This window comes from Drosophila yakuba, chromosome X (assembly GCF_016746365.2).
Source record: "Drosophila yakuba strain Tai18E2 chromosome X, Prin_Dyak_Tai18E2_2.1, whole genome shotgun sequence".
NCBI classification, from domain to species: Eukaryota; Metazoa; Arthropoda; class Insecta; order Diptera; family Drosophilidae; genus Drosophila; species Drosophila yakuba.
The window spans coordinates 152,548-295,020 of NC_052526.2; the positions used below are offsets into that span (position 1 = coordinate 152,548).

The window sequence follows — 142,473 nt, forward strand, 5'->3', positions numbered from 1 at the left end:
TTTATATTATGAATACAAAATTGAATTTATATGCAACATTCGCTCCATGCATATTTCAAAAGCATGAAACATATTTTAATTTATCTAATACTGTTTTTCTTTGAAGCTAAACACGATGCTGAGATTTCAGACTAGTTAAATATAAAAAATTAAGGCATATAAATAGTGAGTGAAATATCTGATAACGTTAATAACTATTTGATAACTTTCAGGATAACCCAAAATAATTAATACCGACATGATGTAAAGTAGTCCTTAATTTCCAAACAATCAAAAATATATCATTTGGCAGTCGAGTCGAACTGCAATTACACGTAAGCCCTTCACAAGGCAGCTAGCAATATTTAAAAAAAGCTAAGCTAGGCACGCCAAATGAAAAACTGACATACAATCAACTTCACATCTCACACGCGGGAAATCATTAATTTATTAAACTAAAAAAAATGTTTAAGGATGTGAAATCCAGAGGGACCGGGTAACTGGAACGACCGAAGACGACTAACTGCTTGCCACCAAAAATGTTGCGTTTTTATGTCCGTCGACGGCACCCACACAATAATAATAATAAAATTCATTATTAGGATGTATATAGTGATAAAAGGAATTGTTTTTTAACACAGATTGCCCGTATGTAAAAAGCAAAGAATTCCTATTATATAAAAAGAAACCACAAGTTGCTTATCGCTGACAAGTGAGGCTGGTGGTGCGGTGGTGCACTGGCTCAGGCTTTGGATTTATCAGAGACTTGGCTCGCCTTATCGGCGACTCTTCCGGAATTCTACACGAACTGCCCTTATCGCTGCTGCAGAATCCCAACTGGCAGTGATCTTGAATTCCGTATTTTATCCAACTGGTTAACTTGAAACAGAATTGGGTCAGCGTGGTCGAGGCGTTTACTGTTTACTATTTACTGTTTCCGTTTACTTTATACTTCACGAGTGGCAATGATGTTGTTCTATACCATAATGACACATTGATTTGGTAATTACTTTACCCCTAATATTCATGAGCAACTAATAAATATATACGAAGATATCTTTCAGTACACTTATGGCTGAAATACTTTTCTCTTGCAACTCATTGTCCATTATGGAATCCATTATGTTCAAGGTCCTTCGATGCCAACAGGCCCCACCGAGTCGCCTCCCAACTGCTTTCCAACGAAGGTCACGCGTTCCACATTCTGTGTGACAGTGGATAACCCGATTAAGCTCCCTAACGCAAGTGCCACAGTGCCACAGTGACACAGTGCCACAGTTTGTTTGTTTTTTTTTTGCAATAGGCTCTGGGCGACTAGGATTATCCGAAATGCCGGCCGGTGGGCAGAACCGCTGGGCTGTGCCTGTGTTTTGTTGAGGAGAGATTGTGCTGAGATTCCCGTATGCAACTGACAGTCAACTGACTGGCGGCGACGTTCGCCGTCAATTAAACCTGCAACCTGTCATCCACAAAACCCACTGGCCCAACACCCGTTGATCCACCGCCAGCAGACCCACCGCCAGGAGGAAAAGCTCGAGTTAAATGGAGAAAAAAGTACACTAATAGTACTGGTTGTACTAGTAGTACGGTAGTACTACGGCTCACACGGACAAACTCGTGTCATAATGTCTACTCTTGGTTGTCCACATGGCGAGTACGCAACGTGGTGCCGAGTGCGCCTGCGTCTGATTTGATATAAAAAACATTGTCTTCTTCGTTTTACAACCAGAAAAGGGGGATTGGATCCATGCGTTTCTAGACAAGCCCGCGAGTTCAAATAAATTTTGGATTTATTAAACGCTTAAGCCTTGCAGACAGACAAATTTGAACCGATCCATGCAAAAATACCAATTGTATATGAAAAGTTATTTGTACATATGGAAAGCCAGCGTTGCGAGTTTTGGGTGATAAGGGCGAATTTCTTAAAGTTTCGTCATAAAAATGTGACGCGTGAATCACAAGAATTCTAATTTCGTGGTAAATGAAATGGAATTACGAATTCAACTCATTTATACATATATGTATGAATGTTATAAGCTGTATATTTTGTGCATGAATAATACTTATTTTAGAATTCGTTTTAGTTTCTGTTTTATTAAGATTAATTTCGCAGTTCTGTATTAGGTTTTCTTTTTATATATTTTAAATAATAGCGCTTACCGTACTTTAACATCTTTTCAGGGAAATTAATCAAGAATAGAGTTTTATTAGATTTCAGTCACAAGTATACATCTAAAAAATAATAGAGAAAATAAAATTTAATTCTCCAATTCCCGATCGCTTTTTCTTGCATATTGTATGCTTTTTTGGTCGGCTTTGAATTAAAATTCCATTGCAGACACTATCGATTATTTGCCGAATTGCCACAACACACCTGCCCCCGTCCCCCTTCCCCAACAGATCCATCGTCCCTAAAAAGTGCAGGGTATAGGCCAAGTACAGTAAACATTCCAAGGTCGAGAATTTTGTATGGTAACACACATTTCTCCTGCAGCTTTAAGCTCATGATGTGTCAAACTTTCGTTGGGTGAATAACACTAAAGGAACTTTTAAGCACAAAAACTTTTCGCCCTTGCATTTATTTCCGGTTCTTGCTCTTTTTTTTGCAATTATCAATTACATTTATAATTATACACCATGTATACATTTATATATATGTATGTATATACTATATGCATATAGCCGTATGTAAATATTTCCGTATGTAAATATTGATAATAATATATATTTATTTGTGAGACATTCAAATGGAGAGGTTGTAAACTAGGAGAAGCAAAACAATTCGCATTTAAAGGCGGTTTAAACAATGTTTAGAAAGCGGTGCTATTGGTTTATGTATAAATGGAACAGCCGTGAATGTGAATTGAGAATAGGATTGTTCAAATTGATTACTTAAAACTAAAAAAAAAAATTGTTTGTAAACTAATATTGCGTCGCTAAGTTAAATCAATATTAATGCGAATTAGTTTACGCAATGCTCACACTCATACCCGTATTTGTTGGTACCATTCTAACAGGTCTACTCACTTAGATACTATTTATTTGACCAACTAAATGATATTTTTTGGAAGCCTCGATAGCGAATTCTACTTAAACAATGACACTAGTGCTGCTAAACATTCAGACAGCACCAGAAAATCAACTGGAGAGAAAGAATTTAAACGCAGAAATTGTAGGGACTTTGGGCAGCCAAAGAGCGGTATTGTATTATAGATTAAACAACCACTGCGATACACAGATTTACATATACTCAGATTTATGTATGTTTAATTGATATTATCTGATTTGCTCTATATAAATAATGAGACAAATTTTCGAAGTTTTCATTTCATTAGTAACGCCTTTATATTCGTATAAGACTAAGACTTGCTTTGGTACTTTCTCAATATTTCAGTACTTCTCGTACTCGCATAACGATTCGGTATATAAGCATTTAAAAATATTTATTGTATAAATATAACACTCTGTTTAGATTTTTAGTTTTAGTGTGGTTCGAATCCGGGTATATGTATGTTAATATTTTATTGTTGGAAAACCAAATTACATTGAATGTATTAGTTGCATTTCAAAAAGGACTGTTTTTCGTTTCGTTCTACATCTCAAAAGTAACCCTATTAAACGACTATTATATATATTATACCATAACATAATCATATATATTTATATTGATCTATACACGTATTCATTATTTGCAATTGCTTTTGTCTTGTCAAATTCTTTGGTGTTTCCATTTCGTTATCAATCTTAACCATTTGTTTCAATCTTTTTACCGGGCTTTGACCAATAATAATAGCTAGCCGTAAAGTAGGAAAAGTGGTAAAGGTGGTAAAAGTGGTAAAAGTGGGAAATAAAAGCCAAATATACATTCATTACGTTTCTAAGGATAGATCTTAGGTTTCTCATGCCAATTAAAGCTACTTTTTAACTACGCATTTGCTTTTGGTTTCTGTCTTAGCTTCCACATTCGCTTTGCAACACTGACACGCGACACATTGGTAAATGGTTTCAGGTCAATTGACGCCTAAGGAAAATCCGGTCTAGTCGGCCTATTTTCTACCACAATGTATTCCGTATTACACAGACAATGTTAATTTATACTTAGATAGGATGAAAATTAAAATGGAACTTAAAATTGTATTTATTTAATAATATGTAGTATTGGCTTAATGCGCAATAGTATAAAATGTACATTATATTGACCCAGGCCATTAACTCAATACCTCATGTATAGTAATTTTATAACCATGTGCATTATGCTCTTTGGTATTCAATTGCACTATGAATCTGTGTTTGTTCGACACACTCATTCAGTATAAAATTATTACTATCGTAGATCTTTTATCAATCTTATTACAATTTGTTATAGTTTTGTATGTGTTATAAGACTGTGTTACAAGATTAGACCATCATTAAATTACATCAAAGGAATATAACAAATTTGGTTAGTTAAGATGCACAAATTCCGAATCTAGTTCCGGAAATCCACCTAATGCACATTTGTTAACGGAAATAACTTGGCCAGCAAATTATTTAATACAATCTTGTTTTGGCATCCCCTTCATTTGCGTGACTATGTACGAAATTTGTTTATCATAATCATCTAAATTGGTTGTGTTCCGTTAATGTAATTTTTATTTGTTACACTGCACTATGGGAAATTAACAATTTATATAGGATAAATATTAACTTCGCCAATTTTAGGAGAGAGAAATTTAAATGATGGAAGTTGGCATATAAATAATAAGTGGGTGATCAGTGGTTTTGAGCAAAATTACAGTGTTCAAACGGACGCCCGAACAGACAGACTCGGATGGTGATCCCGGGTCGGAAACGCATACTTGTATTTTTTAAATATTTTTCAACGAACCCGATAAGCCAAGAAACGTTTAAATACTTCGTTGTCGTGTGTAACAGCTGATTTTTACACTTTCGCGTGTTGTAACACGAAATTTAGATCCGTTCCTGACCCGTTCAAAAAAATGTCGAAACCGGAAGTTTGTGGAAAGCACATCTATGCAAAAATCTCCATAGTGGACAGTGTAATCTATACACAGATTAAGAATAAACTATTTTATATATTCCTGTAAGATCAGATTAGACAAATACACAAACTAAGTACTGAGACGTGTAAAAAAAAATTTGTCTTGGGTTATTGTATATTTTTTTCTGAGTGAGTTGTATATCGTTTTAACGATTTAACTTTTGGTCACACACATAAGTATTCTATAAGCTGAGTTTAAGAAACCAGAGGCTTGCGATATAGGTACTTAAGTTATTGGAGCAATAACAGCAAGATGGAGGTACATTTGAGTAGAGATTGCTCTACAATATTGCGGATTTATTTAGTTTAGATTAACAAAACTATAAGTCCTAGGGAGACAACTTTAAGAATGTCCCGCTTAGTTATATTACCCTGCTTTTCTTACACTTGCAAAATACCTAAAAGGATTTCGAAATACTTTCGTATCCGTGAAAAAGATAACGTTAAGCTTGTGGAAAAATAAATATATTAAAATATACTTTCAAATATCAAGCGATTTTGAAACGTTGAGCATATTTTCAACATATTTTTAAATCGTTCATATATTAAATTAAATTCACCGAGACGTAGTGTTTTTAAGAAAAGAAAATGTTACCTTGCTCACCCATAATGTTGTCTTCCCTTCAAAGACTGGGAGTCTGTGAATAGAATCTACCTCTTCTGTTCACACTAGTTCTGTTGCTTGAGTTTGGAAAAAAGCCCCTTGTTGTTTTTGATTATTGAAAAGGTGTTGAAAACCGTTATATATGAGACCTCTATTAGTTTGGCGTCCACTCGTCAGCTGCCGTGTTGGCACTTCCAGTGCCGGGATTTCGCCTCTTTAGGAAATGACGCACGAGTTGCGCTTGGCGCCCAAACTCCGCTCCTGGATTCTTTGCAGGTGCTGCAGCTGGGCAGGTGTAGGAGCGTGGGATCCGGATCCCCCGGAGGATGACGCAGCTGCCGCTGCCGAGGAGGTAGAAGCGGAGGTGCCACCTCCGGAATTGTGGTGCTGGGTGTGGTGCTGGTGGTGGTGAGACGGAGTGCCCGGTCCATTGTTTCCAATCTGCTGCGGCAACGACTGCCGACGACGACGTAGGGCCGGACTCAGGTTGTAAGTTATTTTTGCCTGGGCCAGCAGTTCCTTGAACACCTAGTGTCGAAGTCGAAGTCACTATGTAGTGAAGTCACTGGGTTTGGTTGACAAATGATTGCACTCACCTGGGTGATGTTTTCATTACTGGAAGCCGAGGCCTCTACAAACCCATTCTCCCAGTCCACAGTAACTACCGATTCTGTGGTGGCGTACTCAACCTACGAAAAGGCAAATTAACGTTAAAGAAAGGAAGCTATTTGGGTAGCCGAAATTGTGTTGTTCTTGTGATTGTTTGTTGACCGCAAAAGACTGGTTGGAATTCCTTCAAATTCCCAGGACAGTATACTACAATTTTCAAGTGCTAATACAATTTTAGGGAGCAACTTCCGCCGGCAGTAGTAGAGTCCTCAAAATCTTGTGCTTTCGATTAGCAATGTAGATTCTAGATATCTAAGAGGTATATTAAATATGTTTTTTTGTGTACAACACATAATTTTCCGCAGTGGAGCCTAACTTGATGGCATTTCATTTCGTGTGACTTTCGCGCATAATTCGGACTTTATTCCACGACACCGCTTCTGTTTTATATCCTTCCACAGCCAAGCCAACCCAGTGCGTTTTTAGTTTCCACGCCAGCCGTGTCAGCCACTTTGACATTTTAAATGTTACATTTTTTCGTTGGCTGTGACATCCGAAACAGCTGGGAAAAGTGTGTGCAGATTTTAAATACACTGCCGATAATTTTTACATTTTTGCCGTGCCTTCGAAAACTACGGAGTGTCTTTAAGTGAGGGGAATTTATTTGGGGCTCGGTGTAAATAAAATGATAAAATAAGGAAATAAGAGAGAAACGCACCTCTCGCTCGGTTTCTCCATCTGCCAAGAGGTCGATCTTGTTCCCGACAACCACAATTGGAACCGCGGTAGTGGCCTTAGTCTCGTGGATCTGATCGCGAATTGTGCGCACTTCCTCGAAAGTAGTGGCATCGGTGACGTCGTAGACCAGGATGAAAGCATCCGCCGAGGATATAGAAAGAGCACGCATCGCCGGAAACTGAAAAAAAAAAACAGAACAGAACACAGAAATGGTGATTTCATTTAGACGCGTTAATAGCATTTAACGATTTGTAGTATCTTTAACTGCAATTTTACAATCACTTCCCCTTATTCCCCTGTGTGTCTCTGGTCTAATTAGAGGTCGTTGGTGCCCCTTGTATTTACCCTGATGCATGTTCGCAATTGTAACAGAATGCCCAACCGAAAACTGAGTTCCCATGTGTATAATTTATGAATTGTATTTCGAGCCTTTCAAAGGCCCAGCACTCAGCGCTGAGTAACGAATTTTGATTGTTTGTAAAGCATCGGAATTTCATATATGTATGTGTACGATTTCATTTAAGATATTTTGATTTTCATGTCAACTGTTGGGAAATATATCCATCCAAATGATAACACCAAATAACAGAATCCAAATCTTGTAGATCCAACTTTACCTTATCTCTTTTACATACCCTAAACTTTGCCCGAGTTTTTCCTTAAATAATAAAACACAAATGAAGGGAAACTGGGGCAGTAAATCGATGGAGATGGTGCTAAAAGGTGTGGGAAAATGCAAGAAACCTCACCCGTAGCATTTTTGGCAGAGGATAAACACTTTGCACGGAAAAATTCGAATGAATGCGACTATGTGCCTAACCAAAAGAGGAAACGAGATAAGCCCTATCCATGCAGCGGCCCTTCAGACTGAAACCGAAATTAAAACCCGAGAAAAGCGCTTTTCAATCTTCGCATTTTTACTTGCACATCTGCACTCTTTTTCACGCTCAGTTCGCTAAGTAACGTGTATTTGGCAGTCGCTTTGCCCGACTATATGGTTTCCTATTGTCCCCTTTACTTTACTTAGTAGTTCTATTAAGTAAGCATATACTGCATAATTATATAATAAAATATCTAACAACAATGTGAACTGAGTTAAAAACGAACTCTGTACAAAGGGTCTCTCAATTTTCACCGAGGACACATAGTCACATGTCGCATAGACAGTCACAGCTCAGTTCGCTTTGTTCGGTTTGCAGTCTCTGCCTGATTGACTCCATTGGCAACATATATCCAGCATTTGGCCAGCATTCATAAGCTTGGTATGTATGTATGTATGGGTATGTATACTATGTAGCAAGGTGTACTACAACCTACGAGTATAGTCGTAAACGACCCCCTCTGATGTTCGCTTAGATGAACAAGAGCATTTCAACTCGCGCGGCGGAAGTGGCAGCGAAATTGAATCGTAAGGCTGTAATTTCCGTGCAGCCTGTTGAACGTGGATAACAATGATAAAGATGGGGGGAATTTCTGTGAAATCAGCCGATATGTATTAAGGAATCGGATTCGGAAATATGAATCCAGATCAAGTGATCAACTATCGCTTCGTGATTTAGGTTTTTTAAAATAATTTCAAAGCTTTTGGGATCCTTTTAGAGTAATTAAAAACGCTGCTGCTTAGGGACTAGGTAGTAATTCTACCTACCAACTGGAACTACTGAGTATTCTGCCACAGGATGAGTCAGCATGTATACCTGCTTCTGGCTGACCACATGAAATTTATATGCAGCGCGAGTGTGGATGCACTAAAGATACCCTACATACCATTTAGGTATAAATTCACTTTAATCAAGTTAACTTTAAATGGTTATTGCTGATTAAATAATGGCTAATTAATAAATAAAAAACCACAAAGTTAATAAATCGTAAGCCACTTAGAATCAGAGTTGGAGAAGTTAATCTAAGCGTAAAATACGTGGCGAAAGTTTTGCTCACCTCGTATGAACCGGCAGTGTCCAGAATATCAAGGGTAAGACTCACGCCGGCGATGGAAAAATTGCCTTGGTGCATTTCCTCAATGGTCCGCTTGTATTTGGTGCTAAATGTGTTGTACAGAAACTGGGTGATTATTGACGTTTTGCCCACTTTTGCAGAGCCCATGACGACGATTTTGTGGCGTGCGTTGGCCGGTCCAATGGCATCATCTACCGCGTTATTTCTACCAACCCTGCGAATGCGTGATTTTCGGTTGACATTGAGGTAGGTGAGGAGAACATGAAACATGAAACATGAAACATAAAACATAAAGCGTAACTTGAGTAGGCAAATTGCTGTGCAATTTAATTAGTGCACAGCTAAATGCAAGGCTTTGCTGTTGTTATACCCTAGGAGAGGATATATTGAATTTAGTCAAAACTTTGCAACGCAGAGATAAAGACATTTGCCATAGGCAGTTGGATTGCATGTTGGAAGAACAGGGAATACTCTGTGCGAAGAACACTGTAGCTCAGCGGTACCATCAAGCTCTAAATTTGGTTGGACAATGACTAGAAGGACATAGAATCCATTGATGACAGAAAGAACATCCAAATGAATTAAGGAAAGCATCGCAAAATTAAATGTTAAACCCAACTTCGGATTAGCATTCTTAATACTAAGTGCTATTGTATATTACTCTGTTTTCGTGCTACCTTCCCGGTATTTCATATATAATTGTTCCTAATAGGAAAAGTGCAAGAAAATAAAAGGAAAAATGTAATCAAAAGCCCGAAGAACTTGAAATTCTTGCCCTGACAGGCGAAACAAATGAAAAGTATGCAAACAACGAACATAACTGACTGCGTTCTTCTTTCCGTTCGTTTGTTTGTCTTTTGAACATAGTCGAATAATAAAAGTGCTACCTTGGAACTGAAATAATGAAGCCAGTTAAAGAAAAATTTGAATTTTATAGATTTTTGCAACACTTTGGTGATAAACTTCGTCAAACCATTTTTCACTTATTTTTTTCTTACAACTATTATGGCTACAAGGACTATTTCCAAACACTTTGGGACATGATATCCTCTGCTTGCACTCTCTTCAAAATGTTAATGGTGGTATTGCTTCAATATACACTTATAACTGGCAAAAGTGAATAGGGTTCTATGCGCGACACCATTAATATTACAAATATGATTTTATAACGTACATCAAATAAAACTACTTACTTATCACGTTTGGGCTTCTCCTCGGCATTGTCGTCCTTCATGAACGAGGGCTGCAGGCTGAAGCGGCGGCGTAAGTGGCGGCCACGCATGTTGCAATCCTTGGAATGCCTGTGTGGTCTCCTGATTATTGTGGCTACTGATAAATCAACGACCCTCGCTTAAGACCCAATGTTCATTCGTTTGCCGTATTTTATTAGCAGCTGTCCATGTAAACGTAGCTCGAAACGTAGCGCTAACTGGCAAGCTGTTAGTCCACCGTACTTAGCTTGTTATTAGCCCATTTAGCTTTGTTCCCTTTGCGCTCCGCCTTTTCACCAGAATGTGCAAATATGTTGGGAATGTAAATTTTCGCGGAATTTTCGCGTGCTCACCTGCAAATACAAGGGTTTGTGGATGAGAGACAAAACATAAACCAGACACCTTCTAAGTTTTCTGCTGCTGGATGTCAGCATTGTCATAAAAAGCCCAATAATTATCAACCCAACAAAGAGGAGGGATTAGCCCCAAGGAACTGTCAAAGATTTGATTCTGTTGGTTGGTTTACATTGTTATTTTATTACCCAAGAGAACGCAGAGACGCAGAGTTCTTAGTCGGGAGGAGAAAGGTGTTAAATTGTTTTTAACAATTTGATTTGCATGAAGTCTAGTGTGGGTCAGCAAAATTGTGTTTAAAGGACACATGAAATCTTAAATAATAAAATATTTGCGAATTGATATATGTAAGTTTAAATGATACCTTAAATGGAATTGGCTTTCCCAATACATAATAAGGATAATCATATCTTGAGCTTTAAAACGGAACGTGATGGACTGAAAGAAAGGGCCGCAATAATTTGCAAAGCAACAGGCGACAGAAACAATGGTCACAACAAACAAAGACACACAAAGATACTTCTCGGGGGCCCCCTGATAAATTTTCCTTTTTGTTTTTGTTTTTTGGCCTTACGTTCGCTGAAGAATACTAATGAATTGGGGCGGTGGGCCTTTCAAAAGGGAAAAAGGATAAAGGCAGGGAAAGTCTGATGAAAAACAAATAAACAATCAGAGCAAGGACAAGCAGAGCTAAATTAAATGTCACAAGATAAGCAAACTAAGAATGTTATTTTTCGGATGAGGCTGAACACCATAAGACAAAATAATAACGAAATTATTATCACGGCTGATGAACGGATCTGGAAAATACGACTTTTGGTCACAACTGGAAATCCAGTTTCTTTGTCGGTAACACAACACAGCCATGAATTGAACCAAAAATACTCAAAAATAAACACGGGTATAAAAGACATTCACTTGCTATAACAATCCAGGGTAATTTGGTATTTCGACCTAAATGAAAAAACAACACAACCAGAATGATGTAGTCGAACTGCTCGACTATCAGTTACCCGTTACTCGGCTTAAGGGGGAGGGAGATTCGTAATAAATGGAGGATACTGTTATAAATAATAAAACGTAATATAAATAAAAGATTAAGAGTTCCATTTCCCCCTGAGCTTATGCTTGTTTAAATAATTGTAAAAGGTGTTAGGTCTATCGACACGCAAAATCAGCATTTGCTTGCTTAAATATTTCCGAAAGGGTTATAGGTATTCCGGCATTTTGTTTTTAGGTTTTTTAACGAGGGCTCAAGTAATTATACATGCCAGCTTGCTTCATGAAGAGATAAGAGAACTGTTCTTGGGTGACTGCGTTAGTGGGGTAAAGGTAATGTGGGACATGCATAGGTATCAGTTATGGGGCGCGAGTTGGTGTCTGCCTAATGAATGACATGAAAAAGGCAATTTAAATAAACCCACACATTCATAAACAAAATAAAAGGGGTGAAAATGGTTGGCCCTTCGCCGAAGGCTATGCGAAATGCGACCCCTTTCTAACACTTAGGCGCAAAAATGTTAAAATTAAGTAGAAAAGAGTGTGTGTGCAGTTTCCACAAACGTTATAGGCGAGTTCCTTGACTAGGATACCCGAGTTTATATCCTACATATTTGTTGTACACGCACTTATTAACTGGGTTTATTTTCTGTAGTATTCTGTATTTTCTAAAATCGGCTCAACTAGTGATCTTGCTCAAGAACATGAACATATCTACTGAAGCAACCTTTTTTTCTGTATGTGCAGGCAACAAAAGTCTGAGTAGTGAATTCTGAGTCAACTGGGAAAGGCCAATAACCCAAAGCAGCCAAATGACATGCTGGTACACAAGAGCTCCTTATCAGCCATGGGCCATGTGTGTGGATGTGAGTGCTGTTTTTAGCTAGCCACAGTGGTGCAAATATGGCATTTTTGTGGGCAGAATTGGTGTCACTAACAACTTTAGCTCTTTACTTATGATATTGCGTTAATAATATAATAATATTGCCAGGGGTAGAATAAGAGTCGTCGTAAATAATGGGTCAATGATCGTATACATTGATTAAAATGATTTTCGTCTTTAAGCAGCCACTTTACCTATCCTAATATTTTTTAAAAATACAAAAACTTTACGATTTATAACAGCACTGCACGGATCATTCGAATCGAAACCCCCTAGTTAAAGTTCCCATCATTCTAAGCATATTTTCAGTTGCTCAGGGACACAGTTGCGGAAAAAGTGCCTTTTGTTATCGCATAAGTGTCGCTCCACTTTTCCGTTTCCTAAGCTGTCAGAACGGCGGTCTTCAAATGTTTGCCAGAACCTGCAGATTTAGCTCAAAAATACAACGAACTACAAAAAACAGCAACAGTTGAATAACTTTTTTCCCAATAAAATGGTTTTGTTGCTATCCCCACTCCCAGCGGACTGGAGATCTATATCTCCGCAAGTCTGTGGTTTCCAATTGTTGTCGTTTTAATTGGTGTTTCATGTTAAGGGCGACTTATTAGGGCTCAAAGGCAATAAGATTTTGAATTGGGGTGTCAATGAATAACTTTATTCGCCATAAACGCAATAGTGGGGTTGCAATCACATAACTTACTTACAGGAAAATAAAAAATCTTCACAGCGGAAATCCACTGCAGCTTAGGCTTACAATAAATAATAAATAAACAATAAATAATAATATATTTTCCCTGAATCCGGCCAACCGCGAATACTTGAGAATATCCTTGAAGTGGGGTGTAGTGGAGCTACCAATTTACTGAAAGGTAATCTGCATGGCAGTCATACCAATGAGTGAGCGATTTCATACGAAACAGATAAGTGTTAATTACATTTTTTTGATGGTTGGCTTTAATAGGAAGTATATACGTGTCAAATACGAAATCCATTAAAATGGGGGAACATAAGTCGTAAAGCTGGCAGTTTTCAATGAAAAGGGGATAAAACGATCGGGATAATATGAGATTAAACCCTGGCATTGATGAGTAATAAGGGCAATAATCGGCACTTGGCCATGACAATGATTACGTTCAATGCCAATAGAGCTGTTTATCTGTGCGTAAAATAAACATTTTATCTGATTATCGATTCCGGTAACTGAGTTAATGAAATAACGCACACGTCGATGAGATATAAGGAAATCCTTTGGTTCGGTTGGGGAAAATAATGCTATTGACCAAAAAGCTATGAGATTAGTGGTATAAAGTTAGTCAACAATAATATCGATCACCAAAGAGGCAAGGAAATAAAAACTATTTAAAACCATATTAACCAAAGTATATTTAAGGAAAAACTCGCAAATCAACAAATAAATTCATTGATGTAGATATTACAAGCATTAAGATTAAAAAAGATAGGCAAAAAAAATTTCCAAATCAGCTTGGTCAAGATGTTTTGATAATTGTACATATTTGTGAAAAGGTTGTATTTTAGTAAGTCAACTAGCACATCTAAATTCAGTTATATTATCTCTATCAATCAACATATACCTCCAAATATTTCTTCTGGCTTAACCTTGCCAAAATGCCTCCAAATAATGTAACAAATTAAGGTTTCAATTTGTGAAGCTCTGCATTGTGCATTGTAGACAAAAGCCACCACACGTCTGATTGAATGGCCTCAGTCAAAATAGGTTTCTTCTTTAATAATAATTGATACTCGTATATCTGGATATGAAACAAAAATGGCACAATTGATGTTCAGCATGAAACCAAAGATTTAAAATATTGTATGATTATTTTACCACTCAAATTTAACCGATTCTTTTGATACCTATTCTCCGAGGGTGTTTTCACTTTGAAATTTGTGAGTTTAATTACTTTCTGGATATGTTACATTTTTCAAAGAACACTCAAATCACAGAAACACAAGTAAAAAAAGATTCTTTACCATGTACGAAAGAAATAACAAAGTTCCCTTTTAGTTTTCGTCTAGGGTGGTGTTTTATTTCCTGCTCAAAGTGGACTGTTTTTGTAGCTGTTGAGATGGAAATTGTTTTGGACCAGGTGCGATGGAACAACACGCTGCGTCGAGTTCCCGGGAAAAACTGTCAGGAAACCAAGCATTACACTTGATGCATGCCCGAATTGAAAGTCAGAGGACCGAAGGTCGGCCCGAAGCTGAATCCGGCCAGCCGAAGTGTGCCACGTGGGGGTGGGTTGCTTTCGCTGGGTGGTGAGGTGCAAAGGAGTAAAGAAGTTTTTGGGTGTCAAAGCGCCACAAGTGCATGCCAAAAAACGAAGAAAAGGCACAAGCACAACAAAGCTGGAAGAAGTGGGATTCACATCCTGCCGAAGCAGGAGATTCCTTTGACCAGAGGTCATGCGAAAAAATCGGGTGGCAAGGCGCGCGGAAGGGCACGGCGAAACTTTAGCTGAATGCTGAGCTTTTTCCTAAAGAGCTTTCGAGCTAAGTAGATGCAACAGCTACGGGATACACATGGCAAAAGATACATTCAAATACTGCGAAAAGGTTAACTGCAAACGGTATGTGTACTTAATGCGAAGATGTAGCCAAATAAAGGACAACACATTTTACGATTTTAATAAAAACAAACCTTTTATATGCTTTAAAACTTTCCTGAAATAGTAATATCTGTAATGACCTTTTGCTGAGGCTTAACAAAAACAAGGTTTTTGGTTCCTTATCTGAAATTTAACTTAGTTTCAGCACATATCTTTATATCTGCCATGGGCAGTACAAACTACAGGGAAGCCATTCTAATCAAGGGAGTACAAACGATCCAGACCCAAACAAAAAAAGTGTATGTTTCATATATGAGTATAAATTAGAGCTTACATGTCCCATGATTTTTTTCATTCTAATGTCAAGGCAGATTATTTGTTTGCAAGAACTAAAATCTGCACTGCGAAAATATATTCGATGGTTTTGCTCCTGTTTGCAATTCAATAAGTTTCCGGAGCGCGAACGCATTTATTTTTTCAGAAACTTTTTTGATTCTATTAATAATGGTGCGACAGACAATATCAGCGATAATTGAATGAACCTGCAACAACGAAAATTCTTCATTCAAAGTTGCGGCTGCGTTTGGAAATTGGGTGGATAAAAGGATAAACAGTGGACGGGGAAAATATTGTCGATGAGAGCATACTTTTGTGCCCTACTAAAAGTAATTTAAAAGCTGTGGTTATGTTTGTAGGCCAATGTGTTCACGACCAAAAATATTTTAAATTTACCATCGAGTCGCGGCAATTTCCTTTGGGGCAATCGTTCAGTTTGCTTCGGAGTCATATGCTGATGTGTACTAATGTTGTGCGGGTACTACATGGCACCTGGAAACAGTTCAATCATAATAAAGCCCCAGTGAGTTTTTAATGATTCAAAAAGACAAATGGCAGCTTTGTTCAGCAGTTTGTTATGCGGGTCAAAGGCCATAAAAGTCGATATACATTGGTGCATATGCTTGGGCGCTGACTTTGATGGCTCTTTAATTTACATATTTTTCTGCATGTGTAAAACTGTGTCAACCAAAGAGTGTTTCGCTTTCCTTACTTTAATATACCCTTTCTGGGGTACATGGGTCTTAGAGTGAGCGTTCAGAAACAAGCATGCACAGCGCAGGCGTCACGGAATCGACATGCTTTCTCTTAACTATCTAGCTTTTATAGTTCCAGAGATCACACAGGCAGGCCACATCGATTTGGCTAGTGATCCTGATGAAGAATATATACCTAATAGGGTAGTGACTGTTTCATTCTTTTCAACGAATCCGATATGCCCCTTTAATTCCTAGGAGCAACGGGTGCAACTCCCTAGCGATTGTAAAATATGATTATTATGTAAATCAAAATTCGAAATGCAACAAAAAGTATGGAAAAGCGGCGGAATTGGGTGGCTTGTGTGATGTTTCAACAGTTCGCTGACGGTACTGACAATATCAGGAACACAAGACGAGTCTGCCTGTCTACCGCCGTCTATGAACGAGAGAAAGCGAACTTAAAAAAGTCTTGAAATATGTTTCTTTTATAGAGGGTGACCTAATTCGAATTGTTAACAGGGCAAAAAAAACAGACTTCCCACGAATGATTGACCCTTCGAGGTAAGCTATAGTGTTTTTTGGGGTCTCTTTAAATAATGAGTGGGGATGTATATGAAACAAACATTACAACGAACAGGATTAGCTGCAATCCAGAGCAGACTAAAGCCCACATTGCTTGTTCAATACTTAGACACAGCGTGCTCATTGTATTTCACTTTTTTCACCCCCTCAATTTATCTTTTATTTTCTGCTCTGGGGCTGTGAATTCTCTTGGGCGCATTTGGAAAATATCAGCCTTGCGCTTTGTTGGTTTTCAATCAAGATTTTGTTTGTCAATGTATTGCTGGCAACAAAAGCTAATGATTAATAACAAGCTGGCAGCAATAATAATCGATTCCCCTGGAAATAAGTTGCAATTATCGTGCATCGCAAGCAATAAAGTTCATCGGAACATCCAACCCCAATCGGAAGTAAACAGCTAAAAATCTATTTGATACATTGTTTGCTGCTTTCAAACATCATTTTTGATGGCCACTTCTTTATTTTATAAGCACAACAAATATACACGCAATGCACCTAGTTATATTTTCCGACTATATGAAAATTTAAAGGACAATACAGGCTAAAGTTAAATCTAAATAAGATCTACTTAACTTCTTTGTATATGATAGTCGTCTTTGACACAATTTAGCTCTTAAAATGGCTTTTTTCTTTTTATTCTGATGTATAAAAATTAACATATTACATTCCAAATATGTGAGAATTTGTTCGAGATTCCATAGGAATCGTATATACCAAAAAACATTGTTTAAAGGGTTTGGAAATGAAAGGCGAGGAATGTTAAAACCAGAATATGTATACAATAGTCAACATATATATGTACATATGTAAGTGTACATATGTTTCATATGACGTAGGGAAACCATCGGGCAGTCAGCGAAATAATCAAATTAATTTTTATCGAGTTAAATATGAAAATTAAAAAGCCATGCATGCAGTGCAATGCGGAATTAAATAGATCGCTTATTTAAGCAGGGCCTCGTGGGCTGGCCAAGGACAACCTGACAGAGGCGGAAGCAGCCGAAGAGCTGGTGACATGTCGTCACTGTCGTCACAAGTTCCCCAGGAAGCCACGCCCACTCAACAGCTGCCCAGGGGAATTCACTAAACGCGGCAACAACAAGAGCAGAGACAGTAACATCTCAAACCCGAAGTCAATTCATCTGTCAGCATAACGGAGTCCTGCCAACAGTCTTAGTCAATTGCTCAGATCCAATATAATACAAATAATACAAATGTATACTCGAAACAATTAAGCCTAAAAGCAGCGCTAGGATATTTGCTTTAAAGGGTCAGAAGCACTTCATTCTTCTCGTTATTTTCCCCGATTTAAGGAGAGAAGTTTTATTTGGCAGTTGCCTTTCGCGAGTGGATAAGAAAAGGGCTGGCACACATGCTATAAACATGCAATTAATTATTTAAAAGCGTGAAATGCCGGCAAAAGCGATTTGTACGAACGAGCAGATGAAGTCCCTTTGGGGAGTTTGCCGTCGTCTCCCCGTGGTCTAGCCCCATTGATTCGTCATTAGTCATCTGGCCAGCCGGTGATAGGAAGAGAAAGTCCCAGAGGGGGGGAGTGTTGCTTTTCCAGGTAAAAGAGGCTTCAGGTGCTGTTTGAACAGGATATCATTAGGGACCAGAATAGTGTGTTTGGGTGGGAGTATACTACAACTTGTTGACAAATGTTGGTTTGACAAGGTCTAAGTGAAATTGGGTTGCATAAGCGTCACGAAGTAAATATAATCGTCGCTTATTAAAGAGAAGTTAAACCCCTTTGCTGTCTGGGAAACGGGACTCTTCGGTTTTACTCGGCCTCACTTTCAATTGCTACCTAAAAATCCGCCGCCCAGAAACCACCTATCTGCACTCGAGAACTGCAAAAATGTTGTCAGAGATTTTTCCCTGTTGGTATTCTCGTTCATTTTTTATACCCTTTACTCGTAGAGTGAAAACTATGTAACAGGTAATAGAAAGTGTTTCCGACCCTATAATGTATATTGTATTTAAGTATATCCTTGATCAGGATCACTTTCCAGGTCGATCTGAGCATGTCCTTCGTCCGTATGAACGCACTTTTTTTGAAGTCAATTTCTATTCATATGCCAGATAAATATTGGCCACGCCCACTGTACCGCCTAAATACTTCCCAAATCTGACCTTACTTATAATAAATATGTTTTGAATGTTATTAATGTGGGTATTATTTCAAAGTGGGTATCGAATAGTCGAGTTCCTCGACTTTGGGCTTCTCCCATGATGCTACTTATTTTCTTATTTGGCTTGTGACCCAATGACTTGGTCCTCGTCCTTATTTTTGGCTTGCCCCAGACTCGTTGGCGTCGACTTTCAGGTCGTTGCACTTTGGTACCCCAGTTATCGAATCTCCGATTGCTCTCTGTGTTTCAGTTTGAGCGATACGACTGCAGACGCAGGATAGGACATGTGTCAACAATCAAGCGAATCATTTGTTATTTTCCTGCAGTGAATGAAGATTGATTGCAGTCATAAGAAAGTAATGGAGGGCTACCGGAGAGGTGGGGAAATAACTCCGCTCTCTCAGATAAATTATGCGCAATTTCTCCTTCGCAAAAAAATCAGCATGAACTTATTCAGCACTTTAAAGCTTAAGTACTCCAAACTAAGCTTTTCGCTGCTTAAAGCTAAAAAACGTTATGCTATGCCAAAAAGCTCAATTCTACGAGCATGTAAGTACATTGAAAACCGTTATCTTAAAAACGTCATATCCATGTGCATTTACAAAGATAGAACGTTGGATCGACTTACAGATACTCGTTACTCCGCTAAAGGCAGTGCAAAGGAGATGGAAATAGACTAGAATGAGATAGATTAAAAGGCAGAACAAGCCTGGCATCAAGTCGCTGATATGTCCAGTGGTTACGAATCTCTAGTGTAATTAATAATTTTTTGCCATGAAATATTTATACCCGTTAGTAAAAAAATTAAAGGCTATACTGGATTTTTTGAAAAGTATGTTTTAGATTATGGAAGTTAAAATATTCATCAGGATTATAAGCCCAGTCGATGTGCAATTTGAACTTTCTAGCTTTTGTAGTTCCCGAGAATACAGATAGACGGACATTCCCAGATCGAATATATGTATGTATATACTAATTGATAGATCTTTTATACATATTAATAAAGTATAATTTGAAGAGTATATCGCTTTCAGTAAATTACTAAGAGGTCAAAGGACTTGAGCGGTAAGTGCATCTTTCTTCCCGCACCTATAAAATCTTCCCACATTGGTGCACATTAAGGCAGCTGATTATATAATACCATTGAAGAGTGCACATTTGTGTATAGAGTGGGCGAGAGAGATACCTCCCTCCACATAGATGTCCTAAACCTGCCGAATCACGTTTGCCAGCATGACAGGTTGGGTTGCCCCATTAGCCAAGAGTTTCTTTTTAATGAAGCAATACTCGTAGAAGTGTGTTCCTCTGGATTCGTATTTGTTTGGAGTCGTAAATGTACATAACCCATTGGATAAGTATGGATGCGATTGCGATAGTGGTGTCATCATCATTATACCCGTTACTCGTAGAGTAACCGCACCCCGCACCCCGCACCCCGCACCCCGCACCCCGCACCCCGCTTAAAGCTTAAATGAAGCGGACTTGGGAAATACGTATTATTGGTATTTCCATGGTCCTTTCTCCTATTTATTATTTTTTTTTACTTCCATATACTTCCATATTTTACTTCTGCCACGGACGCGTTTGGCAAACCCCATACAACCAAATTGCGGCGTTTCAAAGTGTAGCTAACTGAAAATTGTAGATATGGGCAGCCTTTTTAGATAAAAAAAAATAATTAAAAACTAAAATTACTTCAAATTAAATTGCGACTGCCAAACGTATCCAACAAAGCCTGCTCTGGCTTGGTTTATTAGAAACAATGGCTTTCTCACTTTTTGGGATCACTTTGCTTTGCTGAAACTGTCAGTATGTGGACTTAGCTACCACAAGCCAGATGGCAAAAAATCAGATGTAAATTGTCTGTGAACACACAAAATCACACGAAAAAATCTCGGAAAAAAAACTGTACAAAATTTCACCGATTCGTTCTCGACCAGATTTAAAAATTACTTTTCGGCCCAACCTAAAAATAGTAAGACAAAGGAACGGTGTGTCAAGTGTGTGTTTCAGAATCAAATCGCGATTAGCTAGTGGGTGAGTCTTATTGAAAGCTTTGCTCATTCCGAATATTACTGCAATTATGGCATATTCCCGAATGCATGTGGGATTTGTGAAATTAATTTTCTTTAATTTGCGTATTTCAGACATCAAGGGATAATATGTGCTATTTTGGCTAGTAGTTATCCGTTTCCAAGTGATCGAAAGCCATCGCAGAGGCGTTTCTGAGTTGTTCGTTCCGCGACATACTGAGATCGTAGATTAGATAACCATGGGTAAAAAGGGCAAAGGCAAGGGAAAGGGAAAGGGCAAGAAGTCCGCCGCAGTTATCGCTCCCATCGAAGCGCCACCATGTCCTCCGTGTCCGGAGCTACCAAAGCAGATGCAGCCACTGGACGCTTGTCCGGAGTCTAGCGGACCCCATGATGTCCTTCGGGCCCAACCGAATCACTACCCGGCTCTTCTTCGTATTCCGGAAACGATGGCAGTGGTGGGTTCGGAGAATGGATGCTACGATAGCATCTGCAAGCTCCTGAGAGCCGGATTCCGGTGTGCCGAGCGGGTTTTCGTGATGGCCCCTTGGGGCAACTATGTGGTTTTCCGGTATCACAACAATAACGACTTTATTTACTTCCTGTTTGATGGATGCACCTGCGATGTCAATAGGTTCCGGTATCTAGACCTCAGCTGCGGAACCGCCGGATTTCTTTTCTTCGATAATATGCACGACGTCATTAGCTATATTATCCAGTCGCGAAAGACGCGTCTATATCTGGAGAATCTGAACAAGATTGCCATCGATCAGATTGTGGAGGAGTATGGCGCTGTAACGTACACCCAAAAGGCCAAGTGCATGCGATTCGCTTAAATGGGTTCCATATGATTCCTAACTAGAGAGAAACGCAAACACACAACGTATATAATACTGGACGCCCGACTCCCCAACTCTTAACATTTAACTCATTTTGGTACAATCTTTATCAATAAATAATATTCAGTTTAAAGGCAAAGTTTTTCCCCTTTCTGACGGAAAGTCAAGGCTAGCAAAGTCAAGGTTAGCGTGCGCTCAAAGTAAGTCAAACAACGATAGTTGTCAATTTTGTTTTTTGTCTGAGGATCAATTACTTTGCTGGATTGACTTTGCCATCTGGATGCTGTGCTCTGACATGTTGACATTTTTCAGTGGACTGACATTATTGCAATATTAAGTATGGCGATAAGATAAAAAATAGTAAATGTCATATCAAAGATCCGAGATTTACAGTCTGTGTGTGAGGCGCTTGTCAATCGGTGTACTGATGCCAAGTCGATTGGCATTCAATCAATTCGATTCCTTTGAATTATGACGAACGATTTAGTTTAAATTATGATGAACGATTTAATTTAAATTCACTTCGCGCAAAAACAAACACGAATGATTAGCAACATTGCAATGGGCTCGGAAGAATGTAACGGACGATCCCAGCCTAAAATGCAAAACAAAGCCCCCAAATTAATGCTTGCTACAATCAACAGAAAAAAGAAGAAACCCAACAGAAACAAGGTGAACCTTCCAAGTAAGGGGTCAATTTTTGGAGGCCCATGAATTGCGAAAACCGAAAAGCATTTGCAACAAAGTGCCAAACAATCGCCAGGTCACACGATATTTGTATATTTTAAGAAGAAGTCGACTTGTTTACATTCTTCAAAGTGGTTGTAAAGTCAAATTGTTATATTTTTAAAACGTTCTTTCAGTATTTGATGATGATTTTTACTTGTATTGTCATTGACATTCCAATTTAATCTCAATTTAAGTTTTAAGTCCTCCTTTTATAAACATGAAGATGTGATGTCCAGAGGCTTGGGTGTTTTCGTTGTTAGGGCAAGTAACGGTCTGTTTATTGGCCAATTTTATCCCGAAAATGTGTGCCTCTGTGGAATGCAGTTTATTTCGGGGTTATATATATATATATATATATATATATATGTTATATATATCTTGTTTCTTTCAGTGGCTGCGATTTGTGAGCAATATTTTTACTTGACATTTGGCCAGGCTCAGAGAGAAGGCTCGGCTGGTTAGGCGAATGTTTCACCGGTGTGGCAAGTGTCCGGTTTCCCTCACCCTAACACACTTGTGTACCCCTCAAGCCTTCTAACTATTCAAACTCCTTGGCTAGTCATGTCCCATTTAACATTTCGGTACAACGAGTAGAGTAGCGCTTTTGTGTGGCAGCGCGGTATTTTAAGGCCCAATCGATGGGAGGATCGAGATTGAGGCACGCAAATAAATGAGGTAAATATATAATAATTTAATATATGAATATACCAAATTGCATAGGAGTGAATATTGCTCATTAGAAGCTTAAAGCACTCCAATAAATATGTTTATTAGTTTTACGAAGTTTCGTATGGACTTGTGCTATTGCTCTTATTGTCCACAGTGTAAATCGGGGGAACATTGGGCGCAGATTGACAGACAAAGACGAGGGTATCTATTTTCCGAAAAATATATATACTACGTGCCCTTTCACGTTGTCGGCAAATGTCAGCCTAGCATTTATATAAATGCACACCTCACCCTCAACTAATTGCAGCTTCCCAAACTTTTTCATCTCCCCCTTTGAAGCTCGAGTCAATTTTCCAATTTCCCCTCCCCGACGACCCCGACCAAACTTATTTTCATTTCGAAGATGTCCACTCGGTGCATTAATACTATTTACAGCGAAAGAAAAGTTCTCACAGGTCTCACAAAAAATATAAAAATACATTTCCACCCGCAAATTCTTTACATAATTCTTTTAAATTTTTGCTCGGAGGTAAGAGATATGAATTTATTCTGCAATTTGTTTATTTAAGTGTGGCCTGGACTCATCTGCACGTCTTTTTGCGCTTTGCAAAAAAAAAAATAAAAATAAATAAAAATAAAACAGCAAATTCGGTTCTATTGTTTCGGTCTTGGGTTTCCGTAGATTGAATTTTTGGTTATTGCGGTTACCTTTTACCAGCTTTATGCGCTGCATGCAACATTAGTCAATGACACTCTTCGCTGGATGTTGATGTTGTTGCTGATCAGTTGGCAGTTTGCAACATCATCTTGCGTCAGTCGCTGAAATGATTATATAAATTTGGCATGAACCACCTCCCCTTCCTTACCATATGAATATTTGTGTAACGTTTAGATGAGTTTACTCATCATCATCTCTACTACATTTTTAATCAATTTATACTAATTATTCGTTAAGTTAGAAAGATGTTGTGCAAACATTTCTTGCCCAATTTGTTGGTGTGCCAACAGCAAGCATTAATTAGGAGCAACAAAATTACAATTCAACTGCTGCAACATGATTAAAATTCAAATGATTAAATGACATCAAATGACAGGAAGCAAACGACATCGGCAGCAGCGGCAACCGCCTTAACACCACGCAACATGCAACATACAACATCAGCTTACCATTATGACAACGTGTTGTCATTGTTATTGCTTTCCGTTCGCTAATATTATCGAAGAAATTTAATAACTGCGCATTGTGGAAAATGGCTACCCAACAGCACTAATTTCGAGGGAGGGGGCACTTTACGCGCTTTTGATCAACGGAAAACTCGTTTGACGCAGTGCAATCGAATTGCATTGGTATGGGATGCAGTTGCAACTCTCGCTCTGCGCTTTCCTTTTCGTGTTGCGCATTTCACTTGTTTCTTCTCTCCTCTCTTCTCGCGTGCACTAAGCAGATCTATTTACAACATTTCAGCCGAAATTGGTTTATTTGCTACTTTAGCCCCTTGGCACACTAAGTGAATTGACGATTGTTATACATTGAACATATGTGAGGACAGCTTTGAACTAAAGAAAGACAGAGCCGTATGTACTATTTGTTGATTGAGTGATCCACTGATGAATGTAGAGCAAACACTTTTTTCCAGTGCAGTGACCAGGGTGACACATCTTTTCAATTTCCATGATTTCGTTGTCTATACTGCTCTGCAGATGCAGATGCAGCCTGCGCTTGTGCTTCCTTTGCTGTCGCACTCATAACTACGACACTACGAACCGGCAAATGGATTTGGCTTGGCCAGCAAGTGAAACTGCTTTCGCTGTGCAGCAAAAGCGTGTGACTTTTCGCTTTTTGGTGTCTACCGCTTTGTGTTTTGTATTTTTTGATTTTGATTTTCTGCTCTCGGCCGCCGCTGCAACATTGATTTCCTCTTTCATGGCCGGTGGCCGAGATCCGCAATTGCAACTCCAAGAGCTGCAAAATGTTTCCTGCTCCGTTGCAAGACGTGCACTGCGGGGAATGGGCAACAGAAACACGGGGGCTACGGCTACCAAATTGTCAACATTTCGCTAGTATTATTCAATTTGCATGACGACAACAAGGAGAAGACAAGTTTACTTTCGCTCTCTGCAAAAAATCGTCAAACAATTGGCAGATTTCTAGCTTTTCACTACATGAGCACTTCACTTATCCTATTAGATAACATTGTACACATTGCAAGTGAAATGGAAAACCAAAAAACGCATTTAATTTAAATTCTACACAAATTGCAGCGAAAAATAGCGTGGTATATCATTTAAAAAAAAAATAACTATACATTCCCATATGCGTGCATACATAATAAAACACAAGTGTGTGAGTTACCTCATCTAAGATTCACCAACAAGACTTTTAGACCAGGCGACGTAGGTAGCGGTAGCCAAAGTTCGTGCCGTAAGTCTTTCCCCTTGCGAAATTTCCTCTGCGTCGTTAAATTACAGCAAATTCCCTCGCCGAAAAGCAATGGCAATAAAGCACAGCGCATCTTCAATAAATTTCATGCAGCTGCCGGCAAGATAAAGCTGTACAAATTATACAACAAAATCAATTGGAGTTCAGTTGCCTCCGTTTCGATGTTTTTATTTTTTCGTGAAGTTTTTCCTTTTTTTGGTACCTCTTTGAGGCTTTCGTCGTATGCCGACATCTCTGTTATATAATAGTTGGCAGAGTAGTAATCATTACGATCGCTTGTTTAAACAATGACCATTAACACTTTACTGCTTTTTCCTTTGCTGCACTCCAAAGAATTGGGATTCGACTTTTGCGCAATGAATTTTTACAAAGGATTGCTCTACCTTTTATAAATTTATTTTGCATTAAAGGGAGCGCAAAAACTTAAAGAAAGGGAGCGAAATTTGGCAACATTTCTGTCGACACGTGCTGCCGACAGGCTTGGCAATTACCTGAGTATCCGATTGACTGATTGACTGACTGACTGACTGTGTACTCGCCTGAGTGACTGACTCATCGAACTATTGGATGTGAAAATCTTCTGCATCCAGCGAGTCATCCGAACATCTGCGACATCTTAAATCTACAATTCCGATTGCGCACGACGCAAAATATAAGAGACAAAACGGAAAACTGAAAACTGAAAACTGAAAACAAACGATGGCAAATGGCGAACAAAAAAAGAATGTGTTGCAATTCAAAATAATTGTTTATGCTTGGCATTAAAATCGTTACAAAACGAATAAAACAGCCCGGTCGCGTTGGTTGTTGAAGTTTTTTAAGTTTCGTACATTAGGATTGACTATTTGCTGAAGAGAGGAAGCCGTGCAAAATCCGAATGACAAACATCGATAATCTAACAGGGAACATCAGATATAGCCTCCTTAGAAGTTTCTGATTAGAATATTTTTGTATGTAAAAAAAATGTAAGTTGATTCAAATAGAATAAATTTAAATATTTATGGACTGTAAACAACACACCGTCCTTCAAATTTAAGTATTGTTTAGAAAGCTCAAAAACTGTCCTTACAACATCGCAATATTAACAAAATTATATTTTTTTAAGTGCAAATGCCTACTTTGTTTGAGGGACACAGTACAATCGCTTCCTAGGCATATAACTGCATTCTCCTCTAGGTTTTTCTACCACTTTGGTGGCATACAGATACAGCGAGACTGAGGGACTTGAAGAGCCAGCATGACAGGTGACTGCTTACAATTTATTTGCATATTAGTCGGAAACTGTGAAAGGCTAAAAGGCTGAACAGCCTCAGACCTTAAAGTGGTTAGGCAAACAGAAGCCGCCACCGGCAAGAAGAGGTGAACTCCATTATGGGTTTGTAAAAGTTCGATTGTAAATATTTGCGTAGCCAAGAAATGGCATGAAAAGAACTCGAGTGGTAGTGTTCGTGATTCCCCAGAAGAGTGAGAGTTACTTCCTTTTCTGCACTCAGCTATTTAAAAATAAATTTATAAATAAGTGCGTGCGTAAGCAGAAATGGTACTTTAGACTTGGGAAAAGGCTTAAAGAAATACAATTTTGTGACATTTGAATTTATTGCTTAATGTTATTGAGATTAAATAATGCATTTAGTAATTAGTATGTATTCACGAATTATACATCGACGGATTCTGTTTCCAGCCTTTCAATTATGCCAACAAAATAAGCGTTAAAATGCCAAATTTTAAATAGCTTTACTTATTTTGACTTAAAAACTCGTGACTTCGGTGGGCGAATCGGTTCAAAGTCATTTCGGATGTTCTGGTGCTGTTCTTTCGTGTCAAGTGATCATAGTTAGTTTCGTTTCGTTTTTATTAACCATAAATTTCAATTACGCTCACGATTTGGATATCAATAATGTTTTCAGCGGCACGAAACGAAAAAACAAATCAGTAAAAAGGCCACAAGTGGTGTTGAATGTGAATAGTATATTTTTTTTTTTAGTTTTCTTCCGGTTTTGCTCTAGTTGTCAGAATTTTACACTAAGCACCCTAAACTAAGTAACAAACTGAAAACAAATCTTTTGAAAATACATAAAACTAAGAAATTTGTGGTGAGAGCGTTAAGTAATGTCAGCCTCCGGATATGAAAAGATATGTCAAATTCCGGAATAAGCTAACAAGCACGTTGTATCAATAATTTAAAAGTTACATCAGTAATAGGAAAAACTTCTGGCTGACAATGACCATGATGGTTTATACGACTAGTATATAAGAATAAAAAAAAACAAGTTGGTAAGACCAGCAGCGTTACCTTTAGCTATGATGAACGGTGGGGTGATATTTGTAAATATACATTTCAAACACTTTAACACATTTTGGAATTAAGAAAAAATAAAAAAAAGTATTATAATTCCTTATTATCAAGAAAATATAACAAGGTGCTAGCAGCAAGGTGCTAGGTACGTTTTGCCCAGGTGCCTCGTGGGTTTTTAGACAGACAATCGCCTCGAGCGTATAATTAAACCATTTGCTAGCCAAACCAACCCGTTTTACCTAGCCAAGTTTTTCCGTTTTTCCGTTTTTCCGTTTACCCGTGGCACTAAATTATCTTGTATTTTAAAGCCTAATTAGGCGACAACAGAGTTTCGTTCAAAGTTTTTCTAGCCAGCCCCCCAAACATTTTTAAATACACCCAAATGGGTAATCATTCTTAGTTTAGATTTCCCAGCACTCAACTCAGTAACTCAGTAGAGAACGAAATGTCAAAGCTAATCGAGGTGTTTCTGGGGAATCTGTGGACGCAGCGTTTTACCTTCGCTCGGATGGGCTTGGATCTGCAGCCCGACAAAAAGGGCAAAGTTTTGCGATCTCCGCTTCTTTTTAGTATTATGTGTCTGACCACAGGCTTCGAGCTCTGCACCGTGTGCGCCTTTATGGTTCAACATCGCAACCAAATCGTGCTTTGTTCCGAGGCCCTGATGCACGGGTTACAGATGGTCTCCTCGCTTCTGAAGATGGCTATATTCTTGGCCAAATCCCACGACCTGATGGCCCTAATTCAACAGATACTGGCGCCTTTTGCGGGGGAAGATCTCGGGGACACGGAGTGGAGATCGCAAAATCGGAGGGGCCAACTAATGGCTGCCGTTTACTTTATGATGTGTGCCGGCACGAGTGTGTCATTTCTGTTGATGCCAGTGGCTTTGACCATGCTTAAGTATCATTCCACTGGGGAATTCGCGCCTGTCAGCTCGTTCCGGGTGCTGTGAGTTATCTTTTGTCCATTCGCGGATTCGCGTTATACTACTATTTTTTAGGTTGACAATTTCCCTTCGTTTCCAGCTCTTTTGTAATTTCATGTAATTATGTACTAAGATGCTTTTTTCTTCTAATCTCAGACTGCCATACGATGTGACTCAACCGCATGTTTACGCCATGGACTGCTGCTTGATGGTATTCGTGTTGAGTTTCTTCTGCTGCTCCACCACCGGAGTGGATACCTTATATGGATGGTGTGCTTTGGGCTTGAGCTCCCAATACCGTCGCCTCGGTCAACAACTTAAGGGGATGCGCTCCTGCTTCAATCCACACCGTTCTGACTACGGATTAAGTGGTCTATTCGTCGAGCACGCTCGTCTGCTTAAATTAGTGCAACAATTTAATTTATGTTTCATGGAGATAGCTTTTGTGGAGGTTGTAATAATCTGTGTGCTCTATTGTTCAGTAATTTGCCAGTATATAATGCCACACACCAACCAGAACTTCGCCTTCCTGGGTTTCTTTTCGATGGTAGTTACGACCCAGTTGTGCATCTATCTTTTTGGTGCCGAACAGGTCCGTTTGGAGGCTGAGCGATTTTCCAGGCTGCTATACGAAGTAATCCCTTGGCAAAACCTTCCTCCACAACACCGGAAGCTTTTCCTTTTTCCACTTGAGCGCGCCCAACGAGAAACTGTTCTAGGTGCTTATTTTTTCGAACTGGGCAGACCTCTTCTTGTTTGGGTTAGTATACTCTTTTCCATTGTATTAACATTTTCACTTTGTTTTATTCAAAAGGTTGTTGATGATTTACTATCTGATCTATGTAATTTTAATCTTTTTCGTAATTATTTAAAGATATTTCGCACAGCAGGCTCTTTTACCACTCTGATGAACGCTCTCTACGCAAAATACGAAACGCATTAAAAACAATATGTTACTCATATACCTGAAGTCAACCTTTATGGGTCAATGAAGGCATTTATTAAATGAATATTTGTGTACTGTTTTTTTTTAATCATTTTTATTTAGGTGTAAAATTACAATTATCATCTGGTTTTATGTACACACACATAATAAAATTATGCTTAATTAGACAAAAACGAAACATTTAGATATATATATCTATATAATATATATATGCAGTAAACTACAGGCTAATTTTAAAATGTAACAAACAGTGCGAGATTAAAAGCAGACAGACCAAAAAAAAAACAGAAATAAAATATGTACGAGTATATGTTACGGTAAAGTGCTTGCATTTGTTGACATGGAATTTGGGGTGGCTATTACATTTTGTTGTGGCTTGCATTTATCTCGATATATAATAAATAAAACTAACAACGGTAATCGAAAGTTTGGGTGCTTGCTTTTTAGGCTTTTCTTTTAGGTTTGACGCTTAACTCAGAGCTAATAAAGGTTCTATTTCTTGAGGATCCTGGACTTTGGGAGCTGCCTTTTTGCGGTATTTCTTCTGCAGTTTTGTCTTAGACAGTTTCGACTTTATTTTCGAAGAGGTTTTTTCCTCGAATTCGGTCTTTTTCAGCTCTTTTTCCCTGTCTAGCTGCTCCAACTGCTCAAATATGTTTTTGGGATGCGGATGTGAATGCGGTGCAGTGGCATTTTTGGCTGCATAGACCACCACAAATTGCGAAAATGCCGTATCAGCGGGCGTGTTGATATCGGCAAAGTCGCGGAAATTGGCGAACTGCTCCTCTGGATATGTGTACTTCTGGACAAATCCCTCGGATGGACGACCGTGTCCATTGTTGGCGTCTCCATAGATGTAGTCGCTGTTATCTTCGGGGTGATAGGGCATTTCCTCCTCCGGATAGAAGGTTCCACCTCTGAGCACACCAAAATCCCCACTTCCAAGTATACTGGCATCGAAAGTCCGCTGATGTGGTGCTGGCTGTTGTTGTTGGGTTGCCAAGAGTGGAAGGGGCAGGGATAATGGAGTTGTTTCCGATACAGGCGGGCCGTGGCCGAAATAGGGTCTGGAATGGCCCAATGGAGGAGCCTCATGGTAGAATGGTGGATAAAAATTTTGCGCAGCCTGCGTATGGGAATCCCCAACCACTTTTGTATTTGGATTGGCTATGGGTCGGAATGGCTCCTCCCCATCGGCATTTTGTTGAGCCGCGGATTGAAATTTCCTGGGTTGAACTCTAGGATGAATTCTGGTCTGGATTTGTGGCTGAAGTTGCGTTGTGGGCGCCATATGGAAGTGTTGTTCATGCGATTTTAGTACAGTGATTGGCGAAAAATCATTTGGCTCCATCAGCATGTCGCTGTCCTCTTCCGGAAATTCGTCTGAAAAAGTGGCAAGAATCAGTTTGATTTTTTTAGTTTATTTTCGTTTTTGCAATGAGCATACAAACTTCCAAATTTTGATTTCGGACTTTAATGTTTAAAACTAAAATGTTTTGATTTTAGTTTGAAATATTTTTTAAATTTTCGGCCGTATAATCGTACGTACAATTTTGGCTTTTTCTGTTAACATAAAATCTGAAGACATGATGACCCTGATGGCGATAATGATGTCGGTGTAGATGTGTATGGAGATGTCCATGTAGATGGTTTAGTACAATGGGGCATAAGCGTTAAATTGAGCGTGTCGTGCTTACAACAAAAGCCCCGGGTGTGTGCTCACTTTATATATACATATTTTTATGTGTATAACCATATCATTGTGCGATCATCATGACATGAGCAAGTCTATTTAGTCACTTACAACAAAATTGCACATTGCGGTCGTCGTCGTTATTGTTTTTTCCACGGCTCTTCTTTAATTTTTTTTAGTTGTCAGTCTCTCGGTTGTGGCTGATTATATGTACGATTGTATTTGATTGCGTCGTGGGCGTTGGCCGTATAATTAACACATCGTTACTGTTTATGTGTGTGTTGCAATGAGCAACGGAGCGATCGGATGCGTGTCTAAGTGGGCGTAAAATGGCCGCCTTTATGCGTCCACCATAATAAATAATGATCAAAATATATCTTTCACACTATCAATGGTCACTCTTGGTACAGTAAGAATGTCAAGTGACGACGCTAGAAAAGCACTTTTCAGTTAATTTTTACAACCTGTTTGAAATGCTTCGCAAAAAGTCAATACCAATTGGGTATTTAACATGTATGGAACATTGAAACATGAAACTTCTGTGGTCAGGAAACGCATTATAAACGGCAAAGAAAAGATCAATACATAAAGTGAGTTACTACCAATAAATTTTTAATTTAGGGCCTTTCTTGTTTGTATTTTCGCTCTCTCAAAATTTTCCCACGCGCCCCTATTCTTTTTTATCTTCCTCATAATTAAAGTACTCCCCATTCCGCGCAATCGGCTTGCTGGCATCATCTATCCCCTGGATTTCACAAATCGCACTCTCCTGTGGCAACTCATCAGCGGCAGCGTAAGGTTTTCCGGCACTTTGTTGCTACATACAGCGCCGCAAGTGTGTTAACAAAGATGTGACTGTGGCTGTGGCTGTGGGTTGTGATCGTGTCCACCGCTTTAGCTTTAACTCAGCACCTCATAACTTTCCAAATCAAAGGTGCAAAGCGGCAAGTGTCGACACTTTCACAACTGGTTGGATGAAAGTGACTTTTGGAGTGGATTATTTTCCATGGATTTTATGTGCTTGGAGTTGATAAAGTCATAAAGGCATAAATCACTGAAAACTCACTTCTCTGTTCTATTTTCAAAACTACATATTTATAAACATACAACCATATCAGTCCTCATGTAATATTTCACAGTAGGTAATATGGGAATAGTTTACCTTTGGTATTTTCAACAGCAACTAGCTAGAGGGTGCAGGATTTTCACAATGACAGCTGTAACGTCGATTATTTACGAGGTCGTTACAGCAGCTTGCATACTAAACTAAATGTTTGCAATTAGCTGCTTTTTATGTTGCATTTTAATGAGACTTTTGCCTGTGTCTTTATTTCTATTTGCCGTATTATTACTTTTTAGCTTGCCACCTTTTTGTCATGTTGTTCCGCATTGAGGCGAGACAAGCTCGAGGCTGCAAGTCAGCTAGTCACTACACTTGTCTTCATTTGCAATTCGATTGCACTTGACTTGGCCAAAAAGAATCTGGCCAGCTTCGGCATGATGGTTTGTTATGCTACTCGTATAATGATAATGACTCAGCTGCAAGTCGAGGTTTTCCAAGTTTTCGAGCGAAGCCGGCCGGCGATGCAGGCGGTCAATGTCAGTTGTTATTGGGATACAAACTACGATTGGGTGTCTGAGATACTAGAGGAGGTAAAAATTGTACGCTTAAAAAAATATACTCGGACGAGTCAGCGCAAATCGCTTTTCAAGACTAACCACTCAGTCAGCTTATGCCACCTATATATTTTCAACGCTCATATGAATAACAATAATTAATTTCTATGTTCTTGGGCTTTGACGGGCATTGTCACATGTTAAATACTATCAACAAGTGTTCGCATGACTGACTGGAAAAAGATGGAGACGATGTTGGTCCGGACCACAATGTAGGAATAAATAATATCTAAGTCATGGTTTAGGACAGCTGGAGGTGCTTACACTAAAAGTCAAACAGCCAAACTATAAAAAATGCTACTACAACTATAGAAACAAAAGAGACTATGACTTTTAAGCTTTGTTAGTTTCCGATATCAGGGGGTATGTTCAAATGGGCAGACAGATGGCTGGTGCTCCAGATACTTTCTTCTAATAATAATTTCCGAAAAATTCCCCATTCCAAATCGTAAAAATAGAACATCTCTTCCCAGATCACATCTAAAAATATACAAATGATTAGCTTCCGCATGCTTAGGTCAATAATAAATGAAAAGAACAAATTGTTATCATTGAAGAAATATTATTAAAATTTGTTGGGCATGCCGGTTGTACACTTGAACTTTAAAGTTCAAAGCAAGCGGTTGACATTTAACTTGACCAATAAAGGCAGAAGAATTCTGCAGCGCCAAATGTCAGACTCAAAAATAAAAAAACAAATCCAAAAACGAAACAAAAGACTTAAACACGAACGTGCCTCAAATTCAAATTTCTAAGGGGTGGCGCTTGTGTGGGAGTGGCTTATGTATGCCGAGCACACAAGATCAATCGTTTCACATGCAGTTGGCAATTTTTTCATCAACTCGCATTTAACAATTGTCAAAGAACTGAAGTCTTCGAAAAACATTAAGAAAGCTATGCTTCAATATGTCTGGTGTTTTGTTTCCATTTCAGTTTCAGCTCTTGAAACCGAGACTTTAATGGCTAAGAAGAGCCGTAATTGCTCCGCCTGATAAATGAGTTTGCACCAATTTGAATAAAGCGCTCTAACTTCAGCATTGGAGCTAATTTCTACACAACACACGTTGTTCGGCAATTAGCCGTATTTTAGCCATGAGCCAAGTCAATTTTGTTTCGCTCTCGGTTTCGGTTTCGGTTTTAAGTTTCAGTTCACTTTTATTCAGCTTAGGTCTTAAGTCTTTTGAGACTCTGAGTTACAGATATGTGCCTGGCACGCCAACATGATCGCCATTAGCTTTAGGCTTTGCCTAAATACCAACTTTATGCACACAGGAAAAAATGCAAATGTTAGATGCGATGCGCGAATTGTTTTGACAACAAATTTTTACCGAAAAAGGCAATTCATGAAATCTTAAATTGCTAAAATCACAAGCTTACTATATTATGCTAATACTTAGTTTTAAAGATAATGTTGACTGCACTTGGTTCTAGATAAAATAACATGCAAACCAACATGACAAAAGGTCCTACCAATTTCTGTCTATAATTTGGTAGGTGCATTCCGAGTCCAGAGCTTAAAATAAATCTTCCACACATCAGTGTACATCCCCGTGGTTTACTTATCTAATAAATAACATCCATTAAGAGTATATTCCCTAAACGTGTTTGTATGTTTTTAAAAACTCCATGTGTTGTTTCATGTATTCATTATAATTCTTAAAGCAACTACATCTTTAGGGGCAAGGTAAACCTAAACTGTACCTTTGTTTCAGAAACCATTCATGAAATAATCTTTGCCCCCATCCCTCTTCCCCCCTCGAAGACTTTCAGTCCCCGCATCCTCATTAACCGCTCGACTAATTGTGTGTTATCATTAAGTTTTATTTTGGCCCCGGCATTGTCATTGAAGTGATTCATTAAGCTGCAGTTTTACGCTAAGCCGAGTTTAGCTCGTAATTGGAGCCAGGCCGAATTTTCCCCACCCGGGGGCCATATTTCCGGCTTACTCAGGGCTATTGTCTTAATGGCTTACAAAGCGTAAAGTATTGTAAAGCGTGAGGGAAGGGGGACTGGTTTACACCCCAGGCTGGGAATATTACATGGGATTGGGAAGTGACCGTGGAACCTGTTCTATTTTGTCCGTAGCTAAATTTGCCAGCAAACATTTTCTCTCAAAGATTTCCAACTCTTTGCCTTACAATATCGATCGACCTATCGGAGCGATCGACTAATTGAACATGACATTTTTCAATTCCAAAAACAACAATTACCTAATGCCTGACCTTAGGTTGCTGTAAAAATGGCATTATTAGCGGAGCAGAGATGTTTGTCTACATGATGAGCACCAATGTCAAACCCAAGCCAAGAATAACAATGGCAGCACATACACGTTTGTGTAGTTAAATGTCAACCACTTGGCTATTAAATCTGAAGTCAGTATCTGAAATAAGTATGATTTGTGGAGCCTTTTCACGGACAACACAAATGCCATCAAAATGTATCTGTATCTAAGAGACAGTAAGATTTGTTTACAGCCGAAAGGGTATTCGATGTCTGGGCTAACAGCTCTAATCCTTGAGGAACGAGAGTAAAATGTATTAAACCAGCTTATCCATGGTGTGGTCCTCAATTGTGTATATTCGTTACCAATAATAATCTAAGGAAACTACCCGCTAGTATCTTAATCAGCTAGTTGACGGTGACGGTTCTTTTAATTGATTTTAATGCTTGAAACAGTAAATAGTATAAGATATACAAAAATATACACCTTTTCAGCTTAGCTAGCAGAAATAAAATAGTTTATGCTCGGACCCCACTGATTCCTTCTCCTAAACATTCAAATTATGTTAGTTCGGAAAGATCATGCTCTTGAGGGCCAAAGACACAGCGGAGCTCTCTCGTTGTTCGCAGAGTAATTAAATACAGAAGGTTAGTTGAGTAAAGACTTTATTGAGGCACATCTTAGTTTTACATAGACGATTGTAGCGCCAAGGGCTACGATAGCGAAATCGTCGCACGGGGCTTGTTAGTCAAAAATTCGTTGCATTGCTTAGTGTCTAAGATATACAGAATTAACATTTATGTCATTGTTTCTTCTACACAGAGCAATTCAGTTGTGGGGCTAATGTAATGCTGTTTAAAATATTACCCCTTTAAACTTTTAAAATCATATTCTTACTCGGAATTTATAAATTTTCCGATTTGCATGCTAGTGCATTCTGTGCAATAAATCACTCTGACTGGCTAGAACATTGCCAGGTTTTATTGAAATCTTTTTTGTCGTACACCCGCTAACGTTTTCCCTATGAAAACTTCATGATCACATCATGCAGAATGAGTAGATATAATTATATATAATGCTAACTGGCCAAGGACAGGCGGCTAGTTAGTTGCGTTTTGTTTCTGAGGTCTCTCGCATTTTCCATAATTTGTTTTGCCGACTGCCGCCCTCAATGATTGACTAGCCGACTGACTACTGACTACCTGACTGACTGACAATGCATGCCTCACTGATCAGTGTGCAGTGGGTGACCGATTCTTGGGGCATTGAATCTCATGGGTGCCCAGGCATTGTATTAATTTGCTCGTAGACATATGTATTCTTGTACTGCAGAGACTGAGAAGCGCATTCATGCAGTTCTCGCCGCTTGTGCAATGGTTTGAGCTACACCTTCGAGTAGTTGCTGGCAGTCAAACTTCGCCTTTTTCTTTATTTCGAGATTCACGTCCGAGAAATCTAGTGGGCGCGCTTCTTTGTCTAGTGAATCTACTCGGCAATGGTATCGAAATCCCTACGATTGCATGTGCCAGCCAATTAAATGCTTAAATACGTTTGGATGAATACAGGTAAAATATGCCGTGTTACATAATCTCATGTGATCTGAAGTTTATATATTCCTAATCAGGACCACTAGTCGATTCCATCTGGCCATGTCCGGCTGTCTATCCGTCTGTCCGTATGAACGGGCAGAACCATTTAAGCTAGAAGGTTAAGCTAGTTTTAAATTATAGTATTCTCCGAAACCAAGTAAAAACAAGAAAGGAAGCTAGCTTCGGCAACCTGAGCAGATATGTATGCCAAATTATAGCGATTCAGCCATTGATACTGATCGCATGTTTCTTCTTTACTGCATTGCAAAGTTTAACTGAAGTCATGATACTCTCTGAATGCAACACACACAAACATTACAATGAATTCGAAATTCATACTGCGCAAAATCCAGAATTGACTACCCATGCTAAGTAAATTCTAAAATCCAACCAATCCTTGAAAAACCCCAATTTTTTCGCATTTGTCTTACGCTCAGAACGTCGAGTGAATTGAAATGAAGTCGAATCAAACGAAATAAAATGAATTTTAATGGTATTTTACGCACAAGTATATACTCGTATATTTCTTTTGGCACTTTGTGTGGCTGAATGGTTAATTAGGTTGCAATTGCATACTTGGCGCATGCTTGATGTGAGCGTTTGGGCATTGAGCATTGGAAGCTCACTGGCTGAGTCAGCAAACGTTGCCGTACGGCAAACACGTTTTCAGATCAAAACTGGCAGGAACTATAGACCATGACACGTACACCGGACAAGTAGACAACGGACAGTTTTTCCCATGAGCAACTAGCGATTTCGCACCATTCATTTTGGTTTTGTTACTTGGGCAAACAAGGTGAAGGTTGAGGGACATAAAAATGTCCACAAAAGGATGACAATGACAGAGAAAAGAGAGCTTATACTCGTACACTTCTGCCTTTAGATATAGATGATGTCGGGTTCGGGTGATATTACACTTTACATTTATACTACATACATATATATGTATGTATTTATTGGCCAAACCCTCCGAATTGTTACTTTAGGAGAGCAAACGAAACCACAATGATTGCTGTTCACTTAAAAAAGTTGGCTCATCCTCAGACGTCAAATACAAAATCAACTGCAAAACTGATTTGATTTTCTGATTGATTTTCTGTCGGTTTTGTTATGAGTGGGGGGAGGCGATTATTTCAACACTACCCACAAACCGGTCATTATGTTCATAACGCAATTTGCATTCACCTTTCCAAAAGCTGCGTATATTATGTTTGTTGTCTCTACTATTTTTTTGTTTTTTGGCTTTCGGGAAATGGAACTTTGCTGTGATTTGATTGATTGCAATAGCCAGCAGTGCGTGTCGAAAATGGCCAAAATGCTCAAAACGACGTTCAAAATATTATCCTATGGGCCAACGAACCGAGCAATTACGTTATATTCGTTTATTTTGTGTTATTTTCCCTGCGAAAGCAAAGAAGACATCATTAAGTTTGAATAAGTCGATTGCCACACCATTTTTTTTTAACGAATTGCGCCAAATACCTTCGACACACAAAGGCACGAAAAAAAAACTCAAGTTTACCGCTTGGAGCTCGAAAATCGCATTCGAAATGTTAGGACATAGAGCGAAAGCCGCAGCACGCAATTTATCAGCCCAGAGAATGTTTTTTAAATGAAAAGGGTATCAACCGAAACGGAGTTACTTTTGATGTATAATTTATGTGTTGAAAGCTGCTAAACTTTGCATACTATTTAGAAGAAATATCCACAATTGATTTAATAACTAACTTAATTCCTTGAACAAAAAAAAGAGATATCCACAATATCCATAATTCTTTGAAAAAAAAAATATCCACAATTGATTTAATAACTAACTTAATGTCATATGTTCGTCTAAATGCTTGATGTGGCATTTGTATCCGCGTTTTATTTACTTTTTAGCCCGGACTATTGTATTGGCTGCGATTGCTTTCATTCATTGGCCAATAAACTCGACTCTCAATCACAGTGCTCCGAAAATGAGTGTAATTTTAATTCAGTGAAGCTGTGTTCATTCAATCAGGTCGCGCAATTTAAAGGTTAAGACACCATTTAAATTAAACACAATTCTCAGACTCCACAAGGACAATTTTGTTGTGTATTTGGGTGGTTTAAAAAAAGCTGGTAAATGGAAATGAAACTCACTAATCGATCAAGAAATCTATCTAAGGAAGTCCTATTAAAATAATAACATTTTTAAAATATTTGGTTTGGAGGTGTGACCACGTTCTAAACTTCTAAGTCTCAACTTTCTAGCTTTTGTTCTTTCCGAGATCACGATGCTCATACCGACTTGGCTAATAAGCCAGACAAGAGTATGTATACATAAAAATGAATTATAACTATAAATAAAATAACATTTTGTGGCAGTTGAATATTTTAACCAGCAAAGGAAGTTCTCAGTTCACTCAAAAAGTTGCATTCAGTTTCAGTCTGTAATATAAACCTTTTGGTCGTCTGTTATTACGATATAATCAAAAATTTTTTATTCGGTTTATTTTTTTCTCATTTTTTGAAGGGTTTTTACTTATTATTTCGCATACTTAATATTGTTATCATAAGAGCGGCGCTCATTAAATTTTATTCATTGTTCAAATGAATGGAAATTATGGTTTGCTTCAGTTGCAATTTAACGCCTAGTTTTCTCAGATTCAATGTGATCATTATATGCTTGAGGGTTGAGATCTGTGGCCTAAATTGGGGGCGTCATCATCAGTGCGCCGATTGTTCAGATCTGTCCGCTCTTATAAACTTTTTTGTTTTTTGACCAGCCGTATACCCATGGCTTGGGAAATTGTCACAAGGTAGCTGCGGTTGTGATGTAATCTGTGGTTTTTGAATTCGGCCTATTCAGTTTCTAAATATAGAGACTCACACGCAGCAGTCTCAAAGGAGATATGTATATGTACTTTTATATGGATATAATACATATAGTTTCTGATTGTTGTATTAAAATAACGATCAGGACTTTGAGCAAAGATATGAAATAGGACATTATTTATTACAGCTTGGCCTTAATAAAGACATTTCCCAGGGGAAATAATTTCGGTTTCGAGTGGAGGAAAACGGTACATGATAAAGGAAAGTTTGTCCGGGAAATAAAGAGAGGCTCAACGGAAAATATAGTTCGCAAAAAGGCAGATAATAGGAGAAAATTAGCCCAGCATACGGAACCACGAGGAAAATTAGGTCTGCGGTACTCGTTTTCCCTTTTTTCTGCTTTTCCCCGTTTTTCTACTTTTGCTTATACTCCCTTCAGTAGTTGGAGAAAATGTGGTAAGAGCAGCGCGAGATGTCTGGGAAAATGTACCTGGCATTGTTTTCGGTGGCATCTTTTTCCCATCTTCAATTCCCCTGATAACCTATTTTTGATGTATTTTTTATTACATCGTGTTTCTGCTGACTATTTGTTTGACTTCCTTTTCGCCCTTTTGTTGTGTGGCTTGCTCAACTGCAACCGGAAAATTAGCAACTCCAACTGAGATTTCTACATATTAATTGACCCAAAACCGAAATGATTGATACAATTTGTAATAACTTTTGGCGAAATAGGACACTTGGGTTATACTTAGCCTTGGAAAATGTAAACTTAGTCCGATTCTTTTTTGGTGTAACCCGAGTGTAATTTATTTTTAATTTGTATGATTATATGTTATAGGTTAGGTGAGGTGTATGCGTGGTTTTGGTGGTATCCCAATGTTATGTCTCTACTTAAACGAAAATCAAAACAAAGGCTGGCTAAGTGAAAGCGCTGCTGCCACAAATCAAAGACTCCAGCTGCTTCAGTGGTAGCTGCTCAACTTGATCACAAGACGAGAGGCTATGGCCAATGGCCGCTGGTTGATGACTTCAAGTCTCATAATTCTCGGGGCAGTTAACAGTTTCACTTTCACAGCAGCAAATTAAGCCACAGATACAAACAGATACACAGATACTTTATAACATACCATTTTTTTTATGGATAGCTTCCTGATCCGGTGCTTTGGCCGTGGTTACAGATGCAATGAAGATTACTATCAGACAGCCGCAGATAACTAAGTTATTTGATGAAAGTGCTCTGCTGATGGTTGGGTTTGGTGAATCTGCTGATTTTCTCGATGTGTTTCCCCATAACGTTAATATTTTTTTTTGTCTGCTGCTCCGCCATATGTGGCTGCTTAATTTCCTCGACATTGTCATATTTTATCTTTTGTCTTCTTGGTGCGTTTTACAAAAGCAAGTATGTTATTAGGAATTACCTTTCTATCAGTAAATTCGTCGCCGAAGCTGCAAAACAACAACACTAGCAATGAAAACTGCAAAGTGAAACTTCACTTTCGGACTTTGAGTGGAAACTAAGATCAGGCTTAAGATTTGTTTTGTTTTCTTTTCGGTTCAAAAGCAAGTCTGGCTCACAGAAAAAGACTAACATATACCTATCCAAAGCCTCACACAAAGAAAGACTTTTCCATTTCGCTCAATATTTTACCTCTTAAATGTAATTACAAAAAGCAATAATAACTTTGATTACCAAATAATTCGTTTTTCACTAAAATAAAAGTATTATTATTAACTTGCGACTGTTGTGTTTAAGCCAAAGAAGCTTATTTTGTTGCCGTTCCTGCTGCCTTGTTTATTTGGTTTAGCATTTATTTGCTCTTATCGGTTCGCATAAAGTCATGAGCATAAAAATGATTTTGTTAGGTAGCAGCAACTGCAATAAGTAAAATTTTGAGTGCAGGATAGCTGTGCAGTTTCTGCTTTTGCTGCCACATGCAACGCAAAACAAAAATTAAAAAAGAAAAAACACTTTTGCAACAATTTTTTCCGACCAGTTTGGCCAAAGGTGTTGTTTTCGTTATTATTATTGTGATCGCAACTGCTATTGTAGTTGTGCAGGAAACTATTAGCGCGGAACCGCCAAATAACGAAATTATTTAATTCGATTATTTGTAATTAATTTGCATTTCGTTACAGTTTTGAGTAATAATTATTATCATGCACTCCCTTTGTAAATGCGGAAATGGATGGCGCCCCATTAAGCATTAGGCACTTGAACAAAAACAATGGAAAAACCACTACACACACACAAATGAAAATAAATGCGATGAGTTAAGTTAGTGTGGCCATGTATTTTGTACTTTTCTTGGTATTATGGTAAACATCTAAACACCTATAAAGAACAATCACACACATTCTTTTTGGGGGGTGACGGGGCTGGAAAGTGGGGTACAAAACGCACTTTGTCAATTGGCGGTTTAAATCGCGCTGGCGGCCAAGTAACGCGACGTGTGCCAAGCGGTTCCAGCGAACGCCATCAACGGTCTGAGCGGCGCCTGCGCAGCCGTAAACTTTTAAGCTGTCGTGCTCAAAAGTAAAGAGTGGTAGAGTAAAGAGTTGGTACTCAGAGAGACCGAGAGAGAGAGACCGAGAGAGAGAGAGAGAATGAGAGAGAGAGAGAGAGAGAGAGAGAGACATTGGTTTTCAGGAGCAACGAGGTACTAGTAGCTTTCGATCAGCTGAGCTGTTTGGCATTATGTTACGCTCGCCACTTGTAAGGCGATGGGGTATGCTAGCTAAGCTGTAAGTTGTGAGGCAGGTAGAAGAAAGCTTTTTCGACGGCATAAAGTACAAGGCATGGTAAAATATTTTAAATCGTTCATACAAATTAAAAGTCGCGTTCTTAGGGAAGTATGACAGAGATGTCATTGTAAACCCAACTAAATAACTAACTTCTTCCGCATATATTTATAATTCAATCGTCCAGTAACGGGTATCTGGTAGTCGACGTACTCAACGCTTGACGTTCTTATTTTCGTTTGTCAAGCTGCGTACCCCCTCACAAACCGGTAAATATTGTACAACTGTTTTGCCTGCCGTTTGCGGCTACCGCTCTTGAATGGCTCAACGAACAATAGACCAGCACGTGATCTAGGCGGCTACGCTCCTCTGGGTCTTTTCATGTCGTTGATCGTTGGCCTAAATCATACTGGTCCTGTATATTAATAATCTTAACATTTGTGCAAAACAAACATACGATAAAAATCAAATACGGCAAAGGGCACGCTAAAAGGGCTGCAAAAACTATTGCACAAGATAATGCTCAAACATAGCTCGAAATCGGTGGCCATAACGAGATGGAGTCGGTTAATTCATCCAAGTGGCCAGATGTGCCATTGAATGCGCTGAGGTCACAAAATTATTGTTTTTGGCAAGCCGATTGCAAACTCCGTATTCGACATACTTTTTCTATTGCCATCAAACTTGAATCAGGTCGCCTGCCAGGTTATGTTGTATACGACAATAATCCTGAGATTTTTGTATTATTTAAGAAATGCATTACATCTTGCAGATTTAAAATTTAAAGTGTTATGCCTTTAAATAGGTGGACCTGACTCGAATGTCAAAGAAATTGGCTCGTTTGGTTGTACGTTAGTTACGCATTTAAATGGGAGTCTTACACGCCAATATACTTGCGTGGACTTGAATTCTATACGCTTTTACTCTACGAGTGAGGGTATTTATAACAATACCACTTAGATGGCGCTCATAAAAATTAGCTTTGCTCGTTTTATTACTTGACTATTGCAGACGAGGAAGTCTTATTCTTACACTTGTCCTCTTTTGTTTTGGCTTAGTTTTAAAAATTAAAAATTTATGTGCTATCAATGCCAATTTGCCAATTTGCCAATTTGTCATGGCTTTTCACCACCAATAAAGTTCCACTTTTCCTGCTCTCACGAATATTTATATTTGTACAATTACGGGGGAATGGGTTTTATTTGTTGATTATTTATACATACTTCCCAACGAGAAGGCGATTTCTCTTCCGCTAAGGCTCCGTAGTCTTGCAGCTGCGAGGCTTACCTTTTAGCGCTAATAGTAAGACGTTTTTAGGAGGGGACAACCAGGGCGTACCTCGCAATTCAGGCTTAAAAGCAATTACGCACTCTTTGCAGTTGTCGCCGATGTCGATGTCTCAGTTTGTGTCTGCATTTTCAGACGGAGTTGGTCTGCACCATCGACTTCCTGCTTGAGGCGCAGCAAATGTGTTTCCCCTTTATCTCACGATGCCTCTTATATATATTTTTTTTCATTTTCGGTCTGTCATTAAAGATAGTTTTCTCTTCTGGCACACATTTTTTCGAGAGCTGCGAATTTACAGACAAGTTTTTGAAAATCCAGTTACAATTCTCTTCCTGTAGGACATGAACATGGGTTGACATAAATCGGTGTATCTCGTGTCTGGCGTTTTAAATCAAATCGCAATAGAAACTTTGGGATTTAAAAGTCTTTATCACAGCCCTTAGTTTAGTCTATCTGGTTTTGTCTGCCTGCACTTTTGAAAACGGAATTAATTGATTAGTAGGTTCCCATTGTTTGTAAGATACCTATAACGAATCTTATATACCCCTTTTACTCTTCGCGTAGTTGGTATAATTAATAATTTATAAAGAAAATAAAAACTAAACCTAGCAAGCGCGAATTCTTATTTGTATTTTTTCGTTTGTCAACACTTGACCAGGGCTTCAAAAAATAAAACAAGTATACGTTAGTTCCAAAAGTTGCACAAAAAGTTACTGTGGCGCCATCTTTTTTGTCTTATTTGAGCATTGAACTAATTCTTAGCGAAGACACAAACCGAAAAAGCCATTACCGTGTGTTAGTACCAAGTTACGCAGCTCCAAATGTAAAACCTTAAATACATTGTAACTGAAAATAAAAGTCTTAACGTTACTTTTGAAAAGTTATGGGAGTGTTTATGCGAAATACGAATTTAGAAATTTGTTTAACAAATGTTGGTTATAAAATTGCACTTAGTTTGTTTTATTTGCTTATTTCAATTTTACAAAGAGTAAGGAACGTTTTATAACCTTCAGTCAGCAGAGAATTTCTGGTTTTCTTTTGATTGGACCTGTGATATTTAAACCCGCAATGACCTCTCGTAACTATTTAATGAGCATGTAATTTTTACTTTATTCAATTAAATACTAAAATTAGACTAATGACTGTCACGCCTACACTGCATCATTTGTCTCGGCCTCGCCCACTCCAACACCCACAATTAAGCGAAAGGTTGTCACACCCAAAATTGTAATGAATTATTTCATTTTTTAAAAGTACTACAAGTTGAGTTTCGGGCATTTGATAGGCGAGGAACTCCCTTGTTCTATTCACGATTTTGCTTACAAGTTTTGTATTAAAGAAGTGCCAAGTGGCGATTTTAAGGAAAACACACTTTTCTCAGGTGGATTAATTGAGGATGAGAGTAGTCTTGACTTTCGGGCCCGGTCTTTGGTATTTAACTGATTTCTTCGGGGAAATGAAAGCATCGCAAGACCATAAATGACTATCTGGAAATCCAACAGTTTGCTAGCAGTGTTAATTGGTGATGATTATATGTATATTATGTATACCCATCATATGTACTATTTTGCTGGTTATGCGATACTAGGTTATAATGCCGATGCCAAAACGCTTACAGTTTTTGTCGGTTTTATCGGTGCATCAATTTTGGTTTTAATCAAAAAATATCTGAATGAAAACGACACTATTGCTGTGTCTATGCGATGCACTTTACACACACTTTGTTTTATGGAAACTAATTAATATGGACTAATTCGCGTAAGCAATAATCTAACACACGAAAGTTGACTACAAATTCAGATAGAATACCTGAAAAGGTGAGTCGCAGCTCTGGTAATTTCAAAGATTTCAAGGCATGTGCTGGTTTAGACAAGTGGATCACGAACACAAACTCGATCAATCGCACGATCGGAACCGCTTCAACATCGCTTCCAATCCACGTCAAAGCTTACTCATAGGACATTCTTGAAACTCCCTTAGAAATTACAGTCACAATACCGGATTTGATATGAAGCACGAATTAAATCGAGTTCAACTAGTTAGTTAGCATTTAAAGTCGTCTTTGGGCTTGAGGCTTAACCTTGAACGCTTTTGCGCTCTTGCCGGTGATTAAGTTTGGCAATAAAAAATAGACCAAGTTTACTGCCACGCAAATTAGCAAAATATTAAATAAAATTGTGAGATGCTTCACTCACCGCAATAATGTTAACGTGGTAAATGTCACCAAAAGACACATCGAGAAAGGTAAACAAAAATGCAAAAAAAAAAACGAAAAAAATAGACAGAAAGGGGAACAGAAAAATGTTGTTCACCTTTCAGTTGGGACTGCCTGTCACTTACAGCCTAAGTTGTTACATGTTCATCTGACCGCACCAGACGAAGACAGCCAAGGCCGCACAAAGAGTTGCAAGGCGTTTTTAAACTTATTTAAGAAATTGGTAAATTAAATAAAAGCCTAATTAAAAGAAAGTAACTAAATAAATTCGTTTGCCATAGAACACACCATTGTAACACATACAAACAAAAAGATGCAGTACAATATAATCCACAAATGTACCCTATTTTAATGTAAAAACTTTCATTTTATGAACATATTACTTGAAAACGCTTGACATAGTATTTCGTCCCTGGCTGTCGGCTGTAGACACATTTGTATGCAAATGCCAAACGGTGGTTCGTCTTGTTTTTTTCCAGGTTTATTTGTTTATGTTTTTATTAAATTTTTTATTATATTTTATTTCATTTTTTTGAGTCTTGGGTTTGAGTTTTGGTTTAAGTTTCTCGAGATATAAACTCCAGTCCCTCTCGTTGACTTCTCCGGTCTGCCACGATCCCTTTGCCAGTTGATTACTGAATCGATTTATTGCCAATTTATGTAACTCTCGGGCAGCGTTTCCAGTTCGATCTCTGTCTCTACTTTGATCTCAACACTCGCGTTGCGTCGTGACTCAATTTCAAAATAAACTGTTTAAAATTAAACAAATTTTCGTAATAAACTAAAGCTTTAGAGCAGCAAATGCAGCCCAGCCAAAAAGCGAGATCAAAAGCACATTAAAGTGGGTCACAAAATGAATACAACAAAATGAAGTAAAAATTAATACTTTATAACTGTAGGCAAGTCATAAGTAATTAAATTAACAACGTTCGATTTGGAGTTTTTACGCTCATTACTGTGTTATGACTGATATGTGATTTATGGTTGATTGAAAAATTGAAGACTAAATGTAAAAAGATCAAGATACATATAGCTTCAAAAATGCAATTGAAGTAAACACAGATGTACTTTTGCAAATTTCTGGTGCAGTATAAAAATAATCAATGAAAGTGATATACATTTTTTGAAAAACATTCTTGGTGGATTTTATTCACCGAATCAAACCTAGCCTTGAAATTACACATTATTAAATAGTGCCGCCGTTGACCTTTATGCATGTTCAACTTAATTTCCATATCTCCACGAACGAGGAAATCTCACAAACTTACTCAGATATATTTCAACCAGAAACTACTTGAAGGTCGTCAAAACTAAATACTTATTTTGATGTTCGATGAAAAAATGTTGTCCAAGTGATTCATTTATTGGCAGCCTACGTAAAACCCATTACTTGGTCCCACAACGTCGTCTTGGTTATTAAAATGTTTCTCATAACTGTCTGGAAAGGCCATAAAGAATCGAGGTACATTGAACTCCCGGAACACTCCCATATAGTTGGGCAACCAAAAAGAAAAATCGAGGGGTTAGTTGACAAAAATATAGTGTTATTAAATTTAAGATGAAAGATCAACCCGACACCTACAAAAAAAAGAAGAAGTAATCCAAAGTTCTGTGTGATCGATCACAAGAGATTTGTCCAGAGTTATAGCATCTGGGGATTCTACGTGTTTAGACTTCGTAAGTGGTTTCCACAGGGAGAAGTTTGTTTATAAGCATTCAGGTATTTTTGGATTACTCTGCGGGTCGAGTCCACACCGTTTCCCTCTCCTCGTCCTGCAGTACCACCACCTCAATCCACCAGTATTAAACTTCTCTCTCCCCTTATAACACACACAGCTCTTGCATAATAATTGACAGTTATAAATTTTACTTGACTTAACATGCGCGGCCAGGTTCAAAATAAAAAAAGAAAAAATGGGAAAACCAAGTCCATAAACAGTCAGGAAAGTATGCGTAGCAAGACAAAGCAATCAAATCCAATATGTAAAAAATTACCGCGAATCCTCTAATTAAAAGTAATGAGTTTCGATGTTATTGCGGAAGTTCAAGCAGCAATTTTTAAGTACATCTGTGTGATTAGTTAAAAGAATATTTTAATTTCAAGAAAAATGAACAAAATATAGAGATTGAATCTTTACGATTGTTTTTTGTGTAGTGTCTTGAGCGGTACCTAATTATTTTTGGCTTTTGTCCAGTTTTCCGGTCAGTTATCGCCCTCTACTCTCTTTAAAGTTCACGTAACTCTTATCGGCAGAGAGAGAGACGACAAGTGAGGGAGAAAAAGAGCCGGGTAATGGCTGGGCCTACGTGTTGTCTTGTTGTCTTGTTGCCAGTGTTGTCTTTTTTTTACATTTTTTTGAGTGGATTGGGGATTGGAGATCTCGGCGACGCCAACGGTTGCAGACCGCATTAACATTCCAAGTTGGCCACTCCTGTTTTTGTACATCTGTATGCAGATATGACACACGTACACACACATACACACAATACACATATATATGCAAATGTGTGTACAAATAAACTTGTATACATACGCTCTCATGAACACTTGAAATGTTGGATAACAGTTGTTTCTTTTCTTTTTTTCCACCTTTGGTGCACTGGTTTTTATTACAGTTTTATGAGCTTTTACACTACATAAAAAAGTGGGTACCCGAAGTGATTTTATCTTCTTGCTGTGTTCCTTTGAAATGATACCGGATGTTGGTATTTTTCAGGCTTACAATGCGTATTGTGATGCCACCGGTGTAGGCCCTATAAGGTTTTATCATAGGACAGCAGAAATAAATATATTAATGTTTTGGGCTTTAAGTTTAAGACTCGACAAAAATTGTGAAAAATGTGTCTAAAAATTAACAGACTATGCTGTCACTTCCTCCAAAGTGACTCCGAGATGAGGCTCCATTAAAGTACTGCTCCTTCTTTTTTGAGACACCGCCCTGAGTACCAATCCATCTGCCACTTACACTCGCCCTGTAATTTGTATACCTTTGCGGAGGGTATATCGATTTAAGCCAGAAGTTTTCTACGCAGTGGAGGAATGTTCGACCTAATAAAGTACGGATATTTATATACCAGTTCTTCCAAAACATTTAATTTCGGTTTTATTTTGATGACTATATCCTGTTGCTGTTATCATGTTTTGTTCTTGATCATAAACTGCAATTTTTCCCTTTTTAAAATATATTTTTGCTGCAAGGGTATGTGAGCTTTGGACTTGCTGAAGCTATCTTTCATTCTTGTTTTTGTTTTTTAATATAACTCCTGACCTCGAGTCGCTCCCGACAAAAAGAAATCCTGTTTACCCCGAAAAGGACCAGGTTTTAATTCTTAATTTTCAATTTTAGTCGTATTTTTTACATACATGCATGTGTGTCTTGTCGTGTCGTGGAATCCATAGCAGTTCGCTGAGTAACTTTATTAATCTGACCTCGGCGTAGCTTGAGTCACTTATGCAGACGTACATTCCGTAAAGACGATCACTTGAAATTCAATAAGTTTACAAAACTTCTGAAAAACACGAATATGGATATGCCGAGGACAACCAAAGTTGGCTGAGGATTCCTTAATAATGCATACATTCGGTTAAAAGGCACAATCACTTCCTGGTTCGTTGCACTCGCTGCAAAGAGGGAAGCTCTTACCTCTTCTTTCTGCCAATTTTGGTATTTGAACGCGATAGTCAAGTGCCGCGACTATCAGATACCCGCTACTCAGCTAAAAGAAGTGCGAAACAGATTGAGATTGATGCCACTGCCTTAGCAACCTTGCGCTGAGTAGGCGTAGGTGGAATCTGCAAATTCATCACGTAGTGGATAAATATGTGCATATTCAAAAACTTATTAACTGTGTAACAGGTATTTAAGAGTCGAGGCACCCGACTAGAACGTTCTTTATTGTTTTATGTTATTCAAATCAATTCCTTCAATTTCCTGTATCGCAAATTACAATATTTTCAGCTAATTTTTAAGTTTGGCTTCATTTTAAATTCACCAATAACCTTTACATCACCCTGAACAACGAATTAACGTGTCAGTTGAATACATCCAGTTTCTGTGCGCAAATGTCGAACTATCTGTGTATATATCTATGTATATGCGTATCCCAAACTATGTCACATCAAGCTGGTGATCTCTCTGCTTGAATTGCATAAATACTCAGTAAGCAAATGAGCAATGGTTAATCAATAAGCCCCACATATTAGATAATATTACAGTAGCGGAGGAGAAACTGGGGAAACCTGGGTGATGATCTGTTGGATAGCTTGCATACGAGCAGGCATGTTGCGTGCCCTGCTAATTGCAGTCGAAGCGGTTAAAAAAGCGGCCACTGCGGCCAAAGCGGCGAATGTGTAATGCGGTTAATCAACGACGGCGACGAATAACCGTAGGAATGAATAAACGGCCTTGAGACCAGCTGCCAACCAGTTTTGGCTTATGAAATCAGCAGCAGTTAACTGAGATCGATGCGAACATAGAGCATCCCCAAAACTGCAAGTAAATGTTGCTGGTGCACTGAGAGAAATGGATGCACTATAAGTAACGACCAATGAAGTATTAATTAGAAGTTATGTATTAAGGAAATTTTAAATAAAATAAAAACTACTACTACTATTTGTACTATTAATATTAAATCAAAATATTCTAACGGGATTCAAAAGCTTACACAGTTGTATGTGAAAATTGCATAAACATTACAAATATTCGTTTTATTGACAGTTTGTAATTATGTTAGTATGATTTTTTATTACCAGACCAGTGTAGTTCAAAATTTCCTAGTGCCCAAACGCCATTGAAAGCCAGCATCGATCGACTGACTGCAGGTGTAAATGATTTAATTTTAGCATGGTCATAACCGAAAAAAGTGTACATACATATGTATATGTATATGTATATGTATATATACATATATGATATATAGAAATGTACATACTATATCGTCACTCCTGTCCATCGTTCTTCGCTCCTCTCTCTTTCGCGCATGCAAGACCCAAGACCCCAGAGGTCTCCGATCCCCGATGTTACCGATATTTTGAGCCGAAGCTGAAGTCGAAGCTGAAGTCGAAGTCGAAGTCGAAGTCGCAGCCTCTGCCGCAGTCACTGCTTCAGTCGACGGCGGCAGAATCGCAACGGCAACGGTTTTAGATGGCTGAAGCGTTCATCATTTTGCCATTTCACGTTCAGCTAGCAGCGAAATCGAAAGTGACTGCTCCCCGAAGATCCGAAGATAAAATAAATATAGAGAGGTCTTCAAAAAAAGTTCATGGTACTGCCGCAAGATCCTCCCGGCAGGTGTATGTGTGTGTTGTTGGTGTTGTGTGTGCGTGTGCTTGTGTGTGTTGGTTGGCGGTATATAATGAGCGTAACTAGTGGCTTAAGAAGTCAAAGCCCAATCGAAAGTTGAACACGAGAAGCCGCAAAAAGCGGCAGAAAGTGCATTTTAAAAATAATTTTTTTTTCCTTATTTTTTGTATGTTTTAAAATCAAATGTTGCACCCTTACTCGAATTTTTTGTCACTAAGCTAATCAGCACTTCCTCATTTCCTCAATTAAAATACATTTTTGGCGAAAAAAAAACAAATGCAAATAACCAAAATAGTTGAACGAAACGTAATATAAAAGTGAAAAGTGAAAGTGCAACTCGAAAAAATGTCGAAAGTAAACAACAGCAAATAAACAACGATAACAACAAGAAAATATGTCCCACGTTTAAAAACACGCAAAATACAAAGTGCATTACAATTAAAGAAAAATCAATTTCCGTCATTACATTTTTTTACTTTATTTTTTTTCTTTGGTAGAAGCTGAAGCAGGCAGTTGACTTTCAAAAGTGTCATTAAAATCTATGCAAAAGCGCAGTTAACGAAAAAGTTGCTATAGCAGCATTGACAGCCACAAAAGTGAAGCCACATAGGAGCAAGAAGAACAACAATCACATCTCACAATGCTTCTCAAGGTGTAAGTACAACAAAAATGATAAAATAGGAATTTTCAGGGGAATGGGCCACAGCAAAACAATTTGAATCACCCAAGGTCAAGTTAACGATTTGTTAGTTACTGCAGGGGGTTTAATTGGCAACATAGTATGTATTGCAATATGGTTTACTTTTATTTTCTGGCAGAGAAAAGCGCTAGGTCACCACTAATATTTTGTTATACCATTGAATTTATTTATTTATTATTGCAACTAATTTTAGTTGCAAGATGAAAAGGAACACCAAATAGTATTCATTGAAACATTGGATGTTTAATATATAGGCTATATTTTAGCAAATAGTTCAAGTAGAAATTACTTATTTGCCTGCAGCGAACTGTTAACCTTGGCTAAATATAATTTTTTTATGCAAAAGATCAAGCCGGCGAGGTTAGCGATCTCTCTTTCAAAAAGGCCTTTTTGCATACATATTCACACAGATGTGTGGAAAATATGGCAAGACGTCGAAGACGCGGACTTTACATTTCATGGCTGGTATGGTATAATGCGGCTAGTTTCTATTGCAACAGTTAGTGCCGATATATCAGCTTTTTATAACTGTCTTATTACCGCTTCACTGCTTCTCGAAGACGTCAATGGCCGCCGAAGTCTAAAACACGAAACCCGAATTCCTGAATCCGAATCCGAATCTAAAGCTGAAGCTGAAGCGAAAAGCACCGGTAGACACTATATTTCCTTTCCCGTTTTTGGCCAAATGAATCGCCAAATTATAATACAAATTGCATGCCACACCCGCTAAAAGCCAAGCGAAAAATAAAGCAACAGCACTCCCTTTTCACGAATTAATAATGTTGATGGGAGTGCAGACTCATAGAAAATCCATGGGTTCATATTGGGAGCGTAGTTGGGTTCTCACAGCAAGGGATTTGTCTATAAAATTAACAAGATGGTCAAGATTGGGATTACTTCAAAATCATTTCCATTCACGGGCATTTCTTAGTATCACATTTTTTAAGTAAAAAAATGTTTTAAAATTGTCCAAACAATAACTATACATTTGAATCTCTTCAAACAACAAGTATAGACGAGAAATGCATTAAATTATTTGTGGTACTTTGCAATAATAAAAGATAATGAAGTTTTTATTGCATTAATAATATATACACATATATCGTTTTATCTGAACTTATAATAAAATATAGAAATATATAATAACATTTACTACAACAACATAACATTTAAGTAACATAAAACATAACACAAAATAACAGTTAATTCGATATCCTACTAGACTCATTAAAAGGTTATGTTTTTTTTAATCACCAACAGGAAGTTGCGGAAGTTTCTCTTTTCTTGGTAGCTAGAACTAAGCATGTTACGTATTTCTCATTGCGCTCAATGCATTTACAAATAAATAATATGTTGCGCGCATTGTCACCTCATCCATAACGTGGGCCAACCATCAAGAGACCGTCTTGTCTAAGGGGGCAACTCTGCACCCCCCTGTGCACCACCATTGCACGGCGTTGTGGCTATAATTATAACTTTTCTTGAGTCACAGACTTAAGGCTTTTGGCTATTGTTGAGCTGTCTGCTTTTGGGGCTGTTGCAATTAAAGTAAGTTGAAGTTGTCTACCTTTGCAGAAAGGTGTTGCCAGCCCAGGTTGCTGGTTGTTGCTTGCTGGTTGTTGCTTGCTAGTTGTTTGGTTGTTCGCTAGTCCCCAAAACTTGTTTGAGAAGTGAACGCCAGCAGCCAGACTTGCACACAACACAATTCAAAATGTTAAAAGTTATCGTCAAGAGCGCTCTGTTCGCGTACACAGAAAAAAAATATTCGTGGTCAGAAAGTTTTTTTTTCATTCCAATTTTTATCTGAAAGAATTCATTTTATATAGCTTGCCGTTATAAAATGCTTCGGTGTACTTCCAATTTAGTTGGATCATTGTATGACATTCTGTTTTTAAAGACTAAATTTAACATCTAGCTAGAACCGAGTCCCACAAATGATTTTCTTTAAGTTGGATTGGTTTCCCTGGCTAGAAACTGAAAAACTGAACACCGGGGAATTTCAATCTGGTTTTATCTGGTTTTGAATCGAAATGGGTTAACACCTTTTGTAGTGGAAAGCCGGTTCGCGATTCCTGCGTCTAGTTTCCTGATCGTTTTTGGACCATTTTGCGGTTTACCTTGAGTATCGCTTTCATTGCATTGCAGCGCGGATTTAAAGAGCCCAACTATTGTGCGGTGATGCCGGCGGTGCAATATAGCCAACGGTGCACGCTTCATTCGTCGGCTAGACATGATGGCCAATTCACTTTGCGTGGCTAATGAAATTGTGAAAGGTTTTCATGCCAGATCGGAGATGAGGCAGCACAGCGAAGATTGCCAGATGGGGCTTAAGCTGAATAGCTAACTTAAACCGACAAGCCGTCTTGGGTGACGGTTACACCGATCAGAAACCAGAAAGAAAGCCTTAAGAGCAAACGCTCTCTAAAGGATATAATTTTGATTCTACAGAATGTACAAAATACCACAAAATAGTTGAGTAACTTATAATTCCTTGCAATATTGCAAATTTAAACTTAAGTTCCTTTGATCTTTAATTTGGTAGGAAACACACTACCCCTGTACATTGTGGACAGATCATTTATATACTATATATGTTTTTAATGTTGAATTCATTTTTAAGAAAAATAGTTTAACATTCATTTATCATCCTTACAGTTTTCTCCTGGTCTTCCTGGCCAACCACTACTTGGTAGAGTCCGCGGATTCCCTTTCCAATATTGCCAGCGAAAGTGAACACAAATCGCTGGAGGAAAATTTACCTGCGGCGGTTCCCTTCGAAACATCACACAAACATCCGGGTGCCGTGGATTGGGAGGAGGGATTCCAAACCTCCCATAAAATAAGCATAAGGGCCGCCGATTCTGCTGACTATTCGATGAATCTGCTGCCCACTAAAGAGCGACCTGAATTGAACCCCGTTTTGAGTGCGCTTATCAACGAAGATGTTATGAAGAGCATCGAGGCTAAACGAGCTATAGAAGAAGAGGAACTGGCCGAGGTTAGGCGTGAAATTGAGCAGGCCGCCGTGTCGGAGTTGGCCCAAAAGAGGGGTTTTACCACCACCGAGGCTCCTGCCCTACTATTGACTACTTTGCCCACAGTTGGCAAGAAGCTCGATAACTTGGATGAGGATATCGTCGTGGATCCTCACGAGGATTTTATCAACCAAAATTTTGCCCTGGAGAGTGCGGGCAGTGAGAACAACAAGAAATCCCGGATAGAGATTAAAAAGGGACCCAATGGCCAGGACTACGAGTACGAGTATGTCTATTACTACGAAGAGGACGAAGAACCAAGCAAGGTTGATCCATCCGCAGAGTCCGAGACGCGCGGCAAGACTAGATACACCAATATCGAGAGGAGCACGACCGCCACTCCCAGTGGAAATAGCCTCCAGAGTGGCAAGGCCAAGGGAAGATCCTCTGATACCTCTGAAGATATCGAGGCTGAACGCCTTCCACTGATCACCCGTTTTCCCAGTCGTGGCAAGAATATCGAAGTGCCACCAACACCAGCCCTTGATTCTTTGGAAACCGCTGCCGAGCGCAAAAAGATTAGTGTTAAGCGCCCCAGTTTGGAGTTGGTTGATAGTGCCACCTTTAACACGGACGAGAAACAGACCAAGGCGGCTCGCAAGGGTGAAAACGAACTAAAGCCAGTGATTGCTATCGAACAGGAGGAGGCAGCCAGAAAGAAAGTGCAACAGGCCAAGGAGGAGCAAGCAAGGAAAGAGAAGGAGACCGAGTTGTCAGTCGATCAGGAGGATTTGGAGCAGACCACGCCGTCGATGGAGAAGGCCGCTCTAGATCTCTATGCCATATTGACCAATGAAAACCTTAACAACGAACAAACCACTGTGATTCCGGATACCATAGGCTCGGAGGGTTTTACCACTTTTGCAACAGAAACTGCCAGTACTGATGAGGATGAGGCCGGTGGCCTGACCACTCTGATTAATGAGATTTCATCGACTACCACCACCACGACGGCAGCCACAACCACTACGACTACAACAACAACGGAACCAACTACCACCACCTCCACCACTACAACAACCACGGCTGCTCCCTCTCTTTTTGGTGGCAGGAGAGCCGGCTTGAGTGGTTTGGGCGGACGTAATCGCTTTAAGTTAAACAAGGCTGAAGGTGGCACCACCACTAGCACCACTGAGGCACCGGCTACAGAAACAAACAAGACTGGTAGAAGTAAGTTTAAACCATTTACGTTATACAAATTATTTCTTCTCATTAACTATTTAACAACAAAATCGAGTAGTTTATAATTGGTAAATATTAATAGAACTATAATAATAAAACGACTATATCTTTCTCTTTGTGTTTCAAAATTAATATTAATATTGAAAATATCTTCTTTTGCAAGATCGTTTTTCGCGCCCCTCGATTGGAGGGCGTTCTCGTCCCGGAGCTCGCACCACCGCATCACCAGATGCCACTTCTACAGCTGCACCTGCCGCCGAGGAAGGGGTAGTGGTTGCCAAGGAAGTAAAGCCTGTCAGCACGTCTTTCGCACGAGGCAGACGTAAGTATTTACTTAATACATACTTTGATTTTAACTTGTAGTGTTTTATCGAATTCTTACACCAAAGGACTAGCAATTGTATGTCAAGCACACTTGAACCTTTTGGCCAGTGAGTTTGTATTGTGGGCCAAATGCAAAATACTAAAGCCGCACCAGAATTGTCACTTTTTTACTTTCACTCAAAATAAATAAATACATTTTAAAGTTGGGCATAAGGTTAAAAAAAATGCTTAAATTATTACCTTTTTAGCTCGCAACCGCTTCAACTTGCGCGTCTCAACCACCACTGCGCGACCCAGCGAGGAATCTCCTGCCGAAGATGACACCCCCGCCGAAACCCCCTCAACCACGGCAAGAAGCACATTGAGGGCTCGTCCCGGACTGGCATTACGTGGACGCAGTCGTACAACCACTACAAAGGCACCCACCAGTGCAGAGGGTGCCGAGGCGGTAGAGAGCAGCCCCACCGCTAGTTCGGAGGACGCCAAGTCCGGATCAACTTCGCCTTCTACCGGAGAACCAGTGCGTCCGTCCCGCTTTAACCTTCACCGCGCCGGTGGCAACCGCCTGCTGCCCCGTGGAAAACTGGGCAGATCGGGAGTCAGCACGGAAGCGCCCAAGGAAACGCCAGCTGCCGAGGATTCCGCCGCCGAGAGCAGCAGCCATCTGAACGACGTCAAAGAGGAGCAGACGGCCGGTGGCGAGCCTAGCGAAAAGACGAATGAGGCTGGTGATTCTACCGCCGGGTCTCCAGCGGCTCCTGTTTCCGGGTTAAATCGTCTTAGAACCCGACCACGTCTCAACGCCCTAACGCATAAGACTGATGCGGTTAAGCCCAAGGCATCCGCAGCCCCCGCCCCCGCACCAAGAAAGATTAATCCCTTGTTGGCTAAGCGACGACTCCAACTGGGAGCCACTTCCACCACAGGTAACTGACATTCCAGTTCGAAACGTGAGCCATTTGAACACATTCTTAATCAATCCACTCATCTTTACAGAGTCCCCTGCTGAGGAGGAGCATTTATCGCCGGACTCCACCGCGGAGCAGTCCGACAAAGAGGAGTCCCCCGCCGGAGGAAGCAGCGAGGCGGGCGCAGAAGGTGCCGGAAAGCCGGAGCATGAAACCACGGAAGCGACGGAGGCAACAACTAAGCAGCAGGCCCGCGGCCTGGGACTTTTGGGACAGCGTCGTCGTCTGCCGCTCCGCAAGCCCGGAACGATCCTGTAAAGCAACAAATTGCCATCTACCCGTTTGAATCCTGTAATGATTACTTGCCCAGATTTACTGCAGCATACTCCTAGAATTGGGCTGGGTGGCCCACACAAGCGATAATAACATTTAACAATTGTTTGATATATGTACTTTTTTTAAGTTTTCTACTCCTCGTACTTTACCTTCCAAAAACTCGTTAGCTTTGTACACATATGCCTTTAATTAAAATACTGATAGATGCGGATATTCTATGTAAGTAAGAGTAACCCTTACGTCATTAGAAAAAGTCACCAAAAGGAATAATATGGAGCGACCCCAGGAACGAGGAGATCTAAGCCACTCGTAGACCACTAAGCACCAAGTACCCGAAAAATAAGAAAACTATGATATGATTGCCCTCTACCCTACGAATGTGTAAAACCTAACCTTATCCCCTCCTTTCCCTCCTATCCAAATCGACGCGTGTTTAGCAGATACACTTATTATATTTTTTTTCTGAGATACAATTATAAACACAAAAACGACTTTTAACTATATATTAAATAAAAACAAAAAGGAAAAACATGATAATTTAATGAAACACTTCTTTGACTGTGATTCGGTAGGGTGTACAATTTTTTGAATATTAAAGAAGGAGAATTTCGAAAATGTGATTTTTCTTAGATTAACACCTGCTTGAAATATTTCATTCTTTGTCTCAAGCTCAGCCTTGATTACTCCAATTAAAGTTATCTACATCAGATCTTTCAACATCAACACATTTTGTTCATGCAAGCCAAATATTTATCCGGCAATACGTTATTTGTTGAGGCCATTTGAACAAAATGATGTCAAGAGTAATGGATGCAGTAAATAAATATGTACCCAATCTGCTTACATGTTCGTTAGCTTTTTATGTAGACTATAAATATGTAGGGAATCGACTAAGAACACATTAGAGTAACTGCAGCAATATGTCGAGCCGGGTGCCTATTTTTCTTGCGGTTATCTTAGTGATTATACTCATATCCAAAATAAAAGGTGAACAGCAAAGCGCCGAAAATCATTTGGAGGAAGGCAATCCTCAGCTTCAACTTATTTTGGAGACCATAAATCAACACGAGCTGCAGAGAGTAAAGGAAATGATTGAAAATGCAAAATTGGATATTGTAAAACAGCGACCCAATAGCAAGAGATTGCGATGGAATCGCAAAACGAGTTTCCCAAACCGCAAGGATCTTGGAAAATCGGAACATAGAGCATTTGTCAGTACCACCCCGACATCTCAGCAAAGCAATTCGGATTACATTAATGTAAACAATTATTTGCCCACCCCCGCTCCTTGGTGGTTTAACTAAACTTCGAATTTATTTATATGTATTTAATTTGTAACTTTTGTAGTTCTAATTAGTTGAGTACTGAGCAATACCACAATTTTTTTTGTCAATACTTTATAAGTTATTTTATTTTTAAGTGAGAGGCTTTTCATCCAAATACAGCATTTATCTCCACACCACAATCCATTCCTTGCGGAGCTTTTATTGTGGGTCCCAAGACATTTACCATAGGTCTAAAAGCTTTTAGATCAAAGTTTTTCCACCCGATTAGCCAAACTTAAGTATAATTCCATCGGATAAACGATTCGAGCTCCCTTTGCTTTTGATTTCTTCTTAATCACACCGAACCGGTAACGATCAAAACGTGGAAAACGATTGACAATTTAAACCTTAGTTTGGGGCACAATTCGCTTGCTTAAAATCGATATAGTCCGATTAATAGCAATCGATAAACGGATACAGTGGTTGCAGTGGGTCGAACGACATTTTAGCCCCCTACATTTTCTCCTTTGCACTCTTATTAGCTGAGAAACGGGTGTCTGAACTCGACTACAGCATACGCTCCTTTTTTATTTAATTATTTTGATTTAAAATATGCATTTTTTCGGACTGCCCCTGGCATTTCATTTCATTTCATTTAATGAAACTGGGTTCTACTTCTTGTTCTTAGTTTAACTCTCTTTTAATATTCGCCTGATGTAACACTGTGTGATGACCGTTTTTCAAAGGTGAGGAAGCAGAGCGTGCCCAAAACACAAGGTCAGTCGTTAAGCTTTGCTAAAAGCACCCAGCAGTTGTCCAAACAAAAATAAAAAAAGAACGCTTCAGTCGAGTTTCTCGACTATCACATGCCTCTTACACAGCTAAAGGCAGTACGACGGTGGAAGTAGGAAAGCCACTGTTTCCGAGATCTATTGCTCACTACTCTGGCCCGGACAACATTTTGAAACAAACTTGCACCAGCAGAATGGCATCACTAGTATCTTAATGTAGCTTAATCTCAGTTTTCTAGCTATTCAAGTTCCCGACGACAGACGAAGTGACTAAATCGTGTGGACATACTTTGGATCAGGAATTTATATTATTTACAGTGTCGAAAACGATACTAAATGCTTGTTACGTACTTTACATCGAATCTAATAAACCCTTTTAGTGTGCGAGTAACGGGTAGTATAATTATTTGGATTAGGCCTGTTCAGCTTCAGTTGTCAATTATTTTAAGTCGTCGTTTCTGCCTTTTACCAAGTTTTTAATTGTTCATAACAGAGGCGTAGCAATTATGCAGAGTACCTAGTTGTGAAGAGTATAAAGTTATGTCAGCATAGTCCTTTCCGTTGCCAAAAATAAAAAAAGGAAATGATATAGACTATTTTCTCAACTATTAGATACCCGTCACTAAGCTTGTGGGAGTGCCAGTATATACATATGTATATTCTTTATATGGCCGAAAACGGTTCCAACAAATCTAGTATACCCTATTATGTTACTAGTAACGGGTATAAATTATAATTAAATTTAATGCGGTAATTATAAAACTCGATAATTGTCTGTTTATTGCATTCCCTCGATTCGTAGCCCTGGACGAGTTTCTGGACATTTTCCAACAAAATTCTTAAATAATTTCTATAAATGGAAAAATAACCGTAGTTTCTTGTTTCAAACTTTATACGCTTTACTACGTCGGCTTCAACTGCAGGAAGTGTCATTATCGTCTTCCCAGAAGAGTTTCAAAATGGTTAATGATGCCATTAACCAGGAGGAAGCCAACCACAGACGGTTTGCTGTTGCGATTTAAATAGTTTTTAATTGATAACTAATTGCAGCGAGACGAGTGCCAAAACTAGACAGTGGTCGACATGGCTGTGACGTTTTCAATGCTGCAACATCAACATGGTAACATTGCAACTCTTTAGACAGTTAATTGGCAGCAACACCGACAGCGATATTAGCAGCAGCAGCAGCAGCAGCAACAGCTTTTCACCAGGAAATCAATAACAGTTTAGCCAAAACAAAATAATAAAATGAAACCGGGGTAAAAGCATTTCTCTATTTCGGAAGTAGCTAAAAATGTCAGCACAACTTCTAAAACAAAACAAATGCAAATATGGCCCAGTTTTAGTTTGTTCTAATTTTGCTAAGCGGCAAACATTGCTAGTCGGGAAATACCGAGCAAAACACCTGAGAGTTTTACTGCCAATTTGAAAGTTTGACTATAAAAGGGGGATCTAGATTAATTTCTGTACTTAGAAGTCCAACGGCAATTCAAACATGAAGGTGTTTTATCAAACTATTCTGGGACTGGCGCTTATTTTTGCCATACTAAGTTCCTCTTTGACTTACGCCACACCATTAGATGACAATAAATCGGATGAGTCTCTCCTAAGCGAAAATTCGGAATCGGATGAATCTGTGCCCAATGAAATTCAACAGGATTATCTCAATGTGGCCAACTACGTTACCCCGACTCCTCCATGGTGGTGGAACTAGAAACGGATTTACAATTTTTTTACGTTTTGTTAAATTATAGTTCCTTAATTTGGAATATATATTCTTTTAATTAATAAAGTTATTATTCAATCATATTTTTTTATATAGGGTGAAATGTTCATTAAGTATACTGAAAATGTTTTTACTAACATATTTAAATTGAAACCAATCAATTGGTAAATCAATGTTTTGACTGTTGTATCAATGTTGCGAAACTGGATGAACTAAACCAGTTAATGCAAAATGTATCATTACATTTTCTTATTTTTTCCACTGCTAATGGAAATGTTTGCCTTGAAGAGATCGTGCGATTATTAAATGATTATCGCCCGATTACCACATTGAGTGGCTTAAAATACCCATAAAAAATGCAACTGACGATGGCTTAAGATAAATAAGTCGCAGAGTCACTCATAAATTTCGAACGCAGCCCGCTGATTTATCTACTCCTCTAAGCGACTCATGGAAATACTACTAAGCTTTTTCGAACACTGATTTCTGCGCTTGCACGAGACAAGTGCAGCACCGCAATTGCAGGCAAATTATGTCTGAGGCAATGATTCCGTTTCGTGCAAGCTTACACAGAAATCAAATTACGACAACCTTTATTCAGTAAACAAACAAAGCCTTTGCTGGCATCTAATTATTCCATTTATGGTTGCAATTTTGGTCGCTGAAGTCCATTTGGGGACAGATCTCAATTTCTCTTGGTTTGGTTTAAATATAACTAGCGAGTTCTTTTTCTTTGCTGACCAATTTCAGAATTCATTGCGGCTAGTAAAAAATGATTTTGTTTTTCATAGAAATGAACGTATTGACTTGCCTTTAATTAACCCAATCACTTTACGAGTATTAAAGGCATTAAAGAGAGCATTTGCATAATAGTTTACGCGCAGTGCATGTCACGAGGACGTGTGCAATTGTGTGTAAACAGGAAGTAATTGCGGCCTTCCGAATTTGGACATGCCAAATAATCCCAGCTCGAAAGGAGGGGATCTGGCGGTCAGGGCCATGGACATTGAACTTGAAAAGAAAGCACAAAAAATGAGTAACACACAACGGAAAATGCTGTGTGTGGCGGCTAATGTTAGAGAAGTTGAGCAACGGGTTTTTCGTTTTGCAATGAAGATGGATTTCCAAACTAGGGTGGGGGGAAGAAAATGTCCAGGCTGCCATAAGTGGGGAACAAGGAAAACAAAACATGGAACGCGGGTCGGGCAATGTCATGCGGTATTTGGCTTTGCTTTCCGCCCAAGTTGAAGTGATCCTGTGTGTAAATAATGTCCAATGTTGCCGGTTGGTTGCATAAGCGTTTGGCAATTATGCCAAAGAGATCCGATGCGTATTTCTTGTTTTTTCTTTGCTTTTTTTTTGGAAGTCTGATTTGTGGCAACTTTTTTGGCCACTTAGCGCGCTCCACTTGATAATGTTGTTGTGTTTCGTGCTGGGGCAGAAAACTTGTTTCAATTATTGGGAAAAGCGCGTATAAATCATCGCCGCCAGCGCGGAGGAGCGTAAATGAAAAACTGTAGCCAAAGACAAACACAGCATCCCCCCACACAATGAAACCAGCAACTGAAAAACAAGTCAATTCGAATTAAATTATAGGTTGAACGGCTGCAGCTATCGCATCATTAATTGCGTTTTTAGTGGATACACCATTTCATTACGCAACACACACAATTAATTAATAAAACAGTACTGGTTATTTCTAGTGTCTCGTTTTATGAGCCTGCCGGTCGCAATAAACTCGAGCAGCATTAGCCGTAATTATGTGCAACATATTTTTCTATTGCCGCTGCGTGTTTGTTTATTTTTCTGTGGGTGAGCTGAGATCTAGAATGCGGGCAAGGGATCAAGTTGAACCACTTCTGAGCAACTTAAAAATTTTTGAAAGAACTTCTAGAATTTTAGAATTAGCATTGCATAAATGATAAAAGGGCCAAAAATTACAAAAGTAAAATTATAATCCAACTAGTTTTAATGGTTACATTATCTTTGAAATTATTCTTTGAACATTCGCAGAAATAAGTTCAAATTTAAACGCCAATTCTTTATTTGTATTTGATTATGTCGAAATGTTTCCCTTGTTTCGAGTGTATATTATGTGATGAGGATTAATGAAAACCACTTTATCTGCGGAGGTCGTAAAACTTATTTTTACCTATTTGCATTTTTATTATGCGTGTGGCTGGTGGTATTACTTTACTTAACTTTTGCAATTTTTTCTTTAGCAAGCAGGTGCAGTTGGGCCAAGAGAGATATGCGATCGCATTTGGTTCGAATTTTTTACATTTACTTGCGGCGATGGTCATTAGAGCATTACCCACTTAGGGCGCCCCAAAAATCCAGTTGGTTCTCAGGGACCACAATATTTCAAATACCACCTAGTGGAATTACCTAAAAGCGCTTACTTCCTTTTGCAAATCTTATGTAACAGCCAAATATATTTATGTATAGGCATGATCAAAATCACCTGCCAATAACTAGCGGAAACCAAATGTTTGACCCTCGGTAAATTGTGAATCATTGGTGCCGCCCAATCGAAATCCAATCCTAGGAAATTGAAATGGGCAAAAGTTCCAATTTAATGCTGTACGAGAAACACCTGCTTTAAATACTCTATAAAGTAAACAAAATAATTATGATCCAATTGTAATTTTTGGATTTGTTCATAAATTCCATAAATTGCTTTTACTAATATAATATATATATTAATTTCAATTATTGAAATCAACTGAAAAATAAAGATTTATATCATAAATATTTACAGACAGGTCACGTATTAAGCTTTTAGATTTTCTAATATGGATTTTCGAAAGAAATACATTTTATGCACGATCCTCCTGGCCTTAAAGTTAGCTTTTTAATAATTAGAGCATCAAATGAAGTCAACCTAATTCAATTTAATAGCAGTTATAACATTAAAATAGGTCTTAATATTTTAGGGTACTGAAAGGTATTGTAAGTGATTTCCGCACAAATCAGCGCAGTTTTAAATGTCGATGAAGGCCAAAAATCATACCAAGCCCAGCGAAAGGTGTCTGACTCAGTAAATTGGGGGATTCGAGTGTATTTATTAAACATGCGTGAAAATCAATCATGGAAGACAAAGCGCAAAGTTGCTCGATCTATGGAAACAGCATAAGCCACCTGATTACCCGAACACCGAACCACCCGAATCCGAATCCGAATCCGAATCGGAATCACTAAAACCACCGAAGTTGGCGCGCGCCTTCGTTTTCGTTTTCATTGGCCTGTCTTCGTCTTCGGAGAAAAAAAACTTCATATAAAACGTGGCCGACTTATTATGGCCACCAGTCGTTAGCGCGCCACGGTCCACAGAAGAGGATTAAAAAATATCACACAACCGAAGACTAGAAGAACCCCCAAATAGCTGAATATATAAATACATAAATATATACACTTTTTTTTTATTGCCAACACCCTTTGGCTTAAGTGTTAAGAGTGCGATTCAGCTGCGAGTTCAGTGCAATGTTCCAGGACAAAGGGTGGGTCCTTGTGACCCTGATCACCTTGGTGTCGCCGTCGTGGGCTGCTTACAAACTCCAGGAGCGATATAGTTGGAACCAACTGGACTTTGCTTTCCCGAATGCCCGATTAAAGGAGCAAGCTCTGGCTAGCGGAGATTACATTCCGCAGAATGGTCTACCTGTTGGAGTCGAGCACTTTGGCAATCGTTTATTCGTCACCGTTCCCCGCTGGCGAGATGGTAAGTTAAAGTTAAATCACCTTTTGTGGATCGAAATGAGGAGTTCTCACTAAGGGCATCATTAGCACTAACAAATTAGGTGATTGAGCAGTTGCTGGCGATTGACAGTTCATATATGGCTTCCTTGAACACATGCTGTAACAACTTTAAGTTGATTTAGATTAGGTATTCAAATAAGAGCATTTTTGTTTTAAAATTCGGATAAAAATAAAAGATAGAATGGATTTTTTTGAAAACAATATTTGTTTTGCACAAGTGATTTTTTTTTAACAATCTATTCTATTTACCATTTTTTTTTAATTTGTTGGCTTTTTTCAAATTTGTCTGAGAAATAAAAATGACAATATTTTTTGAGGGCCCTTTCTTTTAAAGGTTTTAGCGTGGTAACCTCTCATAAATCCCAACCGGATACCTTTGCGTTTTCTTAACATTTTAAACAATTAGCCGTTGTAAAATCGAATCCAATAGCGTGGCATTGGCTTTATACTGTATTAAATTGTATTATATTACCATCCGAATTGTGAAGCCTTCTTCAGGGTCGCTACATAGAAATGGAAATCGGGTCATAAACAATATCTTATTATGTTATTAGCTATTAACCAATGATTAGCTTTCAGTTGAACCAATGTGAGAGTGGCGAAATGTTTAAACACGAAGGCATTGTTCTGTGTCTCACGTTTTATTAATGACACAAATGGTTTAGCTCCGAATCTCACAAAAGTTTAAAAACAAAACTAGGAAATACGTGCCATTATTTAAAAAAGCAATGAAACCTGCAGTAAACTGTACTTTTTCAGCAATAAGATAGTATCACCCGATCGAAAAAACCAATTGCTAAGATTTATGACAATATCTTTGTATTTCGATCCGAATGAACGTTTAAGTGTTTTGGCTAGAAGATTTAAGCCTTTATACGCGTACAGATACTTTAGTACGTTTGGAAATGCTTAGATTAATAGTTATTATGCCTAGCTTACAAATGGTAAAATGGTAATCAATGATATCTAAATGATATTTCTGAGGTAACGGTATATCATTACCAATTATATCAAAATATTCTGGCCCAGCCTTGAGGTCTCTTTTAACAAAATTTCGATTGACTACCTTCAGTCAATGAAATAATAGCCCAGAAGGTCGAATCGGCAAAAAATAAAGCCCAAGTTACGGCAAACAAAACATAGTGAAAGTTGTGGCAAAGTGGAACATTTAAAGGCATGCTTCAATGACCATCGAACCAAATCAATTAGTCAAAGCAAATCGGTGGTGGCAACAACAGGTTAAAGAATACCTGAAAGTGACAGTTATAGGCTATGATTAATTGTAATTCTTATTATTTGAGCACCAATTGAGCACCAATAATGGCCCCCATTGGATAGCCTTTTCTATGAAGATTATTGCGAAAACTAGGTAATGAGCTATGGGACAAGATTACAAATTAAAATCAAGTGGGAAATATCGAAATCCAAATGGGATTCCGATCGGGAAGTTGAAACTAAAACACAGAATTTCCAACATTAATTACTTAGTCGGATAACGACTTAGCTGCACGTATTTCATACAGATTTATTAGACCACCAGCCATTCAACCAACATACCCCAGTCAATTGAGCTACTCGACAGTTGATCCACTGAGCTTTTGTCAACATTAACTACTATGACAACGATATGTGCGGCCCATTCCAAGTTGCAAGTTTATCTCAATTACAAATGAGATCACAAATAATATATGCGTTTAAGAGGCCGAAAAAACTGCTGGGAAATATTTCTTGGGAAAACGAGAGCCGCAGACAGTCGTAAAAGTGGTTTGAATTAAATTGTTGAGAATCGAAATCGGAAAATAATGATTAAAACAAAAGAAGGATGCATTATGCTTAAGGAAGTCACTGCAAGTGATGTAGGTTATATAGTATACTTTACTACACAGGAATTTGCCATTTTGCAGAAATGTAAATTTATTTTTGTTGACAGCTTGTGGTTTTCTGGTGGTGGCAATGTCGCTCGCCTGCTACAAAAGCATTACAAATTACCAGAAACAATAGATGGCTTTGAATTCCATTCACGAAGATATAAAGAAGTAAAAGAACTGGAGCGGAAATCGGTCGAAATACTGTCGATGACCACATATATATATAAGCAGCGATATATGGTATACATATTGATAATGATGTCAGACGCAGTTGCTTCAGACGGCTAATGACATCGCAAATTGCACGCAACTTGCAATAGTGCCAATTATTACTGAAGTATAGACATAAAACTTCCAGTAGTTGTACAAGTCCGAAAACAAAATGTGCCATTGGCTCGGCGGAAACCATTGCTTGTCATTAATATAAAGTTCCTTGTGTCCAAAATAATGACAAATAATTAAGTAAATAATTAAAGCCAAGCTTAAGCCATTTGTGCCTGAATAATAGTTTGGCGATGCTGATACTCCCATCTTATTTTTCAGGAATTCCAGCCACTCTGACCTATATAAACATGGACCGCAGTTTGACGGGTTCGCCGGAGCTGATTCCGTATCCGGATTGGCGCTCAAATACAGCTGGAGATTGCGCCAATAGTATTACCACCGCCTATCGCATCAAAGTGGATGAGTGTGGTCGGTTGTGGGTTTTGGACACTGGAACCGTGGGCATTGGCAATACCACCACTAATCCGTGCCCCTATGCGGTAAATGTGTTTGACTTGACCACGGATACGCGAATTCGGAGATACGAGCTTCCTGCCGTGGACACGAATCCAAACACCTTCATAGCCAACATTGCCGTGGATATAGGCAAAAATTGCGACGATGCATATGCCTATTTTGCCGATGAATTGGGCTATGGCTTGATTGCCTACTCCTGGGAACAGGACAAGTCCTGGAGATTCTCGGCTCATTCGTACTTCTTCCCGGATCCTTTAAGGGGCGATTTCAATGTCGCTGGTATTAACTTCCAATGGGGCGAGGAGGGCATATTTGGTATGTCTCTTTCGCCCATTCGATCGGACGGTTATCGTACCCTGTACTTCAGTCCGTTGGCCAGTCACCGACAGTTCGCCGTATCCACGAGGATTTTGAGGGATGAAACCAGGACGGAGGATAGCTATCATGACTTTGTTGCCTTGGACGAACGTGGTCCAAACTCCCACACCACTTCGCGTGTAATGAGCGATGATGGAATTGAGCTGTTCAATTTAATAGATCAAAATGCTGTGGGCTGCTGGCACTCATCAATGCCGTACTCACCACAATTTCATGGCATTGTGGATCGCGATGACGTTGGCTTAGTCTTTCCGGCCGATGTGAAAATTGATGAGAATAAAAACGTTTGGGTTCTATCCGATAGGATGCCCGTTTTCTTGCTGTCTGATTTGGATTATTCAGATACTAATTTCCGAATTTACACGGCACCCCTGGCCACTTTAATTGATAACACTGTATGTGATTTGAGGAATAACGCCTATGGGCCGCCAAACACAGTTTCGATACCAAAACAGACCGTTCTGCCAGTTGGTCCACCGTTATATACGAAACAATATCGACCTGTCTTGCCACAGAAACCTCAGACCAGCTGGGCTTCCTCGCCGCCTCCTCCAAGTCGCACTTACTTGCCCGCCAATTCAGGCAACGTAGTGTCCAGTATTAGTGTTTCTACAAATACTGTGGGTCCTGCAGGAGTGGAGATACCAAAGGCCTATATATTCAACCAGCACAACGGCATAAATTACGAGACAAGTGGTCCCCATCTATTTCCTACCCTTCAGCCCGCCCAACCGGCTGGGCAGGATGGTGGACTAAAAACGTATGTGAATGCCCGCCAATCTGGGTGGTGGCACCATCAGCATCAAGGTTAACATAATCCTATACACGGTACTTGGGTATATTCTCACACACACGATTGATGTATAGAATATTTAAAGACAACAACATAGGGCAACAGCGGTTAAAAAAGCACACGATGTATGAGCAAGTGACAAATCAATACTTCATCTAGTTATCTTAAGCAAAAAAATAATAAATCCACTATTTTTTTTTCAAGGTTAAGTGTGTACGCAATTTTTGATAGAGTGAAAGGGGATAAAATGTAAGTATGCGTAAACTATAATGAAATCACTATTGCCAGCGAACCCTTTAGTTTTTTGCAAGCTGGGTAAGCATCAGCGACTTGAAACTATCTCTACTTTCTTCTTTTGTGGTTGTCAGGGGTCTGGTTTATTTGGACTAGCGTACTATTACCCTTATTGGACAACTTAATCTAATCTGAGTTACTTTAAACGAATTTTCCTTAATATCTAAGTTATTTACAAAGATTTTTTTAGGTAGTTTTTAAAGGAAATGGAATACTAATATATGGTAAATAATTGAAAGGATTCATATGTAGCACGATTATGTCACCTTTTTTGCAATTTTTGATGATGATTTTTGAATTGTTGCCGAAAATCGTGTTTCTGCGATTAAAAATATGAGTATTTTGACCAGAACATTCGAACATTCGAACATTCGTTGATCTCGTAATTAAATTTCCTATCGAACTGTGTTTTCAAAAAAATATTCTATTTTTTTCAAATTTTTTGCAATTTTTGATGATACAAAAAAAGCGAAAATTTGGCCAAAAATTATTTTAACAGAGTCGGTCAAAAAGTGATTTGGTTGGTTATTAGGAGTACAAAAATGTAATTCTTTTAACTTTCTGACAATTTTTAGCCAAGTTATACCGAAAATACCCATCGTAAATATTGCAATTTTGCCGAAAATCGATTTTCTGTTTTTTTTTTTGCGTAAATAATTATCAGTATTTTGATCACAGCATTCGAAATGGAGGTCCATATGGAATGTAATACCTCGCCTCGATTCGTGATGACCTACAGTAGATTAAACATCCACATAATTTGCTTATTGTATTGCATACTTTTCCGCGAGGGACTTTTATTGAACTGTATTTATTATATGTTGCATACTTTTGGTCTTAGCAACTGTACATGCAGTGGTAAAAAAAATTCACATTTGGAACGTCGCAGCTTTATATTATCGTTCAGACGATTTTACCTACGTTCTTGATTAGAGTACCCCCATATAATTGAATACTTTTGTTATACTTCCAAACGGATTAAATTAAAAAGGATCTTATAAATAATCATTAAGAAATAACGTTGGTATAGATTCAATGACCATTGTTTCATATTGCAGCATCTGTATAAAACACATAAAAAAAGTTGGCAAAAATACAGAGCTTTTTTTCGGTGCATCGGCAATTATTTACACTACCAGACAACCGGACGTTTGTTTATATTCCCAGTCTCGGGGCGGGGCATTTTGTCAAACTGTCGAAAAACAAACAGAGCAACAGAGGAACAAAGAGCAGGCAGCATTTATTTACTTTGTGATTACGGACGGACGGACAGACAGGACAGTCGAAAAAGCCTTCTGTGCGAAGCACTTAACGCCAAAAGTGAACAAAACAACACTTGCTCTATTAACACGCCACACTGTCTGAAGGCAGGCGGCTTAACGAGAAACAAGAATATCCTACGTGTGGCTAATTTGCGGTTAAAGCCCCATGATTTACAAAGCCGAAAAAAAAATTAAGCCAAACCGCAGCAGTTCATTCAAATTTTCTGTGGCTAAAACAAATATTGAGATAAAAGTCGGTGGGGACTATAATTTGAGTTATTCAAATGCAATAAATCCGCTGAACCAAACGAGCTGCTAATTTCACGTTAGACGCCCTTTAATTTCACGCTGCCATTCGTGGCTTCCGTTTCGTATAAGTTTGGGTCGATGATTTTTAGAATTTGCATTTTCAATTTGAATATAAAAAAACAGCCGCCACAGTTTTGCAGCTTTGAAAGTGATCCGCGAAATCGACGCAATCTCATTCTTAGTGATTCCAGAAAAGGCGAAGAGGAAAGAAAACAGCAGAAGTGGCTACAAAATTAAGTTTTTTTTTTATTTCAGTGAAGAATTCTTACATTATAATATTGTATCTTAATATCCCTTTTTATATTTTATCTATTATTCAACGAAATTGTTTAGCTAAATAGCATACTATTACCTTTAATTGGACAACTTAAAACGATTTTTCTTGATATCTAATTTATTAACAAAGATTTCATCGGGTAATTATTCAAGGAAATGGCATAATTATAAATGGTATAGAATTGAAAGCATTCATATATAGCAGGTTTTATGTCAAGTCCCGGTTAATCCGGTCTTGAGGTTGGTAGCGTTTCAGTCTTCCTCTCGTCTTAACATCACAGGGTGGAGAAATATTTTTAAGAATTAACAAACACTATTTAAAAATTGGGAAAGTATATTCGTTTATTAATTAAATATGATTTGAGAATCAATATGTCATTAAGCCGCACGTGAACATAAATATATAATTTAATAAACTACCTCCTAAGTGTGGAACATACCTGGTCAGGTCCACGATGCACTGCATCCAGAATAGCGACGGGATACCCACATGGCCTCTGGAACCACCTTCACACACACAGACACACAAACTACTACTCTTACTAGCACTTTATAACTTCCGGTCAACTGATTTATGTCCTGTCATACCGCCTATCCCATGAGGATTGAGTCAGAACTGATTGGGAATTATAAGTATTGGTGGACGAAATTTTTTTTACATTAGATTAATTATGTAAATTTAGTAAATTACAACGTATACAAAACAACTTTTGATATGTTTAATGTTTTGCGTTGAATGTTACCTATGTTTCAATGTTGCAAATTCATTGTTGAACATTCAATGTTGCAAATTCAATGTTGCATATTAAATTTTCCAAATTCAATGTTGCAAGTTCAATGTTGAAAATTCAATGTTGAAAATTCAACGTTGTAAATTCTATGTTGCAAATTTAATGTTGCAAATTTAATGTTGCATGTTTAATGTTGCATGTTTAATGTTGCAAATTCAATGTTGCAAATTCAATGTTGAAAATTCAACGTTGTAAATTCAATGTTGCAAATTTAATGTTGCATGTTTAATGTTGCATGTTTAATGTTGCAAATTCAATGTTGCAAATTAAAATTAAGCCAAACCGCAGGAGTTCATTCAAACACTCTGTGGCTAAAACAAATATTGAGATAAAAGTCGGTGGGGACTATAATTTGAGTTATTCAAATGAAATAAATCCGCTGAAACAAACGAGCTGCTAATTTCACGTTAGACGCCCTTCTGCAATTTTAAAAGTGATCCGCGAAATCGAAGCAATCTCATTCCTAGTGATTCGAGGAAAGGCTAAGAGGAAAGAAAAGAACAGAAGTGGCTACAAAATAGAGTAAAGCCGAATATTAATGCCAACGTCAAGTTTCTCGCCATATTCCTTTCATTCAACTGAAAATGTAATTCGCGGCACTCGACGTTTTCTCTTGATCAATATATTTCGCAAACGCCCAAATGCTATTTCTTATTTCACATTTCACGTACTAATTGAGAATAATAGGAAGAGAGATCTTGTTTGGGAGCAGGGAAAGTTCAAGTTAATCGCTCAATTTGCGATCGCCTGGTCCCTTGAGATGCGACCAAAATGCGACTGCAATCGAAATTTTTGCTTTTGATCGGGATCGGAGCAAGACTTCTGAGCTGCTGCCCAAAATACTTTGTTGGTGGCAGGATCGTAAAAAGAACTCAGAACAGAACCAGAATAAAAATTCGGATAAGGATTGTGAGCCTGTAGCCAGCCGTACAAGAAAAGACAATTGTGTCCGCAGGTACAAAAAAAGGCAGATACCGTTGGCAGCTGTATAAAACTAATGCACTTGCAGTCCAATCTAATCGTTTGCCAAATGTCAAACGAGTTTCATTCATCCGGCGATACCCCTTCCTTTAAATCTTTCTTTTCCCTTTTTTTAAATAAAATGTGAGCCAGTTCATTCATGGAGAACCGTGACGATAAGTCCGCCTCTTTATTTCCGATATGACAAACACGCGTGAATAGCCTCAAACGTTTTTTTTTTAGAGTTCTTATCGTCATGGTTTAATTAAAAGGTTATTCTTGTAGGCAGGATAACATTGTGGCCGAAAGGATGCAATTGAGTTGTCTGTATTGGGGGTAATTATTCAGTGTCTTATCTTAAAGACTTTCTGACCTTGCCATCCAAACGAAAAACCGAAAGTCGACCGCAAAGATCTGAAAAGAGGGACTTCTTCACGCACACTCAACCACAAATATTTATTCACATGGCCAGGTGAGAATTGACAAATTTCCATTTCGTCAATTTGAACAATAAAGCTAAAACTCAAACGCAACTCCTTACAAAAAAAAAATAAAAACAAAAATAAAAGAAAAAAAATCGAAGAAAAAACGAGTGGCCAAGGCCACTCAAAAACCGCTTTCAATTAAATTGGAGCACACTTTTGCTTGTGGTCGGCGCAAGCTCATCATCACGATCATTGTCGTCATAATCATTATAAGCTGATGCCTCAGGAGTGAAACCGTTGTTGCCCCAGGCGGTGTATCCAAAAGTCCCCAGCTCATCCTACTTATGACCCCAGAAACAAAAACAGGAATTCGCGACTTCTTTTATACGCTAACGATGGTATAACAGGAATCGTAAACGCTTCAACATTACTATTAAGACTACACTCCATGGTAGATTCTCAAAGAACGTGATGTAATCAAATATATAAATATTTTAAAAGTATATTTGAAATATCTCCTGTATAAATCGAACGAACCTTTGAAAGTGTATGAAAATCAAAAATAAACATGCATGAAATGAAAAGGAATGAAAAACTGGTAGTTGTTAGCTACTTTTACCCGACCGTTGACAGTGGCGAATATGAAGAATATCAGGAGGTGCGCAGGGGAACTGGAATTTATTAATATTGAAACTGTTGATGGAAAGGTATGGCAACTTTAAAGGACGCGTTATGATCGCGAGCCGCGGCAGCCACGAAGGCTTTAGATTATTAAGCGGTCTCATCTATTCAATCGATCTCATATGATAGCAAACTCTAATAGAGGAGGAGCGAATGATGACCATAATATTGTTGCTCAAATGGGGAGGAATAGATGTAATGTCTAAACGCAATTGAGTGCGTTCCAGTGTAGAACATTTCACGATTGAGAGATTGAGAATTGACCATTTTTATTATTTGCGGGTAGAAGTGAAAGCGACAGTTTTAGTGCGAAACACTCATGAAACAATCTGAGGTTCATGTGATATTAATATTCTTCGTTAACTCTTCTTCGGCTTATATATAAACTAAACTAATTTTCTTCTGCCCCTTGCAAACAGCTTACATGCACATGAATAAATAAAAAAATGCAAGAAAAAGTACCTGTAATTTAAATGAGATTAATCAATATTCTAGCTCTTCAGGTGTGTAAATTAAATAAGCATTTAATATTCAATTACTGTTCCTATGGTCTGGCACTTTTCCTCGGAATGTGCCTCATCATTATTATTATGTCATTCATCCTGTGGAATGGAACCTTCCACCGACAAGCTTGTTTATACGTGAATCTGGAAAAGGGTTTCCGATTTGACGTGCATGAGGCGGCTGTAAGACTTTATATGGCCTTTTAGTTACGGGAAGTTTGCGTGCACCACTAAAATAAATGTGAAACAGAAAAATGAGGAGATATTCGCCGTTACAGGAGGTTGATCGTGATCTTTTTGCCCCTCTCTTCCCTCTTTTCCCCTTTCAGCAACATTTTGTTAACAATTAGCGCCCTTTGGAAGTCTCTATCCCAAAAACTGAGATCCACTTGCCTTTAAAGGTGGTGTGTCCCATTGAGAGCTCCATATTCCACCTTGCCGATGTGAAACTTTGCCGGTGGTCCATCCATATATAGCACATAAATATATAAATATATATATATATACAAACTATATACTTACGCGTACTTGCCCATATCCATATCAATCATGCCGTCGTTGCCGTATGCTAATGATGGCAATTAATCAATGAGAATCAGTTAAGACCTGCAGCACACGAGGCACACGCAATCGGCCCATTCCGGCAAAAGAAAAAATATATTAACCAACCAACTGAGTCGAAAAAGGGAAATGAAGGCGATATAGTTGAGTGTCTCGACTACTATATACCTGCTGCTCAGTAAAGGAGTGTAAGTGAGCGAATGTTCGTAAGATTTATTGCTTGCAGAGTAGCAAGTAGTCGTCACCATGTTTTGGAACCAATTTGCACAGTGCAGGCATCACCAGAATCAATCTAATCTCAAGTATCCAGCTCTAGTTTATTTTCGTTTTATTTTGACTTGAATGTCCATCCAAGTTGAACATTTTTGCAGCGTGATATAATTGACGTTTATATGAAAGGACAGACGATTGGACATTGCGAAGTGGAGACGCTTCCTTCTACCTATTACATATTGCTTTTCAACGAATCTAGTATACACTTTTGCACGTACGAGCAATGTGTATAAATGAACCACCAAAAAATGGTCAAGGTCTGCACTCTAACGATGTGCTGAAGTAGGTGCGCCACTGAAAAATAAAGCCTGAATGTGGAATGTGGAAATACAATTGTAATTACTTGCAGTTAATTGATCCACATACAATTTTAAGGTAGGTAAAATATTTCAAGAGCTCAGGTGGAAATATTGTACAAGTTACCCACATTAAATTTGCAGACATGGGTAAACGCCTCCCTATTTCTCTCCAACCAATATCCAATTCTAAATAATCCAATTTCGTGTTCGCAGCGTGCGGCCACTTAAACTGGACCATGAACTCTAACCTAATGGTCCACGCCCACTTCTAAAAACTAAAACTAAACCATTCTGTACATAGAGAGTAGTCAAAACAAAAAGTTTAACTTTTACATGTATAAACCTGTTTTACGCATGCAAATAATATAAGTTACTGTGTCAGCGGCAAAAGGCAACAGGTGAAATTGTCGCCCCAAGTCCATGCTTTTAAATCCCGATCTCTACATCTGTTTTTTTTTTCCAGCCAAGTCAATGTCAAGTGTTGCTTCGGCTGACTTACTACAAAAGTTAATTGCACTGCACGCACATGCCAAAAGGTAAAAAGAGTCGCGAGCCTCGGCGACAGGCTTCCAAAACCCAGTATATCCACATCACCAGACCTCAAGACCTCAACTTACGAGTCTGGCCACGAGGCGCGTGTGTGCAATATCAGGTTTCCGTGTCAACTTGCATAGTGATTCAGGATGTGTGAAAATACGATTTAAATTGGGGGATCATCAGTTTTCAACGGATTATTTTTATAACCTTTCTTTGGAAATATTGATAGAAGTACCAGTTGTGTAATTCTTTTAGATGGAATACATTTTTATTGGGACCTATTTTAAATAATACCATATTTAGCTTTAGAGTTTAATTACATACATTTGTATATCGAAAATGCGAATAGTTAGGAAAATTTGAATTATTATGGGTAGTTTATCTACAGTTTTTGCCACAGTGCAGAGCAATTGCTACTGTAGTTGTCATTAGTTCGCCGCACTTGCTGTTGTAATTGTGACAGGAGCAACGAGCACGGATTGCTAAAGGGTCGATCTCCAGTTGAAGGTGCACTTGGTTTTCAGTACTTCAGTGCTCCCGTGGGGAAAGGGGATTTCGGTATAACTGTCGACTGGCGGGCTTTCTGCGATCGTGAGTGCCAGAAGCTGATTTCAGCGCGGCTACCGATAAGCAACCGCTTCCAGGTTTGACAGACGCGTTGATTGGTTTTGTTGGCTGGTGCGCAAAATGCGAAACGCTCTTGATTCCATAAGACATGTAAATTGCTAAGAGCTCTGCCGGGAAACACAAAAACTGGTACCATTTTCATTTTTATAATTTGTGTACCGGTTACTCTTAAATTAATAATTCGTTTTCATAAATGTTATTTTCCGAGGAAGGTATTCTAGTGAAGGTATTCTAGTTACACAGCTGGTTACGCCCACAGCTCTAAATTCTGTCCTGTGTAAAAGTCTAAATTAAAAAATGATTACATTTAAAAGTGCTTTATAAACAGTCTTTATCGGAAAACAATATGTTATTTGTTTTTCTCAGTGTTTCGCTGCTCTTGATGTTCGAGGCCAAAACCATGGACCATTCATAAATTTTAAGCCAACTCATAAATACGGCAGCAAAGGCTATCAAGGTGTTGGTCTTACAATATCTCGCCGTGATGATGCCAGAAACTTCTTCCTTTCTGATTTAATGCAACGCCAAAACAAATTGTTATATTGGAGCCGCTTGCCTCCAGCAATTAATCAAAGCTCTCGCACTACAATTAATCAAAAATCGCCATCTTTCTTCGTTGAATTTCAAAAGGAGCTTGGCTTCTGCTCCTGACCATAAATATTATTGCCAGTTGGCGATATAAGAAATCGACCAAATAGAATTGGCGGCGTTAAAACGCTCACCTTAGATGTGGCATCGTTTCGTTGACATATTCGCATTGCTCCCATAAATCAGATGTTTATATGGAGTGGGAAGTTGGGGGACTCGAAACCAAACCCAAGAGCGGCATTCGTCCTTTCATCGTCCAGAGATCGGTGATCAGGCGGCAATTTGATGGCCATGAACAGTTGACAGTTGACTTTTGCTTCACTCAACAGCAACATTTAATTCAATGACATCTAGGCTAAGAAACTCCAATTTTTAAGATACAAAAAATGCATTTAACGGCCAAAATCGTACACGTTCAAAAAACTCCTATAAGTCGACATTGCTACGGAATTGTTCGGAAGCTGTCCTGTAATCGAGGCCTTACTGTGTCGTAAGCATGCCGCTTTTAAGAAGTGTGGAATAAATGAAACGATGTCAAGTAATTGACAGGTCAAGTCAATATTAATGACGACTTCATCTGTAATCGGTTGAAACGGCATATATTCAGATCCCAGTTCTTCCCTCCTTAAGTTTATCCCGCCACGTTTTTTCGGTTTGCTGTCGCAGGGTCTTAGTAGCATTTATTGAACTAGTTTTCCGGTATCAAGACAGAAAGGCAGACGATTTTTAATTAATTTTAAATTCACTTGTGGCGCTAAGCGAACTGAAAAGCAAAAAATGGCAAACCCCAAATGACAGAATTAATTTATGATTATGTAAGATAATAATAGCGTTGACTACTTCGTAAAATATTTGCAAATTCTTCAGGCTTATATTAATGTAATAAAATAGAATATAGGTTACATCGTAAACGGCGAATTGCATTTCTTTTGAATATTACCAATTCAAAACCCTGTTTGACACTGACTTTCTCGTCTCAACGAGCCGCTGCAAATTTATATTGCATCAACACGGATTTTGCAAGGCCGACCGGATATGTTTGATTTTATTGGCCTCTGGACATCTGTTCCAAACTCGGTGTCCTGTGCTTAGATGCCCTGCGATGTCCTTTTCACATGCAATACTATGCAATCCCCCGCGGCTACAGCAACGAAGTGTTAAACGAGGCTCAGTGTGAGTTGGTGCCAATACAAATCTATTTCGGCACGGTTTCCTAGCGTGCAACCAGAATCCTGACAATGGTTTTAAGAAATACTGGGGACCTCCTAAATGCTTTCGAAATGCTTTCGACTGAGAGGAACTACCACTGATACGTTGGCCATAAAGGCCCCGGGGCATTAGAAGTGTTAATAGAAAAGTGCCTCCGGCTGATCAGGTTTCGTTGCTGGACCGAATGGATCGCCGCTTGAGGTGTTGACGAGGTGGCCTTGGAGAGTCTTACGAATTTGAATTCTGGCGACAATAGGTCTAATTTAAGATAATGTCCAAAGGACTTCAGGGATCGGAAGGTCATCGGCTAGGGGAAAATACACGTGTGTAAATTTGAAATGTTACCTTTTTTATAAATTAACCTCTATCAACTTATTTTGTTGTATTATTTTACCCATGTAGCTCATATAATAGTTATACAAATTGCATGGCCACATTCAATAGGAACTACAGCTCCTTACTTCGGAGGTGTTTTTACAGGGGTCTGATGTCTGGACCTTGTTGCCTTTTTAAACCGGTTGGCAGCCGGCACGCGACAGGGCCAGGTTTTGGTTTGGAGACGACAGGCAGCTGAAAATGAGCAAAAACACTCAAAAACTCTTCCCACTCGACGGCGGGAACACTCGGGTCAGCAACAGCTGCGTTTCGCAGAGAGAACGAGAGATAATATTGCTGCCTCTCTATTATAATCTGAGAAAGCACTCAGCTCAAGAGACGATCCTTTAGTGATGATGCTGTTGCACCTTTTCGAGGGGCAGGCAGGTAGTAACGCAGGTGGGATCCCTAGGCCCTGATACCTATAAATAGCCTGAACGGAACGGGGAAGGGCATCAGAACGGAGCCAGCGCTGAAGCAAGGACCATCGTCTCACACTAACGTTATTCCATCTCTAAAAATGGCTTTGGGCAGCGAAAATCAGTCTCTTTTCTACGACGACGAGGAGTCATCTTCTCCCGTCAATGGACCCTCTGTTATCCGGCGAAATGCCCGGGAACGCAACCGCGTAAAGCAGGTCAACAACGGCTTCAGCCAACTACGACAACATATTCCTGCGGCCGTAATTGCCGATTTGAGCAACGGTCGCCGGGGAATTGGTCCAGGTGCCAATAAAAAACTGAGCAAAGTTAGCACACTGAAGATGGCAGTAGAGTACATACGGCGCTTGCAGAAAGTTCTTCATGAAAACGACCAGCAGAAGCAGAAACAGATGCACATGCAGCAGCAGCATTTGCACTTTCAGCAGCAGCAACAGCATCAACACTTTTACGCCTGGCAGCAGCAGTCGCAGCTGCAATCCCCCACTGGCAGCATAAGTTCCTGCAATAGCAGCAGCTCCTATTGCGAGCCAGCAACATCGACGATTCCAGGAGCAACACCTCCTACCAATTTGTATACCAAGTTGGAAGCCAGTTATGAAGACTACCGTAACAATTCCTGCAGTTCTGGTACTGAAGATGAGGACATCCTCGACTACATATCACTGTGGCAGGACGACCTGTAAAAACCGCAGACACAAAATCTTCAGCAATTGCTAGTCGCACCCAACCATCACACACATCGAACCATTGATTGGCCAACAAGTATTACCTCAGCCACACCACAAAGTATTTATACTCCCTAGAACTACCTTCTTGCCTTAAAAATTAGTGTTTAAGATTTTATATAGTTTTTAAGACTAGTTTCTAAATGGAAGACAATTTACAATTAAGAATTTTTTTTTAACATACATGGAGGACATTAAACTGATAAATTAAAAATTTTTATTGAGTTTTTATTATGAAAGGGTGACTAAAATTAAGCCAATTTATGTAAAAAAAAAAGGTTAAAATTCTCACCGGTTTTAATGAATATTGAAGTTTTGATACAAACTTGATCCTGTCAAGAATGTATATACTTTATACCGCAGGGAGCGCTTACTTCTACCTGTTACATTCTTTAAAACGAACCTAGTTTATCTTTTACTCGGGGTAAAACGGCAAAACTGTAACCGTTAAGTATTTACAAGATCACCGATCACTGAAGATAAATTACAATAACATTTTGTAAGCACTTTAGATCGAAAAACGGCGATTTGCATAAATAAAGCTGGATTGAGAAGGGTGAAAAAGCCAAGAAATTTACCTGCTGCATTTTTGCATATGGACCGGCCAAGGTAATCAGACCCGCAGTATTCACAATTCCAAAGCAATCGATCGATCGATGAATGAACTAATTTTGAGTTATTCCTGCAATGCAGCCGAAACCAGAGAAAAACACCGGTCGGCAATTGTTCGGATCACCCCCGACAACGTTCAGAGAAAGAAAATGAGATCAGCTCAGGCCTTCTGCACCGGAAGCCGCCGCGATGAAGTTGCCGCAGATAAAACTCACGTAAGATACATATGCTCTACAAACAAAACAAACACTAAATCGCATTCATGGTGCACGGGACTGTCCTAGTGAGTTAGTTAACGATTAATCGCTGAAAATTAGTAATAATTTAAACACCTAGTTTTTGTCTATTAATTATCAATATTAAGTTTTTAGATAAACGTGTTCATTTAGCTGAGTCGTGGAAGGTATACGTTTTAATGATCGTAAGCCCGTTTCGTGGCGCATGTATCGAATTATTATTTCCGGCTTTTTCTTGTTTTTGCATTGCACATATCAAAAGTCATGAAAAGCTGAAAACCAAGAACGAAAGCTGGAGCGGTCCGGCTATCAGATACCCAGCAACACTTTTTCCATACATTAATACACTTTTATATGTATACATATGTACATATATATTTTAGTTTTATATATATTTCTACAACTATAAATATGTAAACATCCTTAAGAGCGGCAAGGTGATATAGTGCATATATTTATATACTGGAAATTGACTTATGGGCTTTTAAATTGATCATTTTTAATTTTAGGCAATACTTTTAAGTTGGGAACGCTACCCGTTACATTCTTCTCAAAAAATACTGCATACCCTTGAACTCTACGAGCCACGGGTATAAAAAGGGAAAAGGCTGAAGGGAGCTCTCTTTCCTCCATTGGCGGTCTCAATGGGCGACATACGACACAATGTCTTTGCGACAGCAAACGGTGCAAAATCGAACGCTTTTTGTGTGAAGTTAATAATACGTTTGACATGGCTCCGAAAGGGCGATCGATCCCAGAAATATATGCAGAAATATGTAGCAGATTGCTCCAGATCGTCCCGGGGTCCTTTTAAAAGACCCTTTTTGGTTTGGACCATGTATATGTACCCTATATTCGAGCTTGAATGGGTATATTGCAAATTTTCTGTAATACGTAACTTTACAAGCATTAAAGAAGAATGTATTATTATCGTCTTGAGAAAAACTGTTTTTTATTTGCTTTTTACCCATTTTTAGGAGGACTAACTTATTTTTCCACATACATTTTTAGAAGCACAACACCAATTTATATGTATCAAATATAGAGAAACATTCAGTCGAAACTCTCCATAGTGCTGGTTTCCTCTTTATTTTGTATGTTCGATAAAAGGCACTCTTTACATGCATCGCTGGCCGAATAAATTTATGATTTATTAAGGATATTCTACTTACAACAACAAAATGGTTTAAGACACTGTCAGATACTGACTGATGTCTCAAAAATAATTTCCAGGGAGCAACAAGTGAGTGATTTGTTTAACATGAACGCATGTTTTTGACTCACAGATGCTGACAGGGAATAATGTAATTTATGTTCGACCTAAAATTTTGCAAGATTTCTCTACACCAAAAAAATAAAAGACTAGAATGAAAGTTAATAACAAATGTTCTCCGTCGAGGGCAAAGAAATTAGAATTATAAGCACCAAAAAATGAGCTGATTGAACTTGGCGTTTTACCGAAGATAAAATAAGCCGACAATAACTTGCGTGTAGAGTTGACACATAAAGGTTCTGTCATATAACTTCTTGCTAAGAACAAGTGCACAGCCGAATACGTATACAAAATAAAACCTGGCCGCTCCTCCAGTTTTTACACAAAGGTGCACTTGCCATTGTTACAATTTCCCGGTTTCCATGTTCCCCGCCCAACTAAATTCATTTCATGTTCATTTTCCCAGCCTACGCAATTAAAAACGCCTTCGAAATTCGATTTTTAAAAGGGATCCTGTTGCGTGTGCTCGAATTAAAGGATCAGAATTCCAATTCTAAAGTTTTCATTAGTTAAGCTGATTATGCTTGACAATGCAGGTGAAATGATAATAATGCGTTGTGGTCCCTTTAAGTGCACCATTTAAAATAAAATCATGAACAATGTCTTTTGTACGCCAGGCTATCAAAAATTAAGAAATAGAGGACATAAGTCCCATAAACCAATCACATTGGATTAATATTTTGTATAGGAAAATTGTGAAGAAATACCTTCAAAACTGTAAGAAATTAAAGAAAAATCTTAGTTTTATTTGATTTAACTCTCAAGTATACGGACTTTGATTTCTTTTTGGTTTGCTTCTTTTTTGAAAGTATACCAAGTCTTTTAGAAGTCCAAAGGCTCCATAGACCATCAGAACATTTTATAATGGAGTTTACGACATTTAATTGGATCAAAACAGAGCTCAGAACGTACATATCTACAGGCAGCCGAGGAATATATTTAAATGCATTCGGATTGCATTCACTGCGTGACTGGGCTAATTGGTTGGTTGCGATAAAAAAACACTGCCAAGTTCAACTTACTAAGTTTTAAACTAGTCAAAACTCTTAACATGTAACAAAATATATTACTTGTTTTACAAAGAATATTTTAGCTAATAAATATTGGAACTTAATATTTATTATAACATTTAAAATTGTATTTCAATATTATTAAAAAACAATAACCAAACCACGCGCGAGAGCCTGGCACCTATTCTTTTTTCAGGTCGCACAGCAAAAATATGGTTTTCACCGCCGGAGTTTTGTGTTTGTATTCACTTTTGATTTCATATTAATTTCATCAAATTGCCACTGCGCACGCGCACGCCCAAAGGCAGCGACGCAAAGGGAAGATAAGAGACCTTGGTTTGATTTGAAAATTACTCAAAAAATCAAAAAACCTGGGCATCACCCAAGTGAAATATAAAAAAGGTATATAAGCTGCAAAACAGCAAAAACTGGTTGCAGCTGATGCCAATTAAATGTGGTCCAGTCCACATCGTTGTTTCCCATATCCGTGGTCCCACATCCTCGAACTCGTTGTCATTGCCGCCGCGGTTACTTCAAATGGGAGACGCGCGCGTCCAGCGCCAACATGGCAGTCTTTTTTAAATTTATGATGAAAAAAATGAACACTGTCGCTTTTTTGAACTTTTAATTATACACAGACAGGCGCGGGATATATTTTTCGGATGCTGATGCTAAAAAGAATTTCGACTTAACCAGTAGCCAAAATACACTTGGTGAAAATGTTTTAATCCACTTGATGGCAAACATAATTAAATTTAAATGTGATCATTTTTGAACTAACTCCTTTGAGTTTCATTTTAAAAGAATGCTGACACTGATAACCTGAATTTAGCTGATTAAACCACTGCTGACTGCCACTTTTACTCGCAGTACAGAATAGAAACCATCGACCTTATTCGGAATTGCAAGTTTTTTAAACGCATTTGGCGAGAAATTAATAAATTCGAAGCGCTGCCACAGGATATTTGCATAAGAAATTAAGGCAATGAAATGTTATGACTGCGCTCGTGACAGGCGACTTGCATTACTCCGCTGAAAACTCTTTTCCACAGCACAAACATTGCGGCTACTTTGAAGCTCTTTCCGTTGAAGAGGAGTTGGTACCTCGTTGCGAAAGCCAGTTGTTGGGATGTTGCCTCCAGCAGCGGTGGACAGTAGTTAACTGTCGGTATTTCTGGCCTCCATTGTGTGACTGATATGCATATGATTTTCGGGTGGACAATTGTCCAGGACGCAGAACGCAGCGTGCGGTGTGTGTCCAAGAAAACCATTTGCACGAAAAACAAAGCAAACACATCCTTTTTTGCACGTGGCCCAAGGATAATGCCAGAAAACAAACAATTACATTGCCATTGTGAGCACAACAATAATAACGAACAGTAGTCAACGCAAATTGCATAAGGCTCTGACTGATTCGAAAGGGACTGGCGTGAGGCGTTTGAGGCATTCCACAGGCTGCGCTCTACAGATGCGTGTTTCTCATTAACACTGAGGCCAGAGCGATTGTCGGGATGCCTTTCTTTCCGAAGGGCAGACGCGGCATAAGTTGAAGCAACAAAATTCGGCACTTTCAAGTTGGGCAGCGAATTCAAAGAATGTCAGTGGGTAGCACCCAACTAATACTCCGTTATGAGCTATAGCTCCCCATCTATCCAACTATACTATCCTACTATCCAAGTTTACCTTCAACAGGGACGTAGTCCGGCGTAAGCAGAGATATTTCAAATAATTCAGCAAACATGCACGGTGTTCGCATTTCAGTTCCTGCTACGTTGCACCTAGTGGTATATGCACCGTTCAGTAAACAGTCAAACAGTCGAGACTTCCCCTATCTTCATTATTTCGAAAAACCAAAGTCCCGAGTCGACGTGCGTGTGAATTTATTAAAACAGCAGCCTCCTTCGCTGATTTTTTCTCTGATCCCTTCCCTTCGGTTTCCTGATTCCCTCTTTCCACCAACTGGTATACGAAAATTCAATTAAGCAAATCGAACACATTTGATGCGTTTCTACGAAAAAGTCCTTTTTAATGGCCTAGACCTCCTGTTTTGTTCCTACCCACACTTCTTTTTTTGAACAGGTGGATCTCTCTTCAACGTGACGTGGAACTTGGAATTAATTAAACGTAAAAAGGACGGGGAAGTGCGAAAAGGATTGGAAGGAGTTCATTGTTATGTTGATGAGCAGGGATTGAAATAAGAATTTGGATCGTTCGTTTGGTAGGCGTAAAAATCGATTTTGAGTCGATTGTATTTATAGGGTATATGTTCCTTGCCCGGATTTATTCACTTCTTTTGTATGGATTGATCTACCCAAGCACTTCCTCTTTTATACACTTATACACCGTGTTTGCATAGCTGTGAAAACCAATATCGATCTTTTGGGATTTCAATTTCCGGATTTCGCAAGGCTTATGTAAATATTTAACCAACGGAACAAATCGATTGTATCAACAAAATGAGTCGTGGGAATCAATTCGACGGCGATGATATCGTTAGTGGCTAAAATAAACCCCAAACAACGTTAGTCGAATGTGCAGTCCTTGGATAAAGGATCCTTACACCGGTGGTAATCATGGCCTAACAAGCATCTTTTTCACGCTTCTGCGGTCCAAGATCAAAGAATTTCAAGCACCTGATCCGCCACATAAGGTGCTAAATGGGGCGTACTAATGGGATCAATGCAGCGCGATTCAAAATCAATTTACGACAAAGAAGAGAAGAGAGTAGAATTACCGCGATCGAACAAAGGAAATCATCAGAGAGCCGCAGGATAACTGAAAAGGCTCATTGAGAACCACTGAATTGGATAATTGTGAATAATGACTTCAGATCACAAATGTTGACTTGCGCAACAAATGATAACAATTAAAATGTCAGTGCTTAAAAGGACTTGTCGGCCAAATCGGGTCCTTAAGAAATTAAAACTAAATGGGAAACTATTTTTAATAAAATATTATGCAATTGCATATGAGTGTTTAATTGCGAAAACTACTTTAGCATCTTAAAGCCAATACATCTTTCTTTAAACTCATAAATTCGAATAGGAATCAAATGCACTTATTTAGCAAGCCATTGCAATCCGCTCACTTGTCACCCGGCAGCTCAACAGCTTTTCGGTTTGTTCAGATCGACTTGTCACCATGGCGCGCACTGTCAGTAAGCGGATTCTGTCACGGATTAATGTCGATCACTCCGGCAATCTTGTAAGCCGCCCGCTTTCGGAGGCACCAACAAGCAACTGGACACGATCACCACCCAGAATAGGTGTTTTTTTTTAAGTGCGATCCACTACAAAAAAAAAACTTAAATGGTATTATTTTTATTTTTGATTTTTTTTTCAAATTTTTTGCAATTTTTGATGATGATATTTGAATTGTTGCCGAAAATCGTGTTTCTGCGATTAAAAATATGAGTATTTTGACCAGAACATTTGAAATATTGGTCCGAATATGGAATGGCATACCTCGTTGAGCTCGTAATTAAATTTTTTTTGCAATTTTTGATGATACAAAAAATGCGAAAATTTGGCCAAAAATTATTTTAACAGAGTCGGTCAAAAAGTGATTTGGTTGGTTAGTATTTGTAATTAGGAGTACAAAAATGTAATTCTTTTAACTTTCTGACCATTTTTAGCCAAATTATACCGAAAATACCAATCGTAAATATTCAAATTTTAGCGAAAATCGATTTTCTGTTTTTTTGCGTTAATAATTATCAGTATTTTGATGACAGCATTCGAAATACTGGTCCAAATATGGAATGTCATACCTCGTTGAGTTCGAAAATTCTATTCTATTTTTTCACAGTTTTTTCAAATTTTGATGATCGTTTATAGTTTATTGGGCGGGGTTGGGGTCGGTGGCGTTGACGGCTAGGTTCGTTATCACACTTGCGGTGTTGGCAGGATAACAAAGACTTGCCACAAAAACCCGAAAAATTGAAATCGAAGCACTGGCAACCTGGCGAACGAAAAAAAAAAAAACACACAAAATAAACTAACCGACGCCATAGGGCGGCGTACAACAAAGGAGAAGGCCACAGAACTCGCAGCACTTGTTAGCTCTCGGAATTTGAAAATGCAACATAATTGCGCTGATTATGAGCCACCATAAAATGCCATTAACAAGGCATCATCTCGGCCTTCCGAGAACGCGGTCCTTTATTCAACCGACCCCGCGACCTAAGGTCCACCCTTTCGCGATGCAGGGAGAAAGTGAATTGTGATCACAGCAGGCGTTTTTGTTTAATATTGTTTACAAAACGTTTGACTCGCTTGCGTCCACAACTAGGACTCAGACTAATCTCAGGTTCAAATCTGGTGTGCTTAACCAATTTGCTGCTAGACCTCATTTTAAGAGGGCGTGTGATCATTTTAACCATATTAGTTCTATTCGGACTAACTCTTACCAAATAGAGCAATAAATTTAGAAGTGTTGACGTTGATTTAGTTTTTGGAGGAGTGTCCAATGCCCAGTGCTCTGTGCCCAGAATCTAGAATGTAGCGTCTGAAAATGCATGATTTAATTATTGTTTTGGTCCGCTCCCGCTGAGTTTTAAACGCTCTAATGACCAAGTGGTAAAATGTTTAAATGGCTAAACGGCTAAACGGTCAAGTTGCCAGATCACGAGTAAAAGTCGCAGTCAGTGCAGCGGATGCATAAATCGATATGAAAATCACCAATTATCTTATGCAATACAGCGACAGGCTCAGCGAGGGAGGAGTCCATATACTCGTACACAGCGGACTTACAAACATTGACAACTTGTCGCGGTTCGAAGAACCGCATCGAAAAGGAACGGAATGAATCGAAGAATCGCAGGCATGATGATATACAATAATCGTTCAGCGGCAGCGATCAGTGCATTGCGCTGAACGGGCGACTAACCAGAAGAAAAACGAGTTTAAATACATTAATTTTGAGGAAATAGGTGATTAAGGAATGCTCTTTCAAGTTAGCGTGTAAGAAAAAGTATATAAAAGAAACCAAAAATATTAAGAATAAGTATATAAATTGGTGTCACCGTGTAGATTTAATCGATTCATTATTAAAAAAATAAATATAAAGTATATTAGCATATTTATAGTATTTTAAGAACAAAATACGTTTAATGGAAACAACCCACATGATCACGTAATACTATTATCCATTGATTTCCTACATTTAATTAAATGGGTCCGATTAGCTTATTATATTCGCAAGGTTTCGGCAATGTGCGAGAAGTGTCAGCGACCATACCCTATAAAGTCTAGAGCAGCTCGGATTTGATTTGGCTGGTCAGTGATGCAAATGGTTGTGGCAGAACGATAACCGATGTCCACCAATACTTAGCCTCACAGAAAAGACGATGAGGCTCTGCCACAAAAGCCCGTTAGTAAGGAGGAGGACGATGATGATGATGATGCTCGATAGCCGGTCAGCGATCTGTCTGGAGTCCCACAGGACTGGATTGGAGAGCGGGGACTGGCGACTAAAGACTGGACAGAGGAGGTTCAAGATCTGTGTGCATTTCCCTCTCAAATATACAATGGTATAATAAATTGAATGACATTCATAAATAAACAATATATAGCAGACTGGGTCCTCTCAATTCCCCTACATTGCTGCCTTCTTCGCTGTGTAGCGTTTAATGAAGACATTAAAAGTGCTACATCGCTTCTTTTCTCACTGTCTTGTCTTGTGAATTGGGGGAGCCATGGAATGGTTTCGTTCTTCTTTTTTTTTTTTGTGAATTTTGTCTTTGAGTATTACATGAGGAAAAAATCTAAACCCCAAGAGCCTTAGCATCATCATTACCAACAATAACAAGAGCAAGTGCGCCCACCCATATGAGCCAGGGGAACATACATAACGTATGTAGCATAAGGAACAGAACAGAACAGAACCCAATACCAACCGGTAGCCAAGTTAATCCAGTTTGCCGGGTGACGGGGTCCATTATCCCAGGGACTAAGCCAAACTGATGTCTCATTTAACTAAGCAGCGGGACACCAATAACAAAATCAGCAACCTGGCAAAAAATAAAAACTTTTCAGCCAAAATGCAATCATAATAAATGCAGTTGCTGCCTGGGTGGTGACGACATCCACAACACAGGTACACGGAAAAGAATGCAAAAAATAAGCACGCTCAATTTAATGATTATAAGTAGAGCACAGCTCGATATGTGCCATACTATATAAGCTAAGCTCTTTTTTTAAGTTTGATGAAAATATAAATATAAAATGTATATTGTAGTGATTTGGTCCGAGCTTAGAAAAGTAGCTGCCCTTTTTGTTTTTAGATTTTTAAGACTTTCTAATGAACAAACAAAATTAACAAGTGTAGTGCGAAATAGCCAATTCTGGCAAACTCTTATAAGTGAATGCGATATAAACAACGTAAGTATCTACTTGTCTTGCAAATATCAATCCAAATTGCACCTATTTTTCTTTCCGTGCTGCAGACTGCATATCCAGAAGACTGAAAACAAAAGACCCTGCGGACAGCAGCCAAGGATCTCGGGCCCAATGCCTGCTCCATTTGACTACATGCTGGTTGTATTAACATATGTTTATAAGCCCAGAGGATCGAGTTTTCGAGATTGAGATTGGGTTTTTGCCATGCAATCTTGATGAACTTAATTGACAACTTTTCGTCAGCGCTCTGTATGCGAATTATGATTGCTTTTATGCTAAATCGAAAAAAAGAATGAATCGAAAAAATTGACTTTTGTCAAAGAAAAACCCCTTTTTTGTTAGTTGAAAGCATTGAATTAGTGGTTTAAACTTAAGGGGGACAATCTTTCTCACTGGGTTCTTAACTCTTTTGTAGCAATTATTCAGTTGTTACCGTTGCCGTTTATTTTTCCAGGATTATTTTTCTTTTGATAAATGCCAAATGTATGCATAGACCTTCCCTTTAAATAGTGATCGCCTTGGGCATCAGCGTGTGACACGCCCTAGCATAGTAGATTTCAAAATCAGATGAGTCAGCAGGGGTGACGAAGTCAAATATGCAAGACATACTACTAAACCATCCAAGGTAATCCAATTTGGTTCAATTGCAATTGCTAACTAGATCGACAAACTTCCGAATTGTTTGCCCTAAACTGCTTTTCACACGCCTTTGACTCAAGAATTCTAATTACCTTTGACAAATACGTCAAAGACAGAAATACCGAAGATCTAGTGGGATTTATTTTGCGCGTCCGCCCACATATCCGACTTCAATGGCTTTGAGTGGTCCGAATGTCCGAATATGAGGACAATGAGCCAGGACACAAAGGATACAAAGCCGCTTGACAAGAGGAGATACAAAGTCATAAGTGTTTTTCTCTGGGTATTGTGGCTCACGCCTGAGGCTAGCCAAAAAGTTGACCAGCTGGCAACTGGGATATTTTGAATTGGACAGCTCCTGGAATTCGGCAGGCCGAATGAAAAACAAAAGTGTAATTACCTTTGTACCGAATATATGGGAGGCGTGGTGCAGTAGTCGCCGACTGCCAAAGCCAGTGAAAGCCGCAGCGCCACACGTGACAGTGGTCCCAGATCGAGGAAAAAGTGGTACGCCATGCTCTGAAGTTATCTTGATTGAAATGTAACGTTTTTATGTATGACCTATATTAGCACATAACGTTTTTATTTTACTTAGTTCCTTTGAATGATAAATGACAACAAATCATGAGAAATCGCCTTCTATAAGGGTTTTTTATTTTAGTGAAGGTTCATAGACTTTTAGCACATTTTATACCCACTGTATTGTGTGATTTGTGATGAATGTGCGATGGGTTGGCCGGAACCCTAAACGAAATCACATTAAAAGAATTATGCATTTTCTCACGCTGCGCAGCATTTCGAATCTCGTATTTTAAACTGTCGCTCGCAGCAAGTCGCAATTAAACAAATTTCGCAGGCAATACGAGAGACGTAAAAATAAGAACAGGGAGCCACTAAAAGTTCTGCATTTTGAAAGCGATTTGCAGAATTATTTAATTGTCGGGGCAAACGACTTAATTATTTTGGCTGCCATCCCAGAATGCCTTGCGGTCATTTGGTCATTTCCCTTATTCTGTTGATACTACTTTGAGTGTTGTTAAATTTAAAAGTTCTTTACTCTGCGGCTATGGATTTGTGGACTGACTTTTGTGGTCAAGGTTTTAGGTTTCCAACAAACTCGCCCAACAAACTGCACACTGTTTTGCATGCAAACAAATCCGTAGACGTAGACACGCACATATCCTGGCATTCGGACCAGAAACGATCTGACCTGCAAAGTAAAACCCCCTGGAAAATCTAACCATCATTGTGTTTTCTTGTTTTCCCAGCATCCGTTTTTCCTGGTAAGCCGGTTTTGAAATTTTGCCGACAACACATATACAGGGGATATGGATGGAGGACCATCCACAGACCAACCAAAACCTGAAACAGATCGTAATGAAAATCTCACGCCTAAGAACATTGTTTAAGCTGCATTTAGTTGCGGCTTAGCCGCCAGGATTTCTGGCTTAATCTTAGCGGCAATCTCTAAGGAAATTTGCATCATTTGCTGCTGCGCGTATTACAAATCTCAAAGATCCCAAGCGGATCAGACCACCAAGACACCACCAAGGCAGCACCAGCAGACGCATAAAACCGCCTTGGCTTACGTATTCGAATCACCTGGGCGATTATGACAAATGCATCTAGACATGGAACGTTCCACAGAACAGGGCCAACAAGCGACAACATTGTATGGAGCTTTGTGAACGGCTAGCTGAGTGAAGTATTCCACTCTGAATTTCAATATATATATATATGCACATATATTTATAGTGTTTATTTTAAAAAGTTTTAAGTTATACTGCTTTTTCTCTATAAATGAGTAAAAAAGTTTGTGGCGGTGTTCCTAATTCAGTCTGGCCCTTTCTCCCAATCAACTTTTTTGCCATCAGGATATTGTAAGCAACGGAATCCACTGATTAACCCTCTACCGCCCTATGCAATTGTTAACACCGTTTCTGTCCCGAACTCAGATTCAAATTTCTAATCGACGCAAGCTGCAAAATCGCTGCACATGTCGGGGCGTTCTCGTCAACTTGATTTTGGATTCAGTTTTCCTGATCCCGCTGATATATAGTTCCTGCTCATTCGGATACGACTCTTATGTCACTGGGTTAAGGGTTCGTATTTATTTTGCGTGCGTATCAAGACTGCAGATGTATTTTGATTTTGTCTGTCGCACCCATTCCTTTACACTTGAAGAATACATTCTGAACTGTAAAGACCTTCAAGAAATCACATAAAAAATTTTAATTCCGTATTTTTTAAGGATTTAATTCGTAGTTTGATCTTTCTGTTTGGAGTGTGGCAGTCGCGCAAAAAAACAATTTTTTTACCACAGAAAATATCTGTGTATTGCACACATCAAAAACAAATATACCGAAATAGTTTCAGGTGTATCCCAGCTATGGTTTTATACCCTTTTATGTCAGCGAGCAGCTGACGTTCTGCCTAGTGTAAATTAATATTTTTTTCATGTTCGTAGGCTGAGTGTTCCTTCAACATACCTATGGGCAACTGTGTATTTTAAGACGCCTTATCACTCGAGACAGGCACACGCGTTGTATATGGCACGTCTTCCTGTTGCAGTTGCAGCTTGTCCAGGACACGCGTGTGTGTCCTTGGCTACCTCACGGAAACGAGCCCAAAATACCGCAGCGAGAGACAAATACTCGAGTTCGTGTTTGTGTATTTGTTTGCACATCCTTGCTCTAGTCTGCATGTGTTTGCTCAGCTTTCCTCCATGGCACATATCAATCTGCAGTGGTGGGGATGTCTAAGGAATTTTGAGTCAAAAATATGTGTTATAAATGGATAAAACATTTATTATCCATTATAATGGATCATTACAATGATCTGAAGTATTATATCTTCAATCGATTGGTATCGGTCCAAAAATAAACTTCAATATGCACAGAACGAAAAATAGATGCACATATGTCGTTGCACTTTTGCCAAAATTCCTGAGAAGCAAAAATTATTTCTGTGCTTTTCACCGATTAATTTACTTATTGCGAACATTTCCAGTTCCAGTTTTAGTTCGAAGATCCTGATCAATGAAAATCGGCAGCTTACAACCTGTCATTATGCGCACGAATAGCGACCTCGATTGAGCCACAATAATTGATTAATAATATTTTGTTAAAGAGCTTTGTCTTCCGTCCACCAAGGCACTCATTTTCCATGTGGAAAATTAATTAATGCGTAAAAATGTGCATTAAAATCAATAAAATCATAAATAAGTATTTACGACGATCGATCTTGGAAGTGCATATCAAAACCCAGAAGAACTCGATCCGCCCGCCAATTACTTACCAATCAAACAAGCTTGACAACAATTGCCATTGAATGAAAGCGCGGTGGCCGCCTAATTGGCAACAGCAATGTGTCCTTGCGCTTGACAAATTCCATTGGGTCCGAGACAAAATAGCAAAAGCAGACTGGTAGAGTAGCAAAATAGCAAAGTAGCAAAGTAGCAAAGCAGCAAAGGAGCCAGCCGACAAAAGCGATGAAATGCTTTTGTTCTCAACCGCAGATGGGTGGGACCGACAAGTGTTTAATCGTTGCTAATTATACCAACTAGACGGAGTCGCAGATGGGGTAGCGATCGAATAAGTTGCAGTCAGGACACTGAGCAAATATTTGCAAAGTAGAAGAATTTACTAAGGTTGAAATGAGGGGTGTGCATTTTTAAACAAATATCCATTGTGCCTTGGATTCACACGTAAGATATATAGTAAATTTGACTTTATTTGTTTTTGAAAAGTAATTTCTTGTAACTGCTAGGACACCATTTTTTGCAGTGTGGAGTCTGCGCGTGTCAATGTCAGTGAAGTGGACCAGAGTTGGCCTGGCTGGAATGTCAAGCGTCAATTTAATTATGCGAACAATACAAATTGCAGCGTCTGGGGCAAAATGATTATGTCGCCGGTCGCCGGTCGCTTGGCAAGCGGCCAACAAATTACCGCAGCCCAACGGTAATGGTCACATCGGTCTGATAAGGAAGCACCCGAGCAATAATAAAAAAAAAATACCACAAAACACAAAAACAAAAAAGATACCTATAAGGCTTACAAATCCTAGCAGGCAAAAACAAACCAACAGTTGGCGGAGCGACAAATTAACACATAAATTCTAGAACATCGCAGCAATGGCTATCCGGCTATCCAATTAATAATATGTTAGTAAAATGGCACGATGACAACGCCAGATACACGTAATGCATGACGCATACACATGTGTATAAACCAAAGTGAGCTCAAATCCGCTGAGGTTGTTCAGATCAAGATCTGGCGACTCGTCGGTCGGCTCAGCGATCATTGATCATCGTCTGTAGTTGGGGAAACGGTTTGGGTTTGCCTGTGGAGTATCGGAGGTGCAAGGCTTTGGCGGCAAGTCTTGCAATCACGATCAACCTGCTGCCACGATCAGTTATTCCCCGCTGCTTCGGCTCACAGAATGTGATTCGAAAATTTAATTTTAATTAAATTGTTGAATGCTTAAGCTGCCGCGCAAAAGTTGCCGTTTAGTTGGAATCCTCACTTATTCGGGTGTTACTTCATTTAGGGGCCCACAATCGAGTCCACATTTTATGATAACATCAATGCAACAACAGCAAAAACGGTTTATTAAAGTGTCCTGGGTTGCAAAACATTTCGCTCTTAAAATAACATTTTAATAAGCTGTAAACAATTTTTGGAACCCTCAGTGGGACGACGTAAGTCAAGATTATACAGAGTATAATCATTTAATCATTTTGATGTAGTATTCCTGAGACGTTGTAAGAAATACTTTTTTAAATAATCAACAAATGTGACATCATATGACTGACGTTATAGATCATAGTAGATCCTTCTAGACTCTTTCACACATAAAAGTAGCCCCAAAATCCTTTGCACTCTGTTGCCGCCCGAAAACAAGTGGATGTCAGGCGAATGGAAACGACTATTATCGAAGGGTCCATCAAAGGATATCGGAGGACACAAAGATAAACAAAAGGTGGGCCCCATCAAAGTCCGTTGCACATACAACCATAAACAAACAATGCATCGAAACAGCAGCAACTCTCGAATGTGGCACTTGTAGCTTGATTGACTTATCAAAGGGAGCCAAGCCAAGAACCAGAGCCAAAAAGAGGAGTAGTTGTTGAAATGAAGTGTTGACAAGTGGCAAGTCGAAGGAATGTGTGCCGTGCTTGAATCAATGAGCCGAGTGATGACAGCTGAGGAGGATCGCAGGTGGGAAAAGGAATTGCGGGTTGCATGAATGAGTGAGTGAGCTTCACCGCTACGTGTTGCATGCACCGCAGCCCCATATGGAATTGAGTTTTCAGCGTCTGAATTATGTGCACGCATTGTGCGCACGTCATGACAGCCAACTGCTAACCAGAAGCGCAGCCCGAAGCAAGCCAGCAAGCTACCAACATGCACATTCAGATTCAGATTTCAGAGTTCCAGCACTTGTGCAACAACGCTTCACAGTTTCGAATGAAATTTACAACAAGTGCAGCAGCAGGCAGAAATGCTAAGGAGACACGGGACTTCGACATGGAGATGGAGTTACCGACCTGAAAAGTTGGGAAAACTGCACAGCGAAAAAGGCCCCCTGAGAAGGGTCTCTTCAAGGACCAGTCTCCTAAAAAACTATAAAACAATTGTTTAATATCACCACAGCTATATATTATATTCGGGTCAATCCAGTAGTCGTTGTATTAAATACAATTCAGGAACTGAAAAATTGGGTAAGTTATGTTCAATTCATTGCAAACCAGAAACTAGAAAGTAATAATAATGTCATAAATACAAGGATTTCTTGCATTGAGTGACCTATTTGCGAAGTTTGACAATATAATTTTAGGAGCCCGATCTTTATAATTTGTAGTGGAGTTGTTGGCATATTTTTTCTGTGTATAAATCAGAAGTTGAATACGTTGTCGCTTGGTGATTTATGATGTGCTTCAAAAAGATTCAGAGTCAGCACACCAAGTGCTGGGTGAAAACAGCAGCCTCAACGGCAACATTAATTTCGACATCAAGTAAAATGGCATTGATCGACTAAAAAGCTATGTTGTGACAAGAGACCCATAAAGGCACCTTCCCGTGCCTTCCTTTTTACTCTTTTTTCTCATTTCCTCATTTTCATTTCGCCAACGCTGTTTTCTTAATTAATACGTAAAGTGCAGTCAAGTAAAAGCTGAAAAGCTGGCGATCTGAACTCGACTGATTGAACTTCATTTCAATTACATAACTCAATCAATTTGTAAGTCTGCAAAAGGGATTCCGGCGCTCTTTTTGCTATGCCTACAATCACTGCGTACAATTAACGTAAACCAACTGATGCATAAATAAAATGGAATAGAAGCTGCCCTTCAATAAGCCCTTCTGCAATGCATTTAAAATCTATCATGCCGACGTGGACTTCCACTGGCAAAACGCACTGTACTCCTGCATCAATTTTTCGGCAATCACTTAATCTGTAAAGTAGCAAAAACAGGCTGAACTGATCGCCTTTAAATGAGTTTGGCTGCCGCTGCGACGGCGGCGATAAACGAATTTATTGCAACATCGCAGACTATAATTGGATCGAGCGGATCGTATATGTCAAGAGATCGAAGGATCGGAAGATCGCAAGATCTGGAAGATCTGGACGATCTGGAAGATCATGAGCCCGCGATCGATCGGATCCTTAAATTTTATTATTGCTGCTTCGCTTCGTTGGTGTGCCTGTGTTGCTGCCCGTTTTTTATTTAATTTTTTTGGATATTGCCGTTGGTGATCCCATTGTTTCACTACATGACAACAGAGCCATAACAATAAGCGAGCGAGGCGATTGAAATTAAGATGCTCTGCAAAGTGGCCACCACCGGAGATCGGAAACTCATTCAGAATACAAACTTTCGGCGTGCAGTATATCACGTTCTTTATTAGCAGGCCGATGGAACAAAAGCCCCTGCTAAAACTTGTAATCGATTAAATTGGCTCACATTCGGTGTTTCGTAAATTAGTGCGGAGTCAGAGATATTGTCAATCGTAAAAAAAATGAAAATGAAAACAACATAATTACGATCAATCGACTTTAGCGGGGACTATCAATACGGGTCGATAGAAGCACTTTTCGAACGAAAATAACGACAAGTGCGAGATGCCTTCGCGATGATCAATAATTAATGAGTTCACTTTGCTCGATGGTCAAATCATCGATGGGCAAATATTTAATGAAACCCATAACCTGACACTCGCACTCGCCTCCTCTTTGGAGGCCTGCCGATCTGATCGAATCGAATCGCCAAAAGCAATCGACGACAAGCGGTGCATATAAAATTCATCAAAACGTTATTAAAATGTTCGCAAAAGGTACAAAGTTATAAATTTTAAATACAAATACAGGGGTGAGAATCGATCAGCGGGGATCGATAATCTCCAGACCCTGGCATACTTCTGCTAACGCTAATTTAAATGGCGATCGACGAACGGTGTTTTCGCCGGAATAAGCCCGCCACATAATTTGCATATCAGCTTAATGTAAGAGCAGGATCTGCACTTTGTAAGGACCGGCGTTATCGCGTCGGCGATCATGTCATGAGGACAAAACTGCATAAATGCCGGGCACTCTGGATGCCCAGACTTGGCTTGTTGGCATTGGAGTTTGAGGTCTTTAAAGGGGAAGATTCAGTTTTTTCCCTAGATGCCACAGGCTGACACTTTAATTTTCAATTACAACAAATTGCCTATAATGTCTATGCTTATCGCCCCGAAGTGTGCGCCCTGTCGTTCTAAAAAATGCTGCCTAATTGCGGTCTAATGACAGCTTCTTTGTCCCCATCAGTTTGAATGGCAGAAGGAAATATAAAGTACAAAATTTATACCGCTCTTATCGAAATCCATGCAATTGAAAATCAATTCATCAAAATCAAAAGTTACAATTGATTTTTGGTGGCGTTTCCCTATGAGTCTCTTTCGCCCTGAATTTTCTTGCTCCTCCGAGACCAGAGTCCAGGATCCATAAATAAATGTAGATTAGTCCCCGCGTGTGCAGCACATCCGGCCCAATCCGGTGCAGCCTCATCAAAATGTGCAAAAAATCAGGATGGGGAGGCGGAGGTCCTAAGCTGAAGAAAACTCAGACAGACGATCGGCAGTCGACAATCGAGTGTGCCCTATAATAATGAAATGGCACAGGGAGCATTGCCTACAGGCAGAGAAAAAATATAACGAAACGGAGGAAGTGAATATGTAGGGGATCTTATAAGACTTTTCAATCGATATTTCTCGAATGAAATAAAACAAACACGATTTAAGATTTCAGGGCTGCGGTCCCAGCTAATAAGCCACCACTTTTAGTTGACCCGATTGCATTTCTTATTTAAACGGCTGTATGAACCCGCTTCTTTCTGCCTGTGCAGCTTCCAGTTTCTAGTCTACATTTTGCTGCATTGACCGTGCGTCTCCGCCGGTGATCGATGTGGAAATAATTTTAAAATATACGGTCGTGTCCTGTAAATGATCGCCCTGTTTCTGAGTCGCAGAACGGAAGAGTGAAACACTCAAGTGTTTAGCTATCTATTTCAATGGTCAAAAAGGGGCTCTGTTTTAAAGATGTTGGCATTAGGTTGCCGGTTAAGTAATTTGGCACGTACAGGCATAGAAACCATTAAGCTCCGTGGTCGTTCTGTTTTCGGGAGACGAAGCTGGGAGCTTCAAACAAATAAGTAATAAAGGAAATGTTCTCAATTTGTTCACACCTTTTCCGAGACTGATGCCTGCGGCGCTACCGATCCGTAGATGGAATCCGCGAATTCCGCTCCAAACTCAAACTACCCATAGGAGGCAACGCCTCCGCATACAAGTGGATCCCGCGTGACCCTACGTTAATCCAATTTAGGCTTATAAATTATGACCACGAATACACAAATAACAAATCGCTTTATTAACCAAGGCAAACATTTATCGCAAAAAGTATAAATATTTGTTATTGCACCAAGCAATTCCCCATCGTAGCCCTATCCTTAATCCCCAATCCCCATTCCCCAAAATCCAAAACAGAATGCTAAGGGAAGCATTGAGTCGAGTGCTCCGACTATCCGATACCCATTACTCAATTCATGTTTGGGGAAAACGAGATCGGTCGCCAATTAATCTTCCGCAGTCGTTAGTGTGGGCTCGACTAACATAAACTGATGCATAGGCTAAGAAAAATTCTGCATGCCTAATACTGCATTGGGAAGTGCTTTAGACTTCGACTTGCAAATAAAATACATAAACCCTTTAACGATACTACTACTAACGGCTATAACGAGTTGCAAAGCACAGGAAAGAGCCACATCATGGTGTGGCGATGACAATCAGCAGCCAAACGAATATGCAGGGAAACGAATACCCATCCTTGGCAACGGTGTGGGGTGGAAGATGCACTGGGCACCCAATAGTGAATTTGAATAGCCACTCAAAAGATACTTATACTGCCACTATTGGTAATATATAATACACTTTTTGGATTTAAATTGTAAAATATTATGTTTACAATGTTAAAAGTATTATGGGCAGTTTCATTAAGCATTAAACTTCAATTAAAATCAGGATTAATTCTATAAACTGTTGCACAAAAAAAAAAATTGTTTTCTCAGTTCCCAATTGGCCTCAACTGCAAAAACAAAACTGCAGCTCCCTAATTTTATACGCAAGAAGAGCAATGGCAGATATATCACCAGACACCAGAACGATCAGCACACGCAACTTGAACTGGAGCTGTGCTGAAAATCGTCTTGAGAAGTGGAAACACTGTAAATGCCTAATCAGAAACAATTATGTGTTAGTGCAAGATCTGCAGACCGCATAAACTTTGCGAAGGTGTTGAAAGTATCTACAATGTTTTTTCAAGGCCTTCGGGCATGAAAAATCCATATCCATAATTTGCCGTATAATAATTCTTCTGCGAATGTTTTGTGCAATTTCAACAGTACAAATTTCAAGAATTTCGCGAACAAACTCCGCGATCTTCCCCGCTATTGGTATGACGGTATTGTTGATTGATGGCTCCAGAGACCCAAGGATCCAGGGGAACTTGGTAGGGGGCATCTCATTAAAATGAAAACCCATTGCCATGTCAACTTCGTTTTGTGCATTACGTCAACGAGCGTAACGTTTTAATTTCTTGGCAATCAAACGCACCAGACACTCATCGATGAGATTTTGAATTCGAAAATGCGCTGCAAAAATAAGGCGCCTACTTTCGCAATTTAAAATTGTTCGACTTACTTAGCTTTTTAATATGGAAAAATCTAATAATTTTATTACGTTTGCTTAATGGAGTCTATACACTAATTTTAAGATATTATACTTATGCACCCAAAAATCAAAATTGAAAAATAATGTGAAAAGACAACATATGTGACTCCCTTTTTCCGCAGTGCATTGACCAGACAGTGCCTGAAGTTTTTGCTGCCACTTTTGGGGCAACGGAGTAAATCACCTGGAGTTTGACATCTTGTGACAAAAGTTCGTTTGCTTCCATTTGGATCGAAGAAGGTTTTTATGGGTCTACCCGCTTTAAAATTTATAATGTGTGGTCGTTGAATAATTTGAAGCCACCTAAATTGGTGCATGTCTAGATTTTAATGGTTTAATTGGACTGCTGAATATTAAGTTTCCGCGAGCGCAGGAATCGTAAAATATAAACGCGATGGCGAAAAGCCTAGGCCCTAAAATACTAGAAAGAAACCCAAGGCTAATCCATTTACTTGGCGCCAGATTCGGTCGTCGCAAATGCAGCTTGCCCAGGGTAATTTCGATTCTGGTAGGCGTGAAATTCATAGAAATTAACTTGGGTTTGCCCTTCGACAAACGACGGCTCTTTCCTTCTTTTTAGCGTCTGAGGTGCAAATTGGTTCGCACCTTTTTTTGCCGGCCGTCTGCTTTTTTTTTTTTTGCAACATTTGGAAATCGATCTGTGGACCAGTTCGAAAATCGTTTGTGGACGTAGTTAGGCGAGTGATTAATGAGTTTTTAAGAGGCTCAGGCGAGAACTTTAATTGGAACATGGTGCTGCGTAAATCAGCTTAAAACTGGCACTAATAGGATGCCAGTTTCCTCCATTGAGAAATGCAATATCTCCGTCATTCGTTATTCCTCTTTTGTTTACTTCTCACCTGTACTTGTCTTGTGGCTCTTCACACCTTTCGAGAATTTTGCGAAGGATTAGCACAATTAAGAGGCCTTGAGGTGCCTAATTTGGCTCTAATAGCGCTGCTGATTGATGATACCTAGACACTAGTTGTGCACTGCCTTTAATGAAAAAACTACATCTTTTGGTCATCATATACCATTTGCTTCATTTAAATATTTTTCGCAACTAAGAATATCAAGTTAAATAGGTGACGAAAAAAGTTGAGCAAGTCAGGGTTTCGAAGCGGCAATAAAGTAAATGGAGCAGATCATCTGCGACATTGTTACAATATTTTATGCGTTTTTAAATTAAACGTTATATGCACTAGTCTCGAATTAAACTGCGATGTACGGCCCGCAGCTCGTGAAAGCGTAGCACAAAAAAATTGATTAAAGTTAACTGAGGCCCAACTGTGTAAGGCCATAAATATGCCGACCAAATGGCTCCTTTTACATTGGGATATGTTTTGGGGATCCGAGATGTGGAACCACACCATGGGAGAACTTCGAGCACTATGTTTTAAAATAAGCGATAACGCTATATTCTATACTTTTTAACTTTTATAGCTTCGGAGATCTAGAACGTTATTTTACTCTACCACTGAACTGTTACGTTTTTCTTCTTCTAAACAGCTTTTATTTTTGCATTTTTCATTTATTTTTTTGTATATATATATATACATATATATATATATATATATCCATCTATCTTTTTTATTTGACCTCAAACGGGGTACACCGAAGAGCAGATGTTTTCATGTTAACCGCATCTAATGGTGCGTGCTACTGCCTTTTTGTTGAGCGCCCTCTCATTCCCTCCGGATCGTTGTATGATCATGATTATCATATTCCAGGGTTCATGATCATCCAGTTTGAGACCGCAAAAAGACGAGACTGAGAAACGTGGCAAAGTGAAATATTTATTCAAAACCTGGACAAAATACAATCCTTTGCCAATAATGATGGTTGTCGTCTACTGAACTTCGAAAAAAAAAACACCATGCCATCTTTACAAATAGTATTTTTAACAGCAACAGCTGAAAATTGGGCTTACAATTTTCTTCCCTATGCAAACTTTATAGCCAAGTCAAACTATTTCACACCCCAATTGCCAGTGCTAGCAGGGAAGCGAAATCCGAAAGGCACACGATCCAACATCTTTGTTAGCATGACGAACTGGAGCTGAACTTTCGGGTCGAACAAAGTTCAATGCGCCGTGGCAGCAGTATCTGTATCTTAGCATCTTTACCCATATCGGTCTTCTGTATCTTGGGTAGTGACTTTGACTTCGGCTCCCCTATTTTGTGGCGTTAAGGCACCGAAAATTCATGTCGGTGCAGAAAAAAGCAACCCCTAACAAATGAGCGTGTTTTCATTTTATTTGTGCCCTGTGCTGCGCACGGTTATTTTTCAGCTGCACCAGCAACAGAAAAGGAATGGTGGAAATCGATGTATAAAGTCGGTTGTCTAAGCCCGTATGCCTGCTAGCCTGCCACATTTGTTCTTCTATACTCTCCAGTGTTTTTTCCTCCGCGATCCAATTCGTTCGAATAAATACACCTGCCACGCGTCGCTATGGTCCAGATATCCAACGAGTCTTAAGGGCAAGGAGGGTGCGACTCCTGCGCATGCTCCTGCATTTAATTAAATTATTAACTACGAAAATGACTGAGCTGAAGGAACTACGTTTCATCAACAGCACGACGCAAAAAAAGATCATCAGGATCAGGATTTACTTATATATTTAAATTTTTGATAATAAAAAAGGTTAAAAACATTTAATTAGAATGCATATATTTAAATTTCAGAAATTTCACTATATAAAACTCCTTTTATGTTCCTAAAACTTTTTAATAATATTTTTACGTGTAGAAATGAACGCAACAACAAAAATATCTATATGCAAGTATGCATATACCTTACTCTTTTTTCACCTTTTCTTTTTTCCGTCGATCTCCTGCTCTCTTCTGCAGGTCCTGGCTACGAAAACTCGTTTAAATTAACATTCAACATTCATTTTTGCATTTCAAGTTTCGTTGGAAAAACGCACGCGTCGCTCCACCGATTAGGATATATACATATATATCTATATATATCTATATATATGTATATATGTACATATAGAATGGGTAGGTTATATATCCTGCATCGTCCCATCCTGCTCTCACCCAATTAACGCAGAGGCCCCGCTCTTCATCTCGCTTGCGCTTTCGAGTCCTTTCCATTTCCCGTTTTCGCGGTCCGGAACTATGCTTCATATCAAAGTAATTACGCATTTAAATCCTCCAAGCGTTGCACGTCTGGAAAAAGGATATAAACAAAGTGGCCCAAAAAAAAATGTTTACTGGTTGTCCGGACAACATCGAAATTACTGTTTACTTCTCTTTCTGGTGGTTTTTCTGCCGGACAAGTTTTTATAGGTAAAAAAGTGCATCAAAAAAAAACATCATCTAAAAAATGTGCAAATTATAAAGAATTAAATTATCAAAGAACTATTTCAATATTAAATTATAAACTAAAGAAATTCATCTTCTAGTATAATATGAAATTCAAGGCATCCAATAGGCACCCGTACTCTAATATGATCAATCAAAAGCACCGAAGACACGATTATACCGACCTTGCTTTCCACTTCAACAATAAAGAATCGCAAATACGCACTCCACTTCACTTAAATGTCCGCACACACCATAGATCATACAGTTCACAGAGTGGACTTTGTAATGACGACTTCAACCCCATTCTAGACATTTCACCAGCATTAAACGGCTTCAATGGAATTTTGGGAAATGCGAAAATTTAAATAGAACGTTGTGCTGCCAAAATTTCTGCAACACTCGAGAACAATGTCGTGTTAATGATGGTAAAATAATGGAAACCAACTACCGATCCCAGCGTTACAATGCAAAAATAAAGTGTAAAGACTCCAAGCGAAGTTCAGCATGCAAAAAAGGTATTGGAAATGGTGAAAGGATTTTATTTATAGGAACAACACAGAGAAGCGCCGTTTGCTGGTCATGGTTGAAAAGGTTTTTTTGTATCAGGATTTCGGGTTTCGTTTTGGCTTTGGTTTTGGTTTTGGTTTCGGATTCGGTTTTTGATTTTGGGACCCGGGGATCTAAAATTTTCCAAATGGAAGAGAAGAAGTGCCACTGCTGATGATTTTGCAAAAGAAAAATGCTGGCAGAAACAAGCGAAGGAAACGAGTTGAGGACAATAAAAATATTACACCTGGTCGCAGATTCGCCATCTTTTCACTCGCTCATCGATTGATGATCGTGACAAAATGAAGCGACTTTTGTGAACAGAGCGGAAGTTACAATTCACAGTCGCTGTTTAGCACGACACAGTGGTCAATGGCAAGTTGAAACAATCAGTTTACTACTTTAAAAAAGAGGTATGAAACTTTATGTAAAAGTAAAAAAAAATATGCATCGCTAAAAAGTCGAATGAGTGAAAATAAAATCAAACCCAGAACTTAATTATTTTTTAAAAAATGAATATATTTGATACAACCCCAGTTTTCACTGCAAACTGCCTTCCAAAACTTTTGTCACATCTCTTTGATTTACTAAACAAAAAGTAGTGATCCTTTTGATCATTTAATTGGAGAAATAAGTGAAATTGTTCGAACACCTCTAGAGAGCGTACTCCGAATGGCTAATAAGGAAGATCGCAGGATCTTCTGTAGATCTCTTGGATCCGTCCGGCGCTAATGAATAGAAGCGTGCGTGAGCTGCACATAAAATTGGCGATCGCGACTTTTGCTAAGTTAATTAACACAGAAATCAAATTGCTGGCGTGCCGTAACAAAAAGAGCCCTCAGATCCCTTGATCGTTTTTTTCGATAGTCGAGTTGATATTTTGAGTTTTAAATTTGAGTGCTTCTTTTGCATTGCTGAGTGAGAACAGTTTTCCTTGCGATTTTTGAGTACCTGAGAGAGAGAGAGAAAGAGAGAGTGAGAGTGGGAGAGAGCGAGAGAGAGCGAGACTACCTGTGGCTCACTCACTTGAACTTCGCGTTCCCTACCTGTGCAGGTAGCTCTTGACACTAACTCTCTTTCTCTCATATCTCTCTCCGATTTTCTCGCCCGTTTCTCTGCCTGAGTGCAGAGCTGTTGAGCAGAGAGTTGCATAAAGGGTACATAACGCGAGGGTTTAGGACGAAGGGACTCATTCTTGTGTAAGGTGTCAAACGATCAAGTTCAAGCCTTCTACCCTCTGCATTTATTTTTTTCTGTTGATCGTTCTCCGGAAAATAAAAGAAAGCTCCGAATCTGTGCGTGTTTAAGAAAACAAATAATAAGAGTACAACGAAAAGCATTATCATGTCATCGAGTGTGCTGTCCACAAACGATACGTTTCCAACGACCATTAATTCGGCAACGAAGATCTTTCGTTATCAGCACATAATGCCAGCGCCTAGTCCATTGCTACCCGTTGGCAATCAAAATCAACCCGGTGGTACAATGCCCATCAAGACTCGCAAGTATACACCGAGGGGTATGGCTTTAACCAGATGCTCCGAATCCGTGTCATCTTTATCCCCTGGTTCCTCGCCGGCTCCATATAATGTAGACCAATCCCAGTCGGTGCAAAGGCGCAATGCTCGAGAACGGAATCGTGTGAAGCAGGTGAACAACAGCTTCGCCAGACTGCGGCAACATATACCACAATCCATAATCACGGATTTAACAAAGGGTGGTGGTCGAGGACCTCACAAAAAGATCTCCAAAGTAGACACACTGCGCATTGCCGTCGAGTATATCCGGAGGCTTCAGGATCTGGTGGATGACCTAAATGGGGGCAGCAATATTGGTGCCACCAGCAATGCAGTCACCCAGCTGCAACTTTGTTTGGATGAGTCCAGCAGCCACAGTTCCAGCAGCAGTACTTGCAGTTCCTCAGGGCACAATTCCTACTACCAAAACACGATCAATGTCAGTCCTCTCCAGCAACAGCAGCAGCTACAGAGGCAGCAGTTCAATCACCAGCCACTGACAGCCCTCTCATTAAATACCAACTTGGTGGGCACATCTGTACCAGGTGGAGATGCAGGATGCGTATCCACCAGCAACAACCAGCAAACCTGCCACTCGCCAACCTCATCCTTCAACTCCAGCATGTCCTTCGATTCAGGCACCTACGAGGCAGCTCCCCAGCAAATATCCACCCACCTGGATCGTCTGGACCATCTAGATAACGAAGGACACTCGCACTCCCAGCTTCAGCTGAAATTCGAACCCTACGAACATTTTCAATTGGACGAGGAGGACTGCACGCCCGACGACGAGGAGATTTTGGACTACATCTCTCTATGGCAGGAGCAGTGACTCAATCCTGAAAATTTCCCACCACGTCCTATTTTCTTCTAGTCAATGTTGAGTTGAACAAAGTGCCTCAAATTGTAAATAACATTAATACAAAAACAACATACCCCAATTCCCAATTTTTTTTCTACTTTAAGCTATTTTTTTGACATTGTTAAGAACAAAGAGACCAGTTTCAAATCTATATATTTATAAAATAATTATAGCATGAAAACAAATACATATTTTTTTGCTAATACAATATTATGTTAATTAGTTGTTGGTCAAAAAAAATAAAGCTAAAAATCATATTCAATTTTTTTTTATTAAAAACGGGGTCCAGCTATTTATCAGGTTGGTAACACATGCGGGTGGTACTACTTGCAATTTAAGTGCATTCAGCATGAGTCCAAGGGACCATGTGAAGTCGTTATGTACAGCATGTCCATGTTGTTATACGATCACCAATTAAGGCATCTGGTCTATACGATCGCTCGAATATCCGAAAATCGTTAATACTAATTATAAGTAACGCAAAACATCTTTGGGTTTGCGGTCAATAGTTTCCGATTTCTTTAGGTAGCTTCTAAAAATTGAATTATCTCAGGTAAGATTAACGACGTCAGTGACACGTACTACGAGGTTATCGGTTGTTAGTCAAATGCAGATACAATTTTATATTTAGAAACAGAACTGTTTGTGGCGAGTTCACAAATGCAACTATATGCACCAGTACTTTAGAATTTATTTGACAAAAAAAGGAGTTCGTATTTATGTTTTAAAACCCAATAAACTCGAAAACATGACATAGTCCTAATCCGATCAACTCTTTTAAGACTTTTCCCTTTGCATTTTCTCAGCTTAAATATAATGCCTAGTGTTTTCTATAAAATTGTACGGCCTCACAACAAAGTATTTTATCCACTCTTGGGCATTTTACACTTCTAAAAAAATGAAATGCAAAAACCTTACCCCAAACAATAACTAAGTCCTTCACTCCCACGCACCGTTGAGATGTCAGTCCGTTGGAATAAACCTCTTCTACTGGCCAGACAATAAATCACATTGCATTAGAACAACAAACGCATGGGAGAATGCGACTATGGACTATATTTTGACACATTAAAGGGCATCGCAGACAAAGGACCTCATTGTCCTTGGGATCGCTGGATGCTCCAAAGGAAATGATAAGGGATCGGGGATCTTTTCTTTCAATGTCAACGCTGACACTTGACAACTCAATGCAATTGTTTCGAATCATGAAAATGGGTTCTGGAATACTATTATTTTCTTTTTGCGGGACTCAGTAGGCAAGGCTTAACGTTCAGCGCCGGAAGAACTTTCACCTTTTACCTTTCACCTTTCCCCAAAAACCCAAAGAAAAGCAACCTTTTTTTCAGCTGCGTTCAATTTTTTTATTTGGTTATGTTCTGATCCTAAAACGTAGTTTAATAGATTTCTCGGCGCGCCAGGCCAGCAACATTGTGGTCCAAAAAAACAGCCGTCTGCATTAATCAGACCCCAGATATTTGACCAAATTATAGGCTCGTTCAAAGTTCGAGGACTCAGACCCGCAGATTGATGGCTGAAGACGCAGTTTTAAGTCGGAGCTAAGCTCATAATTCAGCTCTTTAAGAAGTTGTTACTTGAAGCATTTATTCTTACACCGCAGGCGCGATGCAAACGCCCTGATAGCCAACAGAAAAAACGAAGAATGGCGAACAAGAAAACCCCAAAAATAAGAAATAAAAGGACGCTTTTCGGAATATAGAATCTGAGGTATATATACTCTTTCCAAACATAGTTTTACTCGGTCAAATTGCTGTGACTTAAATAGATATAGATAGATAGATATTAAATGTGTTTATACACACACATAAGATGTATTTCTATTGAAACCAGTTATATTTAGTAGAATCATATTGATTTGCATATTTCTCCGTTTTTACAACGTTATTTTGTTAATTTCCAATTTGCATTTCCGATTGACTTATAATACCCAAAAAGTAAGGGTATCAAACAGAACAAGGCAATCAAAACAGCACAACTTTGCAAGCGTCGTTCAGCGTTACCGATTTATTTGAATTTCAATAAGCCCCAACGTTTTTGGAGTTCATTATCCTGTTATGTCGGCATTTTTGGTCTTTCATCTCGCGCATGCAACGAATTTGAACTGGGGCGTTATTAATTAGCGTTATGAATTATTGATTCACAACCCTCGGGAGGAAATCGCCCACACCGCAGGTAAAAAAAACACTATGCACAAAAAAAATGTATATTCAATGTATATATAAAACTATTTATACTAAGCCCATTTTTATTTTATTTTATATTTTATTTTGGCCCCGGCCCCGTATAACCTGAAGCTATCCGACAAGATATGCTTCAGCTGATATCTTTATTTTTCGGAGAGGATGCATAAATCGAAACCAAACCCGCAACGTTCATCATCTGGGGAGCCGAAAGGGGAGAAATATGTTCCAATTAGCGAAGCCAAATGTGACAGGCCATCCACCCAGAAGAAGAAATCAAGGCAGCGACTTGGTTTCACAGGACTCGCGGCTCTGACAGGCAAAAGTTATTTGAGTTGTCATATTAGGCTGTGATAAATGTAGTTACATACCAAATGTGATAACTCTGCCCTGGCTTTGGATTCCCCGGACTCTGGATTAGGTAGGCGCCTAGTTTCCCTTTCCCTTTCCCTTTCCCTTGATGATGATCCGCAAACTGTCTGAGGCTGAGTTTGTGCGCCTACAGCCTGATCATTGAAAACGCATTTATGGTACCAGGGAAATTCCTTGAGCCTTTTTGCGCTAGTTTAGAGAGCCGTGGCCCTGACTTCTTCCTCGCTGACCTGTTATACCGGGGCACCTAAAATTTCACCTGCCGGGTGAAAAGGGGATTACCTGATCGTAAAAGAGGTACAATAAGTGCGCGCGTGCCTGGACAATTGGTAAATCGAGTACGAGTCCAATTACTTATCACCCCACCCCATTTTTGTACCTTTTCCCGACTTTGGTTTAGATTTTGCAGGCTTATTTGAAAAATTCCAGGATCAATATAATAATTTTTACAACACTTCACCGCCTTTCTCCTTTTTCTTAAGGGGATCCAGCAATGCCGAAATATTTTATTTTTAGTTTATTTGCTTTTGTTGCTGATGTTAGTTGTTTTCACTTGACTACTTTCTGTTTGTCATAGTCCCATAATAAGTATAACCACCTTCTAAGCAATTCCTCCCTTCCATACCATTCTACAAGTATTTTATTATTTATGCTGCGACCCCCAGCGTCGTCTTGTGAATCCCAATTAAGTCCTTAAATCGTCGATAATCCCAGAAATAGTCTGGAAATAATCCCATTAGAGCGTGCTGCATAAACACTAACAAATGTTCCACTGGGCGGTTCTTTCTCTCGCATAAGACAAGTAGTTCCCAAAACCTAATTGCCAACACCACTTGAAAGGATTAGAGCACAAATTCACACCTAACCATGACAACGCTGACACTCCAACATGTGGCCAACTATGTGGAACTCTCCCTTCAACGCCACTCGAAAAAAACAATTTGCACTCAGATCTCGTAGTGAAATTCCGCAACACGTAGCGCGAATCGTCTGAGACTTTTTATGGATTATATGAAATTTGCCATTAACAAATTTCAAACAATTAGCATGATACACAGAAAAAATACAATATTTTTTGCGCTTTTCAAATATCAACAAGAATATTAGCAGTTACATAGCTATTGAGAGTGCAAGGTAGAAATATCAAAATTGATTAACAAATCTTGTATAACAAAAAAATACGAATCTACTATACCCTGTGCTCTACGCGTAACGGGTATAAAAATTCCATTTCTCTTAACTCAGCTTCATTGAGCTGTTTTATTTGCATAAAATGCAAAAGGGTACAAAACAAAGGTGGAGTGGATTCTGCAATGGAGGTTTTCAGTTGCCCAAAAAGGGGCCGAAATGGGCGGAAAGGGCTGAACTGATCGATCGATGATTTTGTGTTTTTTTTTTGGTGGGGACGGGATAGCTTGCCATAAATCATCATCTGTAATTACCCGTTGGCACAGGATGCTGCGGCATCTCCGCATAAGTCACGCGTACAAAGAAGCCCCGATACCGAAATGCGAAATCCAACGCTGAAGGAGTTCAAGGGTTTTTCGGGGATTTTAAAAGAAAAGGATTGCACCATAAGCAAACATAAACAGGGCATTTTGATATGCATATTTGATCTGATAGTTTGCCCTGTAAGAGGTTTCGTTACTTTTGTGTTATTATCAATATGACCTTTCACTCCTCAAACATTCAGACACAGAATCCAAGAGAAGACGGTACTAGATACACAAACGTGCGCCACGTTCTTCAAAAACCCTTTTATGTATTTTCCTCTTTTGTGTTTGCTAACAGGCAACCGAAGCGTCTTAAAACCTCAATATTGAATAATTTGCACAAATAAAATACAGGCGCTTGCGCTGAGATACTCCCAGCGTTCTGAGAAAGATCTGCTCCCTGGCAGGGATATAGTGTGCACAGGAGTATTTGCTTTACGATTTAGGTTGGCAAGACAAGCGTCACTCATAGAACTGTAGTTTACTAGATTCGTTGGGAGGTCTCGGCAACCAAAAAATAACAACATTTTCGTAACGCCCGCTTTAACGCCCTTGACTCGAAGTTAGAGTGGCACCCACACGCACACGCTCAAATATTTTTGTAAGGTTCAGAATGGACTTGACTTAATATCCTTGACTTAATTTTATTTAAAGTTCATTTTAGAGTATTCTATCTTCGTGCTTTGTGAGGATATCTCCTGCAGTTTATTTTTTGTTATGTTGGTTTTGCTGGCTTGCAAACTATTCGCTCCAAAGGAAAAACGAAAAACGCAGAGGCCACCAAGCTGGCAGGTTTTGATAGTTATCAGGTGGCTTAGTCTTTGGTTTTCAGAGCCTCGGACTCGCGTGGTTGCCCCATTTTTAACGATTTGGATCTGGCTCCAGTCATTACATGTTTTCGGTCTTTGAAAGCGGGCGAAATTATCGTTCATAAATTAAATGTATAAGAGACTTTGTACATAGCAGGCAGTGAAAAACTTAGATGAATCGAATGAGTATCAAATAAGGGCAGTAATAGTGACCTACAGAACATTTCCCGCTGTGCGAAACGGATTTTCGCTCAACTGTAGTAAACGGATTTTTAAATTGTCAATATTTGGACTAGCCGTAAAAGAATTCATGGCCAACAATTTAGTTCTGGTCGCAAGGTCATCTTCGTTTTGAATACGAACATCTGTGAGGTGAATTTACTCCTTGGCCAGCTGTCCAGTTTAAAGATTCGTTTTGCACAGTAGACGATTCTTAGCTACTGTATCCTCTAGTTACGGTAGCATGTGCCGTTTTCATGGCCGTGGCAAATTTCCCCTGTCCAAACATTGAAACCTTTGGCATGTGTCCCAAATATTCCTAAATTGTATTCGCAGGCGACCGCAAACTCTTGATTCCTCTTTGGCCATGATCAAAAAGTAATTGAAATCACCTTAATTCGTTGGCTGTCGACCACCCGAAAACGTAATTGAACCATAATTTCGATCCCATTTTAATGACTTTATTTATCCAAGAGTCAGCTGCTCCCAGCGCAGATTCTCTCAAGATTCCAAGCCCCGTGCGATTGCAAATTACATTTTAATCAGCTCTATTGTGTATAATTAAAATGTGTTTACCGCTTTTCCTGTGAGGTCCACTCTTTTTTTTTTGTAGCCCTTTTAATATTTTGTTTTCAACTAGCCCATCGGCTGGCTGAAATTAAGTTATCAACACTAACACATGAGTCTTCTACCTTCTCTCATTATTTTGGTTGGGGTTTTGCGGATTGGCTAATTGGCCTGCGATCGCATGACAGGAACGCGTGTCCATTGAAAGAAAATCGAGGATGGCATTTAAATAGCCGGCGATCACGCAAAAAGCTCGAGTCTGCGAGTCAGGAATCGATGACCATGGGCAACGGGAAAAATATGGGGGAGAAAGCATCCCCTTAGGACCAATTAGCGCAGAGGAAAAGAAAAACTGTTTGTTTCCAGATAAACTCAAATTCAGTTCGCTTTTTCCATAAAATAAATTTCGGTCTTAATTTGTTTCTTTGAAGACGTCTCATAATTGTTAGTTCTAGTTTAACTTCACTATTATAATTGCATTAACACAACGCTGTATAGGTATTATAACGCAAAAATTGTAATTAAATACAGCGACACGTTCCAGCTCTTTGTGCTCTAAAGCAAAGAGGCACAAACTAAAGAATATCTTACGAGGGACGGGGATTTCATACCTTCAAGTAAGATCCTAGGATACCGATATACATGGATGGTGTAAATTTCCACAAAGTGCGATGACCAAACACAAAATACAAGAGCCCGAAAGAAATATGAAATTATTATTCCTATAAAAGGACTCCTCTAATCCCTGGATCGTCCTTTTTCCCCCGTCTCCTGATATGCCGCAGTAGATAAGGTAAATGAAAAAAAAATAATAAAAATCGAAAATAAAAAGGGCTATTAAGACCGCAGGTTCGGGAAAATGCGGCGTCATGCGGAGATATCTATATAATATAGAGAACCAGTGATGGTAATAATGTAGTCCTACGTCATAAATTTCATTGACTTTATCCAGGAAGTCTGTCAGCTTGTAATATTTTACGCCATTGTCCTCCAAAAATCCTTTTGGGGCTGCTGTCAGATTAAAGTGACCCCCACACGGAAAATCATGCGGGATACTCCAGGTTGCGGGCGGGCGTAAGTCAAAATTTTACGCAGGAATACCTACCTATGCACTTGGTGTACATTTGCTTTTGTATATGCACAGTACACAGTATTTGAAATTGTGAAATACTCAAATACTTCCTGCAAATGAATGCTCCACGTTTAAGTTTTCCACCTCATAGAGCACAGGAACTTTTATTGCCATTTGCATTTCCCCGTTTATCCTGGGGGCCGGTAAAGCGGTAATATGGTCCAACACCAATTTACACACATCATGCATCTTCTTAGCTGCAACAAAACGATTAACCATTCCCAATCCCCATCCCCATCACCATCCCAGTTCGAGTGCCAGTGGAAGTGGAAGTGTAATACGATATGCAACGTTCTACTTCAGCTTTAGAGTTCAAATCTTGGCGATATATTCCCTAGGGGCCCGGCGAAAGGAAGTGATCCGCTCTTTTAAAAGGTAGTCTCTGGTTTCCCCCACTTTTGCCCCAAAACAAAAGACTGCTTATTGTATTGATTTCGATACAAAAAGAGGAGAACCGATACAGATAAGACAATATATACTGACTTCGGATAATGGCCCTTGGCCTGACCCGCTTTGTCTTATAATTGGATTTAGATTAATTGCGTCTTGACCAGCGAGGAAGAAGAAAAAACTGCACATGAAAAATTACATCAGGAGAAAGAGATGGAGATAGGGAGATACCACAAAAAATAACCAAACAAAATAATCATAATTCCGTTTCCATGGAAATCGAAATTGTAACAGGAGAGCGCCAGATTAGAAATAATCCCATTAGGTATCTCGTACCTTGTATCTCGTGGATTTCTGCGAATTGTCGGCGTGTGCTACTTGTCTTAGGTATATTTGTTTTTATTTTTTTTCGGTTTGCTCCCCGCCCGCTGGGATTTCAGTCATCCATATACGAACCGCAAACTCATTCGGTCTTATTCGGATTTCTTGTTTGCTTCGGAGCCGTGTGCACCCTTTGCATATTTTTTACCGATCGGCAGAGCCCTTAATCATTAATTAGCGTTAGATCAATCTGATTCTTTTCATCCTTCCTGGGATCTCTGAAAGTCCAGTCTCTCTAAAGTCCAGTTTTTGTTTTTTTCTGAAAGAGGAGACAACATCGCTCGTTAACGGCAGTCATGTTACTTTTAATGATAATTGCCGTCTCACAACTCATTTTTCACAATGATAAATGCGATTTGCACGAGCGATTTGCGTTGGCAATAATGTTGCCACTTGTGGGTTAGTTAATTATAGCAGTTTTCTGAACTGATTTCCTTGCGATTTTGGTGTCTCTTTAGCCACCTAAATGGCAAATATAAATTTTATTTATTTTTTTACATTTTACGATTATAAAAAGTTACAACATATAAAGCTATTTAAATTTTAAATTAAAAGAACAAAATTATAATATGAACATACTATCTGTATTTTAATCAATTCGAGCAGTTAACTTAATTTTTACGTATTTTTTAAATTCCTCTTTCTACAGAGGGTTAACAAGGAAGGCAAAAAAAAGTTCGCGAAATAATAAAAGCCATCCTAATTTGTCTTAAAGTTCCAAAAGAAAAAAAGGCAACAGCGCTACCACCAAGGATGCAGCTCCCTGTCCTCTTGAACTTTTTCACTTCACTGCGCCATACACCATTTAAGCATTTTTGACTTGTTAGCAATTAATTAAATAGATCGGCCGCTGGCCAAACAGCTTCGACTGACATTTTTGGTACCGTCTCTTTCGCTCGCAGTTGAACCCGACTCCTTGGTACCATTTGGCCATCCGTTAATTGCGGCGACAGCATTCAATTTTTATGCATGACGCACGCCCCATTTGCATACCCTGCAATGCCCTGCCTCCTGCTTACTTGCCCACCAAAGATCAAAGTCTGGCAACGCTGCGGCACGCTTCAAACGGAGGGTCCGCCAAAGGTTCAGTTTACCGTCAACCCTTCGCGCATCCGTTTCACACCGCTTGGAAACTTATTTCGCTGTTTTTGCAATTTAAGGTAATTATTGTGTACCTTTGGGGTAATTTTAACACCTCGACACCATCGACAAATATCATCTGGAAAGCGGGGCCTTTACGCGTACACAAGTGCGGGAATATATACATACATACATATAGTAGCGGCTATCGTGCCACCGAAATCTCGACAAAAAAAAAAACAGAAAAAAGCCAAACGTTTCTTAGAAGTGCAGGGCTTTCAACACCTTGGATGCGTGCCCAACCGAAAGACCACATCCTATCCTCCAGCCCCTTATTTCGATAACCTGACCACCTTAACCCTGAATCCCCATGGACCCCGACGCCCTTAACCCACCATTCGCGCACTCTTGCCCAGTTATTTTTCACACCTCGACAACATATTTTCGCACTCGGTGCGGCATATTCGGTTACCACAGCAATCAAGCACTGCCGCCACCGCCGCGATATCAAAGAACACTGCTAAAAAATCTAGGCAATGACCAGTGATTTGCATATTTGCTAAGACTCTAGATGGGCGGCGACTATAACCAAATCATTTAGCATCACTTGTCTACTATTGCCTTCTGAAGGTGTAGAATTTACAATCTTGTAATTACAAATAATATCGACAGGTAAAATGGACAGAGATATGAAGGCGAAGAAATTTAGTATTCGAAAATTTGTCTATATATTGTGTTATTAAATTATTTTTAAGCCCGGTGTACGTGCAGCGCTCCATCTTCCACTTGGCCAGATACTGACTGCCCTTTTTAATAACCGAACCTTTTGCCGCTTTTGCTGCTGATTTAGCTGCCTGTTATCTCACTCAGTTCCATCGGGATGCGCGGTTTGACTTTGACTTTGGCTACGGGTCTGGGTTTGCATTGGGTTTCTCAGCTTTTGGCCTTTGGGGCAACGGAGGGTCGGAAAGTCGTATCCTGTGTGCCTGTCAGCACATTCGGCGGCAATTATCGCAAGTAGCGTGCGTGTAAATTACCGTTATTAGGTGTGATCGTGCGAAACTGCGGATCAAGTAAATGGCATCTTTCGAAATCACCCGTTGATCCAATCCACATTAGCTGCGTCAGCGCTTTCATTTTAAAGTAAGACCACAAGTAAGGCTACAAGTAAAAGTGACAATTTCCGCTATCCCTTCTGGATACCGTCTTGATCCCGTCTAGGCGATATGACCAAAAAAGAACACCCATAAAAAGCCAAATTGATGTGATGACAGACGATTTGGATCTGTGCTCGAATTTGGCAGATTTCACGCTTATGATAACGCCAGTAACCCACCGGCGATCCAGTCTATCACGTTTTACACTTGTCTCTGGCGTACGTGAGAGGAATCCGAATTTCTTACTCCTAGTTCGATATCTCCGGTTCGGAGGTCGGAGGTCACGGATTTTCGGTTCGGTAGCTGTTGTTTTGAATTCTAATTAGTGGTAATGAACGGAGAGCCCATGAAATATATAATTAATTGTGTCAACAGTCAACAAGGTTTTTACACTTCCTTTGAAGATAAGGGACTTTTTAATTTAATAAGGATAAAGTAAAAATAGTAAAATTATTGTTTATTTAAGTTTCAATTTGTGGCATACACTAAAAATGCGAAAGCATAGACTTGACTTTATTTAAAAGGAATTTAAAAAATTCTGTACGTCACCTACGTTTTTGTCAACCAATTAGGTTAGCTAATATCATATTTTCTAATCAGAATCCCGTTGACAATAGAGGTCGCTGCACGCCAACTTATTGGAAGATCGAAACTATATAGAGACCGCCACTGTATGGAACACTAGCTGATTGGAAACCTGAGAAAACCAGATGCCTGACAACCCTGGCCAGTTGTTCACTATTTCATATTCTTTACAACCCCCAAAAACGCAACAGCGATCAACACCATACTGATCTCATGAGGTTTAATTAATCACTGAACATTTTAGGGCAAGGGGTTCGAGGCTTATTAAATTGCAGCCAAAACCTTTTTAATTTTCTTTTTTTTTTGGTGGGTGTGCTTGGAGCATATTATAAGAGTTTTTGAAAAGGGTTTGTTTGGAACCAAGTAAAGTACAATAAAGGCGTAACAGCGATGACGCAAAGGATTTTGATTCTGGACATTATAAATGCATTAGAAATCGAATTCGGTAGCAGCTCTTAAAAACCAATTATTAAGTAAACGGTTGTATTTTCATTCTGCTTCATTTTTTGATTTTTAGCGTCCACTCTTCTGGAATCTGAGAGACTTTCCTCCTATTTTCTGATCTCTTTCAGGGCAGCTGCTCTGGGCGGCTTTTTAAGGTTTTATGCATTTATGGGAGCAATCTCGTTACCCGACTTATCCGTCTTCCCTAACGGTATTGCCTGCCCATTGCAACAAAGTTGCAACTTGCGAACACAGAAATTTGGCTCTGATTCTGCTCCTTACAGATTTATGAATGCTTAATTGCAGGCGGACTGTTGGCAAAGGGAATAACTTCACTTGCTTGGGCTTGGTCTGGGCATAATAAGTCACAAGTCCAGAGCAGCAATATCTACGCTTAAAAAACATTTTTAAATAACGTTGAATTGCGTCCGAAATACGAGTTTGATAAGTTAATGTATAGGACAGCCTGATAAATAAGTGTTGTCTTTACATTGAAAATCATGTTGTAAAATCAATAATATTTTATTAATAATACATAGTCAAAAACGCAACGATTTTACACAAATATTTTATCATATTCATCATATTTATTACGATTTGAAAACATTAAACCGTACAAAATTATTGAGATATGCTAGTTTATTTCCTAGTAAGACTTATTACATATTTTGCCGAGTGCACAGCCCACAAGCGTTAAGGATTTTATGAACGGGAATGATGTTTCGACTGGAACTTTGATCCCGCCAACTGCTGTCAATATTGAATGCCTTTGTGATGGTTTCATTTTTATTTGTCTGGCAGTCCCCCTTACTCATTATAGTGCGCTTGGTATTCATGATACAGCACACACTTGTGGGATTTTGTCTGCACTGCTCGGCGATATTACGTATCATTGTTTTGGAGCTTATGCTAATGCATCGGACTGATCGGAAGCACGTGTCAAATGCGGATGGGTCAGAGGAAATATTCATGAGAGGGTTCATAATATTACAGGATTGAAAAGTGGATACGCAGTTTTAAAGACAGTGAAAGTCCCACGACATGGCCATTTAATTTTGTTTCCTTTGCGTCCGCATCATTTTCTTTCATTTGATGGATCACATTTTATATCAAATTCCCTTCCAAGATCTCACTCTCCTTTATATTTCGCTTTCAATGCAAACGACATTCGACAAAAGTGGAAGTGCATTCAAAATCTTTTTTTTTTTTAGCCATGACAAGGATCTTGCAGATCTGAGATTTAAGATTTTCCCAAAAGGAAAAAATGCATTATGTAGACCCAGGGACACAAAGGACAAAGAGTATGTGGGAGAGGGAAAAGGATGGGTAGGTAGGCACACAGAGAATGAGTAGGAATAGAGGCACCCACCACAGAAAAAAACCCTAGAAAGAGAGGAAAAATGTACGATCACTTGTGCAAAGGACTTAAGGTCCTGGTTTTTCGAGGGCAGGTAGCCAGGATCCGACCCCGTACCAACCCCTGTAGCTCCTCTGCCGAAGTCGCTGCCTCTGCCGGCGCGTTTGTCTCTGCCACTGGCGGGTATTTAAGGCCGTAGGTCAGGACAGGAATTATCATTGCGGAATCTGATTCCACGCAGTCAACATCTATAAACTAAACCTTAGAAAACTCTCGCAAGGATTACCATGACGAGCGTCTGCAGCAGCAAGTTCCAGCAGCAGCATTACCAGCTGACCAACAGCAACATTTTTTTGCTGCAACATCAGCACCATCAAAGCCAGCAACACCAGCTGATTGCTCCCAAAATACCCTTGGGTACCAGCCAACTGCAGAACATGCAGCAGAGCCAGCAGTCCAATGTTGGACCCATGATGTCCTCGCAGAAGAAGAAGTTCAACTACAATAACATGCCCTATGGCGAGCAATTGCCATCGGTGGCCAGGCGAAATGCCCGTGAACGCAATCGTGTGAAGCAGGTCAACAATGGATTCGTCAATCTCCGCCAGCATTTGCCTCAAACCGTGGTTAACTCGCTGTCTAATGGAGGACGTGGAACCAGCAAGAAGTTATCCAAGGTGGACACACTGCGAATCGCCGTGGAATACATTCGAGGACTACAGGACATGCTCGATGATGGCACTGGCTCATCATCTCGTCCCATTTACAATTCTGCCGATGAAAGCAGCAACGATGGCAGCAGCTATAATGACTACAACGATAGCTTGGACAGTTCGCAACAGTTCTTGATGGGAGTCACCCAGTCTGCCCAATCGCACTCCTACCACTCCGCCTCGCCCACGCCCTCGTACTCCGGATCCGAGATCTCCGGAGGCGGCTATATCAAGCAGGAGCTTCAAGAGCAGGACCTCAAATTCGAATCCTTCGACAGCTTCAGTGACGAGCAGCCCGATGACGAGGAGCTGCTCGATTATATTTCATCTTGGCAAGAGCAGTGAGGGGTTCCTATCGAAACTCCAAAACAAACAAATATTGTACAAACTGTAAATAACCCGAATTGTTGCCTTAGTGAGTGAGAAACAACGTCCCAAATTTTACATTAGCTTCTAAGTTACCCCACCTTTTTTTTATTACATTTAAACGCAATGGAAGACAATGATATAAAACATATTTTTTTCATAGTTCTAAGTTTGTTATAAGCATGGAAGACACTAAACTAACTACTTTTAAGTCAAAAATAAAAAACTATGTATAAACTTAATTTCAATTGTTTTTTACTATAATCACTTACTTCCCAAAAATTTTCAGATCGACATGTAGGGTAATTACAACGTTCTAAATTTCTCGATTTCACTTGAGTCTCGGGGTCAGCTGCATATTTTTATAGCTTTTTAACCAAAAAACATCAGACAACGTTGGCCTCAGGATTACTTACCTCAGTGGTACTTAGCATAACTGCAATTGTAACTTAACAAAAATTACCCATTTTATTACCAAATCATTCAGTTGCTTTTGGAACGTGGACATGACTCACGCAAAATTCGTAGCCAACAAGAAGTTCAGCACCTGACCGGAAACAACAGCGAATATATTTTCATGATTGGTTCCCTAACGAGCTACACTTTGGCCGCGCATTGTTAATAGCGCGTAAATAGCCCGGAAATAGGCAGTCACGCCTGAGAGGATGAAATTGTCCTAGTCCAGGGATCAGTACTTGAGGACTCGCAGGCTCAATCCACGTGGCTGGCGCACACCGCTGCAAAGTTTTTCAAGCTGGACGACGTCGGCGAGCCGTGAAATGCACTTCCGCTAACCCCGTAGATAAAAATTTGAAAGTAAACCCACCCCAAGAGGTGAAATATTCGGGCCAGTAAATGAATATGCAGGAATGTCATCTAGGCAGGAGATGCCACGCCCATTCTTCAGCACACAATATGCAAATTGCCAATTGCGCTGGACACGTGCGCAGGGGATCGGCAGGCAACTTGGACTGAATTAACCAAAGGAGGATGTGATAAGAACAGGACTCCAAATAAAACAGGAAGCATATTGCACTGTCAGAAACTTACGGAAGAGAAAAACTCACTATTACGGAAGAGAAAAACGAAGACGAAGGTTGCGAAGGTTGAAGGTAGTGGACGAGGACAATGGAAAATGTAATTGAATGTCAGCTTAAGATAAGACCAGAAAACGAGACCAGGACGAAGGAGACCAAGACGAAGGAGAGTGAAACTCTCTTGTGGTCCATTGTTGCCGGATATGAAAAGAAGCTTAAAGCGGATATCAGGGATTGTGAATTCAGGACCTGCCAGGGTCTGGTTCCGGCATAGGTGTCCAAATACATGGCTAAGCTACAAGTGTCCTTTAACAGGCTAGACTCAGAGTTTCATGCAATCTTAGGTCACTGTTTGCACAAGAAGATATCCTTTTTCGCTAACTGATTCTCGAATTTCCCTCTAAGTCGAATCTCATATGACAGGGATCACTGAACTTCTGCAATAAATTTGTTCTCTCAGACCCAGGAAGTAACTTATTTTAGTTCTTGTCGCAGGAAGTGTGTATTTGCTTAACATCTTCGGCCGGACAAGAAGTCCATCGACCATCCACGGTCGTTTATTTATTTTTGTAGATGCGCCCCTCGGAAATACGAGCCAATTGTTGTTAGGTTGCAGTTCAAGGAAATCCTAAACACGCAGGCACGAAGGACACACGTAGAACACTTGTAGCTCTACATGTTCTGGTGCTTAGACTTGTACTTTTTCATGTTCTTGTATAATTGGAGTCTGAGTTATGCATGTGTCCTTATGACAGCGTACTCTCCAAGATTTATGACCGGTGTGTCAAAATACGATGCCAGTAGTTGTATTTTTTATTTATTTAGAAGTGTTCTACTATTACCGGATTAAATCCAACGGTAAGACTTCGCACTTAACTAGGCGTCAAGTGGCAATAGTTCCCATTATAAATTTGAGACTGACCTTGCTTCCTGGTACCCCATTAAATATCTGCTAGCTCTTCAATAAAGTTGACGTCTAGCAATTTGAACGAAGCGAAGTCTAGCAGCTCAGATAACAAAGAAGTAGATACCAGATCGTTGCTACTAAAACATGTATTTTAATCTCCCCAGGACGCATCGAATATTATATGTATATCTATACTCAAAAAAATGCACAATAAAATATATATAAATTTTAGCTCTTCGATATTGACAGACGGTGATTGTGATTCGAAAACAGCGGGATTGATGTCTACCGTTCTTCACCCTTAGAATCTATTGTCGATTTACTTCATTTCGCATTTGTGCTAGAAATATTTGTGCAGTGTGAACTGGGGGTAACTAAATGACTTTTCAGCATTGAAATCTCGGAGCCGTGATGGGGACTATGACTTGATTGTTGACATGATGGCAAACTGGAGTGAAACTAACCGCAGAGCCAACAATAGCGCATATTAGACAATGCTGCACGTGTCCGATTCGGTTCCCTATATTCCTGATCTTTCCTATTGACTACACGGGACCAATAAACTATCAGAGGCAATCAATGTCAGAGCGCATGTAGAGCAAAAAACGGTCAGATTCTGAATACGAGACTCCAGAATCCAGACAATACGATGCGCTATTGAAGGATCCTCCGCTGAAAAGACTTCGCTGGAATATCCAGTTAACAATTGTCCTCAAATGAAAAGTGATTTCTTCTTGCTTTCGGCTGAGGATATCATCGTCGAGAAAAGAGAAGTGCGCGGTTTATATACTGGAATCTTCTTGAAGCGATTCAACACTCTATATTACACACAACACTACTACAAAACTTTTATTAGATTTCTCCTGGCGGGATATAAGCATTGGAATTATAAAAACAATTGAATTCGATTCGCAGTGGTGGCTAGGAATTTCCAGTATTGGGCGTTGAAAATTATCTACCTGCTATTCATTGTACATCGATTTGGGATTCTTGTACACTTTGTACTTTCCCCTACGCGTGGAAATTTGCAAGCAGACAAGTGAAATGGCGTGAAAACCCATGGATTGCCGAGCACGTGTTTCTAAATAAAAGGGCGTGAAAAATATCACGGACAACCTAAAGAGAAAAACACAGCTTTATGTCCATGTAGTGAAAAGAAAATACCTTCAAATATATTCAAGTTAGGTCGGGTTTGTAATGGACATGATCATAATTAGCATTGAGGCTACAGTCCAGTACATAGCTGTACACGTCCTGTATACTGTAAAGGCTTTTTTGTTTGGATTTTTGGTTTTAACGCCAGTTTTTAGTTGAACATACATACATAAATTTATCATTACAAGATTCGCCTCTGGTTCTGCCCAAATACGCAGTATAAGTATAATATAAAAACGGGTAGGACAAATAGGATCAAACCAAAATCAGACAAAAAAAAGCGTTGCAGTCCGAGGGCAAAGTCAAAATCGTGGTTAAGGTTAAAAATAGAGGTTTTATATCTTCAAAGGCAAACCGACAAAGGGCAAAGAAGGTAAAGCAAAAAATGTCAACCACAATACTGTGGTAATCGATCTACAATCAAGATTCTTTTTACTTTTCATTCAGAGCACAGGGTGATCATCGAGATGATGACATTGGCTATTCTGTCCTCTGACCTTTGATCTTTCCGATTTGGTCTACTTTTTGCTTGCCGATTTTGCAACCGCCTCCTACGATGCTATAATCGATTTATTAAAATAAAAAGCAAGGCAAAACAAAAGATTGCCAGAATGCGCTTTGCAATAGTATTGTGCAAACTCCAAACCAAACCGCTGCCCAAGACAGCAAATTTGTAATGCACATTGAGGTCCATTAAGACGTAAAATTGTCACCATTGTACTGGCTATTGTCAGCGTTGCAACAGCGCACAGTCAGAAATTCATTGTGCAACATCAATGGCAATGGGAACGTCTCGGGCGAAGTTGCACTAGAAACTCTAAGGCTATCACAGAGATACCTACACGGGAAAAAATATTTAAAAGTAAATACTTCTTGGAAAGTCGTCAATGGACAAAGGTAACTAACCACTAATCTAAATATAAGTAAAATAAAAAAAATTAAAACACTTTCTACAGTCGCTTTATTTACTTTCTATGTAGAATTATATTCAATTACAATGGACAAAGGTAACTAACCACTAATCTAAATATAAGTAAAATAAAAAAAATTAAAACACTTTCTACAGTCGCTTTATTTACTTTCTATGTAGAATTATATTCAATTACATGTATGTACATATATTTTTCTTTTTGAATTATATATTTTAAGAACATTTTAGAGATTAAATCATCGTGACATCGAAACAACTGTTCATAAACCCTGCCGCTTTTTTTTCAGTGTACCCTTCGGAACTGTCGGCAGGCTTTAATGCGATGATGACAGCATCTAAAGCCATGCGAATGGTAGAATGGTAGTCTTAGATCAGTCGAGATTCCGACTCCTTTTAGAAATTTTCGCTCTCGTTTCTACCGGTATTTATGCAACCGAATTTTCATGTATCGCATGTACATACACACGTACGTAAAATGAACTGAAAAGGAGCGGCAGAAAAGGAAAGGAAAAAAGACTGGGCGTCTACGTCTTACACCCCAAAAAGAGCAATTCACTGCTTGAAGGATGACAAGATATATAGCCTGCTATAATACAGTCACGCCAGTAATCTAAACAATTAAAACTGTTGGAGAAAAAGTTCTAAAGAGATAAGCATTGGGGCACGCATCTACGAAAATACAGGAATACAACATACCAAAAAAGTGAAACAAGATTTTATGGTTTTGTTAAACTAAAATCTTTCTGGTAGCTATCCACCGATTTCCAGATAATTCGGGACTATCTTATCAAACTATGCTGGTGACAAAAATGCTAAGGACACTTGTCTCTGCCTATCGCTATCAAGTTTATTTTCCTGCTAATTTTGTTAGTTTAGTTCAGCAATTACGACTAACAGCGGGCGATCGGCGACCCTGCTGCACAGCAGGTACTTTAGTCCTTTTTTGAAATGCAATTTTGCTATACCTGATTCCATTTAAAATTCCAAATGTAGTACACACGCTTCAACATTTAGCTGCGCTTTGCATAGGACATCGATTTGTATCAAGGGATAGCGGGGATTATAGGTAGAACTCTTGTTATTAATGGTGCAGCCGGATCTTAAAGTCGCTCGGGATCAAAGCGTTATTATAAGGCCAAGGCGTGAACAATTATGCCCTAAACATTTGGGTCAAACACTAGCCACACCCAATTCCCAATGCTTCCGCCAATTTAGAGCATTCAATTCAAGGCATCGCAGCAGGTTGTCGTTTTTTAATTGAGGTTACCCATCGCGAGTTCCTGGAAGAGGAACAAGATCTTGGGCAGATTTTCATTCATCTACAGCATCCGTTAGCTCTAGTCCATGCCGCATTAATTCTGTTCGAACCGATATGCTGTCCAGTCCGATACAATTCAAAGAAAGCCAGCAAGACGGCGCGAATTCGTAAACGTACATAAATTATCGAATAGCAAATACATATCTAGTACGGGATTCTAATATAAATGCTAAATAATATAAATTTAAAATATATTAACAATACATCCTACTTTTGAAAGGATCCCCTGAATTACTACACCTACCACGAATATTCTTGAAATACAAGACAAGCGGAAGGAAGTCCAAACAAAAATAGTAATCAGCCCACAATTTTCGATACCTAGCACAAAAATTCTGTTAAACCGTTGAGGAAAACCACAAAAACTCGTGGAGTTCGTGATAGCCGAGATGAAGGGACCAAGTGCACAGGAGCGCATACAGAAAATTGAGTTGTTTCCTGCGACTTAAATTGCACATCACGACCCTGCGGCGTGGCAAATATGATTATTGATAAGCGTCGAACAACTCCATTTCCAGCAACGCATTTTATGTCAAATTGTAGGAGTCTCGCATTACCGCCGGGCTAAATCCTACACTTTTTGAACACATTTTCGAGGCGATTCAGCGTAATCAGAGATTTCCAACACCTTTCTCTCTCCCTCCTCATTTCCAACCGAATTAATTATGATCCTCCGGACGACAAGCGTATCAAATCCGCTTAACAGCTTTCTCCGCATAATTCTGTGACTCCTACTGGCCACGCTTGACCTAATGGGTTTATGGTTTATATACACCGAGATCAGCACGTATATGGAAGTGAGACCGCAAAAACGAAATAGCTAATATAGCTATCAGCCTAGTAAATTGAGGGAACGATGCTCAATTTATGGATAATCCAGGGTAATCACTTAGAAAAAATATATTTTATTTTTTATTAATTATATACCTTATATAAGTAAGCTAACTTATATAATATAGAAATAGCTTCATAGGTTCATTTTGAATTAGAAGTAAAGGGTAATGCCAACAGATAGGAGAAAATGGAAAACAATTTAATTTTCTTGTAAATGCAAAATTCAGAATTTCAGAACAAAGGCCAATTGCTACCACAATCACGCCTGAATTATAAATCGTCACTGTCCAGGGACCAAAGGCTATATGTATTTGGAAGCGGCAGATGCGATGGGACTATAAATGTGCCAATGTCAACGAAATGCACCTCTATCTCAATTCGCTCGGACAATGAAAACTAAATAACAATCAACGAACGCCCACCAAAATCAAGGTAAATTGAATTGAAACGATATTCAGTCGAGTTGCATTGAATTGAAATAAACATGAAAATGACAAAAAGAAATGGTTTGCCTTGCGAGGAAAAGCCCAAGCCAGACGTTTCCAAAGACCACAGATAATAAAGACACCTACTGTCTGCTGTCAAAGAAATAAGATGTCACGCATATAAAACGCGACCAGCAGGAAAAACATCGTGGGACATGTATACGTTTGCAGTTAAAGGAGACCACCAGTGCGAAGGAGTGAGTTCCCTTTTTTGCCCTTTGTCCTTGGTAGATATAGGCATCTATATAGATAGCCGTTTTGGTTTGGCAATGCGGTCAAAACATTGTCCACGGGAACAATGCCATTTGGGACCGCCCAAGATTTCTCGGTCCTCAAATACCTAAAATTACCTTGAAATGAGCAAGGAATACGCGATACCTACGAGTTCTTAGCTGCTATTAGCATGCAGGGAAACTGTCATGTAGGGATGAGCCACGCAGGACACCAGGCTAAACAGTCCCTAATTGAGCCTTGGTGACTGTGTTGCTTGTTGGCCAAATATTTATATACAATTAGCGAAACTGGCACGAGCTGGCCAGCTGCAAGATGTGTACTCGCATCCGTAGTTTTACAGTGCAACCAACCACCTGGAGCTCAAGAACACTCTCTGATGGAACTTATCAAGGCCTTCTTCTACCAGCATCTCCTGGTCGGTCATCAACGCTAAAAATAATACCTACAAAAATACAAGCCAGACGAAGCAAGCCAATCCAAGCAAATTTTATGCTGGTATCTATTAGTATCTCGAGTATTTGAATTCCTGGTAATGTCAATTGATCTCCGTCCTCTTCCTGTTTAAAAATCCTTTTTATATTTAGAATCGGAACTGCAAATGCCCTCAACTCTTAACTCTTCCGTTTTTCCGTGAAATATTTTGACATTTTCTGTGGTTTTTTCAATCCTTTCTCATTCACACTTTTCGGCGGAAAACACAGGGTCAACATTGTTTGTCCAATGGGCTGTCCTAACTTAAGTGGCTTAAGCATTGTCTTCCGGCAAAACAACACAACTTTCTGGTATTCATTTCACACTGCAGTTTGAAAGAGAGATTCCTTACCCGAACCCGGACACAGACCCATCTCTCGCCAATAAAATTTGCAACTAATTTTTCTGCCCACTTTGATGAGCATCCGCGTATGCGTGAACAAGAAGTCGCTAAAGCTCGTTAGTTGGTCTGGCAATTTGCGATTTGCGATTTTATTTTGATTTGTGTTGGCATATCTTGCATTCATCATGCCCGTGCTCGAACGAATCCAATGAAACGAAAGCCGAAAGCGAGGGCAGTTATATAAGATTTATTCGACTTTTAAAATACAAGAGCCCCAAACTATTAAAACATGAAATTATTTCACTATACATATTGCAAGCAATAAGTAATTGTTATACTATTTTAGGCAGATCTTTAAAACAACCACTAACAGTTTCATTCTCGATTTTACACAATATTTTAATATTACTTTATCACTTACCGAATGAATCACAATGAATTTGTAAAATTAGTTACCTGTAAAATACAAAATAAAGTATTAGAATATTACCAGAAACAATTTACAAGTAGTTCTTTTTGTCTGTTTTAAATATAATATCAAACAAAATAAACCCAAAGCCCAAACCTAAATGCATAAATTGGTAATTCAAAAACCCTAATTAAAGCGCCAATGGGGAGAGATCAAACACTTTCCTTTACAACTTTCGAGCCAATTAACTAATAGTTGGTTGCCCGCCCTTGACAGCAGTAGCGGAACCTTTCAAGAAAACCTCGCTGAACTAAAAATGAGAACCAATCAACACTGCACTTCGGTTCGGCGGCATTTTGCCATCTAATTATTATCAAAAAGCAGAGCGATCTAAGGTGCCGACTACTAAGGCAAGAAATTTAGGAAAAATGCGCTGGACTGAGGAAAAATGAAATGCAGATCGGGAGATGCTCTAATTAAAATTGAAATGAAGTGCCCAAGATGCAGAGCAGCGAAGAAGGTCCCTTCTCATACCTGAGAATACTCTTTTGGGAGTCGATGGCAATAAATTGTGAGCCCAGACCTTTAAGGGTGGTCCTGGTCCTTCGTTGGCACGCTCGTTTGGCCTCGGCTTAGGAGTTACATATAATCAGGACAAGGCACAATCCAAGAACCAAAAATCCAAAAACCCAAAAACGGTAAGATATTACAATAAAAAACGCATTTCTTTTTGTGCGTTCCCTCACGGGTTATTCCCTTTACGGGTTATTTCCCACTATTATTTTTGGATGTGATGCGATGCTATGCGATGCGATGCCAAAATGCGTCCAACATTCTAGAAATAATCCCGCGCTGGCGCAGCCCACACACGTCTCCGGAAAATAGAGGCTAGGGATTAGTATTTGCTTGTATTAGGGTCCTAGGTCCTAGGTCCTAGGTCTTGGGTCCTACCCTACCTCGACTATTACTAATATTATGGGCTAATGGCCACATACCGTAGAACAATCGGAGAACAATAAGCGAATGCGTTAATTTTGGCATTGAAACGCAATTGCGCGTATTAATCGATTGACAGGCGAATCGGGGCCATCCGAAATTCCAAATCCCAAGGTCCAAATCATGGAGATCAACGATCAACTCTCTTAAAGAGAAACTGATTTCATGCCCGTAGAGATCGAGGCTCGATATTAAACAACGTGCGCCTTGTTATTGTTATTACAGCTGCGATCAATTAACCAAACAAATCGAGACCGGCTATTTAGCCGTATATATACGGTAGCTGTAAAAACAAATAACCCAGGGCAGGGCAGCTCGATGCAGATCGATTCCGTTCGATTCCGTACGATCTGCGCCATATTCGTGAGTTTTGGCCTAATTAATTGCCAATCATAAAGGCAGTGCAATGCGGTCGTAAACGAATCAGTTTTAAATGCCCCAAGTCCCCATATTCAGCGTGCATTTGTACAGTTCCAATTATTTAAGTTTGCGCCTCGAAGGGAAGGTCGTTCCGCGTTTATTCGAAATGTGTGTTTGGCAATTAATTAAATTAAGTTTTCAGCGAAAAGGCTAAAGGCGTGAAGCAACAATCGCAGGACTTGGCAATCCGAATAGATGACCCTCTTTCTTACATCAAAATTGATCAGTTTGATGAGGGAATTCCACAAGGAATTCCATTAATTTATTAGCATAGTACAAAATGTTGATTAATCAATGATTTTTTATCATAAATATTCAGTAATACATGGAAGACGACAGCGAAGATAAAATAAATAACCAAGTCTTCTTTAACCCACTGGGGTTCCTTTTCCTTCACAGGGAGCATCCCCACAGGAAGTGTTTGAAGTATTTTTGCACTCTCTCGACTCGTCAACGTTAACGTTAACGTTAACAACAAACAGCGATAACATTTTAATTGCACTGATCTGCAGATCGCTTGATCTTCTGGGCAGTTTGTTAATGTCTTTTGGCAGCAGCAGAAGCAGTGAAATCGAATCTCACCACTATCAACTGGGATCGTGTTGAAAGGCTCTAATAAAGTTGCACGTTCGCTGCCTGTCTCCTTATCGCAAAGTTACTGAGTCTCCGGAGTGGAGTTCATCGATCCGTTGCAATTATTTATCGGTTTGAATATCTTACATCATCTTATGGCCGTTCGCATATATTAATAACGAAATTAACCAGCCACACCAACTTGGCACTTGGCTAATCTTAAATTTAGCGGCTTTACGGCTGCTTTCCTCCTCACATATTGCTCCCTTTTTTTAAGTGCGGCAACATAAGAAATCGATTTAAGCCTCCTCTTCTAGAGGGAGACACTCATTCATATCTTTGACGTCTACATGCAAGCTTATCAGCCGGCAATGAGCTTGGAAATAAGTCAGGCAGATAGGAGATCCCTGGCCGATTGTGAGCGTTGTGGATGTGGAACTATCGCATCCAAAGTGTCCATCAGATAGGAGACAAGTCTGAAGATTGTAGCAAACAAATGTAGGACACATGGAGAGCAATTGGACCGGACCAATGATCCCGCGATTCAGTTTAATAACTTGACATAAGGAATGCTCTTTACAGGGAAAACCCCTAACGACTATTAAATACAGCGCATTATAAAATACTACTTTGTTTAATCCAAGAGCGGAATCTCAATCTTAATAAAAAATGCTAGAAGCTAAAATTCCCATTAACTAAAGTCGCAGGTCCCGGGGAATGATAATCTACAGTGATCTCGCACTTGCAGCGCGCACATGTCGGCGGCAGTAAAACGAAAATAGCTGCAGCCGATGATTTAATCATTGGGCATCGATCTTTAGATCTTGGACCGGACATCCATACTTCTTTTTCAACACGCACGTGTGTCCTAATTGCCAGTCAGTTACAGTTGCAAATAATCTGTAATGCGGGATCGCCAGCCAACCGAATAATGTATGCAGGTCTGAAAAGCTGAAAAATGGCCAGTTGCATTAACAGTACGCTTCCATGCTCCCATGCTCGCATGCTCCAATCGAAATCCCCAAATCAATCTTATATGCATATTGCGGTAAAGTAGAAGACTGCAATCAAAAATCAATTCATAAACATTTGCAGCGTCCAGACAGGAGACGAAAAGAAGCCGAGGCATGGGCTCAATCAAATTTGTTATAAAACTGTGAAAGTCTGCGACAGCGATCGGAAACAGGACTCAAAGTCAAAGGCACAGATATATGCGATTTGCATGCGATTGAGGCAACATTATGCAAAAGATCGGATGCCGCGGTCATTGCTTTGCATACAAACCCCAATTCTGCGATTCTGCCGTGTACTTTTGCAATTCCCATTACCAAGTCCAGCCGAATGCAATTCCGAACTGAACCAGAGGAGCCCAAACTAAATATCAGTGCCTGGCAATCTTGTGGCTGCAACCCCGACACAATTCAATCATTTTGCTTTGGACTCCCTGGCAACGTGGGACGACCGACGAGGTCGCTTGATCTTTAGCGCTAGATTAAACGATCAGCGGAGACAGCCACCGAAAGACGCAGTCGTCCTACGAGTTTGACAGTCTACACAGGAAACAAATTTCGACTCATAATACTGATTGTAAGGACAAAATAAATATATCAATAAATATAATATACAAATATATGCATATGTAATTGCATTTGCAGGGCGTAAAGCAGAGTACAAGCTGAAAACATCTGATTGAACATATCGAACTTTTTTTTTATTATCGGTGTGAAAGTGCTGAAAAAACTCAGATTGTACTTGCTGTCTTGCTGTTTTCCCCAAACAGCAGCTTCTTCGTTCGCCGATTGTGTAGGTTGATCTGGAATGAATCGATCGTGGACCCAGCAAATTATTTCACTTGCGCCAACCACTCGAACTGCTGGTGGTCTCAATGTACAACTTGATTTCTGTTTCCTTTGCTGCACTGGCAGTTTGATTTGTTTAAATTTAATTATGCATCGATTGCCGATCGCCGATCGCAGCGTAGGTAGATCCGTTCCTGGGTCCCCGAAAAAAAAAAAAAACAAAAAAAAAAGACGAGACATCTAAAGGGAAAGGAAAGGACAGGACAGAACACAGGTGAAATTATGATGGTTGCCAATGTCATGCCGTTTCTCCCCGATCTTGATCAGACTTCTCCGATTTGATTATCATCGTCGACGTGCTGATCGTCAAACCGCCAAATGATGATCGATGCCAATGTGTTCTGGGCCCTTTCATGCTTTTTAACCATTTCTGGCACAGAGCGATTTACATTTTGTACTCCCATTTCTTTGGGAAACGTATGAAGCGATCAATCAAAAATGGAAAGAGCCAAACGATCGATCGCCAGGGGAAGCTGTGGCAATTCAAAGAAGATCCTGTGACAGAACACAAAACAGTTTATGAACGTTTGATGTGAGCAATGTGATAAACTGCGGTTTAATTTCATTGTATGCATACCGGACATATGCATGAACCCCCTGAACCGATCTCATTCCAGTTAGTCTCATCCGATTCGGGTCATAACGATGTCACCGCGTGATGTACAGTTTGTTAGAATTTGAATTGTTCGGAGCGCATCGTAAATTGCTGCCCAGGATCAGACAGTTAAGGATGGGCTGTGTGTTAAGGGCCCAAGAACGCGCCACTTCTCTTTTTTTTTTGGGCCATTTAGCTTTTATCGTAAATAAAAATGCATCTAAAAAAGTTGCGTTAGTGCGCTAAAAGAGGTATTTAAAATACTATGCTAATCAAGAAACCATTTTATTTCACCTAGAATGATCACCTGAATTTCGGAATATACTTTCTAACAGAAGCCAAGCAGGCAGGCCGATTGATCGGTTGCCAATCGATTGGATGACACAATTCTCGAGCATTCACATATTTGTCATTTCCGCCCAGTTAAAGTCCAATGCAATGTAAACTACTTGGTTAAACAAATAGCTGGGCTAGATAGTGAGCCATGCCACACAGAGATATCTTTTAAAAATTATAAGACCCCATATGAACATAGGTATTGGCCGCAGATAATCACACCCACATTAGGGATGCATATCAGTTGCTTATATTCAAATTCACTTGAACAAGACAACATAGAGTGTTTGAGGAAGATTTGGTGCGACGTTTACGTTTTATGATTTCATTTTCGAATCGGTGGAGGGGTGGGGACAGGGACAAGAGTACTTTTAATGGCGGTCCACTGATATCGCCGTGAGCCGCGTGCCTCTGTTACTTCGGCGGAATTGTTTGCACTTCGTTGTCTCTTTATAATGTAAATATATTTCCATATACGAGTATGTGAATTCGGGAACTGTATCGGGATCGGGAATCGGTTAAGTGACTGCGTGGGTGTTATGAACTTGCATAATTGTGCCGACTGGTGTGTCAACAAAAACCGACCGACCCGCGGCGAGTGAGCAAACATTTGCCGAGTGTGTCAAACGCGCGTCGATCAGTACCCGTCGAAGAAACGGCAAATTTAAATCAATAATTCCACATGCCCGGCGCACGCGATAAGCTAAACCACGCTACTTTAACTCACTTCGCATTGCAGCACAGCACAGCACAGCACAGCGAGTACTCGAATTGACGTTTCTTTTTGTTAGCAAACGGAGGCTTAGGACCGACTTTACCTCCTCGACACGTCATTATCATTAGGCCCCGACCATATATCACAAGGTCTCTCCCTATCTTGATAAATGACTCTCCCGCACCTAAATTATAGCCTCCCAAATCTCCATAGTGCAAATAGCCGCCAGCTCCTTGGGGCTACAGACAATTACTCCCAAGTCTCCATGTGAGACAGATTGATTCTGTCCGAGGGCATCGGGTGCCATCAGGTTGCCATCCCAGGTGCAGGGTGCTGGGTGCAGGGATCCCATCCCGTCAGCCGAGATGGTGTGCAGAGTCCAACGCTTCCAGTCTTTCAATCCTCCAATCTTCCAATCTTCCGCCGATTGAGCGATCGTCGATCCTTGGACTCCCGGCATTTATTTCTGGTTAATAACGCCGAGCCAATAGCCGATATCTAATGCAGCTGGCCAACATAATTGAAATGATGATCCAAACCAAAATCTTGGGTAGTACCCCTTTACTATCATGGAATCATGATGATCCCAATAACAAGTTGAAAGCTGTACAAGTTAGAAAGTCTTGTGGCTTGAGGGGTCGTTATTAAATATATATTAAAAACATTACAATGTGTTACAATGATGCAAAAAGCATTACAGCTTTTTCATTGATTATCATTGGGAAAATCCAAAACTGAATCGGTTTTATCTACCATCAAATTGAATAGCCCGGCTGAGCGGAGACCTTAAAAGTGAGATTTGTTAGCGTTTTAGGGATTTAATCAGCGCCGGCGCGTCAAGGAGGCCGCTCACGCCTTCTGCGACGCCCATTTCCACATGTATATAAGCTATGTGTTACAGTATAGCATGCCAGTCATATACCAACCAGAAAACAGAAAACAGCGTGAAGCCTGCAGCTTGTTGGACTTCATCCTTTAGATCAAGGCATTGCAGTTCTGTTTCGGCTCCGAAAGATCCGTCTATCATCATCAACGGGCGATTATCGGTGCTGGTTGTAGTGGTTGGTGGTGGTGAATCGGCCGCTAAAACAACAGCGGCGACATCAACCGAGAAGCCAGTGAGCCTGTGAGCCAGTGAGCCTTTGAGCCCCTGAACCACCGAACGAACAGCAGTCAAAACTCTGTCAGACAGTTTGTAAATAGTTTTCGAACCGCATCGCGATAAAGTCAGTCCCCCCGCAGATCCTCTTGGCGGGTTGAAGTTGCTTTAAGCCAAAGACGCGTCGAGTTAGATGATGATGATGGCTCAGAAGCTGTCTGGTCCATTTCAGAAACTGTGCCCGACATTTGCACCATTATAACTTTATCGCTTTTGGACAGATTGTTGGCATGGCGGGTCTTGTGGTCCAGCCGTTTAATGCTCCAGCGGTTCACCGTTGCACTTTTAGAGGAGGATGCTGCGGATGAGATGTTGGGCCGTCATCGTGTCCGATTTGCAGTCAAAGTGAGTGATGTACCTGCTGCCAGAATGTTGATGATCATGAAGGCTTAATAGCATTAGGTTCAGCCCTGCTTCTGCGGGGATGGGATGTCAATAAAAATTACCCACTGTGGCAGCCAGGTGAGCCGCGGCTTAAGGCTTAAGCTGCTTCTGCGACTATCGATCTACAACTTCCAATCTTCTAAAGCTACTTGTAATTGCGCTGGCTAAGCGCGGATGTGCCGGTTAATGTTGGCTTTGCATTTGGCCACCTCGCGCAGTGCGCGGCAGCTTTTTAAAAAGTCATTTAAACTTACAAGCTTGTTAAGCTTGCCCCAAATCCTGCTGCCGGCTCATTTCACCATTGGGGGCATACCGTTTAATGCAATTTCACGTCGCTTTTTATCGCCGCGTAAGTAGGCACTAAACGGCAGCTCTTTAATCTCAACAACGTGGCGCGTATACTTCGAAAATCCAAAAATCGAGAACTCTCCTGGCTGTGTGCAGAGAAAAAAAGGTGCTTTTCGCAATGCAAAATAAATGGTAAGAGATATTCATGAAAGAACTTTCAAATTTGCAAGAGCAAGGGTTCATATATTTTGGATCTTGCCAACGCGAAAGTATTTCCGACTTCTTCATCAACTTTTTCTCGCTGTGTGATCAAAAAAAGGAAAATGAACTTTTTGTGAGGTTTGGGCTTTCAGCCAGCGCAGCCAGCGCAGTCGCGCCCACCTTGTTAAGCGCAAAGGACTCAGTGCGAACCAGCAGCAACTGACTAGGCCCCTCTTAACAAGGCGCACACTTGCCGGAGATCTTGGGGATTGGGATTTATTTTTAGTTACGCTAAATTGAACCGTGGCCAGTGGCTCGGCTTGGTTGCTCGATCAGTTGCTTGGTAATTGCGGATTAAATGCATCGCGGGTCCTCATCATGAGATTGCTTACGGTGGGGAGATCTGATTAAGAATATTTCAATTAGCTCGCTCGTGAAGCTGGGTGCCACCTTCATATCCATCACCAGTTGCTTCAGTTATTACTGCTCCTGCTCTTTTGGCCAGTTGCTGGCTAACTTTCCCATCGTTCGTTCCATCGATCGTCGCATGGAAAGAAAGTTTCGGGCAGTGGCAGTACATTGTAGCGTTTGGAGGCATCGGTTTCTTTTCCGTTGATTTTTTTATTTAGTATTTTTGATTGATTCGATCACTCGGCGTATCTCTTACAGCTCCTCTTGGCATGCTAATTAAGTCACTTGACCGAAGGGGAAGCCATTGAGGTGCCCGGTTGCTGATTCCAGTTAACAAGGTCCGATTAAGTGGGCGAGTTGCGCTTCGGAAAGGACTTCGGACTTAACTCGGCTTTTGATCCGGGTAAACGTTTTTAATTGATAAACTTTCCATGTAACCTACATCCTACATCAGGTGGGCTCAACTGTCGGTCATGATGTTCCGATATCACATAATGATGTTGCCCCGAGCTTTACTCAACTAAATCCTAGTACTTTTGGCGCACTTTGAGGCACACCCAAGTAGAGGTCATTAAAATGACCTGCTGCTTTGATCACAGAAAGTATAAGTGAAGCTAGAACTTTGTTAAAATATTGCTAGTATTATAAGATGACTTTTGCCAATAAAATAGTTTTTATAGCTGTTTTTGCCCTCACTCCTGCAATTTCTTCCTGTGCAGCTTTGGAATACATCATAATCCAGCGAAGGCAATCAAGCCATCAAAATACCGCAGCAACCGAAAACACTTTCATTAAACTACATTTTTATTGTGCCACCACACCAGAGACCGAATTTAAAACTGGGAGCGGACGATCACAGGGATCGTCGTTAATTTCATTTATGGCCAAGCGATCTCCAAAAAGCTGACTTTAAAACTTTGACCCAGTTTCCCCGTTGGTTGTTATCATATACGCATGCTCGATATGTACACACATATATGTATACATATATGTATATTCCCTCTACTTAGCCAGTTGCAGTTGGCTTTAAACCAAATTGCTACAAATTACACAGTTTTCGGGCGCAAAAGTGTGCCGCGTGCGTGGCAGGGCAGCGCAGCAAGTTTTCCCCCTTTTGCAATTAAGCTCGGTCTGATGCGGCGATGCAGCAGATTAAGATAAATAATATCTGATGATAATATCCGCCATGTGTTCGCCGCTTTACAATAACTCATGGAGTATAATCACTTAGGTCGTCGGGCACCATGCCGCTAAACTAGTTCGTATGGATCTGCTATCTGCTGCAGCTCTCCAAATGTTTTTTATGGCGACTACAAAAGCAAAATAGTTCACCACTTACTCTTTTGTATGAAAGCTCTATATAACTGCTTTAAAACGAAATTTGAAATTAAACTTGCGGTATTTTATCTGCCTGAAACGGCTGAAAAGGAATTTCGAATTACGTATGTCGAATTTCGAAAAATAACGTTGCTTTTGCAAGTTTCCCTCTCACACACACATACGCACCTGCATACCCACACAGACCTTGCAGTCAAAGTCATGTTATATTTATGACATGAAATTGGCATCGAAATATGTATTTTTTATAACCTATTAAATAAATTTGCAATAGGTACATACATATGTATGTATGTGTAGCACTTACCCAATTTATAAATTAACATGTTCCTAATCGGAAATATGAAGAACTCGACATAAGTTATCACAGAACAAAAAGGTATACATATAAAATAAGCAGAAACGATAAAAAGCCATGGTGCAAATAGTTGCAAATCTTATTTGCATTTTATTTACATTTAATTTGCATTTTTTCAGAAATTAAACAGACACACGCACAAAAACGGGGAAACACGAAAAAAGACAGGGAAACCGAAAACGCGCAAAGCAAAATGTTAGTTTGAATTACAGTAAACACTTTATTTAAACTCTGATTGCTTTATTTAAGCATTTTATTTAATTATTTGCATAACTTTAAATGATTTAAAATTATTTCGATCCGCGAAAAGAAACACACAACCGACGCGCAATTTAGCAACGAAAAACAAATGCCAACTCTACAAAAAGCGCCGTTAGTCTGCGGGCCAATACAATGTGATCAGGTGCGAGAGGCGCAGCAATAGAAAGTGCCTGGATTTGGAGACTTTTTACTAACACATATTTACATATGCATATGCGTTGATTGATTTTGCAAAGTTGGAAATTTTCATGGCACAAGAAATATGTATTGCGATAAGTATGTACATTTGATTACTTAGGTCCAATATTACTTAAACAATGATATTTCTTCAGGCAAAGACAATTATATTTATTGATTTTAAATAATTTCAGTCCGCCCGCAAAAACACGACCGACCCACGCTTTACCAAAGAAATACTAATGTCAACTCTACAAAGAAAAGGACATAGTAAAATGAAAAATAGCGCCGTGTGCTTTTCTGTGCGACAAAAACAATCTGATCAAGTGCGAGAAGCGCGACTATAGTAGGAGCGTGATTTTGTATGTACACATTGCATTTCTGGATTCGTACGGCTGGCCATTACGGTAATTACATTCAATACGTTAGGCTGTCAATTATATCACGAAATACGTAACATATAGGTGTTCTTAAACAGTGATCATGTTATTCGTACTAAACAATTTAAGTAGAGAGCTTAAGCAGCGATTTTAGACGTTAACTTTATAGTTCGATTAGTACCTGAATAAATAAGAACATACTAACATTTTATATTGGGCGCCTCAACTATTTGCAGATGTGGCGAATCGACAAAGTGGTTATCAAAGATTACTCTTGGGATCCTCTCCTACGGTTTTTTGCTGTATTATCGGTCGGCATACGACCAACGGCAGACGATACGATATGCAAGACCTTTTAGCTGTTTAAAAGCGTATTGATTATCATTAGTTAAGTTGTTAACTGATTTCGTTAAGAGATTTGTCAGCCGAACAGCCCGACGGAGGATTCCGATTGCGCTGGTTAAATATTTTAATGTGATTTATCTGGCCGACTAACAACAGCAAGACAACAAGGATCGTACAGCCGATCGAGCCATAAATCAGGCTGGGCTTTTGCGGCTAATGAGACAGATTGCCTCCTCTTCGGGACTCGAATTACTCTTTACCTTCACCTTTCTTCTGGTTCCCTTTGCTGGGGTCACATTCCGGTGGTCCTGCAATAACGCAACCGATCTGATGCCCGATCGCAATTGCAACAAATATTTTATTGTTATTTGATGAGCTTGGGCCAATGATGCAATGGTTGGGTCAATAAATTATAAGCCCGATGTGGCTCATTAGAGAATGATCTTGGTATACACTCTGCCGAAAAATGCTCACTATGGATTCTTAATTCAAAGTTCACATCTGGTGAAAACAGTTAGTTTTTTAAATTACTGAACAAAGACATAAACATAGGAAACCACTCTGTAATATTTTATAACCTATCAGAAATTAAATTACTGCCTGTTTTATCTAATAAGGAAAAGAAACAATGCACCGTCAGATATTTGTATCTTAATGTTTGCCCAGTGCACTTGGTCGTGATCTAGATGGGAATCGACCACCGGCTGCGTTTCGTGTGGGAGAAGCGAGTCCTAATCCTTGGTTAAAGCACAAAAAATAACATCACATAAATAATGCGCTCAATGGGTTCCACTTCACATTGAGTTTGAGTTCCAATTTCGGAAGGAGTTGTTTTTACAGAGCGCTCTGCATTTTTTTCACAATAAATCACACAACAGACCAATTAGGTCCGCACAATTTCCGATGAATGCTACTCGCAAGGAGCTAAAAAACATTGCTTTGGCCAAAAGAATCTCTTCCAACTGCCCAGCTCAATTGCAACTCAATTAAGTAAGTTCTGGACCGCGGGTTAACTAAATCCCTTTGCGTTACAGATATTTGTTATTATCAGTTATCGATGAGCTTCGTTAATAACTAGATTTCCTGTTTACAGATCATTTTGATTGAAATATCTAAATACTTCTCCAGTCATAAGAGCCATGACTAAGTAAACTACATGATCGGTTGTGAATATCTATATATTTCAATTTCTTTTGTACATTTCAAAGTGGGTGGGCTTAGGGATGGTTCGATTTATAAATACTTTAGATTTTAATTTCAATTTTGGTAAATACTTTAAAAAAAAAAAAAATTTTAACTAATTTCTCAGTTTCCAAATTCCACAAGCCAGTAGTAAAGTCAAGAGGCGCCACAGATGCACTTGCCGCAGGGAAACTGCTGAGTTTACCGGCGCGAATCCCAGCCTTTGATTGCCCACATCGAACTCAGTGTAAAAACGACCCAGAAACACATCTCCCATGATCCAGAAGTCCTGGTTAATGGATTGAATGGCCAGCGAACAGTAATATCCTTCCTGGATGATGTAATACTTGGCTGGGATCCTGAAGTCCACGCCGTTAATGTTGATTATTAGATCCGGGTAAGAAGTGGTGGAACTGCATTGAAAAACTCCCTCCGAATTAGCATTAAATAATTGAGAAATCTGAGCATATTGCGATAACGGAGCTATAATTAGAGATGTTCCAGTATCCGCAATGGCCGCGGCAAAGGTGCTAATAAAAGTAGTACCGATTTTGATATAATCCGTTTGGAACTTCCAATATGCAGTCTCAATGACATCCGTATAAGTGAGATAACCACTGTAAAGCGAGGAATCAGAACCGCCCAGAATAAGTTCACCTCCGTAGAAGGTTACGCTGCCGTTGTCCCTCAGGAAAAATGAGAACACTGGGCTTTGAACGAGACCCTGCTGTATCATGTTCTGAAACGTGGGGGTGACTCCGTCCACGGCCAGAGACGGAAATCCCATGCCCAGTATTCCATCGAAGTAGGCATCTACGAAGTTGGTTCCCTGCTCGGTGGTTACCTCACCGAACGTCTGACTTTGCACCGTCAGGCCAGCAAAGCCTACACTGTCCACTGATAGATAACCAGAAACACTGCCAGTTCCGTAGAGAATGGAGAAGGTTGTTCCATTGGCCACATAGCTACTGGATTGATTTTTGTAGAAGACCTGGTGATCCTGACACGCTGTGCTGTTACACGAGCTTCCCGGCACCCAAAGGTTAGAGGAACCGGTGTCGAACTGTACCAAAAAGTACTGGGCAGGGGTTCCAATGCTAATGTTTCCGTAATATTGAAAATTATCGAAGTTGGATAGGTGCTCCGTGGGATATCTATTGGCGGAGTACTGGCGACTGTATTTCTGCTGAACAAAATCCCTTTCTGCCACAATATTTTTGTGGCTGCGCTTGAAGTTTGGCGATCTCTGAATGGGTATTCGGTGTATGGCGGAGTTAGCCTCGCCAACCAAAACTAGAAGTCCGGCCAGGAAGGCCAAAATCTTGAATTGAAAACTTGCCATGTTCCCAATGGCAAACGACAAACACGACTGACTGTGATTTTACTATCTAATGGGCTTCTTATAAAAAGTCGAAAGGAAACGCGCAAGTCGAGTGTCTCGACTCTCCGATACCCGCTACCTTGCCATAAAATAAATTATTTTGAGAAAATAATTTTTGAGACACCTGTAGGTAAGTGATCCCAATGCCACAATGTATATGCTTTAAAACACTTTTTTTTAGATTATGCATACCTCTTAACAGATCAATATACCCCTGGTATACTGGGTACAACTGGTATTAAAGGTGAGCTTACCGATAACGATAGTGTAGTGTGTGTGATTCTCGCGGTTGTAAAACAATCAATCAAGTCATTTTGTAAGTACTCTACATTTCAGCTAGGCAGGCAGTAAAGTGCAATGTATGCAATTGCACCGCTACTTAAATTATTTAATAAATTTAGTTTGGGTTCTCTAAGACTGAATACCTTCATCATTTTGCCTACGGATATATGTATGTATTTCACCATTTGACTTGCTCACTGCGATAAGTTGCCTTAGCTTTTATATCTACGTGTTATCAATGTATGATATCACCTTTCGTTAATCCTTAATTAAAAATTCCACGAAAGTACGATAAAAACATTGTTTTCCTTGGATACCGACTGACTTTTCAATTGCGGCCCTTGGTTTCCCCAACTTTTCAATACAAATGTAAAATGTTAAGTAGTCTTAGGATTTTGTGTAACTTAGTACTCTTTAAATACTTTATTAAGTAGATAACTTCGCATTCAAAGGGAAAACACTGCCAGCTCAACGAATTCGCTCTGGAACCTGGCTAAGGAAATGGTAATTCGACTGGCTGTCAATTCCTAATGGAGATGTCAGGTTCCACTTAAAGGTGTGAGAATATCTATGGACCTCGGTGAACTGGACCCACCAGGACGTATACAAGATGTACGAAGAAAGCCAGGCGTAAGACAAAAAGTTATTGTATTAAATGTATGCAGAGATACCAAAAAGGCAGAGGACAAAGGTCAACGAAAATGTAGAGGATATCGGTGTGTAAAATATGCATG

The 142,473-nt window shown here is 39.5% G+C and overlaps 12 protein-coding genes and 6 long non-coding RNA genes across 33 annotated transcripts in view; 13 read left to right on the forward strand and 5 right to left on the reverse strand.

Moving 5' to 3' along the window:
* Positions 1 to 2,526: 2,526 nt before the first annotated feature.
* Positions 2,527 to 14,533, reverse strand: LOC6523786 (ras-related protein Rap-2b). 3 transcript variants are annotated; one of them, XM_015189856.3, is made up of 6 exons: positions 14,367 to 14,532; positions 10,121 to 10,491; positions 8,910 to 9,141; positions 6,952 to 7,149; positions 6,221 to 6,313; positions 2,527 to 6,152 (listed from the first exon to the last, which is right to left on the reverse strand). In XM_015189856.3, the coding sequence occupies exons 2-6, from the start codon at positions 10,207 to 10,209 to the stop codon at positions 5,841 to 5,843; spliced, it is 924 nt and encodes a 307-aa protein (XP_015045342.1). In that variant the 5' UTR covers positions 10,210 to 10,491; positions 14,367 to 14,532; the 3' UTR covers positions 2,527 to 5,840. The 3 variants fall into 3 exon arrangements, with proteins under 3 accessions (XP_015045342.1, XP_039228411.1, XP_039228412.1); XM_039372477.1 differs by lacking the exon at positions 14,367 to 14,532 and adding an exon at positions 13,967 to 14,118; XM_039372478.1 differs by lacking the exon at positions 8,910 to 9,141 and having other exon boundaries at positions 14,367 to 14,533.
* Positions 14,534 to 20,501: 5,968 nt separating this feature from the next.
* On the forward strand, positions 20,502 to 21,703 carry LOC6523787. Its single transcript, XM_002099626.3, has 2 exons — positions 20,502 to 20,729; positions 20,840 to 21,703. Exon 2 carries the CDS (start codon positions 20,965 to 20,967, stop codon positions 21,559 to 21,561), a length of 597 nt encoding a protein of 198 aa, XP_002099662.1. The 5' UTR covers positions 20,502 to 20,729; positions 20,840 to 20,964; the 3' UTR covers positions 21,562 to 21,703.
* Positions 21,704 to 27,392: 5,689 nt separating this feature from the next.
* LOC6523788 (odorant receptor 1a) lies at positions 27,393 to 29,636 on the forward strand. 6 transcript variants are annotated; one of them, XM_039374076.1, is made up of 4 exons: positions 27,725 to 28,649; positions 28,783 to 29,077; positions 29,144 to 29,386; positions 29,441 to 29,636. In XM_039374076.1, exons 1-4 carry the CDS (start codon positions 28,144 to 28,146, stop codon positions 29,567 to 29,569), a joined length of 1,173 nt encoding a protein of 390 aa, XP_039230010.1. In that variant the 5' UTR covers positions 27,725 to 28,143; the 3' UTR covers positions 29,570 to 29,636. The 6 variants fall into 6 exon arrangements, with proteins under 6 accessions (XP_039230017.1, XP_039230010.1, XP_039230005.1 ...); XM_039374083.1 differs by lacking the exon at positions 27,725 to 28,649 and adding an exon at positions 27,393 to 27,676 and having other exon boundaries at positions 28,783 to 29,386; XM_039374071.2 differs by having other exon boundaries at positions 27,728 to 28,649; positions 28,783 to 29,386.
* Positions 29,637 to 29,878: 242 nt separating this feature from the next.
* LOC6523789 lies at positions 29,879 to 42,052 on the reverse strand. Of its 4 annotated transcripts, none has more exons than XM_002099628.4 (3): positions 41,953 to 42,052; positions 40,679 to 40,997; positions 29,879 to 30,955 (listed from the first exon to the last, which is right to left on the reverse strand). In XM_002099628.4, the coding sequence occupies exons 2-3, from the start codon at positions 40,908 to 40,910 to the stop codon at positions 30,042 to 30,044; spliced, it is 1,146 nt and encodes a 381-aa protein (XP_002099664.1). In that variant the 5' UTR covers positions 40,911 to 40,997; positions 41,953 to 42,052; the 3' UTR covers positions 29,879 to 30,041. The 4 variants fall into 4 exon arrangements, with proteins under 4 accessions (XP_002099664.1, XP_039230019.1, XP_039230020.1 ...); XM_039374085.2 differs by having other exon boundaries at positions 41,905 to 42,047; XM_039374086.2 differs by having other exon boundaries at positions 40,679 to 42,043.
* Positions 36,413 to 37,827, forward strand: LOC120321496. Its single transcript, XR_005561132.2, has 2 exons — positions 36,413 to 36,728; positions 36,788 to 37,827. It is a non-coding gene; the product is annotated as an uncharacterized LOC120321496 (long non-coding RNA).
* Positions 42,053 to 50,965: 8,913 nt separating the features above from the next.
* LOC6523790 (mucin-5AC) lies at positions 50,966 to 58,122 on the forward strand. Of its 3 annotated transcripts, none has more exons than XM_002099629.3 (6): positions 50,966 to 51,057; positions 51,593 to 51,749; positions 54,451 to 56,000; positions 56,176 to 56,334; positions 56,585 to 57,262; positions 57,333 to 58,122. In XM_002099629.3, exons 2-6 carry the CDS (start codon positions 51,736 to 51,738, stop codon positions 57,560 to 57,562), a joined length of 2,631 nt encoding a protein of 876 aa, XP_002099665.1. In that variant the 5' UTR covers positions 50,966 to 51,057; positions 51,593 to 51,735; the 3' UTR covers positions 57,563 to 58,122. The 3 variants fall into 3 exon arrangements, with proteins under 3 accessions (XP_002099665.1, XP_039229929.1, XP_039229932.1); XM_039373995.1 differs by having other exon boundaries at positions 50,976 to 51,037; XM_039373998.2 differs by having other exon boundaries at positions 50,977 to 51,057; positions 51,596 to 51,749.
* On the reverse strand, positions 52,828 to 54,098 carry LOC120321470. 2 transcript variants are annotated; one of them, XR_005561098.2, is made up of 3 exons: positions 53,838 to 54,074; positions 53,363 to 53,777; positions 52,828 to 53,258 (listed from the first exon to the last, which is right to left on the reverse strand). It is a non-coding gene; the product is annotated as an uncharacterized LOC120321470 (long non-coding RNA). The 2 variants fall into 2 exon arrangements; XR_005561097.2 differs by having other exon boundaries at positions 52,828 to 53,777; positions 53,838 to 54,098.
* A 364-nt stretch (positions 58,123 to 58,486) lies between the features above and the next one.
* On the forward strand, positions 58,487 to 59,045 carry LOC26534945. Its single transcript, XM_015189858.2, has one exon. It carries the CDS (start codon positions 58,501 to 58,503, stop codon positions 58,882 to 58,884), a length of 384 nt encoding a protein of 127 aa, XP_015045344.1. The 5' UTR covers positions 58,487 to 58,500; the 3' UTR covers positions 58,885 to 59,045.
* A 136-nt stretch (positions 59,046 to 59,181) lies between these two features.
* LOC120321471 lies at positions 59,182 to 60,027 on the forward strand. 2 transcript variants are annotated; one of them, XR_005561100.2, is made up of 2 exons: positions 59,182 to 59,622; positions 59,868 to 60,027. It is a non-coding gene; the product is annotated as an uncharacterized LOC120321471 (long non-coding RNA). The 2 variants fall into 2 exon arrangements; XR_005561099.2 differs by having other exon boundaries at positions 59,182 to 59,591.
* A 327-nt stretch (positions 60,028 to 60,354) lies between these two features.
* On the forward strand, positions 60,355 to 61,445 carry LOC120321469. The gene is made up of 2 exons (XM_039374004.2): positions 60,355 to 60,386; positions 60,560 to 61,445. Exon 2 carries the CDS (start codon positions 61,132 to 61,134, stop codon positions 61,348 to 61,350), a length of 219 nt encoding a protein of 72 aa, XP_039229938.1. The 5' UTR covers positions 60,355 to 60,386; positions 60,560 to 61,131; the 3' UTR covers positions 61,351 to 61,445.
* Positions 61,446 to 64,660: 3,215 nt separating this feature from the next.
* Positions 64,661 to 69,110, forward strand: LOC6523792 (protein yellow). The gene is made up of 2 exons (XM_002099631.3): positions 64,661 to 65,083; positions 67,533 to 69,110. Exons 1-2 carry the CDS (start codon positions 64,846 to 64,848, stop codon positions 68,918 to 68,920), a joined length of 1,626 nt encoding a protein of 541 aa, XP_002099667.1. The 5' UTR covers positions 64,661 to 64,845; the 3' UTR covers positions 68,921 to 69,110.
* Positions 69,111 to 71,142: 2,032 nt separating this feature from the next.
* On the reverse strand, positions 71,143 to 71,707 carry LOC120321428. The gene is made up of 2 exons (XR_005561037.2): positions 71,483 to 71,707; positions 71,143 to 71,355 (listed from the first exon to the last, which is right to left on the reverse strand). It is a non-coding gene; the product is annotated as an uncharacterized LOC120321428 (long non-coding RNA).
* Positions 71,708 to 79,067: 7,360 nt separating this feature from the next.
* LOC6523793 (achaete-scute complex protein T5) lies at positions 79,068 to 80,239 on the forward strand. Its single transcript, XM_002099632.4, has one exon. The coding sequence runs from the start codon at positions 79,392 to 79,394 to the stop codon at positions 79,995 to 79,997; it is 606 nt and encodes a 201-aa protein (XP_002099668.1). The 5' UTR covers positions 79,068 to 79,391; the 3' UTR covers positions 79,998 to 80,239.
* A 25,093-nt stretch (positions 80,240 to 105,332) lies between these two features.
* Positions 105,333 to 106,877, forward strand: LOC6523794 (achaete-scute complex protein T4). The gene has a single exon (XM_002099633.4). The coding sequence runs from the start codon at positions 105,677 to 105,679 to the stop codon at positions 106,679 to 106,681; it is 1,005 nt and encodes a 334-aa protein (XP_002099669.1). The 5' UTR covers positions 105,333 to 105,676; the 3' UTR covers positions 106,682 to 106,877.
* A 1,082-nt stretch (positions 106,878 to 107,959) lies between these two features.
* LOC26535543 lies at positions 107,960 to 110,619 on the forward strand. Its single transcript, XR_001453754.3, has 3 exons — positions 107,960 to 108,436; positions 108,665 to 108,901; positions 109,024 to 110,619. It is a non-coding gene; the product is annotated as an uncharacterized LOC26535543 (long non-coding RNA).
* An 8,482-nt stretch (positions 110,620 to 119,101) lies between these two features.
* LOC6523795 (achaete-scute complex protein T3) lies at positions 119,102 to 120,193 on the forward strand. The gene has a single exon (XM_002099634.4). The coding sequence runs from the start codon at positions 119,183 to 119,185 to the stop codon at positions 119,951 to 119,953; it is 771 nt and encodes a 256-aa protein (XP_002099670.1). The 5' UTR covers positions 119,102 to 119,182; the 3' UTR covers positions 119,954 to 120,193.
* Positions 120,194 to 140,054: 19,861 nt separating this feature from the next.
* LOC6523797 (lysosomal aspartic protease) lies at positions 140,055 to 141,447 on the reverse strand. The gene has a single exon (XM_002099636.3). It carries the CDS (start codon positions 141,416 to 141,418, stop codon positions 140,192 to 140,194), a length of 1,227 nt encoding a protein of 408 aa, XP_002099672.1. The 5' UTR covers positions 141,419 to 141,447; the 3' UTR covers positions 140,055 to 140,191.
* A 601-nt stretch (positions 141,448 to 142,048) lies between these two features.
* The window catches only part of LOC26534687, a 1,049-nt gene continuing 624 nt past the window's right edge, over positions 142,049 to 142,473 (forward strand). For both annotated transcript variants that reach the window (XR_001453755.3, XR_005562229.2), the window contains exon 1: positions 142,049 to 142,473. This exon is cut by the window's right edge. This is a non-coding gene — a long non-coding RNA (uncharacterized LOC26534687).

What these genes read in the sequence shown, in the direction of transcription:
- LOC6523786 (XM_015189856.3), bottom strand. Translation starts at nt 10,209, where the DNA reads ATGCGTGGCCGCCACTTACGCCGCCGCTTCAGCCTGCAGCCCTCGTTC. An exon ending in ACACTGCCGGTTCATACGAG is followed by an intron (nt 7,150 to 8,909) that starts GTGAGCAAAACT and finishes TTTTTTTTTCAG; the next exon opens with TTTCCGGCGATGCGTGCTCT. An exon ending in ATGGAGAAACCGAGCGAGAG is followed by an intron (nt 6,314 to 6,951) that starts GTGCGTTTCTCT and finishes GCCTTTTCGTAG; the next exon opens with GTTGAGTACGCCACCACAGA.
- LOC6523787 (XM_002099626.3), top strand. Translation starts at nt 20,965, where the DNA reads ATGGGTAAAAAGGGCAAAGGCAAGGGAAAGGGAAAGGGCAAGAAGTCC.
- LOC6523788 (XM_039374071.2), top strand. Translation starts at nt 28,144, where the DNA reads ATGTCAAAGCTAATCGAGGTGTTTCTGGGGAATCTGTGGACGCAGCGT. An exon ending in GTCAGCTCGTTCCGGGTGCT is followed by an intron (nt 28,650 to 28,782) that starts GTGAGTTATCTT and finishes TTCTAATCTCAG; the next exon opens with ACTGCCATACGATGTGACTC. An exon ending in GCAGACCTCTTCTTGTTTGG is followed by an intron (nt 29,387 to 29,440) that starts GTTAGTATACTC and finishes TTTATTCAAAAG; the next exon opens with GTTGTTGATGATTTACTATC.
- LOC6523789 (XM_002099628.4), bottom strand. Translation starts at nt 40,910, where the DNA reads ATGACAATGTCGAGGAAATTAAGCAGCCACATATGGCGGAGCAGCAGA. An exon ending in AGCTATCCATAAAAAAAATG is followed by an intron (nt 30,956 to 40,678) that starts GTATGTTATAAA and finishes CCACTTTTTCAG; the next exon opens with ACGAATTTCCGGAAGAGGAC.
- LOC6523790 (XM_002099629.3), top strand. An exon ending in GTCTTTCGCACGAGGCAGAC is followed by an intron (nt 56,335 to 56,584) that starts GTAAGTATTTAC and finishes TTACCTTTTTAG; the next exon opens with CTCGCAACCGCTTCAACTTG. An exon ending in GGGAGCCACTTCCACCACAG is followed by an intron (nt 57,263 to 57,332) that starts GTAACTGACATT and finishes TCATCTTTACAG; the next exon opens with AGTCCCCTGCTGAGGAGGAG.
- LOC26534945 (XM_015189858.2), top strand. Translation starts at nt 58,501, where the DNA reads ATGTCGAGCCGGGTGCCTATTTTTCTTGCGGTTATCTTAGTGATTATA.
- LOC120321469 (XM_039374004.2), top strand. Translation starts at nt 61,132, where the DNA reads ATGAAGGTGTTTTATCAAACTATTCTGGGACTGGCGCTTATTTTTGCC.
- LOC6523792 (XM_002099631.3), top strand. Translation starts at nt 64,846, where the DNA reads ATGTTCCAGGACAAAGGGTGGGTCCTTGTGACCCTGATCACCTTGGTG. An exon ending in CGTTCCCCGCTGGCGAGATG is followed by an intron (nt 65,084 to 67,532) that starts GTAAGTTAAAGT and finishes CTTATTTTTCAG; the next exon opens with GAATTCCAGCCACTCTGACC.
- LOC6523793 (XM_002099632.4), top strand. Translation starts at nt 79,392, where the DNA reads ATGGCTTTGGGCAGCGAAAATCAGTCTCTTTTCTACGACGACGAGGAG.
- LOC6523794 (XM_002099633.4), top strand. Translation starts at nt 105,677, where the DNA reads ATGTCATCGAGTGTGCTGTCCACAAACGATACGTTTCCAACGACCATT.
- LOC6523795 (XM_002099634.4), top strand. Translation starts at nt 119,183, where the DNA reads ATGACGAGCGTCTGCAGCAGCAAGTTCCAGCAGCAGCATTACCAGCTG.
- LOC6523797 (XM_002099636.3), bottom strand. Translation starts at nt 141,418, where the DNA reads ATGGCAAGTTTTCAATTCAAGATTTTGGCCTTCCTGGCCGGACTTCTA.